General features: G+C 42.2%; 6 protein-coding genes across 14 annotated transcripts in view; 4 read left to right on the top strand and 2 right to left on the bottom strand.

The window, feature by feature from the left end:
* Positions 1–288, top strand: part of lbr (lamin B receptor) — a 10,139-nt gene extending 9,851 nt beyond the window's left edge. The window contains exon 14 of the mRNA XM_072444110.1: positions 1–288. This exon is cut by the window's left edge and continues 768 nt beyond it. The gene's annotated coding sequence lies outside the window, so the exon portion shown is untranslated.
* A 3,787-nt stretch (positions 289–4,075) lies between these two features.
* Positions 4,076–19,895, bottom strand: rab10 (RAB10, member RAS oncogene family). The gene is made up of 6 exons (XM_072444285.1): positions 19,290–19,895; positions 15,632–15,692; positions 12,800–12,938; positions 12,206–12,295; positions 5,385–5,486; positions 4,076–4,984 (listed from the first exon to the last, which is right to left on the bottom strand). The coding sequence occupies exons 1-6, from the start codon at positions 19,414–19,416 to the stop codon at positions 4,898–4,900; spliced, it is 606 nt and encodes a 201-aa protein (XP_072300386.1). The 5' UTR covers positions 19,417–19,895; the 3' UTR covers positions 4,076–4,897.
* A 2,589-nt stretch (positions 19,896–22,484) lies between these two features.
* kif3ca (kinesin family member 3Ca) lies at positions 22,485–48,701 on the top strand. The gene is made up of 8 exons (XM_072444025.1): positions 22,485–24,362; positions 41,491–41,592; positions 41,664–41,786; positions 44,469–44,587; positions 45,678–45,794; positions 45,882–45,990; positions 46,661–46,806; positions 48,609–48,701. The coding sequence occupies exons 1-8, from the start codon at positions 22,968–22,970 to the stop codon at positions 48,688–48,690; spliced, it is 2,193 nt and encodes a 730-aa protein (XP_072300126.1). The 5' UTR covers positions 22,485–22,967; the 3' UTR covers positions 48,691–48,701.
* A 4,326-nt stretch (positions 48,702–53,027) lies between these two features.
* On the bottom strand, positions 53,028–56,010 carry LOC140359326 (toll-like receptor 5). The gene is made up of 2 exons (XM_072444198.1): positions 55,954–56,010; positions 53,028–55,015 (listed from the first exon to the last, which is right to left on the bottom strand). Exons 1-2 carry the CDS (start codon positions 55,999–56,001, stop codon positions 53,162–53,164), a joined length of 1,902 nt encoding a protein of 633 aa, XP_072300299.1. The 5' UTR covers positions 56,002–56,010; the 3' UTR covers positions 53,028–53,161.
* Positions 56,011–60,259: 4,249 nt separating this feature from the next.
* LOC140359218 (dystrobrevin beta-like) lies at positions 60,260–91,967 on the top strand. Of its 5 annotated transcripts, XM_072444093.1 has the most exons (22): positions 60,264–60,563; positions 68,589–68,637; positions 73,775–73,845; positions 73,964–74,044; positions 74,847–75,060; positions 75,326–75,411; positions 75,601–75,755; positions 75,825–75,924; positions 76,024–76,190; positions 76,550–76,674; positions 77,728–77,799; positions 77,970–78,047; positions 78,408–78,492; positions 78,586–78,665; positions 82,969–83,082; positions 84,030–84,126; positions 84,351–84,371; positions 85,914–86,070; positions 87,785–87,874; positions 87,951–87,998; positions 90,497–90,526; positions 90,633–91,967. In XM_072444093.1, exons 3-21 carry the CDS (start codon positions 73,776–73,778, stop codon positions 90,502–90,504), a joined length of 1,848 nt encoding a protein of 615 aa, XP_072300194.1. In that variant the 5' UTR covers positions 60,264–60,563; positions 68,589–68,637; position 73,775; the 3' UTR covers positions 90,505–90,526; positions 90,633–91,967. The 5 variants fall into 5 exon arrangements, 2 of the variants coding, with proteins under 2 accessions (XP_072300194.1, XP_072300202.1); XR_011926844.1 differs by having other exon boundaries at positions 60,260–60,563; positions 87,785–87,998; XM_072444101.1 differs by lacking the exon at positions 84,351–84,371.
* Positions 91,968–95,239: 3,272 nt separating this feature from the next.
* Positions 95,240–138,950, top strand: LOC140358743 (DNA (cytosine-5)-methyltransferase 3A-like). Of its 5 annotated transcripts, none has more exons than XM_072443796.1 (23): positions 95,240–95,404; positions 101,717–101,915; positions 108,519–108,626; positions 116,868–116,997; positions 117,368–117,405; positions 117,480–117,596; positions 124,875–125,075; positions 125,168–125,326; positions 125,655–125,762; positions 126,445–126,592; positions 127,421–127,564; positions 127,646–127,690; positions 127,766–127,845; positions 127,961–128,073; positions 129,346–129,529; positions 130,559–130,643; positions 130,841–130,986; positions 131,210–131,300; positions 132,665–132,813; positions 132,876–132,961; positions 133,760–133,829; positions 134,151–134,221; positions 135,048–138,950. In XM_072443796.1, the coding sequence occupies exons 2-23, from the start codon at positions 101,847–101,849 to the stop codon at positions 135,187–135,189; spliced, it is 2,484 nt and encodes an 827-aa protein (XP_072299897.1). In that variant the 5' UTR covers positions 95,240–95,404; positions 101,717–101,846; the 3' UTR covers positions 135,190–138,950. The 5 variants fall into 5 exon arrangements, with proteins under 5 accessions (XP_072299897.1, XP_072299888.1, XP_072299919.1 ...); XM_072443787.1 differs by having other exon boundaries at positions 134,103–134,221; XM_072443804.1 differs by lacking the exons at positions 95,240–95,404; positions 101,717–101,915 and adding an exon at positions 115,274–115,369 and having other exon boundaries at positions 134,103–134,221.
* Positions 138,951–144,179: the final 5,229 nt, after the last annotated feature.

The following is a 144,179-nucleotide window of genomic DNA, read 5'->3' as shown; positions in this document are numbered from 1 at the left end:
TTACACACTGTGCTTCAGGCGTGTCCCTGATGCAACAAGAGAGTTTCATCAGGGGATATGGCTCTTTTAGATGTTTTAATATGAAGTAAATATACTGTGATGAAAGTCATAGATGTGTGAGCTTTTCAAATGAGATGTGCATTTAAAGCCCAGAGTAGCGGTAAGCGAGTATGTAGCTATGAATACTTTCCTTTTTATGATATAGTGGTAATAGTTGTACATATTTTTACACATTGGTTCAAATTTACAAAGGTATCAGCAATAAAGTGAGTAATCACAGTGGCTTATAAAAAATGAGTGTGATGTGTTTTTTTTGTTTTTAACCATATATAACTTCAGTGAACCGTTTTTATAACACGTGATTCAGTTAGACATATAAACATCATTGGAACAACTAAAAATACACAATCTTTCAGTTTTCTCAATCTTTAATACATTTTTGGCCGCAATAGTAATGTCTTTAGTAAAGTGCTCTAGCCTGCAGCGCCCTCTAGCGCAGAGGGCAGTGAAGTGAAGCCTTAGATTTAAGAAAGTTATTTTCTTCATCTTAAAGCCAATCCTGCACCAGTGTTAATAAGAAATGCCCCCTGTGTGTTCAAGACACATTCAATAATATTAAACTACGACTGAAGTTTCATCTTTCAGATAATTACAGTACTTTGAAGAGGCTCTGACAAAGTACTAATGTGTACTTTCTAGAAGCCTGAACAAAGGAAGGCATAGATTGTCACAGGAAAACAACTAAATGTGCTTGAAATGAACTAAAAGAGGACAGAATGAGCAGAATGGCATCACCACTAGGGGGCGCACAGGGGCTTGAAATGCAGCCAACATCATGGGCTCAAAACATTTAAATAATGTCACTGTGAAACTGTCATTGAGTCTTTGTTTCATTGACGCTCCACAACCATTTCTATCAGAAAACTACTGGTATAACATGTCTGGTCCTCTGCCACTGGAGGGCGCTGTATTTCAAGTGTGAAGAAGGAGAACCATGATGAGAACCATGAAGGCACCAAGCCAGCCACAAAGTGAAATGCAAGCTGAAACTAGAGGAGGGAGAAAGAAAAGAAAGTGCCTCAAACGAATCAGAGCACGAGGAGTTGTTTCTGGTTGGCATGGTTGCCATGACCACAGCATATTTACGGATCCACATGTTTTTGGAAAGTTTGTTGGGGAGAAGTGGAATGGTGGTTATCGATTGTGTTTATTGGTAACTATTTGTGTGTCCAATGTTTTTTCTGCCAGCAGGAAGCAAACAATAAATATGTAATTAGTGGTGTGCCAGTAGATAATGAGGAGGGTTTTCTGTTTGTTCCTGAGGTGTGTGTGAAGAGTCAGGAGAGAGAAGATTATGGTGCATGACCTTTGAGTGGGATTTTCCAGAAGATGTGTTTCTAGATGATGTTTGTTACAGGTTGAGACCCCCAGAGCCCCCCCGAGGGGCTTCTCCTGCCAGGAGTATGGACATCGCAGTGTCATACAGAAGTTATTCAAACAGTAAAGAAACAGACACAAAGCAAACTGAAGCACTCACAATCTCAAGTGATGGAGAATCAGAGTTTCCACGCTTTTATAGCGGTTGTGATTGTGGACATTTCTGTGGAGGTGCCAGATACATCTGAAGGTGATATTGGATGCTGCAAAAAGATTGTTAGGTGTTTGTTGATGACTGGGGAGGAATTGGAGAGGATTGCACGGGAGGGATTTGTGTAGGGCCGTGGATGAAGGGGAGTTATGTAGAGTAGGATCTGTTGGGTGCACATTTCCTTTAAAATCACTGTGAATACGAAGCACAACGAGGCAATACAAGTTCCAGATGCCATACAACCCCACAATAAGATTACCTTATTTCGCCCCTCCCACTTTTCCTTCGCCATCGCCACTTCCGTTTGTAATCGCACTTCCGGTCCAGCGGGAATTCCGTTGTTTTAAGTGGAGAGCGAGGGAAAAGTCTCGCGGCTAAACTATAATATAAAGTATTTTGTGTAAAATATCCATTGTTCACGTAACCAACAGGTCAACAATGCACTGATTATCTGGGCGGCCCTCGTCTGTTTAGAACCCATTTTCCCCATGGTAACTACTACAACCGGAAGAAGGATTACGTGTGACGGCGCTGACACTGGCTTCCGGAATATGTCACTGTGAAACTTTCATCTAGTTTTATACTTCAAATCTTAAAGGCTGTTGACAAGATTCCGACACAGCAGCTTCAACTCAGTAAATGCAGCTCTTGTTTCCTTTTAAATCGATTTCTGAACTTTAAACCATGACATTTGTCCAGGCCTCCACCACCAACACCGTTTACGGTGCGGGTGGAGGCCTGCTGACCTCGACTGGGGATGTCGTCGGACGGTGGAAGGAATACTTTGAGGATCTCCTTAATCCCTCAGTCACGTCTTCCGAAGAGGAAGTAGAGACCGGGGACTCAGAGGCTGGCTCATCCATCACCCAAGCTGAAGTCACTGAGGTTGTTCGCAAACTCCTCGGTGGCAGGGCTCCGGGGGTGGATGAGATCCGCCCTGAGTACCTAAAGTCTCTGGATGTTGTTGACACGTCTCTGCAACATCGCGTGACGGTCGGGGACCGTGCCTCTGGACTGGCAGACCGGGGTGGTGGTCCCTCTGTTCAAGAAGGGGGACCGGAGGGTGTGTTCCAACTACAGAGGGATCACACTCCTCAGCCTCCCGGGTAAGGTCTATTCCAAGGTACTGGAGAGGAGAATCCGACCGATAGTCGAACCTCGGATTCAGGAGGAGCAGAGTGGTTTTCGTCCCGGTCGTGGAACACTGGACCAGCTCTATACTCTCCATCGGGTGCTCGAGGGTTCATGGGAGTTTGCCCAACCAGTCCACATGTGCTTTGTGGATCTGGAGAAGGCTTTCGACCGTGTCCTTTGGGGAGTGCTCCGGGAGTACGGGGTCCGGGGCCCTTTGCTCAGGGCTGTCCGGTCCCTGTATGACCGGAGCAGGAGTTGTGGTCGCATTGCCGGCAGTAAGTCAGACCTGTTCCCAGTGCATGTTGGACTCCGCCAGGGCTGCCCTTTGTCACCGGTTGTTCATAATTTCTATGGACAGAATTTCTAGGCGCAGTCAGGGGTCGGAGGGTGTCCGGTTTGGGGACCACAGGATCTCATCTCTGCTGTTTGCAGACGATGTTGTCCTGATGGCTCCATCAAACCCAGACCTGCAACATGCACTGGGACGGTTTGCAGCCGGGTGTGATGCGGCTGGGATGAGAATCAGCACCTCCAAATCCGAGGCCATGGTTCTCGACCGGAAAAAGGTGGCTTGCCCTCTCCAGGTGGGTGGGGAGTCCTTGCCCCAAGTGGAGGAGTTCAAGTATCTCGGGGTCTTGTTCACGAGTGAGGGAAGGATGGAACGTGAGATCGACAGGCGGATCGGTGCAGCGGCTGCAGTCGCTGCATCGGACCGTTGTGGTGAAGAGGGAGCTGAGTCGAAAGGCAAAGCTCTCGATTTACCGGTCGGTCTACGTTCCTGACCTCACCTATGGTCATGAGCTTTGGGTAGTGACCGAAAGAACAAGATCGCGGATACAAGCGGTCGAAATGAGTTTCCTCCGCTGTGTGGCTGGGCGCTCCCTTAGAGATAAGGTGAGGAGCTCGGAGTAGAGCCGCTGCTCCTCCACGTCGAGAGGAGCCAGCTGAGGTGGCTCGGGCATCTGTTCCGGATGCCTCCTGGGCGCCTCCCTCGGGAGGTGTTTCAGAGACCCTGGGGAAGACCCAGGACACGCTGGAGACTGTCTCTCGGCTGGCCTGGGAACGCCTCGGGATCCCCCCGGAGGAGTTAGAGGAAGTGTCTGGGGAGAAGGAAGTCTGGGAGTCCCTGCTCAGACTGCTGCCCCTGTGACCCGGCCCCGGATAAGCGGCAGAAAATGGATGGATGGATTTGTCCAGGTGAACCCTTACGGTCAATGTTCAATCCTCATCCTTGTTGTTGCTGGACGTTCAGGACACTTAAGTGCTGTGATAGTATTGTTTACGCCGTGGACTGGATAGCTTGTGTTGGGTGTGAAAAAGACAAACACATGACAAAAACACAAGGACCAAAACTTTAACTTAAACAAGCTTATTTTTAATGGATCTGCAAAATTGTTTGAATTTCCAAAGAGAACTTCTGTACCTCCTGCCCAGCGGCAAGCGTTACAAAGTTACAGAAACGCTCCCAATCCCCCAAAAAATCTGCATGCAGGAAAAAAAAGAAAGAAAAATAATTCAAAGTAAAATAAACCATATACAGTTAAAAATAAACATTGATAAACAGGACACATAATGCCGTTCTCTTGGCTGGAGGAGAAATTCAAACTCTTCTGCTTCAGTTCAGGCTCCGAGTCGAGACCCGACACACAGAATATTACATTTTTAATTTCATTGGGTGGATGTGGCTCCGCCTACTACACAGCCCCGCCCCTGTCATCCATATAAGGCACAGGACAAAATAAACCCCCACATACAAAAAGGAGCCACGCCTCTGTCACTTGGTAACAAACATTTAAGGACAAAAACAAAAACCCACAAAGTGTACAAAATGCTCAATCTACAGGTGTCTTTGATTCTTTCCTCGGACTGAAGATGAGTGTCGTGGGAGGCGCCGTGACGAGCAAAGAATATTAAAAATATGAACTCGTTTTTACACAACCATTAAAACAAATGACAAGAAACGTGACTGGATTTCGCTCTTTTTTTTTAGTTTTTTTGTATCCGAAATAAAAATGACGAGATGTCGAGGTGGAGAAAGGGGGCATGAGTCAAGTGGTTTTAATTTGGTGGAGACAGACGGGGGTCAGTGTGCAAGAAGAGGTCAAAGGTGAAGGTTAGAGACAGAGACGTGTTGTTGGTGTAGTTTGTTTAGTGTGCGTCATCGCTGCGACTCGTTCAACTGCAGCACTTGCTCTTCCAGCCCGGGACTCCGCCTCCGCTGCTGATGTCCACGTTTTCACTGTTGGGCTCTTTTACAGGCGTCTGTCAGGAGAAACCACGGGGAACAAGAGGGGAACCGTTGTAAAGGCCAATTCAAAATCTGTTACTGCCGCCAGACTGAAAATTTAAATTTTGAGTCCCATTTTAGTTTCGGTCTCTCTTTAGTCTAGTTTCGGTCTCGGTCTCTCTTTAGTCCCGTTTCGGTCTCGGTCTCTCTTTAGTCCCGTTTCGGTCTCGGTCTCTCTTTAGTCCCGTTTCGGTCTCGGTCGCTCTTTAGTCCCGTTTCGGTCTCTCTTTAGTCCCGTTTCGGTCTCTCTTTAGTCCCGTTTCGGTCTCGTTATAGGCTCGTCTTTTTGCTGCATTTTGTACTATAAACATTAATGTTCAAACGTTGATGCATCTTCCATGTCATGCAAAGTTTCTCATCTCCCGAAACACGTACCTTTCTGAGGATGTCTTCTGCTAACGTGAGGAAAGCCTTCTCAATGTTGATGTTGGCCTTTGCACTAGTCTCAAAAAACCTAATGCCGTGTTCCCGTGCGATCTGTGGAGGAACATGCAGAGAGAACATGTCAGGACACTGAGTGGACACGCAGAGGTGTAAGAGAGGGAAAGAGAGGAAAGAGAGGAAAGAGGGGGAAAGAGGGGAAGAGAGGAATGAGAACCCTCCGCTCTGCTCAGGTGTGCGTTACTGTGAGTGAACCGATCTGGCTCGTTAATTTAACTATTACGGAGACCGTGACAAAACTGAAATCTTTAATTTTCCCTCATTCTTGGTGTCCATGACGTTTCCGCTCCTCAAGTTTGTGACCAGCCTTAAAAGGTTACACACAAGGGCCTACATTATGTTGTGCTCTACAAACCCCTTTAATATGTGAAAATCCATTAAAACAGTGCAGTAAAGTTTACATGAAGTTTATATTAATCCTGGTGTTCTGCAGCTCTGGACCTTGTGCTGTTGTGAGGCGGTGGTGCTGTCGAGTCTGACTTTTACTGGACTGGACTGGATTTCTGAGTGAAAAGTCCTTATAGAGTTCTTATTTCCTGAGTGTTTAATAGATCCATGAGAACCACGCTATTCTTCAACTGTTACAGTTGGTCATCTCCTTTTCGCTTGTCGTTTTGGTGTAATCACACAAATCTGGGACTTGCTCAGCCTGGTTAGCGCTCTGGCATGCAGACATGAGTTTTGAGTTCTAGGCCAATTTTTAAGTAAAACTTCAAATGTAAAAAAGAAAATCCTCGCTTTAATCAAATATATTTTTATATTCATGATATTCTTGAAACAGTTTCCTCAATAATACACACAACTAAAATGTGTTATTTTGTTGGCAACCACAGCACATAGAATGTGGTTTGAACCACTGTAGATTAGGGCTGGGTATTGCCAAGACCCTCGCAATACGATACGTATCCCGATACAGGGGTCGCGATACGATACGTATCCCGATACAATTCCCTCATTACGATACGTATCCCGATACTTTTTTGAAAAAAGGGTCTTAAAGTTTACCAAATGGGCATTTGTTTTATTCCGGATAAGAAAAAGCATGAATTTTCATGTTTATCCTCAAAGCTTATGCAAAGAACACATTCAAGTAAAGTTGCCAAACAATTGGCAAGGTCTGAACAAAATAAATAGTAGCAGTAACTTGAATGAATGTAAACATGGCCATCTTAATTAGCCTTCTAATAGTGAAAAAGTAGGGGCCCATCCCCTAGTGGGGACCGGCAATGCGCTGGCCTCAGCTGGACTGGGATACTCCTGGAAGTAGTTAACCTGTGGGGTCTGGTTGGCCTTGCCCCACTCCCCTGTCGCGGGGGGCGGGCGGGTCCTTCGTGGGTCCATAAGGAGTAAATGGACGTGGTTTATCTGGTGTGTAATGTGTGAGAGTCTGTTGACCCTCTGTTCTAACAGGCGCTCAGCGGGGCCCTGTTGGATAGTCGTATTGTTTAACCGCTCGGTTTTATTGTTTAACCGTTCGGTTTATGTAGTGTAGAGTAGGGAAGAGGTGTGTGATGTTGGTGTCAGGTTTGTGTCCGTTTTTTTGCCTCCGGTTCAGCTGTTGTGGTGGCGTCGGGGCTGTGTTAGCTCCGGGGCTAAAATGGCAGTCTCGGGGCTAAGTTAGCTCCGGGGCTGTGTTGAATTTGTATAAAATAAAAAGGGGTGAAAGGAATGAAATCAATGAAAAAAGAAATCAAATAGAATGGAAAAGGGAGGCGTGTAACAGTAGCGACGTTTCGAGCCAAAAGCTCTTCTTCAGGCCTGTGTACACGCTGGTGCACGGTGTGTGTGTCTCAGTAGTTCCGCGCTGTTTACCGCCCTCTACAGGAGGGAGCTCCTAAACGGCCGCCCGGACAATTTGTAATAAATTAACGTTATTGAAAAGTTTTATTTTGTATTTTGAACACAGCCCTACTGTAGATGTGATAGTACTTAAACAAACCATTAGATGTCACTCTGGAGAAGTGTTTCAAACTATGTTTCAAAGCCCTTTGTTTTCCACTGAAGCCAACTCAGAACTAGTATTTTTTATTCAAATTCATGCCGTTTAATATTGAGAGCAGACGATATTACAGCAAATTTGCTATTGCAATATTTCCAATATCGTCAAATCCCGAGTAATAATCTCCACAGGTATAACATTACACTCTGAAACTGTGCTGTATTTTAGGGCTGCAACTAACGATTATTTTAGTAATTGATTAGTCTAGCATTTATTCAAGCGTTTATTATGAATCGATTAGTTGTTCAGAACGTGAATGAGATTTTTACTCATATAGATCTGAACTGAGGACGTCCTGTGGAGATTATTTACAGATGAAAGAATGTTCATCACCCTGGTGCATGTGGGTGATAGTCTGAGGTTTAGTATACGGCAGGTTGTGTCTGTGTGGCAGGTTAAAGGCGTGTCTGTGTGGCAGGTTAAAGGCGTGTCTGTGTGGCAGGTTAAAGGCGTGTCTGTGTGGCAGGTTAAAGGCGTGTCTGTGTGGCAGGGTAAAGGCGTGTCTGTGTGGCAGGTTAAAGGCGTGTCTGTGTGGCAGGGTAAAGGCGTGTCTGTGTGGCAGGGTAAAGGCGTGTCTGTGTGGCAGGGTAAAGGCGTGTCTGTGTGGCAGGTTAAAGGCGTGTCTGTGTGGCAGGTTAAAGGCGTGTCTGTGTGGCAGGTTAAAGGCGTGTCTGTGTGGCAGGGTAAAGGCGTGTCTGTGTGGCAGGGTAAAGGCTATCTGTGTGGCAGGGTAAAGGCGTGTCTGTGTGGCAGGGTAAAGGCGTGTCTGTGTGGCAGGTTAAAGGCGTGTCTGTGTGGCAGGTTAAAGGCGTGTCTGTGTGGCAGGTTAAAGGCGTGTCTGTGTGGCAGGTTAAAGGCGTGTCTGTGTGGCAGGTTAAAGGCGTGTCTGTGTGGCAGGGTAAAGGCGTGTCTGTGTGGCAGGGTAAAGGCGTGTCTGTGTGGCAGGTTAAAGGCGTGTCTGTGTGGCAGGTTAAAGGCGTGTCTGTGTGGCAGGGTAAAGGCGTGTCTGTGTGGCAGGGTAAAGGCGTGTCTGTGTGGCAGGGTAAAGGCGTGTCTGTGTGGCGTGTCTGTGTGGCAGGGTAAAGGCGTGTCTGTGTGGCAGGGTAAAGGCGTGTCTGTGTGGCAGGGTAAAGGCGTGTCTGTGTGGCAGGGTAAAGGCGTGTCTGTGTGGCAGGGTAAAGGCGTGTCTGTGTGGCAAGTGTCTGTGTGGCAGGGTAAAGGCGTGTCTGTGTGGCAGGGTAAAGGCGTGTCTGTGTGGCAGGGTAAAGGCGTGTCTGTGTGGCAGGTTAAAGGCGTGTCTGTGTGGCAGGTTAAAGGCGTGTCTGTGTGGCAGGTTAAAGGCGTGTCTGTGTGGCAGGTTAAAGGCGTGTCTGTGTGGCAGGTTAAAGGCGTGTCTGTGTGGCAGGGTAAAGGCGTGTCTGTGTGGCAGGGTAAAGGCGTGTCTGTGTGGCAGGGTAAAGGCGTGTCTGTGTGGCAGGGTAAAGGCGTGTCTGTGTGGCAGGGTAAAGGCGTGTCTGTGTGGCAGGTTAAAGGCGTGTCTGTGTGGCAGGTTAAAGGCGTGTCTGTGTGGCAGGGTAAAGGCGTGTCTGTGTGGCAGGGTAAAGGCGTGTCTGTGTGGCAGGGTAAAGGCGTGTCTGTGTGGCAGGGTAAAGGCGTGTCTGTGTGGCAGGGTAAAGGCGTGTCTGTGTGGCAGGGTAAAGGCGTGTCTGTGTGGCAGGGTAAAGGCGTGTCTGTGTGGCAGGGTAAAGGCGTGTCTGTGTGGCAGGGTAAAGGCGTGTCTGTGTGGCAGGGTAAAGGCGTGTCTGTGTGGCAGGGTAAAGGCGTGTCTGTGTGGCAGGGTAAAGGCGTGTCTGTGTGGCAGGGTAAAGGCGTGTCTGTGTGGCAGGGTAAAGGCGTGTCTGTGTGGCAGGGTAAAGGCGTGTCTGTGTGGCAGGGTAAAGGCGTGTCTGTGTGGCAGGGTAAAGGCGTGTCTGTGTGGCAGGGTAAAGGCGTGTCTGTGTGGCAGGGTAAAGGCGTGTGTGTGGCAGGTTAAAGGCGTGTGTGTGGCAGGGTAAAGGCGTGTCTGTGTGGCAGGGTAAAGGCGTGTGTGTGGCAGGGTAAAGGCGTGTCTGTGGCAGGGTAAAGGCGTGTCTGTGGCAGGGTAAAGGCGTGTCTGTGTGGCAGGGTAAAGGCGTGTCTGTGTGGCAGGTTAAAGGCGTGTCTGTGTGGCAGGTTAAAGGCGTGTCTGTGTGGCAGGTTAAAGGCGTGTCTGTGTGGCAGGGTAAAGGCGTGTCTGTGTGGCAGGTTAAAGGCGTGTCTGTGTGGCAGGGTAAAGGCGTGTCTGTGTGGCAGGGTAAAGGCGTGTCTGTGTGGCAGGGTAAAGGCGTGTCTGTGTGGCAGGGTAAAGGCGTGTCTGTGTGGCAGGGTAAAGGCGTGTCTGTGTGGCAGGGTAAAGGCGTGTCTGTGTGGCAGGGTAAAGGCGTGTCTGTGTGGCAGGGTAAAGGCGTGTCTGTGTGGCAGGGTAAAGGCGTGTCTGTGTGGCAGGGTAAAGGCGTGTCTGTGTGGCAGGGTAAAGGCGTGTCTGTGTGGCAGGGTAAAGGCGTGTCTGTGTGGCAGGGTAAAGGCGTGTCTGTGTGGCAGGGTAAAGGCGTGTCTGTGTGGCAGGGTAAAGGCGTGTCTGTGTGGCAGGGTAAAGGCGTGTCTGTGTGGCAGGTTAAAGGCGTGTGTGTGGCAGGGTAAAGGCGTGTGTGTGGCAGGGTAAAGGCGTGTCTGTGTGGCAGGTTAAAGGCGTGTCTGTGTGGCAGGGTAAAGGCGTGTCTGTGTGGCAGGGTAAAGGCGTGTCTGTGTGGCAGGGTAAAGGCGTGTCTGTGTGGCAGGGTAAAGGCGTGTCTGTGTGGCAGGGTAAAGGCGTGTCTGTGTGGCAGGGTAAAGGCGTGTCTGTGTGGCAGGGTAAAGGCGTGTCTGTGTGGCAGGGTAAAGGCGTGTCTGTGTGGCAGGGTAAAGGCGTGTCTGTGTGGCAGGGTAAAGGCGTGTCTGTGTGGCAGGGTAAAGGCGTGTCTGTGTGGCAGGTTAAAGGCGTGTGTGTGGCAGGGTAAAGGCGTGTGTGTGGCAGGGTAAAGGCGTGTCTGTGTGGCAGGTTAAAGGCGTGTCTGTGTGGCAGGGTAAAGGCGTGTCTGTGTGGCAGGGTAAAGGCGTGTCTGTGTGGCAGGGTAAAGGCGTGTCTGTGTGGCAGGGTAAAGGCGTGTCTGTGTGGCAGGGTAAAGGCGTGTCTGTGTGGCAGGGTAAAGGCGTGTCTGTGTGGCAGGGTAAAGGCGTGTCTGTGTGGCAGGTTAAAGGCGTGTCTGTGTGGCAGGGTAAAGGCGTGTCTGTGTGGCAGGGTAAAGGCGTGTCTGTGTGGCAGGGTAAAGGCGTGTCTGTGTGGCAGGGTAAAGGCGTGTCTGTGTGGCAGGGTAAAGGCGTGTCTGTGTGGCAGGGTAAAGGCGTGTCTGTGTGGCAGGGTAAAGGCGTGTCTGTGTGGCAGGGTAAAGGCGTGTCTGTGTGGCAGGGTAAAGGCGTGTCTGTGTGGCAGGGTAAAGGCGTGTCTGTGTGGCAGGGTAAAGGCGTGTCTGTGTGGCAGGGTAAAGGCGTGTCTGTGTGGCAGGGTAAAGGCGTGTCTGTGTGGCAGGGTAAAGGCGTGTCTGTGTGGCAGGGTAAAGGCGTGTCTGTGTGGCAGGGTAAAGGCGTGTCTGTGTGGCAGGGTAAAGGCGTGTCTGTGTGGCAGGGTAAAGGCGTGTCTGTGTGGCAGGGTAAAGGCGTGTCTGTGTGGCAGGGTAAAGGCGTGTCTGTGTGGCAGGGTAAAGGCGTGTCTGTGTGGCAGGGTAAAGGCGTGTCTGTGTGGCAGGGTAAAGGCGTGTCTGTGTGGCAGGGTAAAGGCGTGTCTGTGTGGCAGGGTAAAGGCGTGTCTGTGTGGCAGGTTAAAGGCGTGTGTGTGGCAGGTTAAAGGCGTGTCTGTGTGGCAGGGTAAAGGCGTGTCTGTGTGGCAGGGTAAAGGCGTGTCTGTGTGGCAGGGTAAAGGCGTGTCTGTGTGGCAGGGTAAAGGCGTGTCTGTGTGGCAGGGTAAAGGCGTGTCTGTGTGGCAGGGTAAAGGCGTGTCTGTGTGGCAGGGTAAAGGCGTGTCTGTGTGGCAGGTTAAAGGCGTGTCTGTGTGGCAGGTTAAAGGCGTGTCTGTGTGGCAGGGTAAAGGCGTGTCTGTGTGGCAGGTTAAAGGCGTGTCTGTGTGGCAGGGTAAAGGCGTGTCTGTGTGGCAGGGTAAAGGCGTGTCTGTGTGGCAGGTTAAAGGCGTGTCTGTGTGGCAGGTTAAAGGCGTGTCTGTGTGGCAGGGTAAAGGCGTGTCTGTGTGGCAGGGTAAAGGCGTGTCTGTGTGGCAGGGTAAAGGCGTGTCTGTGTGGCAGGTTAAAGGCGTGTGTGTGGCAGGTTAAAGGCGTGTCTGTGTGGCAGGTTAAAGGCGTGTCTGTGTGGCAGGTTAAAGGCGTGTCTGTGTGGCAGGGTAAAGGCGTGTCTGTGTGGCAGGGTAAAGGCGTGTCTGTGTGGCAGGTTAAAGGCGTGTCTGTGTGGCAGGTTAAAGGCGTGTCTGTGTGGCAGGTTAAAGGCGTGTCTGTGTGGCAGGTTAAAGGCGTGTCTGTGTGGCAGGGTAAAGGCGTGTCTGTGTGGCAGGGTAAAGGCGTGTCTGTGTGGCAGGTTAAAGGCGTGTCTGTGTGGCAGGGTAAAGGCGTGTCTGTGTGGCAGGGTAAAGGCGCACCTGCTCCCCCTTGGCTTTGGGTACGACCCTCTTGTCCTCCATGTCACACTTGTTGCCCAGCAGCATCCTCTCCACATCCTCGTTTGCGTGCTGCAAAACAAACAAGACTCTCAGACACACCAGCGAGAGGGGAGCGAGAGGGGAGCGAGAGGGGAGCGAGAGGGGAGCGAGAGGGGAGCGAGAGGGGAGCGAGAGGGGAGCGAGAGGGGAACAGAGGGGAGCGCGTTTATTGTATTATTGTAAATATCTCATGTTACAAGTGGGCACCAGTGCCTTAATTCAAACCCGTCAGACCTTTACTGTTGCTGGAGCTACTTAGACGCTGGACTTCTCACGACTGGTTTAACGACTGTGCAGGTATAGAATATAGTGCAGGTCTCAGCTCCAGGTTGTAACTCAAGGGGAGAATAGAATCTTTCACATATTTGTCACAGTAAAAGTACAACAAGTCTTGAGGTCGTAAGTCGACACAATGAACTTCCTGCCGCAGCGGCACTCGGCCTTGGGCCGAGTCCATTTGAGCACTTCTAATACACTTTTCTACTCAGAGACCCCACATACAGCTTTATAAATGACACTCCTCTGGTGCTTTACCTCGTCGATATTACGGAGCCATTTGCTGATGTTTTCAAAGCTCTTGGCGTTGGTGATGTCATACACCAGCATGATGCCCATGGCGCCTCTGTAGTAGGAGGTGGTGATGGTGTGAAACCGCTCCTGTCCTGCTGTGTCCCTGAAACACACACAACACAAGATTCAGCCTAATCTCCAACAAACCAGTCACAGCAAAACAGATCAGTGCCACAAGAAGTAGATCCATTTAAATATTTATATCCGAACAGTATGGACCATAACACAGAAACATCTCGTTCAACCTACAGTAGGCAACTGAAACTCTACATTTACAGCTGCATAATCCCCGTAAACAATTTTCTACATGAATCATATTCATGTTAAAAATGTTAGACATGAGCTGCAACAAATGAATGGCAGAATGAAAAGTGTAAACATAATGTACACATAAATATTGAGCCCAAAAATAAAGTATATCCATCTTCCATTTATTGACAGGCCCAGGTCTCATTCTGCTCAAACGATTGTTTCATTGAGAGGATTTCAGTTACAACCTGAATAATGAGGACCGTTTCTATAAGCAACATTGTTCTACTCATTCATCTGAAATAAAATAATTGAACTGTGCTGATGACTGAACATGATTGTGAACCTGCGTTTTGTAAAACACCTTTAAGCTTTGTAATAATGAGAGTCTGAGTTAAGTCTAATAAAGATGACACTAGGGCTGGGTTATCCACACTTCTTTTTTGCATCATAGTTGTATCAGGAATATGCCAAAACGTCCCTACAATGGTTTAAAACGTGCCTACAATGTCACTTTCAAATCACTTCAAATATCACTTAGTACTCTTGTTTGGAAGACACTGGACACTTCTTTCCCTTTTGGGGTAATTTTGAATAGTTCCAATTCTAGACAATATTCTGATCCTGCATTTTGTTTTAATCATTTGAATATTAAAACATGCTCCAAGTTTAAATGTCGTTTCAAAAGCTGCAAACCTGAACATTGCACAAAAAAAAATCACACAGTTTTAAACGAGTGACAGCGCACACGACAAACTGCTGCGCTTTGGTCCAGAACAACACGAAATCACAAAATCCCTTTCTAAAGAGCAGCACTTTGAACTAACCTTTCACTGGCATTTATTCATGTGATTTCACTTTTTTTCCCCAACCAAAAGCCAAGTGGACTGCAGCACAAATTACACACATTCACGCTGAAACAAAAGCATTGCAGGGCTACGTCTAAAACCACAGGACGATCATAAGATTATCACTCTTTGCGATTTAAAAAAAAAATCGAGCGAAAACCCCTCAAGAAAAGTTTATTGGGCGGTTTGCGATTCGGCTTTTGAGACTTCTGTGAAAGGTTTGTGCCATTTGTACATTTGAAAAGTGGCTGGGCTTAATTTATTTATTCATTATGGACTTTAGGCAGAATCAAAGTGTAGAAACTAGGAGTGTACCAAAGGTATCACTGCAGCACCAAGGAAACATGGGAAAATTTAGTTAAAATGTACCGTATTTTCAGGATTATAAATTGTCCGGGCTGCGATTTATACTCTGGAGCGACTTGTGATAAGTTATTTTCACACTGGCAATAGCATTTTACACTGACAACCACAAGAGGGCGCTCTAGGCTCTAAGCGACGCAGAAGAAGAGGCACTTCTACCTCCAGAGTTTGCAGAATTGTTTCGAAGTGACATATTGGTTGTGATTAGTTGTGCAGAGTAACATGTCCAGTAATGTATGTATGGGTCAAATCAGAACTCGTCAAAACAACGTTGAGGCTGTGTTCACACTTACGCAAACACTGCATCAAAATTGGGACTAAACCGAGGCTAATCCTTGAACTAAACCTGGACTAGAACAGGACCAAACCAAAGTCTTCAACAAGGAAGATATTTGAGGTATGAACGCAGCTTTCTCTTCAGCGCACGACTGTAAACTGAACTCGGTTGATGCTTGTGCTTTTGCCGTGCGGTGTCTATTGTCTGCTGTTGAAGAACAGACCCACTGCTGTTTAGAAGTGACACCGAGGAAGAAGAATTCTATGGATTTAGTGATTTGGGGTAAAACTGATGCTTTGGTAAACTTGTTAGCATGATCTTTATGCTATAGTTATCTGAATAACTGTTAATATGTTACTTTAACATACCAGACACTTACCACAGTTTGTCGTCTATGCGTCATGTAGCTGAATGTGCTACGTTAGCATACGTACACCTATTCACCATGATCCCACTGCCATCCTTCAACCTCAGCCCAGCGAGAACACTGCACTAATCTATTATTTTAAATCGCATTTCAAGATGTTCTTTGACTTTATCAAATAAATTTCCCCCAAAAATGCAACTACGTTTTTTTCTTCTCTATTTTTTGGCAGGTGTGACTTATAATCCGGAAAATACGGTATTTGGTTCTTTAAAAAAGGTGATATATGGTAGAATATCACAAGCAATACATCGATTATCGCACGTATGGCAAAATGGAGTCCTGATCTCATGGTGCATCGCATGGTGAGGGAACCCGTGACTACCAGGCCCAGTAGAAGCATGTGTGTCCAGATGCAGAGCAGACAGATCCTGGAGGGACGCAAGCATTTCCTTTTGGAGCAGAGTTTTGGACCCGGGGAAGTCTCTGTCAAACATATTTTACCACGAACACGAGCAGAAGAAACGAGGAAGGAAAGAGGCTTGAAAACATTAATTTCATGTTTTATTTACTTACTTCACTTTCAAGATACTGTGACCTTGATATTCAAAAGTCACCACATTCATTCAAAGCACCAGCCGCTACAGAAATGTGTAAAAATATAAATATAATTCAGCTTTAGTTAGATTTCTTACCAAATCTGTAGTTTGATCTTTTTTCCTTGTAATTCGACCGTTTTGATCTTGAAGTCTATTCCTGAAAGAAAAGACAAAACGTGCAGGTTAATGGGTTTGACTTTTGTCCAAACACCAGAGCATGAACACAAAGCATCTGTCAGAGCACAGACGAGACCCAAGTCTCCACCACCAGTGCGTCGTTTTAGTAACAGAGCTCTGAAACCAAGCCGTCTCAGAGGGTTTAGTTTAAAATATTTCACTTCTGAGCAAAGCGGTGCCATATTTATAACCGAGTCATCGCCGTGTGCACATCACTGGACAGCACTGACTGAGAAGCAGTGGATTAAGTCACAACATCTTAATTACAAGACATATTTTTAATTAGATGTCTCATGATAGCCTGTTCTGACTTTAACCATCTGAAATGTGTGCCTGGGTCACACTGGTCAGGAGGATGTCACACAGCTGTGCACTGAGCGGGTCAAATGAAGAGTGAAGCCAAAGAGTGAGTCACAGAATTTAGTGAACGCCCCACGGCCCCAGAGAGAGGGCGGGACTCAGAGCTTTATATGATACAGCACATTCATTAGCTCTAACCCCGGCTTAGCATTACATCCATGAGATCATATGAAGGGAGGAAACGTTTCATGACACATGCTGAACTGGTCCAAGAAAAAGCGGTGTTTTTCTTGGAGAACTGTCAAGAAAATATGCACATTGTGCAATGGCTCAGCTGCAAAAGACCCCATATAAAGAGAGGCATGTAGTGTGTTGCGCGAGTAATTACACGGTTTATTATGAAGACACTTGAGCAGCACCAACACGCTTTATATTTCCATTTAGCCAATTTAATCATCACTAAACAATCAACAATAAAAATGAAATGCGATAATTAAAAGGTTAAAGAAAAGTGTCCACACAGATCAGAAGACATTTAGAGCACAAATAAAAGGAGTTCCACATGAATGGATGGTGCAGCTCTGAACAGAGGAAGCAGAGTCTGGGATCAACACTGGACCATTGACATGACCGTGACATGACGGACACGTGTCACATGACGGCCTTCACCAAACCCTTGGCTCTGAAGGGAGAAGAAGAACTGTGGGGAAGACGATGAGGAAGGCCAGGGGGTTTCCAGGGGGTATTTTGAGAGACAGCTGCGCATCTCAGTCTGTGAACTTAGTGTCTCCACATTTCAAATGTCTCTAGTTCACTGTTCGTGTTTGGCCCTGTTCTTCTTTTATTAAACCACTAGTGACGTGGAACAACAGAGCGACACATCCACCGCAGCCGGGACAGACGTCTCCACTGCTTTTACGCTAATGGCCAAATATATGACAAGAAAAGGGTGAAAATGGCGAGGAAAGACTGTACTAAGTTCATTTATCGTTCACTTTATGCCAGACTTGAGGGTAATCATAAAGGTTTGAGAGCGAGAGCCCTCCCGGTCTTTGCCTGAGGAGGGGCCGACGGGAACAGGTCCTGGGGCAGTCCTTGAGGGTTTTTATAATTGAATAAAAAACACAATCACTTTTAATACTGTACTGTAGTAAAGTGTTTTGGCAGGCTTAATCAAATAACTCGATTTACAACAATCACAGCCGGTTCCAATCTATAAATCTACATCATGATTGACTGATTACGGCACAGGACCTAGTACGTTTGAAAGAAGCAGCCGGAAAACACCGGAGGAACAAGAATCAAACCCAGTCGCTCTGAACTATGCGACAATATGGATTAATATTGTTTATTAATGAATAACCGTGAAAAATGTATCCTAAACATTCACTTCTGCATTCAAAACCCCCAACAAAACCAAAGTCCCATATTGAGGGCAAAGACATGACGCAAATGGTTTTTCACATTGGAACTTTGTCCTACATTCATTAAACTGTGCTTTTGCAAAACGCTGGTTACAGGCAGATGTAGCAACACTGTATGACTCACCTTTGTGTCACACGTGTTCTCAAATAGGTGTTTAGACAAGGCTTTCTTTATCCAGTCTCATCTCACTCAATAGAAGCTCAATACAATTCATCTTTAGGTTGATTAAAGGTGGCCTGGTGTTGAAGTGGACGAAATAGGTCTTTAAAAAATGATTTAGACCTGCGTTTTCCCTTAACGAATCGGGGAGTTAAAAAGGAGATATTCAGACCAATACAGTTGTAGTTTTTCGCTCAATGGACATCGTTAAGCAAGATCTGTTGACAAGCTGTGATTCAAGCTGATAAAGTTATGACACGAATGACCCACAATAACAAAATATCTCGAAATGATTTGTGTCCACGTGTGATTCATCTATGACATCTATGACTCTTAACTCTCACTCTTAACAGACTTTCTATGGTTTTCTTTAAGGTTAGATTTTCCACATGAAGTATTGGCGTTAAATTAACCTCTAGAAATACAAAGTCACAGTGATCGCTGTAGCCTGACGAAAAGTACAGAATCCACAAAATCCACAAAGTTGTCACAATAACACATTTTAAACTGTGCTATATTGCTAAAGAAAAATATTACGAAAAACCATCTAATCGAAACAGCGTTATAAACACATGAACTGCAATAATAGTAGAATCTATTATTTGTTCCAGAAGTACTTATTTGACCCTTAATTTGCCCCAATAAATCATACTCCAACTGTAATTTTATTGAATGATAGTCAATATAGTAATTATGGGGACTGGCCTATGGAGTCGTTCTGGGTCTCAACAAATCCAAGTGAAAGTGTCAAAGTCTGTGTGTTTATGGTCAGATCTTCCTCACACAGAAGACTGGAAACACACAAAAACAGGATTGAACCTGCAGCTCGGGACATCAGCAGCATAAATCCAGTCACAATATTAAGTTACAGTATTCGTACACATGGACACTTAGTGCAGTCTTTAATGAGCGTGAACGGTTGACGTATTTGACCCATGTGAGGTACTTTAGTGCAGGATAGACTCTGGATGAACTATTCAAACCAGGGAGAGGCTCAATTTGATCCAGTAACGACTGTAAAACGACTTTGTTCTGGGTCCCATGATCAGTTTCACTCTTAATATCTACAGTTATGAGTATGTATCGGTTTGCAATGCGGTGTTTTTCCAAGAATCCTTCAAAATCCCCGCCAAGTTTTCTATTCAACAAGTCAACAAGATGAACAAGACATTATTTCCGTGGCACTTAGTGAAGCAAATGGCCCAATTACTCAGCTGCACGAAGTCAACACTTCTTAGGCCCATTTCTTACCAAGTTATTGCAGCTGACAAGTTTAAGACGAATCACAAAAGTTGTACGTGGACAACACGGCTGCAAAACGTCTTTTAGTTTGAAAGCTTTTCGCGTACGTATAATAATAATAATTCACAGCGGCGCAACTCTGTGCAAACCGTTAGCACTTAGCATTAGCCACCGGGTCAATTTACGTGACAGCGGATCATCGCACCGCAAAAAAAACGGTCACTTCCATTTGAATAAAGCACAAAGTCAAGTGAATGTCGCCGATGTTTACATTATGCGTTTAAAATAAAGACTGTGGCCGGTCAAATGTCTCGATTGCGTGGGTTTTTTCGCTCGCCAAGTAAAAGCGCCCGTGGCCCAAAGTCACTCAGCTGTCAGGGCTAATCAAAGCCACATTTAGTGAGGAAACCAGACCCAGCTGTGCCACTGTGTGTTTGTTTGTGTGTTTTACCTATGGTGGAGATGAAGGTGGTGTTGAAGGCGTCGTCGGAGAAGCGGAACAACACGCAGGTTTTCCCCACGCCCGAGTCTCCGATCAGCAGCAGCTTGAACAGCAAGTCGTACGTCTTCTTCGCCATTTGACAAAGCTTCGCGTTTTACCCGGACGAACACAAAAACAAAAAGGGAAATAAAATAAAAGCTAAACACGCCTATGTGCGGTCTAAAGCCAGCTCCACTGCCAACAAAGCCACTTCTGCCGCACTCTTTACACACACTCGACAATCTGGGAATTGTTGATTAGCCTTGGCAAGCTAGTTGGCTAAATTACCGCACAAGTTACGTGTCCAAACTTCGTGTCCGACGGCGTTGTACGTGTTCCGATCCGGGCCGTTTCCCACCACGGCACAACAACACAAAGCAAAAGCGGCCGCGGCTCCCGTGCGAGTGTTCTTTTCCACTCTTTCTCTTCTCCCACACAGTCAGAACAAAATGGCTCCTCTCTCTGCCCTGCTCACTCTTTCTTCAAACTAGCGGCGAGCTAATTCAAATTCTCAGCACACCCCGACATACCAGCCCCACCAAAAGCTCGGCTCCGGAAGAGTGTGGACAAAACCTCAGCGTGAAAGCCTGAATTGCACTGCCGGGCCCGTGGTTCTTTCGTTTGTTCAGGAGAGATAGCCGCTAAAACACAGAGACGACAACCGTCGCCTGAGAATGCGGCCTCGTCCAGGGCGACACCCTAGTCTGAAAGCCACGCCTACGTCCCGCCCTCCGTGTCAAAATGCACTCTACTGATTCGCCAGTTGACCTGTCATGTCATCGTCTACTCTCATCTGATTGGCTCTTCTGGGAGACGTCCAGAGGTAACAGGGCGTGCCTTAGATTGACAGAAAGGGCAAATGTTACTGCGTAAGTTATTCGGACATGCGGGCTCAAATCTCCTTTTGCTTTACTTGTGACATTTATCCAAAGACCCAACATGGCGGCTGGTTTCGCGCGGATCACTAAAAGCCGGGGTGTGTTTCAATTGTAATAGCAAAAGTTGGCATTTGAAGCGGTGACTATCCCAGCTGTGAGTCAGGCCAAGTGATGTCATAAATATAAGTACTTCTGCCCTTGTGACGGGCGTTTCCCATTTCTCTGTCTTCTGCACCGGTCAGGACATTTATCCCGTTATATGATGCATTCAATAAGGCTCCTATAACAGCAATCTTTTATTACGGCGTTATGACATACAGTCATAACATAACTATATGTATTAATTAATGCAATGATCATTCATTAAACTATTTATGTATGCATTTATTTATCAAATAAAAAGCCTTTGGCATAGCCTATTTAAAAGATCGGCCTATAGAATAGACATAGACTTTTAAAATACTAAATACAATGCATGTAGTTCAACTCGTCCTTCTTCCGCTTGTCAGCGCAGCCTGATTCTCTGACACTCCTCAGGAATGTGGAGTATGCCCCGCTAACTTCTGCCAAGTACAGACATGATTTGACAAGGAAAATACAAGAAAGTAAAATAAAAAAATTAATAAATAAAATGTGTTAACCATATTTATACTAAAATCAACAGGATACCAAAATAAATACATGTCCAAAATAAATCTATAACTGGCAAATTAACTGCTCCTCTCTAAACTCTAAATCTTGTTCTATGTCACTTGTTGGCATAACAACTAGTACCTCAACACTGACTCATGGTCAGCTGTTGTAAGTGTCAACAGAATAATAGAAGCATCAAGAGGATAATGAATGTATACATATATAGTCTTTTCACTTTCGGATGATGGATTGAACGATGCTCCGTGAGATGTTCAAAGATTGGTAAATCTAACCCTACATTAAACTTCACCACCCTGAGCTGTCTGGTGTGCTCTTGGATTTCATGATGCTGTTTACTCCTCAACATTCTCTTCACAAACTTTTGTGGCCTTCACAGAACAGAGAGAATCGATTGTATCATTAGGTCAACGTTCAATCTTTCAGCATCAGGCATCTTTTGACAGCAGTAGGTTGCACTTAGGTAAAGGGGCTGAACACTCCTGTAAATCAAGTATAATTTCCCTTCCACTTCTCAACGTTGTGTTGCTTTGTGTTGCTCTTTCACAAAAAATGCCAGTACAATTTATTTGAATTTGAGGTCGTGACGTGAAAAAAATTTCCAAGAGTTTGAACACTTTTGCAAACAACTATATGATATTACTCCCATTGAAAAGAAACCATTGCATTTACTGAAACTTACATTTTTAAAGTCACATCAGCGTGGAAAAAGTGATATCAGTTCTTAACACACCATTCCAACACTGGGGCCACAAGATTGTGCTCTCTCAAACCCCGATGTCATATTTTTGTCTGCTTATCTTCAGAGAAGGTTATAGAATAATATTGAAGAATACAAACATACAGAACATCAATGAAGTAGCCTAAATATCCAGAAAAGAAGAAATGTACAAACATGGGTCAGACATGAGTTTGTTTTGTTTCATCCACAATGTGGTGCTGCTGTGCTGCGTTAAAGCTAAGATAAAATGAGCAACCTGATTATTTATCAATTAAGATTTAATTTGGGTTATTTTGGCTTCTTAGCTCTGTGCGTAGAAGCTGGTTATACATTTAGCATCGGCCTATTTATTTTCCACCAGTATAGATCCTTTTAAAACACTCAGATATGTATGAGCGATATCAGAGCCTGGTTTAAATTAACTATTGTATTATTTGTGTATTTAATAAAAGAATATAATTGACACATTTTGATGAAGGCAACCTTCTAATTTATAAGTTTACTGGACAAATACTTACAGAATTATTGACCTCATTATAGATTTTTTATTTTTATAGATTTTGCTTACTTTACCACAAATTATAATTATAAGCTCAAATTCAGTTTTGAAGATAGAAAATGTATTCGCTTCCCATTCTTTGTAATAAAAAGCAAACTAGACATTTCAACCCTGGCCGGATTTTTATCTTTTAATAAAGTTTTAAAACCATTAACATTTATATCTAATATTAGTTAATGATTGCATTATATGGTTTGCTGCTGCGTTTTGAATAATATCAGTTAATTATATTAACGATAGAAAAAATAAAATGGTACTGAGTGAGTCCAATATAGGACAATACGCTCCAGCAATCCTTATTAGCCTATATTTGAGAAAACTCCATTTCCCATGATGCTTTGTGCGCCTCTGCAGTGATGTGGGGTGTGGTGTTGAAATGACTGGATCCCGCACTGGAGCCTGTAAAAGACAGACGGCAGGAGGATGCGGACAGCGCGCTGCTGCGGATCTTCTGCTTTATCTGGATGATGCTTTTTATTCATTTTTACCGCTGTCATTCTCAGGAATGCTTGTTTTAAATCAAATCACAGCGGGACGTTTGGCGGGACTGCGATGGAGCGTCGATCCTGTGCGTGAGGTTCTCAGCGTTTGTCTATAAAGCTAATTATACATTAATTAGCTATTCACATTGGAACATATAATTGTTGGTCTTTGTTAGGATATTTTAAGTGGATGTCGCATTTTCCCCGTGTTATGGCTCAGAAAACACGAGGATGTTTTGAATAATTTAAAACCCACCCCCTTTTAACAGGAAACGGGAATATTATTGATCCAAGATTAGGGTATAGCGTGTCATCCATTTTATCATCAAGAAGGAATTCAGGAGGCGCAAACCAATCATGTCTAAAAGCAAAAGCAGCGAATGCATAAAGGTGGTAGTACGATGCCGGCCTTTGAACCGAAAAGAGGACACCAATGGGCCTGCAGGTGGAATCCTCCAAATGGATTTGAAGCTGGGGCAGGTCATCCTCAGAAACCCCCGTGCGCCCCCTAGCGAGCCCCTAAAGACGTTCACGTTTGACGCTGTTTACGACGCCAACTCCAAACAACGAGATCTTTACGACGAGAGCTTCCAGCCATTGATAGACTCGGTTCTTGATGGTTTTAATGGCACAATTTTTGCCTATGGCCAAACCGGGACTGGTAAGACTTACACCATGCAAGGGGCATGGATGGACCCTGACAAAAGAGGTGTAATCCCAAACGCTTTTGACCATATCTTCACCCACATTTCACGCTCTCAGTCAGACAAGCAGTATCTTGTGCGGGCATCCTACTTGGAGATCTACCTTGAGGAGATCCGGGACCTTCTAGATCCAATCCATGCAAATACCAGGCTGGAGCTCAGGGAGAGTCCTGAGACTGGCGTGTACGTTCGAGATCTTACGTCCTGTGTTTGCAAAAGCATCAAAGAAATAGAAGAACTTATGAATATGGGGAACCAAGCCAGGGCAGTCGGAGCAACAGACATGAACGAACATTCGTCAAGATCCCACGCGTTATTTTTGATTACAGTGGAGTGTAGCCAACCTGGGCCAGATGGAAGGAAGCATATCCGCGTGGGACGTTTGAATTTGGTGGACCTTGCAGGTAGCGAACGACAAGCCAAGACAGGAGTGCAAGGAGAGCGCCTGAAAGAAGCTGCTAAGATCAACTTATCGCTATCTGCACTAGGTAATGTCATTTCAGCGTTGGCCGACGGTAGAAGTGGACATGTCCCGTACAGGGATTCAAAGTTAACCAGACTTCTACAAGACTCTTTAGGTGGGAACGCCAAAACGGTCATGGTTGCCACCTTAGGTCCAGCCCCACAACACTACGACGAAACACTAACTACTTTAAGGTACGCCAATCGGGCCAAGAACATCCATAACCAACCTCGAGTCAATGAAGATCCCAAAGATGCCCTTTTGCGAGAGTTTCAAAAGGAGATTGCCAGGCTGAGGGCGCAGCTCAACCACAGAAAGTGGAGAAACGAGCAGAAGAAAGATGGAGACGTTTGGGACAGGGACGGCGACGAGGACACGGCGGGAGAGGAGGACTACGAGGAGAAAGAGGGAGAGGATTATGTGATGCTGCAGGAGCAGAGGCTGGAACTCGAGAAGGAGGCCATCAGAGGAGATCGATTCCTGTTGACAGAGGAGAAGCAGAGGCTCCTGGGAGAGAAGGAGAGGATGATGGGAGACCTGAGGAAGGAGCAGGAGGCCACGGAGCAGCTCACGGCCAAGTACAAGGTGAGACAAATGTTTCAATGCTATCATAGTCCACACAACCACACGCAGTCCATCATAAAAATCCACTCTAGATCATTTTTAATCACCGGAATTAATTAATCTCTTCATTTTTGTAAGTCCCAAGTGCCCCCAAAGTCTCCCCCAAGACCATGTGAACACCTACAGCTCTGCAAGGACACGTTGCCTTTGAGCTAGATGCAATAGCCATAAGTTTAAATCTGTGATAACTTTCCTTCAGAGCTGCTTAGATTGTGGGGCGTGCTCCTGAACATGTCAAATTATGATCAGAAATGTGTCCGTGTCTTATGTTTTGGAAGACACCTTTGGCCTGTCGTCTTTTGGGGTGAAACGGGAGTCACGCTGGGCAAAGACGCTTGGTAAATCGTTAAAAGCTGTGATCTGATCTCACCGTGCCAACATCGGCCTTGCACCATCAACAAACTGCCCCCTTTCTATTCAGCCTATTCTAATTAGTGCATTTATGTCATCGAATTAACCCGCTAAACCCAAAATAGAATCAGTCTACCCAGTGCCCGCCCGTAACCAAGGCGTTATTGTACTCGAGTGAAGTCCTTTTGATCGGTGCCAGGGCTCGAGGAGTTGACCCACTTTAGTTTATTTCCAGAACGATGCTACAGTGTTCGTTGTGTCGTAAAACCTCCCAAAAGGGTTCTTTATTGAACTATTGAACTATTTAAATGGATCCCAGAAAACAGAAACTTTGTAGCGATGTAGCAATGTAACGATAAGCAAATCTCACGTATTTTCACCACGTGCATCTCGTGGAACGTTATTTGTGATGCGACATGTTGGAGAGGTGAACAGAACTGTAGATATGCCGCTTTTAAAGACTTAATGACTGTAATTTACTTCATGTCGTCATGGTCATTGATCATGGCTCTGTTGTTGTTGTTGTTGTTGTTGTTGAGTAAGGCTGGTCAATGTGGGCAATATATTTTTATATTTTATAATATATATATATATATTGTGTATATATATATATATGTGTATATATATATATATATATATACGTGTATATATGTGTATATATGTGTATATATATATATATATATGTGTATATATATATATGTGTATATATATATATATATATATATATATACGTGTATATATGTGTATATATGTGTATATATATATATGTGTATATATATATGTATATATGTGTATATATATGTATATGTGTGTATATATATATATATATATATATATATATATATATACGTGTATATATGTGTATATATGTGTATATATATATATGTGTATATATATATGTATATATGTGTATATATATGTATATGTGTGTATATATATATATATGTGTATATGTGTGTATATATATATATATATATATATATATATGTACATAATATATATATTTTTTATATTTTCCCTCCTATTGATCAAACTCAATATTTGAGTAGATTTTTATTTATTTTTTATCATTTCAAAACAATAGAACATTTCTTTTAGTAATGACATAATTAACATAAACTATATTTTTGTTCCATTTAACACAAACATTATAAACATTTTTTATCTGCTCAGAGTCTGTGGACCTTCAAAATCTCCATCTCTCGATTCTGCAATTAATTGTCCATTACCCTCAAAATAAACTCTAATTTGATTTATTGTGACAGCCCACAATATTATTATTTGTATTATTTATTTTTATTGTGCGACTTTTGACAGTAGGTTGGTTATTGTGACACTCTTCAGACATAGTAGTCCCACAATGCCTTTTCATTTCAGAATAAACAAACGCTCTTGACTCTTGAAACATAATGAAAACATTAATTGGCTTTTGACAATTCAAGCACATCAAAGTTAAACATACAAATATTCCCATTTGGATTTATTCTACTAATAATTGTGAAGTCAGAAGCCGGAGGATTTGACATAAGTGTGGAAAATGCATCTGTGTCTCGGACGTTCACCGCTGCAGACGACTCTTTGTGATGTCACCCTGACGACGAGCTGCGACCGCTTCAGCCTAAAACCACTTCTTCAGTTCCTGGTCCACATCGTCAACCCATAAAACGAGTCACGAGTCAGGTCCGGGTTATAATCACTTGCTCTGATTCACAGCCTGCTCAATAAGTCACTCGTGCAGACAAAACACGGCCTGTAACTTGATCCAAGCCGGACTGGATCCAAGCCGGACTGGATCTAAGCCGGACTGGATCTAAGCCGGGCTGGATCTAAACCGGACTAGATCTAAACCGGACTGGATCTTAGCCCGACTGGATCCAAGCCGGACTGGATCTTAGCCGGACTGGATCCAAACCGGACTGGATCTTAGCCGGGCTGGATCTTAGCCGGACTGGATCCAAACCGGGCTGGATCTAAACCGGACTGGATCTAAACCGGACTGGATCTTAGCCGGACTGGATCTAAGCCGGGCTGGATCTAAGCCGGACTGGATCTAAGCCGGGCTGGATCTAAGCCGGGCTGGATCTAAGCCGGGCTGATCTTAACCGGACTGGATCTTAGCCTGACTGGATCTTAGCCGGACTGGATCCAAGCCGGACTGGATCCAAACCGGGCTGGATCTAAACCGGACTTGATCTTAGCCGGACTGGATCTTAGCCCGACTGGATCCAAACCGGGCTGGATCTAAACCGGACTGGATCCAAGCCGGACTGGATCCAAGCCGGACTGGATCCAAGCCGGACTGGATCCAAGCCGGGCTGGATCTAAGCCGGGCTGGATCTAAACCGGACTTGATCTTAGCCGGACTGGATCTTAGACCGACTGGATCCAAACCGGGCTGGATCTAAGCCGGGCTGGATCCAAGCCGGGCTGGATCCAAGCCGGGCTGGATCCAAGCCGGGCTGGATCCAAGCCGGGCTGGATCTACAGGATCTAAGCCGGACTGGATCTAAGCCCGACTGGATCCAAACCGGGCTGGATCTAAACCGGGCTGGATCCAAGCCGGGCTGGATCCAAGCCGGGCTGGATCTACAGGATCTAAGCCGGACTGGATCTAAGCCGGGCTGGATCCAAGCCGGGCTGGATCTAAGCCGGGCTGGATCTTAGCCGGACTGGATCCAAACCGGGCTGGATCTAAACCGGACTGGATCTAAACCGGACTGGATCTTAGCCGGACTGGATCTAAGCCGGGCTGGATCTAAGCCGGACTGGATCTAAGCCGGGCTGGATCTAAGCCGGGCTGGATCTAAGCCAGGCTGGATCTAAGCCGGGCTGATCTTAACCGGGCTGGATCCAAGCCGGACTGGATCCAAGCCGGACTGGATCCAAGCCGGGCTGGATCTAAGCCGGGCTGGATCTAAACCGGACTTGATCTTAGCCGGTCTGGATCTTAGCCCGACTGGATCCAAACCGGGCTGGATCTAAGCCGGGCTGGATCTAAGCCGGACTGGATCTTAGCCCGACTGGATCCAAACCGGGCTGGATCTAAACCGGGCTGGATCCAAGCCGGGCTGGATCCAAGCCGGGCTGGATCCAAGCCGGGCTGGATCTACAGGATCTAAGCCGGACTGGATCTAAGCCGGGCTGGATCTAAGCCGGGCTGGATCTAAGCCGGGCTGGATCTTAGCCGGACTGGATCCAAACCGGGCTGGATCTAAACCGGACTGGATCTAAACCGGACTGGATCTTAGCCGGACTGGATCCAAGCCGGGCTGGATCCAAGCCGGGCTGGATCTACAGGATCTAAGCCGGGCTGGATCCAAGCCGGGCTGGATCTACAGGATCTAAACCGGACTGGATCTTAGCCGGACTGGATCCAAGCCGGGCTGGATCCAAGCCGGGCTGGATCTACAGGATCTTAGCCGGACTGGATCCAAACCGGGCTGGATCTAAACCGGACTGGATCTTAGCCGGGCTGGATCTTAGCCGGACTGGATCCAAACCGGGCTGGATCTAAACCGGACTGGATCTAAACCGGACTGGATCTTAGCCGGACTGGATCTAAGCCGGACTGGATCCAAGCCGGGCTGGATCTAAGCCGGGCTGGATCTAAACCGGACTTGATCTTAGCCGGACTGGATCTTAGCCCGACTGGATCCAAACCGGGCTGGATCTAAGCCGGGCTGGATCTAAGCCGGACTGGATCTTAGCCCGACTGGATCCAAACCGGGCTGGATCTAAACCGGGCTGGATCCAAGCCGGGCTGGATCCAAGCCGGGCTGGATCCAAGCCGGGCTGGATCTACAGGATCTAAGCCGGACTGGATCTAAGCCGGGCTGGATCTAAGCCGGGCTGGATCTAAGCCGGGCTGGATCTTAGCCGGACTGGATCCAAACCGGGCTGGATCTAAACCGGACTGGATCTAAACCGGACTGGATCTTAGCCGGACTGGATCCAAGCCGGGCTGGATCCAAGCCGGGCTGGATCTACAGGATCTAAGCCGGGCTGGATCCAAGCCGGGCTGGATCTACAGGATCTAAACCGGACTGGATCCAAGCCAGACTGGATCCAAGCTGGACTGGATCTAAGCCGGGCTGGATCCAAGCCGGGCTGGATCCAAGCCGGGCTGGATCCAAGCCGGGCTGGATCCAAGCCGGGCTGGATCTACAGGATCTAAGCCGGGCTGGATCTAAACTGGGCTGGATCTAAACTGGACTGGATCTACACTGGACTGGATCTACAGGATCTTAGCCGGGCCGGGGAGTTGCCGGCGTCCTCAAGGTTCATAACAAGTGCGAGATGCAGCGAATGTGTCACTCGTTTGGGAACAATAGCAGTCACCTAAAGGAAATGGCTCATTGTGTGTATTTGTAGCAGCAGAGTGCACTTTGACTGTACAGTGGAGATGTTTTGAACTAGGCCCATTCAGAAGTGTGTTTTTAGCACTGCAGTCATTTATAAGTAATGCTTTAAACAGTTCTCAAAGCTGTCGGGATCCCTAATAACCTAAATCACTCAGTATTATTCCACTTTATTACGATGTTTGTGCGACCTCGATGCAAACAACATTCAATACTGTCATTACTCGTTAGCGCTGACGCTCTTGTTGTCGCTCTTGTTTAGCTCTTCACATACAAATGCTGTTGTTTACATTGTCTCTTCTGCTTCGATATGGATCTTTGCCAATATCAGATATTTGCAAATACTGATATAGAGCTTTTAAAATCAACAAGGTCCACAAATTGATTAAAGTTTTTGTAAAATTCACAAATTAACTTCTCACAATTTAAAAAACAAACATATTTATCTGAGGTGTAAGATCGTTGGACAGTAGATAGTTTGTGCAAAGATACAGCGACATGTTCAGTTCAGTTGCTCTTGTATTTTCATTCTCAACTCACTAGTAAAAAAGACACATCTGATACACACAGGGGCACAAAGAGAGACTGGGGAAAATGTATTCCATGTTGAACGATGTTGATATCCTGTGTGGGGAACAATGTCTGGACTTGACCGTGAACATAAGCAGGATCTAGATGTTCTTCGGTGTCGCTGACTCGGCTGCGTCCCATTACTTCAGTCGAAAGCGGCCGTCCGAGCATCTTCTCTGAGCTCCGGTTCCTCTGAGCAGGTTTCGGGTCAAAGGAAAGTTCCGCGAGGAGACAATAATGCGCCCCCGTGTCCCGCAGACGGAGCTTTCATGTCTGTGGCGACGAGGCTCAGGTTTCCTCGTCCAAAAGCCCCGGGGCCGGTTTCCTCCTCCATGTGACCGCTGTAAAGGCACGTTTGAGTCGACACCAAAAGTGCTCAAAGGACGATAAACCTTCATTCAAAACCATAACTGTGACTAAAACCAACCAGATGTATCACTGTATTGCATGTCATATTCAGTTGGACTGAATTTATTAGTTAATTGATTTAATCTGAAGTAATCTGTATCTACTTTTAGTGATCAAATAATCGTTATATGGACAATACACGGACTCCAGAATATATATATGTGTTGAGAAGAGGTTTATGTGCAGGAATTACATGAGAATGACACAAGACATTTATACAATTAGTGTTTTTACAAAGAAACAACTGCAATTTGTTGTAAATGAACTATTATCAAGCTCAATTTCAGTCAAACATTTTGGTAAAAACAGCTATCTAAACAAATACTAGTAATTAATCGATTATATTCAGACAATGGTCTGAGTTATGCTTTGTTACTTGTTTGGGCGACATCCTGAAACCGGACAAATTTTGAATTTGATCTCGAAAATGTGCCTTAATTGGCCTGAATCTCGTTATTACAACATAAGATCACACAAAACATGCCACTTTCAGCCTCCACGACCTCCCTTTGTACCGTCTAATCTACGCCAGCCAATCACAGCCGACGACCCGCAGGCATCGTCCCTCAGCCAATCACGGCGCGGATGTGAAGGACGAAGGCTCCGCAGGAGGATGGAGGGAGAGTGGACGAGTGGGGCCGTAAAGGCAGCGGGAAATGCACTTTAAAATGTCAGATAAAAGCAAATTGAGAAGCCGCTGACTCTCGCCGTCTGCGTCAGTATCGTTCTCATCGTCAGCTTTGGGAAGAATACTTCAAAATGTGTTTACGGAATACTGAATATCTGCATTCAAATGTATGATCCAATAATAGTAACACTCTATATGATGTGTTTTCTTTCGTTTCCTCACTAATTCTGTGCAAACATTTGGATTTTGTACTAAATTATTGTATCTTAGTGACGTCAGATTGTTCAGTTCATTGATAATTGGGATTTTTCAGGTCACAATGATGATTTTAGATGCAAAAATTAAATGCGTACTCCAAAAACATGCATCTAAATGTATAGTGCTTTTCATGTGGCTTTTCTTATCAGTACAACTTTAATTTTCACATTCAGATAGTTGGATTAGGCCAAAGCTGGTCACACACTATTGGAACGGGATTGTATTAGAATGAAAGAAAAGTAAGGATTTTACTTGAATAATTGTGATGTTTCTTCTCACAATAATCGTTCAATACCGTCTCGTCCCTCGCATGTGTATTTAGTTACTTCCCAGAGCTGCTCGTCGCACACTAAATCTTAAGTAGGTCATAAAATTGCACCGTCACGGTAGCGTTTGTAGGTTCAGGGAGTTCATCTCACAGTAGTATTTTTATATAGACCCTGTAAAAGTTTGAACACAAAAACATTATAAGTTCTGAATGAAGCCAAAGAGAACATAAAGTGATTTAATTGGAGGAACTGAGAGAATTTCACAAAATATAAAAAAAATCCAGTTGGTTTTGTCAAATGAAAAACAGTCAGACATCAGAGCCTGCTTTAAATGTTTGTGTTTTATGTTTATCTAATGAGATTATGACGGACACTTTGGAAAAATCCTGTGGTTTTACTGGACAAATTCGCACAGAAATGTTCACCCTAGTTTCATTTCATCTACAAATATTACATACTTGATCACAAATTATACTTTTTGTAAAGCTAAAATACACTTTTGAGACTAGAAAATAGTATTTTCTCGATTTGTTATAAACTAATTGACATTTCTACGCTGAAAATCCAAAATCGTTCCTTATTTTTTGTTAGAAATACATACAATTCTTTATTATAGTTTATATCATTGAAAATCGTTTGTGGTTTTATTCCTCCAGTCCTCTCCATTCTGTCGTTTTAAGCCTAGTTCTAACATCTATGCAGCAACTTCACAGCATCTCACGAGAGTTCCTGTAACCTTAGCTGCCATATTGCATTGTGGGTGATAATGGTAAGCCTCGCATCAGGCTCTATAATGGCTCTGACGTTTGTAATGTGATTGTGGCCGAGAGACAAACGCAGTCTTAAGTTAGTTCAGAGACGTAGTGGGCTCAAAGTGCTTCCAGAAAAGATTAGTCACATCACAAATACAGATTCGACCACCAGCAATCGTGCGCTAAAGCTGATCAATTCAGGCCAAATCGAGCAGCGATGTGGGAAATACAGATTCACTGCAGTACACATTTAAAGTCTTTAAATCGGGAGCTCTGACATCTGAGACGAGTGGCAGTTTTTAAATCGAAGCGCTCACAACAAGCCAAATACATCGCAATAATGACTGTTTTAGTTCATGTTTTTCTTATTCAGTTTATTTGGTTTTAGCTAAGTTTTTACCTTGACAGAGTTTGACTAATACATTAAGGCATGGAGGCGTTTTTGTCTCGATATAACTGAAATGATTGGGTCAAAAACATAATAAAAAACAGCAAAAATACTGGTACCACAACACTAAACAGACATATCGCAATGTTTTCTTACATTGGGAAGCCCTGGTAAGTATCGATAACTGCTACACTCACTAAAACATCTACAGTCGATGTGTGAAATGTTTAAATCGTAACAATTAGTTATTTACCTTTTGAGTTCAGTTCCCTCCAGTTGCACGTGTCGAATAAATAGACAAAACGAAAGAAAGAAAAGAATAAACATGAATGTGTAGTATTTGCAGCACAACGCGTCCATAATTTGTGCTTATCAATTTAAATTTAAATTAAAGGTGGCCGATTGCTCATATCTGCAAAATGAATCACAAACGTGCAGAAATATCACCTTACACGTCATGATATTATTGATTTTTTACTTTTAATCAGCTCTTTTTGTAGCTTTTTTCACGATAAACAATCCCCTTGACGTAACGACATTCACGATATTACGTAAAATTCAGCGATTTGTGTCAAAATCGCTGTTTGGAGTCTTCTCCCCCGACTGCGCATGCCGCTGCAGCGTCTGCACTTTGGGGGAGGGGCCCTTCACGCTCCAGGGGCCGACTCACGCTGCAATCTCAAGTCGGCATTGATTATCGCCCGAGGTCCTCCCTTTTTCCCATGGCTGGTTTCTTTTGTGTGTGAGATTTATTACACGTTTTACATTTTGACTTGGTTTCGTTCACTTTCTTCCCCAATTTTGATCATTTGAAGCAAGTCTCAATTGCAACGGAATCTGCGAATCGCAAAGTCTGCCATTTCTGAAGCACCGTAATCGTCTGATTCTGCGAAAAACATGAGCAGAAATGTGATTCTTACATTGTAGTTTGTCAGGGCTTATTTCAGTCTTTTTGTCAATTGTCCAGGTTTAAAATGTGCACCGAATTAAAATGTGCACAAAACCAACATGTGCACTGAACTAACATGTGCACTGAACTAACATGCGCACAGAACTAACATGCGCACAGAACTAACATGTGCACTGAACTAACATGCGCACAGAACTAACATGTGCACTGAACTAACATGTGCACTGAACTAACATGCGCACAGAACTAACATGCGCACAGAACTAACATGCGCACAGAACTAACATGTGCACAGAACTAACATGCGCACAGAACTAACATGCGCACAGAACTAACATGCGCACAGAACTAACATGCGCACAGAACTAACATGCGCACAGAACTAACATGTGCACAGAACTAACATGCGCACAGAACTAACATGTGCACTGAACTAACATGCGCACAGAACTAACATGTGCACTGAACTAACATGCGCACAGAACTAACATGTGCACTGAACTAACATGCGCACAGAACTAACATGCGCACAGAACTAACATGCGCACAGAACTAACATGCGCACAGAACTAACATGTGCACAGAACTAACATGCGCACAGAACTAACATGTGCACAGAACTAACATGCGCACAGAACTAACATGCGCACAGAACTAACATGCGCACAGAACTAACATGCGCACAGAACTAACATGTGCACAAAACTAACATGCGCACAGAACTAACATGTGCACTGAACTAACATGCGCACAGAACTAACATGTGCACAGAACTAACATGCGCACAGAACTAACATGCGCACAGAACTAACATGCGCACAGAACTAACATGTGCTCAGGACTAATATGCGCACAGAACTAACATGTGCACAGAACTAACATGCGCACAGAACTAACATGCGCACAGAACTAACATGCGCACAGAACTAACATGCGCACAGAACTAACATGCGCACAGAACTAACATGCGCACAGAACTAACATGCGCACAGAACTAACATGTGCACTGAACTAACATGCGCACAGAACTAACATGCGCACAGAACTAACATGTGCACAGAACTAACATGCGCACAGAACTAACATGCGCACTGAACTAACATGCGCACAGAACTAACATGCGCACAGAACTAACATGCGCACAGAACTAACATGTGCACTGAACTAACATGCGCACAGAACTAACATGCGCACAGAACTAACATGTGCACAGAACTAACATGCGCACAGAACTAACATGTGCACAGAATTAAAACACGAAGCGCAGATCAGAGGGGCAGATAATATATAAAGTTACACTTCTTTCTCCTCCTTTTTACTCCCAGTTTAATGTAAAGAAAGAGAAAGAAATTAAAGAAATCTTTCATTTATGATAATTAAAGAAAATTCATTAAAAAAAAAAAAAAATCAATAACAATGGAAAAACCAAACCGTAATCACAATGCTTGTCAGAATAATTGCAAACTCGTTCAGCCCGTAAGTGTTGAGCCTTGTTGTCAAATTGAACATTCACTTCCTGGTCAAATTGCGTTGGCGTCTCATCGTCTCTGTGGCGTCACCTTTGACCCGTTCCTCTTGCTGTTGCACCTCTGTGACGCCGGCGTTTGGCCCGAGTCCGTTTCCCCCGGACCTCATTATGACTTCACTGCGGTTCTTTTCCTCTGCACAGAACAGAAGTCATTTATCATCAGTAGATCCTTTTATGCAGCGCTGCACTCTCCAGCTCCTCCTTTGGACTATTCTTAGATCACACTTTCTGGGTCAGAACTGAGCTGCGGCCCCTTCTCTCAACTTTCACCCACACATCGTCCAGAACTACCGCTTTGACACGTTTGCAAAAGGGTTTAAATATAGTGAGCGTGGGCTTGTAGGTAGAGAATATTCAAAACTACAGTGTTTTATTAACAAAAGTCTGAAATAGTTGATTCTTTTTGAACGTTTTGTTTAAAAAAACGCCACTGTCTTTGTTATAAACGGTCTCTTTGTGTGTGTTTTTAGAGTCTGCAAAGTCCAGATAAAGATTACGATGATTGAAATACTGCTGCGATGATCTTAACCGCCGTAATAATAGATGAACCCAGAAGAGCGTTTCTGTTATAGCTCGGCATTATTTAAACTCTTAACTGCATTATTTATGTTTTATAAATAGAATTAAAACACACAACATAACGGGACCAGAGCGCAAACACCGAAACATAAAGAACAGCACATTTACCGAATTCTCCGCACTATAAGGCACACTGGATTATAAGGCGCACTGTCAATGAATGGTCTATTTTCGCTCATTTTTCATATATAAGACGCACCGGACTATAAGGTGCATTAAGCGAAACAAAACGTGTACCACACAAAATCGCTTTGAGGATAAGGCGCAGTGGATTATAAGGCGCACTGTCGTTTTGAGAGAAAATTAAAGGCTTTTAAGTGCGCCTTATAGTGCGGAAAATACGGTAAGTGAAAATAAAAGTCACATTTGGTCCAAAGTCGGTCAAATTTGTCCATTTTCCAATGAAGCTGAATATAATTATTTCCATTTGTCTGATGTTTGTTAATATGTCAGTCCAGTCTTCAATGGTTGAGCCTTTTTTCTTTGTGATGGCCTTTTTTCCCCTGTTATTTTTTCATTTGGAACCACGTCACATGAAGTTCACATCACATTTTCTGTTTATTTGGCGTGAGCCTTTAGCTGGCAGCTCTGATGTAAGTGTTAGTCAGGGAAATGTCCGATATGCAAGTTACATTAGGACGTAGAATAGTTGCTGCTCACGAAAGACGATGGAGTGAGTGCACTTCCTGTTTACGCTCTGCCGTCCAGTCTAATTAGAAAAGGAAAGGCTTGGGCCCAGAGAGCGAAGCCTTTTTGTCTGTGTTTTGGGTTTTATGGGAATGTATAGCTGGTTATGATTACCAAGAGAAACAGTTGTACTTCTTTTCTGCACATATTCTAGCTGTAAATCACGACTAAAATGAAACTAGCTTAAGATTTGTTGTTATAAATCAGCTCCAAACCGTATTTAAAACCTGTTAAACACTCATATTTGTACAAAGCCAAAGTAGCGACACATTTACTTTAACATCTACAATCAAGTTTGTCCCTTAGTACAATATTTAGTCTCACATTCAAGTATTTAAAGGTTTTTGGTCATGGATGCATTGACAGAACTGCTCCGTTCAGTTCGTCCGGCCCTGCTCCGGCGTAAAGTCTGTGTTCATCTCTGCTCTCCATCTTTCAGCTCCAAACGATCCAGCTCTGAATTATTGATGAACGTGCGTCTGTTTTTAGCTCGAGTTCAGACTATCTGATTTGTCAGAGATACCGCCTCCGAGAAATCCAATGTTTAACGCTAATTTGGCTTTTTGTTTTCCGCAGACTGTCGCAGAAACAGTTCGAGTATCTATCTGTTGTTTTGTCTCATGAAATGTAGAGAATAAATTACCAAGCGTATGAATAATGTATTGTAACATCTTCTCAAGCAGTGCAGAAGCTCCTCAGAGACCACTAAGTAAAGCCTTTCATTACAGAGCTTTGGATGGTGGCAAACAGTTTTACAATTATGTACATTACAAGACTCACAAAAGACCCAGTGTTAAGTTTGCCTCCTGCAATGTTTCATCATTGGTTTTGTCAATGTAATGTAACTAAAATGTAATAATAATGACAAAAACAATGACTAAAATCACACACATTTTAATTGACTATAATATACCATCATTTTCAGACTATATACCATTTTTCATAGTTTGGCTGGGGTGCGACTTATTCTCCAGAGCGACTCATATGTGATATTATTTGTTATTTTCACTCTGGCAACCGCAAGAGGGCGCTCTAGGCTCTAAGCGACGCAGAAGAAGAATCGGCACTTCCACTACCTCCGGAGTTTTCCACGTTGTTTAGAAGTGACACCGAACAGATTTAAAATAATATAGGGTTTTAAATTGCATCTCAAGATTAAATTTCTGTTCTTGGTCTTGGATTTTAGCAAATTAATTTCCCCCCAAAATGCGACTTGTACTCCAGTGCGACTTATATTAGTTTTTTTCTTCTCTATCATGCATTTTTTGGCTGGTGCGACTTATAGTAGAAAATACTGTATATATGAATGAATGAAATGTACAGATGTTTTCTTCACATAATCAAAGCTATTTTATTTGTAGAGCACAATTTGTACACAAGGCAATTCAAAGTGCTTCACAGGAAAACAACAGGAAAAACATGCATTAAAATCACAAAGACATGACAGAAATCACAATCACTTCTCTTTTAAGACCTAAAAGAGAAGAGTGCAAAGACAATCATTTCAGTCAGTTCAGATTAGTTCCACTTTTCAAACCCCAAACAAACTGCACATCCTAGAAACACGTCTTTACATGTACCATGAAGCTAAAGAAATAGTTAAAACATACAATATACTTTCTGGTTGACTAACACTGTTGTGGATTCAGTCAAGTCCTTTTTTCTCTTTTAGCTTTCATCAACTTCAAACTAAAGAATGATTGACAAAACTAAAACAAAAGAATAAAACTGCCAAAACCTCTTGTTGTATTTTCTACTCCAGTTTCTTCTCCATCCCCTGCGTTTAACTGACGACTAACTGACGGGAGCGTGTTCAGTTTAGTCCTCTTGCACGCGTCGCATCGGAATCTGAGTGTAGCTCTACTGTTCGTGCCTTTACAATTGACCCGCGTGACTCGGTTTCCTCTCTTTTTCCTCCCCTTCGGTTTTCTGACTCTCGAATGCCGCCCTCAGGAGTGTATTTTTAGTCCTGAAGTTTCCCCGGATGCCGCTCTCTTTGGCTCGCTCTGGACAGATTAGCTCGGTGACTTCCGGCACGAAAAGGATCGGTCACGGTTTATACGCAGACAAACTGTAGCTGGCATTCCACTTTATCGCATGTACGTGACTGTCACTCAATAATAATCTAATAACTAGACCTTTATGTAAACTTGTATCGCTTGTGTACACTTTTATGAATTGAAGAAAGACTGATAAAAGGCCACGTGGTGTATACCGTATTTTCCGGACTATAAGCCGCACCTTTTTTCATAGTTTTGGCCGGGGTGCGACTTATACTTATACTTATACACCGGAGCGACTTATATGTGATAATATTTGTTATTTTCACACTTGCAACCACATTTCATACTCCAGTGTGACTTACATATGTTTTTTTCTTCTCTATTATGGATTTTTTGGCTGGTGCGACTTAGTAGTAGTCCGGAAAATACGGTAATCAAACATAAAAACATAAAAGTGCATCAAAATTAAAGAGGTTAAAACTCCTCTCTTTCCCTTCTTTCCTTCCTTTTGCTCATTAAAACGACATCAAGCTTTATTTTTGTCCCTTTTTACTACAAAGCTTGACTCGTCGTTAGGAGATCTGACGCCGTTACCATGACTGGGCCTTTTAATGCGACGAGGCTCGAACTGGACACGAGCGACGCACAAAGCGCAGAGGAGCGGACAGCGGCGCACAAAGACCGGCTCGGGGACACAAAGGGGTCTTCTGTGCGTCTCTGGAGGACTGCACTGAGCTCTAATGTGCGCGGGACAATGAGCAGAGCCGGACAACGGGGGCTCTCTGCTGCGGGAATGTGGACTCTTCTTTTCTGTCCGCTCTGTTGACACTGGTGGTCTTACGGTCGAGCCCCGCGGACACTGTTGCCTTGTGTGTGTGTGTGCGTGTGCGTGTGTGTGCGTGTGTGTGTGTGTGTGTGTGTGTGTGCATGTGTTTGTGCGTTTGTGTGCGTGTGTGTGCGTGTGTGTGTGTGTGTGTGTGTGCATGTGTTTGTGCCTTTGTGTGCGTGTGCGTGTGTGTGTGTGTGTGTGTGGGTGTATGTGTGTGCGTGTGTGTGCATGTGTTTGTGCGTTTGTGTGTGTGTGCGTGTGTGTGTGTGTGTGTGTGTGCATGTGTTTGTGCGTTTGTGTGCGTGTGCGTGTGTGTGTGTGTGTGTGTGTGGGTGTATGTGTGTGCGTGTGTGTGCATGTGTTTGTGCGTTTGTGTGCGTGTGCGTGTGTGTGTGTGTGTGTGCGTGTGTGTGTGTGTGTGCGTGTGTGTGGGTGTGTGTGCGTGTGTGTGTGTGTGTGCATGTGTTTGTGCGTTTGTGTGCGTGTGTGTGTGTGTGTGTGTGTGTGCGTGTGTGTGTGTGGGTGTGTGTGCGTGTGTGTGTGTGTGTGTATGCGTGTGTGTGTGTGTATGCGTGTGTGTGTGCGTGAGCGTGCGTGTGTGTGTGTGCGTGCGCGCTCGTGCGTGCGTGTGTGTGTGTGTGTGCGAGTTGCTCCTTACGTCACATGACCTCAGGCTCTGTTGCCGTGCAAACCCCCTGATCCAAAGGCAACATTATTATACATTAGCATTAGCACATAAATCACATTTGAGTTATGTCTGGTTTCATTAGAACTGCCAGAAATACCTGTAAAAATAAACACTTTGATTTATTCACGTTCTACCTTTGAGAGCAGCGTAACAACTGGACCAACATAAACCCTCTTTACGTTATATATTATATTATTGTTCAGGGTTTTGTAAAGTGCTCCAGGCCAAAAGCCAGCTAAAAGTTTTTATTTATGGCTGGGTGATATTGACGGAAAGGAATCCAGATAACAATATTCAGATGATGTTATGTCAGTCCAACAGAAATGTGTTAAAACATGTCTTAAAACGTATTCATTGAGGTTTAATTATCAAACGTGAAATGTCAGAAATATCACCTTATTTTAAATCATCATAACTTTTTTCGTTTCTATTTTTAATCTGCTTTTTTGTAGCATTTTTCATTATAGCAACAATAAACTCAATATTAATATTTTATGAACTGTATGATCCAAATTTGAATGAATGTTCACCTCTATGATTATTATCATTATGACCAAAGCTAGGTTATTTCCTGTCTTAATCTTATTTAACTATTTTAGAGGATAAAAAACAAACTTCTCTTCGTCACTGTTACTGAGCAACACAGTAAAACACACATGAATGTTTCTTTTTAAGTCTGCAAAGTATACATCACAATCTTATCGCCTGCACAATTTCCATCGCAAACAACAAAGTCTCCTCCTGTCTTAGACTGTGTAAAAGCTGCTAAATGTTAGATTAAACTTGTACAAACATGTTCTGAAATGCATAAGTTTATCACTTTAGTCGAATGTTGACGCTCCTAGACGAGCTTAAAACACAAACCAAATCGTACTTGCAAAGCTTGTCAGAGTCAAAATCACAATTCAATATTCATCCAGAATCCTATTTTATTGTTGTTTTGTGTCTGTTTGTTTGTTTCTGTGTGCGTACGTTTTATTATTACATCCTTATACTTTGCCCGAGGCCCAGCTCTACTGACGCTTGGAGCTTGTAGAAGAGTGGTGTAAACTTCAGCCTCCAATGACAGAAATCTGTTGATTCATCTCCATAATAACGCGTACTCTGCTGTGGCGTGCTGCATAACGGCCCGTTGGCCTTTCTGCAGCGTGTCATAGTCAGGCCTAAAAGATCCTCGGGCCGTCGCGCTTCACTTTGAGCAGACTTCAGCTCGTTGTTCTCTCGTCCTCGACTCATCAGCACAAAGAGACCCACGCGCACGGATTAAATGTCCACATGAACTCAGCTCGACCTCCGGAGCCGCATCTTTGGAGCGAGGAATTCAGCAACTGTGACTGTAATTTAACCTTCAAGATCAAATGAATCTGCATTATAAACACGTTTTACTTTTATCTAATTCAACCAGTGGTGGAAAGTAACAAAGTACTGTACATTTTTTAGCTCTAAGTACTTTACTGAAGGATACTTTTTGCTTTTACTTCTCTACGTTTGTGAGCAGAAATCTGTACTTTTTACTTTCTACTGAAAAGTAGGAAGTACTACGTCTGGATTGAGGGGTTTTCTTTTTTATTTTTAGCACGTTTATGGTGTCATTCTCCGTTCCAGTACTGTATTGAGCAAACAAAAATATACACATAAAACGCACATGGAAATATATTTGAATTGCTACTGTTGACCAAAAATCAACACAATTCTTTCAAATTCACAAGTAACATTTTAACTTTTATGTTCTGCATTCGTCGCATCTTCTCTTTGACTCAAGGAGCAAATCTTGAGTACTTCTCTTGTCACTGTAGCTAATGCTGACTTAAGAAATAAGTCAAAACAAATGTAATACAATATATCGACACAATGAATGATGATGATACCGGTTCCACTTTCAGGCGATGGAGAGCAAGCTGTTAGTGGGAGGCAAAAACATCATCGACCACACCAACGAGCAGCAGAAGATGCTGGAGGTGAAGAGGCACGAGATCGCTGAGCAGGTGAGCGGCGCGCTTCGACACCGGCAACGATCGCACCGGCGAGTTTTACTCAACGTGTCCCGTGTCCTCAGTCCCGCAGCGAGAGGGAGATGCAGCAGCAGATGTTTGTTCAGGACGAGGAGACGGTGGAGCTCAGAGAAACCTTCACTTCATTACAACAGGAAGTGGAGGCCAAGACCAAGAAACTCAAGAAGGTATTGATTTAGAGCGCCCAAGTACCGCCGTATAAGAGGTTCTGGTTTATGGATACCACCATGTCTAAAACAAGACTAAAACCGGTCTGAAACAGGATTAAAACAGGTCTGAAACAGGTCTAAAACAGGACTAAAACAGGTCTGAAACAGGTCTAAAACAGGTCTGAAACAGGTCTAAAACAGGTCTAAAGCAGGTCTAAAACAGGACTAAAACAGGTCTGAAACAGGTCTAAAACAGGTCTGAAACAGGTCTAACACAGGACTAAAACAGGACTAAAACAGGTTTGAAACAAGTCTAAAACAGGACTAAAACAGGTCTGAAACAGGTCTAAAACAGGTCTGAAACAGGTCTAACACAGGACTAAAACAGGACTAAAACAGGTTTGAAACAAGTCTAAAACAGGACTAAAACAGGTCTGAAACAGGTCTAAAACAAGTTTAAAACAGGTCTAAAACAGGTCTGAAACAGGTCTGAAACAGGTTTAAAACAGGTCTAAAACAGGACTAAAACAGGTCCAAAACAGGACTAAAACAGGTTTAAAACAGGTCTAAAACAGGACTAAAACAGGTCTAAAACAGGTCTAAAACAGGTCTAAAGCAGGTCTAAAACAGGACTAAAACAGGTCTAAAACAGGACTAAAACAGGTCTAAAACAGGTCTAAAACAGGTCTAAAGCAGGTCTAAAACAGGACTAAAACAGGCCTGAAACAGGTCTAAAACAGGTCTGAAACAGGTCTAACACAGGACTAAAACAGGTTTGAAACAGGTCTAAAACAGGTTTAAAACAGGACTAAAACAGGTTTGAAACAAGTCTATAAAACAGGCCTAAAACAGGTCTGAAACAGGTCTAAAACAGGTTTAAAATAGGTCTAAAACAGGACTAAAACAGGTCTGAAACAGGTCTAAAACAGGTCTAAAACAGGTCCAAAACAGGACTAAAACAGGTCTAAAACAGGTTTGGAACAAGACTAAAACAGGACTAAAACGGGACTGAAACAGGTCTAAAACAGGTCCAAAACAGGTTTAAAACAGGACTAAAACATGTCTAAAACAGGTCTGAAACAGGAATAAAACAGGTTTGAAACAGGTCTAAAACAGGTCTAAAACAGGACTAAAACAGGTTTGAAACAGGTCTAAAACAGGTCTAAAACAGATCTAAAACAGGACTAAAACAGGTCTAAAACAGGTCTGAAACAGGTCTAAAACAGGTCTTAAACATGTCTGAAACAGGACTAAAACAGGTCTAAAACAGGTCTTAAACATGTCTGAAACAGGACTAAAACAGGTTCAAACAGGTTTAAAACAGGTCCAAAACAGGACTAAACAGGTCCAAAACAGGACTAAAACATGTTTGAAACAGGTCTAGAACAGGACTAAAACAGGTCTAAAACAGGACTAAAACAGGTTTGAAACAGGTCTAAAACAAGACTAAAACAGGACTAAAACAGGTCTTTTACAGAACTAAAACAGGTCTAAAACAGGACTAAAATGGTCTAAAACAGGTCTTTAACAGGACTAAAACAGGTCTAAAACAGAACTAAACAGCTCTAAAACAGGTCTAGAACAGGACTAAAACAGGTCCAAAACAATAATTCTCCTTACAACAGAAGCATAACTAGACTAGAATAAACAATAAACCATCACAATGTCTCTGGGTCCAACGTCTCGGACTACTCCAGCCTTGTGCCACATCTTACAGTGAAATGTGTTTTAGTGAAATTTATAGTCAAACTTGTCTTACACGCAAGCTTAATACACTGTGTAATTAACTGTAATCAAACCGTAGCTCCTGTGCATGAAATGACGGGGTGAAAAACACAATTTTAACGCTTTGTTCTGATGTGCCTGTGCTGTATATCCTCATGCGCGTTGACCCTGACTCGGACCGTGCCTCGGATCCCGTTTAGTATCTGAAGGTTCGTCCTGCCGCCTGCCTTCCTCCTCCACCCAAACGACTCCTGTCTTGGGCCTTTTGCCACCCTCACTAACACGACGGGTCCTAATTGACAAACAACAAACTCACCATTTCCCCGTTTCCCAGCAGAACCTCGTCATGCTCCGTTCGAGGAGACGACTGGACAAGAACGATGTAACTCGAATGATAAACTCTGATTCCCTTTTCACTCTAATGCACTCGTTTGCCATCTCCACATTTCACTGCATGGAGTCAACCATTCAGATTAAGTTTGTTTTGTCTATTTCAGGGCTCTCGAATAATCAATACTCGGATACTAATAAATACTAAAACTACTATAACCTTTTAGATAAAGTTTTGATTCTGAAAAACATTGCAAATAGGACCAAATGTGACCTTTCCTGAATAGTTTTAGAGTAATATTAGAGAAACTACTGTCTTCTCTTGAAAAGCATTAAAGCAAAAGAGTGTTTTTTTTCATTGTGGTGTCAAAACTGGGCGTCGAACCCGATTAAAATGGAGTTTTAACTGTTACCGTGACAACACTAGTCTGCAATATCGACTGTTCTGTGACGTAGAACAAAATGTGAAAACAAATAAATAGATAAATAATCTGCTGCCTGTGAGGATATGATGACGGAGCGGACCCCGCGAACGCTGCGTCGCTATTGGCTGGACCGTGCCGTTGCTACGGGCGACCGGGCCCCAGCCGACCAGAGACCCCGCGCTGACTCTTGTCTCTTTGCTTGCTGCTTTGTCGCCTATAGCTGTATGCCAAACTCCAGTGCATCAAAACGGAGATAAAGGACGTGAACGACGAGCACGTGCGGAGCCGGCAGGAGCTGGAGCAGACGCAGAACGAGCTCACGCGAGAGCTCAAGTTCAAGTGAGTTCAGCGCCAGGTGGAGCTGCACAACACTTCAGAGGCGCATTGAGACGCAAACTGGCTTTTTATTCACTTTTTAGAATGAACACCTACTACAGCAAACAACCACGATAAGATAATATAAGATATGCCTTTATTTGTCCACACAATGGGGACATTTTGGTGTCTGTATCTACTTGACTTGACTATGGTTAAGTCAGTATTGCACATGGTTAAGTCAGTATTGCACATGAGTATTGCACATGGTTACGTCAGTATTGCACATGGTCAAGTCAGTATTGCACATGGTTAAGTCAGTATTAGAAATGGGTATGACAGTATTGGACATGTTTAAGTCAGTATTGCACATGGATGACAGTATTGAACATGGTAACGTCAGTATTGCACATGGGTATGACAGTATTGGACATGATTAAGTCAGTATTGCACATGGTAAAGTCAGTATTGCACATGGTAAAGTCAGTATTGCACATGGTAAAGACAGTATTGCACATGGTTAAGTCAGTATTGCACATGATTAAGTCAGTATTGCACATGGTAAAGTCAGTATTGCACATGGTAAAGACAGTATTGCACATGGTTAAGTCAGTATTGCACATGATTAAGACTGTATTGCACATGGTAAAGTCAGTATTGCACATGGTAAAGTCAGTATTGCACATGGTAAAGACAGTATTGCACATGGTTAATTCAGTATTGCACATGGTTAAGTCAGTATTGCACATGGTTAAGTCAGTATTGCACATGGTTAAGTCAGTATTGCACATGGTTAAGTCAGTATTGCACATGGGTATGACAGTATTGCACATGGGTATGTCAGTATTGCACATGGTTAAGTCAGTATTTCACATGGGTATGACAGTATTGCACATGGTTAAGTCAGTATTGCACATGGTTAAGTCAGTATTTCACATGGGTATGACAGTATTGCACATGGTTAAGTCAGTATTGCACATGGTTAAGTCAGTATTGCACATGGGTATGACAGTATTGCACATGGGTATGGCAGTATTGCACATGGGTATGGCAGTATACACGTGTTCATCTTAGTCTACACATTATTACAATCAGGTCTGTTTTGTTTCTACAGATACTTGATCATAGAAAACTTCATCCCTCCCGAGGAAAAGAACAAAATCATGAACAGATTGACCTTCGACCCGGAGGAGGACCAGTGGAAGTTTCAGCCCCTGGTCCAGTCGGAGAGGTTTGCCTCGTAGATAAATCCTCATTTGATTTCTTTCTTTTGGCCTTTGGTTTGGTTTATCGATCCATCTCTTTGTTTGTCGCACAGCAAGTCGTCCCAGATGAAGAAAAGACCCGTCTCCGCTGTCGGGTACAAGCGTCCGATCACGCAGTTCGCCCGCGTCGCCATGACAGTGGGCCCTCGCACCAGATACAGGGTCAGTGCGTGTCCGTGTGTGTCATTATGTAACACTGCAACTCCAGGCTTTGTCGTTTAGGAAAGACTACAGTTAACGTACTACTTGTATGTTTTATATTCTTGTTGTACTGTCTCCTGTCTATTTTTAGAGCGTGAAAGGCCGCCTACCTTTCTGCTCTCCGTTTCTATGGTTGCGATAGTTGTTCTCTATTATTCAGGAGCCATTATTACCTATGGTTTTCCCACCAACACAAAGGTGGTTCAATCCCCCGCATTATTTATTGCATCGATATGTTTATTATGACAACATTGTCGTTCGTTAGCGTCTTTGTGTCACGCGCTGTGCCTAAACGAGCAGTATAATCAGAGCTTGAGTGTGTGAGAGTTAATTTTTAGTTTAACCTTTTATCACGCCCTTGATTTTAAACCTTGAATTCTTAAACTTAGAATACATTTTTAGTTTAACCTTTCATCACGCCCTTGATTTTCAACATGCGCACCACAAGTTTTCGCCTGGTGCGTCTTTACAAAATGTCAGAATAAATCACCAAATAGCCGAATTTAAAGAACTAGACATTGGCATGGACATTAGTCGCCGCATTGATTCCACACCACTTAAAAATAGTGGATAAAAGCTGTTGTTTGGTAACGTTTTAGTCGTTTACTCAATGATGTGCGTTCACCCGAAGGCTGAGAACGTCATGCTTCTGGAGCTGGACATGAGCCCCCTGAACATCAGCTCGCCGGACCGATACGCCGAGACCGAGCCCGCCCAGAGCCCGTCCCAGGGCGGCTCCCCCGCCAAGGACGGCGGCGTCTGCAGGTCCGCCTCCTGGTCAGTTTGCGACTCTTTAACCCTCAAACGAGAAAGAGAAGCGTCACTCAAACCATGTACCGTATTTTCCGGACTATAAGTCGCACCGGAGTATAAGTCGCACCAGCCAAAAAATACATAATAGAGAAGAAAAAAACATACATAAGTTGCACTGGAGTATGAAATGCTTTTGCAAGTGTGAAAATAACAAATAATATCACATACAAGTCGCTCCGGAGTATAAGTATATAAGTATAAATATAAGTATAAGTCGCACCAAAACTATGAAAAAGGGTGCGATTTATAGTCCGTAAAATACGGTATTTAATCCACATTTGAGCCGCTGCAGTTAAAAGACTCACACAGACTCACACATGGACTTGTAGCGGACATATTCTGACATATTCCACCACAAAATGCGCCTTAACTCGGGAAAAACAAATCAATAAACTACAGTATGTACCTGCTTTTGTCTTCATAGTGATTTTACCAATATTTACACACAAAAATCAGTGCTAAAGTCTGTCAAAAATGATAGAGAACAAATATATTTGAACATACGTGTGTCTAATTCTCTCATGGACAGTGCGGAACAGTTTTGGTCAAATCATTTAAGTACTAAGACCTATAATAAACACGTTAGATAATGGCTATATTGTCATAATCTGTGGTGATGCAAGTGGTAGTTTACATTGACAAAAGGCTGTTGATGCTTTCAGCTTTCTATCTATCAACACAGTAAATTCACAGCACAATATCTATCAAATAAATAGAGAAACAATAAAAATGTATGTGTGTATTGTGTATTTTTATTTTTAAATCTGGTCTCGTCTCTCATTTGGATAAATAATCACGTTTCCTGACACTTGGAGTCTCGTTAAGTGTGCTTCAGAAAGACAAAACCTGAAACAACATTCAATACCTAATAAATAATAATAAATAGACTGACGGACCGACTTCCTCGCGTTGAACTGTTTCCATTTTGCTTCTCTCCTGTAATAGGATTAGTGCCGGTGCAGCCTCACAAATGGATTTATCTGTATAATCCTTCCCTAGATTTTTCTAATCTCACAGTTCATCTCCTAATTTCCTTGTAATATCCGCCATTTTCAAATCACAAAATGTCTCGAGGGCAATTCTTTAAAATGTGCAATGTTTGGGCTGCAACGAAGAGTGTCATGATATTCACATTTTACCGTCACGATCGAATAACGTCGCGATTAATGACCGTTAAATCTATAGTTTTCTTTCTTTACCGTTTTATAACACGTGACTGTTCCTCAAGTTTGTGACCGGCTTCACCAAATCACACGTTCTGGAAGACAAAATAAAACTAAAAAACACTTTTCTTTTGAATGTATTTTTTGCACTTTAGATTTAATTAAAAAGACTAAATAAAGCTAAAAAACACTTTTCTTTTGACTGTATTTTTTGCACTTTAGATTTAATGAAAAAGACTAAATAAAGCTAAAAAGAAAAAACTTTAATTTTGAATGTATTTTTTGCACCTTGGATTGAATCTTGACACAGCCTTCCAACAATTATTTTAGTAATCAATTAATCCGTCGATCATTTTACAAGACCAAGAAGAAGCTAAACCGATGCGTCATGACAACGTCTTCATAGAGTAAAGAAAAATAATTAAAAACATTCATTTTGGGCAATTTCTGCTCTGCCTGAGTCATACAACCTCAACCTTCTGTCCACACATGGCATTCTTTGGTGTGTGTTTAGTTTTTTTAAAAATGTATTAGTTAACTTTCAGTAACAATAACGACTTGTTTCGGCCCCAGTTGTGCATCATTTGTTCTCGTTTCTCGCAGGTGCCAGTCCCAGAAATCCCTCAAGTCGTCCTCTTCAAACGGCTCGCTTGTGGCTTGTCAAACACCCGCCGTGGCACAATAAAAACTCTTTTTTTAAAAACACCTATTTATTTCAGTTTAACTTATTTTTCCACGCGACGAACTCCACGCGACGAACTTCACGCGACGCTGCGGTGGCGTTTGAAGATCGAAGCTCGTGCATGAAATCACAGACTCAAAGAAGATTTAAAAGAAGAAAAAAAACAACAACGACGACGTGTGGATTTTCAGCAGGATTCGGGACTGTTCGATGATACCTTTAATGTCTGTGTGTGCTGTAGGAAAAAGTAGAAACACATTTATGGGTCGGGTCAAGGCAGGGCCGGGCGAAGCGGCATCGACAATAACGAGATTTTAAACCCCGTTGTTTCGTCCTCGTTATAGTTTCCTCAAAGTTGTGTTTCAGGATCAGAGAAAAGGTTTATTGTCGGGGACCAAAATGCGCAAACAAGGAACTTTCTTCAGCGATACAGTTTATATCAAGAGCAAAATATATGCAAAGTTTTGGTAAATAAAAACAAGGAGAAATGCAATATAACAAATACAGACATAGACTAAATACTTTGACTGAGTATACACAACATGTACAGTGTGGTCAGAGCGAGAGTGCAAAACGAGCAGTGTTTACGTGAGTTATTACAGGTTTATGATTTATTATAAGTGAACAAGTCCATCGGCAGAGACAAATAAACAGTTATTGTGGCAAAAGGTTTGGACTGTTGATCAATTTCAGACTCTGAATGATATACACGGTTTAGTTTTGCAATTAGGGTGACCAGATTTTCACATTTTAAGACTGGGACACACCCGGGTTGGGACGGGAAGTAATAATAGAAGTGTAAAAAAAAAAAACACTGTAAATTTGTATGCACTCGATCATTCATAACTCTTTCTCGGCTCAGTATATAATCTGAGAGACTTTTTATCTGTGGAAATGAGAGCATCTTTTGTGTTTTGGTTATTCCAAAGCCAGATTGTCTCTAGTTTGGCTAAAGAAACAACAATATATTCCCTTCTTTACCCTTGGAAGCGCTCAAAGTGGTCAAAACTGGGACATGTCTCGATAAAAACTGGGACAAATCAATGGTTTTGGGGCGTGGGACACGGGGCTCCAAACTGGGACTGTCCCGGGTAAACAGGGACGTCTGGTCACCTTATTTTAAAATGCCACTTTTCACAAACAAAAACATGTCGGAAGTCCATGTTTCTATTTCTATGCCAATTTTAGATCAACATTGCAGTTTACAGTAGACAGAGCATAAACTGAGGGGGAAAAGTGCATAATTATGTCTCCGCGACGCTGCTCGATCTGCAGCCGAACCCCAATAACACTCCAAAATAACTGTGATTTCTCCTTAGCGTTTTCACATTCCTTCCGCCACATCCTTCGCGGTCCGTCCGAAGGCAAACGCTCCTGAAATGTCACGAAAATGTAAACGTGTGTGTGAGGAAAAATGTACTGAAAAACTGAATCTACCTGCCGGGTGCTTTGTACAGGGTTTGCAGAAGGGCCCGGCCTAATCCATCCCTTTATTATTGATGCTGGGGTTCAGGTTACGGCGACCGTGGCGACCGAGAATCATCTGAAAACCGCCAGTGATGGATATGATGTCTTTTCGGTCTGATGAGTGTGACGTGTCGGTGAATGTTGTGGGATCTGTTTATTTAAGTAGTTCAATTCCAAAGTGTTGGAGTAGTTAAAGTGTTCAATGCTTTTTTAGGATTTTTTTTAACATTGTGCATTCTAAATACATTCTTTAAAAGTGTCATTGAACTACTGAAATAACGTCTAGAACATTTCCTCGACGTGTCTTTTCAGAAAGCAAAATTTAGTGAAAATGTTTGTGTTTTGTTGCATCTTTTCATTTTCTTCAGTTGCACAATTGAGTCGGTTCGTCCCAAGTTTAAATAAATGGCTGTATTCACGTGGGTCGCACATAATATAACGATCTTGAGATTATGATGTATATTGTATATTTAAAACACGGTGGTGATGGTGTAAGTAAACGCGTTGTATCCTGTTCTGCACTTTGGCTTCGGGAGCAAGTGAGTGAATAAAGCGAGAAGCAAACTGCTGTGTTCGTGTCTGCGTCTGTTCTGGCCATTTCCATGCCAACTGTGTCATCAGCTGACATTTTGTGAAGCTGTTTATTATGGGATGGAGGTAAATTGAATTAAACCACAGGAGATTTTCAACGATAAAGTGACATCAGATCTAAATGGTAAGAATCTGCAGTTCCTTCTTCAAAAAATAAGCAACAATTTCGAATTTCCAGTATTATAAAGGCTGTAATTTAGCTTTTCTATTTTATATCATGGAGAAATATACTATTTTGTAGCCTTAAAATTGTATTTGAGCTTCACAAAAATGTTCAAGTGTGTAACTGTGGATACAATAAAATAAAAAACGATTGAGCGGTCAACATTTTTCTAAATATTTGTCCTGTAAAACCTAAAAATGTGACAAAGTTTCTATATAATACTAAATAAACATATAATGTAAAATACATTAGTAAATGTCTGTAAACCAGGCTCTGATGATCCCAGTTTCTCACTTGAAATCACATTATGTTCCACTTCACAATTGCCTCCATTTGAAGGGTGTGCTGAGGCGAGAGGAAGCTGAGGATGGTGTTTCCATGACGACTTGGAGTAAAGGGGGCGGAGCGCCGGTGACGGTGGGATGGATGGGGGGTTTTCCTGTGTCTGGGCTGTAATAGTTTGTAACGTGCTGGTGAAAGCAGCTTCTCTGGCACGTGCTGCACTTACAGATCAATCCAGCTCAAGATTTGTGGAGTTTGATTTTCTCTGAAGAGGAAACGAACTCTCCAGGACAGAAGAAAGCCGTGTCCAGCAGGGAATAAATGTCAAACTCGCACATAAGAAGGTGTGTCGTTTATTTAGATGTGTTCTCTTTGCGTGCGCATCGTCATGCATCCTAAAAGGAACAGACAGTACAGCGCCCCCTGGTGGTGTTCATTCAAGCCGGTTCAAGACCTTTTCCACTGCAGTGTAAATGCAACCACGATCCCAGGAGCTGGTTAGACTCAATCTGATTCACGGGGATGATTTACGTGATGTCAATAGTCTCTGTATAGTCCAGGTCTATAAGACATGCTGTGGCTGCTTGTGAGGTAGCGCCCTCTGCTGGCAAAGTCTAACAATTACACATGGATTATTTTGGGCTAAATTGTGTGGATTCTCTGGACTTGTACCCACTCTCCAGGGTACAGCATTGTATCACCAGCAAATGTAAGATATTCTATTTGCAATAGTCTCAGTCTGTGTGTTTTAAAGTGCGTGTGACAGGTTTTTATGAGACTTTATAGACTGTATTTGGTGGGTCAGTACCTGTTAGAAATATGAATGATGAATTTGCACTGATGCAGTGGCAATTAGTGAAGAAAAGTTGAAAAATCTGTTGAAACTGAAAGTAGTGCAGAGAAACTGATTGATCAGATTAAGGGGATTCAATCCAAACAAACACATTTTTCTGACTCTTTAAAGTCCATATGACACATTAGACTACACTTTTCTTTAAAACAAAGGGAATATGATTGTATTTATGATTGTACTAAACATTTTGCCTGTTTTTCTTTTTCGACATGGCCAGCAAATATGACATAGGTAGAAGTAATTCCCATGATTCCACAATTGTTACTTGGCAAAGAGATTGTAAAAAAGAGCCAGCGTCTGTTTAAATCATACAATAGTTATGATTTGACATAGTTACACCTGACAACGCTGTCATAAAAGTTTCTCTGCATTTTTGATGGAATGGCATTTTTTGATGACATAGGTGGAGGTATTCCTTGTTGCTAGCTAACAGTTAAGGAATTTCCCAGAGTCATGATTTACAACCAGGAAAAAATGCCCAAATAGGTATAAAATGCGTAAAGTTTTTTAGCTAAACCTTAAAGGAATAATTAAGATTTTTTTCACCGATTTGAGAATTCAAGCGACTGTTAGTCCCTTTCTTCAAAATGCGCATGGTGACATTCACCCCCCATCCTCCTGTTGTTTCCAAGAGGCCGCCTCCCATCAAACCTTGTGCGTTTGTTTATTAGCGCGACAGATATCGCATCATCTCTCGTCTCCGCAGATTTCCGTCTCTTCTGAGCTGGAACACAGTCTTTCTCTGTCGTCATTTTGTCCTGTACACTGAAGGAACTCGCTAAACACACAGCGGCTTATCAACCACGCATGGGCAGCCAGGGAAACGTGCTGCTATGCAGGGAACGAGACTGCAGGTGTGCAGTAGCACGCAGGGCATGATTGACATGTGGGAGAACTACTCGGCTGTCTACGCCACGAAGAAATGAGACTCAGATTGCTCGCCAAAAATCTTCTATCATTCCTTTAATGTACGTGTGTAATCTATTAATTTACCTTGAAAACAAGACCCCTACGTTACAGGTGAACGTCAGGAGAAGCCCCCGTAGTATCAGACAGTATTGTGGTGGTACAAGAAGAACAGACGTAGCACATGCAACACTTTTTCACCATGTGCCAGCCTAAGCGTAAGCATTTACCAAAGAAACACCGGACAAACTTGACGGAAACGCACATCTGAGCTGATCCGCGTCTCCTTGCAAAGTCACGTTGGTCTCTTTCATCCAAGTCACAAAGTCCCTCAGGCCCGGGCCGCAGTAAAACCGGTTCATCCTCAGATCGAGATGCTGCAGGGCCCTGAACGTCCGGGGCCGAGGCTCAGCTATGAAGTTGTCGGCCAGATTGAGCGTGTGCAGATCGGGCGGGATGACGCCGTCCTTCACGCGAGTCAAGGCGTTTGAAGACAGGTCGATTTGCCGGACGGACTCGAGGCCCTTGAATACACCAACGGGCAACGTCCGGAGCCCGTTGTCAGTCAGGCTGAGGACTTGCAGTTGTCCCAGACGGTCAAATAAATCCAAGCATTTTCCCTTCGACCAAACAGACTGCAGCGCGATACGATCAAGATGTAACATTTTTAATTGATTTGACGTTATGGGCGAATCCACCATGCACTGCTCAACCGGATTACGCTCGTAGTTAAGATACTGGAGGTCTTTTAATTTGCTCAAAAACGTGTACACATCTCCCAAGTTTGTCAGCTTGTTACTCGAAACATCCAGGTACTGTGTGGAGTTGGCAAAGCGCGCGATGTTGTAGACGGACTTTAATTTATTGTCGTCCAGCTTGAGTATTTGCATCGTTGGCAACGGTGCGGGGAAACCCAAGTTCACGATGGCGTTCCCTGTCAAGAGAAGCGCTCGCAAATGCGCAAGTCCACCGAACGAGTGGTGCCCAAGCGCGCCAATGTGGTTATGGGACAGGTCCAGCACTATCAAATGAGTCAGTGACGCAAAGGTATGAGAGTAGATCTCGCCGAGGAGATTGTGAGACAAGTTCAAGGTCTGTAAATGTGTCTGGAGACCGTCGAAAGCATTTCTGTCCACCAGATTTATTTTGTTTAGTGATACGTCGATGGTTTGGACGCCTTTGATCGTGGCGAACACTCCGTGTTTTAGCTCGAAGATCCTATTGCGGGACAGATCCAGATGTTGCAGTTGACTGTCCCTCAGGCCTTCGAATGTCGTGTTGTCCGGATCAGGTAAGTTGTTGAATGAAAAGCCTCTTCCGTAATGCCCAGAGAGTTTGAGCTTGGTGATTTTTGTCCCATGCGTTGCTCTGAGAAACCGCTTTAGATTCGCCAAACTTAAACCGTTGCTGGAGAAGTCAAGAAACTCAAACGACATATTCTTGAAGGGGTTTCCGCACTTTTCCCAGTCAAAATGTTCACTTGACATCGCCCCAAGAGCCACACGGTTTAGACTCACGAGCCTGAAGCGCTTTCCCTCAAAACCGGCAACGTCAGCTTCACAAATCTGGTCCAGGGAGTTCAATTTCAGATTCAGATCTTTCAAAGCGGTCATGTTCGTGAAATGCGTCGCGGCCCGCAGCCTCCTGATGTCGTTGCCAAACAGGTCAAGCTTCTCCAAAGACGTGAGCGGTTCCAAAACGCCGCCGCTCAGCACAGTCTCGTTCAAATTGCAGCGATCCAAATGCAAAGATCTCAGGCTGGACAGTCCCACGAAGGCCTTGGGCTCCAGCCGCAGATCCCTGTTCGAGCCCAGCACAAGGCCGGTCAGGTTGGTCTGTTTGGCGAAAGCGTGGTTGCGGATGGCGAGGGGAACGTGCTGGTGACCCAGGTCCAGCTGCTGCAGCCTGGGGAGGCGGGACAGGGAGGCGGGCGTGATCTCGCGGATGCGGTTCATCTCCAGATAGAGGCGCGTGATGTGAGGAGGGAGCGCGGGGACGGAGCGGAGGTTTCGGAAGGCACAGTTAGCCAGGGAGCCGGTGATGATGCACGAGGAGCATCTCTGGGCCTGTGAAAGTGATGCAGAGCACGTGAATAATATACTGCAGACAGGAATATAGTGTCGAGAATTTAATAATCTTTTAGGCATTGTTAATGAAGGTTGTGTGTAACTGTCTTTTTTGAGCCTTTAACCAAGTCGTAACACTATAAGTACAGATAAGATAAGATCACCTTTATTTGTCCCACAATGGGGAAATTTCACTGTTGCAACACAGATTAGGTACAGAAACAGAAACATTTATAAGGCCAGTGAGAATCAGATGACTATAATAATTACAGAACCCAATATTTGTGTGTTTATATGACAATCTGATTATCAAAAACAACTAGAACACGTGCCAGTTAGTCAAAGGATGTTTAGAGTAACTGTTGCATTTATAGAACAAAAGTACAATAAGCTTTAAAATAACTGGTTCAACCCTGAACATTGTCATTGATTTCTGTCTTTGCCACATTAGTTTTACCATTTTTGCATCAATTTCCTTGTCAAAGCCTACACGTGTGTGAACAATCTGAAATAAATCAGATCACTCACATCACATTCAGTGATTTGATCTCTCCAGAATCATGAACTGATTGTTTGCTAAGATAAACATGTAAACATAGTCACTGTTTCCTTGTTGAAAACACATTTAGAGTGGTGTTTTGTTTCATTTACAGATGTTGTCTCCCTCTCCAGATGTCAAAATACTCCAATGTTCCACCTTGTGATCTCAGTAGGTGTTAATCCAGGCTGCACTTATCTTTTTTCTATAATTTAATCATCTAAACCATTGAGATAAAAATAAAGTGTTCAGATTAAATTAAATAAAAATACTCGCGTTTAAATACTCATACTTTAGTAGTTATTGTAAACACATTCACAGAAATCCCTGTGTTGGCCCCATAAGAGTAAATGGGACAGTCAGGAAGCAGTCAAAAATCAGTTTATAAATTTAAACATACCTGGAGGACAATGCAGATTACGGCAATCTGAAGAAACGGTCTCCACATCTTCAGACCTCTTCTGCCTCACGTTTCCGATCGGCCGTTATATTGGCGAGTGTTGCGCCACCGTCTGTAAGCACTGACGTGATGGGTCTTTCCTGTTCTCTGGGAAACTCCTGCTCTTGTCATTCTGGAATCACTCGTGTTGTCATGGTCGCATGGATTAGACTGACAAACAACTACAAATCGCCGCGTTATTTCTGTCAACTTCAGCTACCCTAGACTTTATATTCTAAAGCGCCTCAACTATTGTTTACTACCAACAGTGACAAATATTACACTATTATAATGCTTTTACTTTTATTACAACAGTGCGACAAAATAATACCAGTTATTACCACTTCTAACATCACTACAAGATCAAAAAAAAAAAGCGTAGAACCTCATGTAATATTGTAGTATGCTGAGATATATATTTTGATCATAGTATTTGTACTTGTGAAGACTCTATCTCGGTTAGGAATATACCGTATTTTCTGGACTAAAAGTCTCACCTTTTTTCATAGTTTTGACTTATACTTATATTTATTCTTATATACTTATACTCCAGAGCGACTTAGATGTGATATTATTTGTTATTTTCACACTTGCAACCTTATTTCATACTCCAGTGCAACTTATATATGTTTTTTTCTTCTCTATTATGCATTTTTTTGGCTGGTGCGACTTATAGTGCGGAAAATACAGTATTTAGCTTTTTTATTTTTTTATTTTACTTGCTATAATGACAATACTTTTCTGGAGATGTCATTGGTAAACAAAGGACAAAAGAGTAAACCCTAAAATCAAACAAATATGCCTTAAAGACGTACAGTACTTATGGCTGAATAAAAAGGAAAAACAAACACTTTGCTAAGTCACTTTCAGTTCATTTATAAATCTTTATTTGCAATGTGTTTATTTCATAGATCTTTTGGGAGATGCGGTACACTGAGTTCTCCTTTGTTTCTGCGACAATGCAACTGCTGTAAAAGGTTTCAAGTTGGGAAAATACAAATGTAAAAGAGTAAAAGTCCCAAGTCCCAAGTCCACACAGTCTCAGCAGATGAACGCTTTCCATTGAAAACAGCACGTCAGTTGATAATCCGATGTGTCTAATGGGGATGAAAAGAGCCTTGATGCGGGTTAAATGAACTCTATTCATATTATAGAGGATTCACAAGGAGAAATAAATGCGACGGCGCTGTGTGGTTTGTAGGTCACTTGCACTGTTGTGGTGAATTTCACAAATGGAGGAGAATGAAGCAGCTCAAACAACAGAGACAGAGACAGAGAGAGAGACAGAGACAGAGAGAGAGACAGAGACAGAGACAGAGACAGAGAGAGACAGAGACAGAGACAGAGACAGAGACAGAGCTCATGCAAAGACTCAAATAAACACCAAATAAGGCTTTTATGCAGAGATTACACAGATTATGCATGAATTCAGACATTTAAGATACGTTACACAGGTCTTGCGAAGTGCTGTTAAGGTAAAAAAAAAAGTTCAGAAGAAAAGATTGGTGTCAAATTAAAGTCCAGTATCTGAGGATTAGAAAAATGTAATGATGATGGATTCTCAACAAATTGCATTTTGAAGATTTTCACTCAAAAAACGTGATTTTGAGATCTTTGCAAAAGCACAGTATTGCAAATTTTGGAATCAAAGGACATTTAAGACATAAAAATGGATGTTTTAACGGCCACTTAGTGTAAATATTCTCAAAAGTTTTAACTGGATTTAGTTCAGAGGAGTTACACACCTGCTGAAGCACGTTAAGATGATGAAACTGAATAAAAATAAAATTACAAAAATATAGTTTAAGGAGAATGTTGATATGGGCTTTTATGTATTTCTCATTTCTCGATTTAAAACCATTATAAAGATTGTATTAATCATTGTTTTGTTGATTCAGTGAGACACAAATTCCCTTGAAAAACAGTGTTAACATAATCAGTTGTTTAATAAAATCACAGAGTATATTTGAACCAATGCTTTTTGGGTGTTTATTAAATTGGAGTGTATTAGTCTCCTGTCAAGTACAAAAACTTCACATTAGTCAAAGTACAACATGTTTTCACTGTTTTATCAAGATCACGTCATTAATCAATATCAGTAAACATTATACGTACAGGGTTTTATAATAAAGTGTATTTCTCACAAACATCTTGCCAGAGACACGTACTGCTAGCTATTTTTATTTCACTTTATTTTATTATCATTATTTTATTATTATCTGATTTTTATCTTTTTATTTTTATTTATCTATTTTATTTCCCCCCTCCATTCCCTATTAAGATAGGAGAGGAGTTTTATTAATAAGAGTTTTTTGTTTTGTTCTATTAAGAGTTCTATTAAGAGTGTGTTTTTGAAACTTCCTATAATCTGTCCTTTCCTCCTGTTTCTACTGCGTTGTAACAACGAAATTTCCCCTTGTGTGGATATTAAAGGATTATCTTATCTTATCTTAACTTATCATGATGTTAGAAGGTGGAAAGTGAATCACTCATCCACATGTTGCCAATTTAGGCTGCAATCGACTCTGAACTAAACTGTTTAAAAGCACCCCTGACACGTGATGGTCGCCAGAGTTGAATCTGATTTGTTATTAAGAGTATTGTTAATTGAAGCTTCAATTAATACAAAGATGAACTCCAAAAGCTAAATTTGCCTTTCATTACTGTTGTTTATTCCCTGCCAATGCTCCCCACAGTAAAAATAGTCACGTGCTGCAGGAGTTCTATTGTCACATTTCAAAAGTGGCTACATGACATTTTAGAGTCTTACGTTTTTCATAACTAACTACAGGGCTGTGGGCGGGGATAGAGGGTAGGTGAAAACAGGAATTTAGTGAGCACCACCGGAACCTCAGACACAGGACAATACTTGAACATGCAAAGGGAACTTATGATGAGGAAACACTGTTGTGGTTAAGAGCTCAATAAAGTGGATTTTGCACATGATGTTCCCTTTAATCCCCACATCAAGACCTGGTTACCACTTGTTACTCTGTTACTCCCAGTTACTCTGTTACCACTTGTTACTCTGTTACTCCCAGTTACTCTGTTACCACTTGTTACTCTGTTACTCCCAGTTACTCTGTTACCACTTGTTACTCCGTTACTCCCAGTTACTCTGTTACCACTTGTTACTCCGTTACTCCCAGTTACTCTGTTACCACTTGTTACTCTGTTACTCCCAGTTACTCTGTTACCACTTGTTACTCCGTTACTCCCAGTTACTCTGTTACCACTTGTTACTCCGTTACTCCCAGTTACTCTGTTACCACTTGTTACTCCGTTACTCCCAGTTACTCTGTTACCACTTGTTACTCCGTTACACCCAGTTACTCTGTTACCACTTGTTACTCCGTTACTCCCAGTTACTCTGTTACCACTTGTTACTCCGTTACTCCCAGTTACTCTGTTACCACTTGTTACTCCGTTACTCCCAGTTACTCTGTTACCACTTGTTACTCCGTTACTCCCAGTTACTCTGTTACCACTTGTTACTCCGTTACTCCCAGTTACTCTGTTACCACTTGTTACTCTGTTACTCCCAGTTACTCTGTTACCACTTGTTACTCTGTTACTCCCAGTTACTCTGTTACCACTTGTTACTCTGTTACTCCCAGTTACTCTGTTACCACTTGTTACTCCGTTACTCCCAGTTACTCTGTTACCACTTGTTACTCCGTTACTCCCAGTTACTCTGTTACCACTTGTTACTCCCAGTTACTCTGTTACCACTTGTTACTCTGTTACTCCCAGTTACTCTGTTACCACTTGTTACTCTGTTACTCCCAGTTACTCTGTTACCACTTGTTACTCTGTTACTCCCAGTTACTCTGTTACCACTTGTTACTCCGTTACTCCCAGTTACTCTGTTAGTTACCACTTGTTACTCTGTTACTGTCGGTTACTCTGTTACCACTTGTTACTCTGTTACTGTCGGTTACTCTGTTACTCCCAGTTACTGTTGGTTACTCTGTTACAGCTGATTACTCTGTTACTGCAGTTTACTCCTGGTTACTCTGTTACTCCCAGTTACTGCTGGTTACTCTGTTACTCCTGGTTACTCTGTTACTCCTGGTTACTCTGTTACTCCCGGTTACTCCTGGTTATTCTGTTACTCCCGGTTATTCCTTGGTTACTCTGTTACTCCTGGTTACTCTGTTACTCCCGGTTACTCCTGGTTACGTTACTCCCGGTCACATCCATGGAGCGGGCTAATAAGCGGGGTTTGTATGTTTTGTGTCGCTGTCAAAAGGGGCGCGCGGTGGGCGGACGCACGAGCGCACAGAGGAGTGACTTTCTTTCAAAAATAGTAGCCCACACGGCGTCGAGTCGGCTCCCGGTCACTACACACGAGCGGGGCGGCTATGGAGGCTGGGAAACGTGACTCTGCGCGGAAATAAACTTCATAACGGGAAGTTTGAACCGGAGAGAAGGACGCCAAGGGAAGGACACAAGGGAAGGACACAAGAGAGAAGACACAAGGGAAGGACACAAGAGAGAGGAAGCGGAGATTTGCGCTGAAGTGTTCCATGTCATTTGGCGACGAATACCTGCCGAAAATAGTCCTCCCGGTGAGTAAAAGCCCGAGTCGTGTGGCCTCTTACGGAGCCCGCCACACACGCCACACGAGCCACACGAGCCAGCAGCAGTCACGAACACGTCTGCGACATGTTTCAGGTGAAATGAGAACGCGCGGTTGATTCGATGGAACAAGGTGAACGAACGGGGAGTCGAACTCTTCTGCAACATGGCCGCGCTCAGGAGCCCGTTTCCCCAAAAGTTACACTCACACAAAGCTTCAGCTCAAACACACTTCAAACACACGCCACGAGCTCGGAGTTTATCTTAACGGCAGAAGAATGTCTATAGTCGAGTGTAAGTTTGGCGTGCTGTAGATGGCTCCATTTAAACCCATGACGCGCTCTGAAGGCATGCCCACTTTTCAAATCATAACCTCTGCTCTGAGTGGGCCAGTGCGTTTGTGGGGATCGTGGGCCAGTTGTCAGTAGTAAGACTCATTCATTGTGTGATTTGGGGGAAAATAAACCATCATTTTAAGTTTAATTGTGGACTTCTACAATAGGACTGCTCAATGTCTGTACAAGATGCAAACCACGAGGACAAAACTGTGGGCGAAATGTACTTTAAAGTAACCAAATACACGTAGCACAGTCAGAAGCACTGCCTCAGATCATCACTTTATAAACATCTTTTCTATTCTATTTTGTCTGTAAAGTTGTGTCTGGATTAAAGAAAAACACCTGGCCTAAACAGCAGTAATAAATAAAAAATAAGTCAAGTCAGGGGTGTCCAAACTATGGTCCGGGGGCTAAATGTGGCCCTCAGACTTTCGGCTAAATTGGCCCAAACAACAAAAAATAGAACTTTTTTCTGTAAAATTGGAAGAATTATGCTCTAATAACCTATAGGACACACATTTTGATGAGATACAGACCTAATATTAATGTTCCGTGCCTTATTAAAGGTGTGGAGGCTCATCAAAACACACTCACACTAAACAAACTCAACTGGCTGCACGCTTTTACCTAATGACATTCTGTTGCTAGAATAACATTTGTAATACAAAGAGGAGAAAAGTGGCATTGGACAGGGTTTGTTACTGACCAGTTTGAATGCACTGAACAAGCCACGTTTTAGGCTTTGGATTTGATAAAGTAGAAAGTAATAGTTATTCTGATCATTTTTCACTCAAACACACTTGTCATGTTCCTAAACCTTGACCTTAAACACGTGTGTCAAATGTGGATTTAAACATTTCATGCACGGAAGCACTGACGGCATCATAAATAACAGTTCGTCAAATACATCAGTCAAAATCTCTGTCATGAAAAGAACACTCGTTCGTGAATCTTCTGCAAACACGCGCTTAATAATTAGTAATTTCTCTGCTTTCGTTCGCTGCCTTTGTCTCCAACGTGAGCTCTTTTTTATTTGCTGCGTGTCAGGGGCAGTGGGTGGGATCATTGCGGCGGTGGTGAGTGAGTAACCTATGATTAGGAGACGACTCATTCCTCTCGCAGCTTCATTTGATTCCACAGGAGCCACATTTATTAAAACCCCGCTGTTACTCATTCACGACCTCCGCTGAACCTAAATCCTTTTTTTTTGTGATTTGGTTTGTTCTCACGACCACCGACATGTGGATGGTTGGCCGGCTTGAGTGCCAAACGTCAGTCAAACCCGTCACGCTTCAGCACCGCGACATGATAGAGTGTATTTCCTCTTGTCGACTTCCGGAGCTGTGGCTTTTGCTCTTTCACCATCGCGTTTCCTGTGTCTCTTGTACTTTGATCTGGTCTTTTTTAGAATTAACTAAAGTGTTGTCAGGGTACTAAAGCACTCCATTTTGATACTCGAGTCTCAATAGTCTTGGAAGATGTCGATTTTTATAATTATGACACAGTATTCAATGTACTTTTTGTCTATTTTAGTGAAATGTATTCATATTACTTAATAAGCCACCCAGATAAACACGATTTAAACCTGATTTTAAATGTTTTGCAGCTGATGGTCATTTAGCAGTGGGGGTCCAGGGTCAGTTGCACAGTTGTTTTGGGGGGTCCCGGCCTGAAAAGAGTGAACATAATGTTGCTTTCGATGGGGACGGTTAGATCTGTGTAAAAGCTTCTCATACGTTGCCCTTATTTAAAGCCCATATCGTTGTGTTTACATAAAATAGTAGAACAAGGTTTTTAGTGGGGAATATACACATACACAACATGATATGATGTCCCTCTTGTCTTCTATTATGCTTCAACATTTCCTCATTCCTATCTGACTATTTTTGTTGTAGTTTGTACTATAAAAGTCAAAATGCTCTTAGTTGGGGCCTTTAGGCCGTCGATGAACAGTCGATGAAGCGGTCGATAGTATTCCGCCTTTTTACAAATAAATGCATTGTTTCCTAGTTCTTTCCTGTGGAAATCTTTTTTGGCACACCTCAGGTGGCGCTGTAGTGTGGTAAGAGAAAGTTGTAGTGTGGTAAGAGGAAGTTTTGACCAGAGCCCTACTCTCAGTTAACCAAGATCATGGTCAGTCAAAAACATTGTGTATTTGTTTAGAAAGTCTTTTTTAACTTTGGTGACACTTTGGAACTGGACGAGTGATGTGTAACCAGAGATTTGTGACTTCTGTTTTTACCTGCCCTGAGGTCAAACGTGGCAGGTTGTGGTCGTCGCCATAGACACAGAGGTCAAAGGTCAGGAGGCAGGGGAGATCTGAGAGTTTTAACTTTCAGTCCAACCTGCTAAAAGTAAAGTATGCATGTTTACATAAGTCTATGTTTTAAAGGACACATATTATAAGATTGTTCATGCATCAAAAACATATCTGGAGTAGCACTTCATTCATTCATGCTGGTTTGAGGAATCTGGATAGAAAACTAAAAATGTAGTTTGTTATAAATATTTTCTTTAGTTCTAAAACATGAGATGCCAAACAAAAGGCAATTAAGTAAGTTTTATCTATAAGGCACAAAACACCACAATGGCCCAAAGTGCAGTACAAAGGCAATATGAAAATATAGCCGCAAGCGGCAATGATCGGCCCTCGCCACGCCGCCGCCACACCGCCGCCACGCCGCAAGAGGAGGGGGCGCTAACGCGCCCCAATTGTCCTTTTATCACGCCTACTGCTGAATCTGTGACGCTGTCAAATGTTCTCCCCTTTGTTTTACCATCAAAAAGCAATTTTATTTTGAATTCTTGGCAAAATGTGCGGCTTTGCCGCACAGACACCGTGACTCTTTGAATGAAAATGTGGATAACTTTTGATGGTCCTGAAGATGAGTCTCACCAAATTTCAGGTTAATAGGGCTGACGCCCTGGGAGGAGTTTGTGAAAGTCTAAAGTGTAAACATGTTCTGGCCCCATTGGAATAACATGGGAGGTTTCGGTCATCGTTACGGCAACGCCATAACAATTATGACATGGGTCTCATTGACTTTTTTGATGGGGATGCTAAAATTGAGTTGTGTGTCAAATTTCATATAATTTCGCAAAACTAAACATTTAACCTCCATATAAAATCTGTAGGGGGCGCTGTGGCGCCAAATGAATTTATTTCACTTCAAGTAGGTTTAGGGCAAAGAGTTTAACAACTGATTCTAATTTGACGCAATTCGGACTTTATCTGCGCAAACGGCAGAAATTTTAAATATGGGAGATTTCTGAAATTTTAGTTACAGTTTGCGGCTTCGCCGCACAGAGACCGTGAGAGGTATCAATGTAATTTGGATAACTTTTGATGTCCCACTCCTCAGTAGCATTTTCACCAAATTTCAGCTTTTTAGGGCCAACGCCCTGGGAGGAGTTCGTAAAAGTACGACGTTTGGAAAAACTCCGAAGTCATGTTTAGCCATTTTTGAAGCAATATGGCCGACATTTGGTTCGGGGGACGGCGTTGCCGTAATAATATTTTTTACTTCTCTTGTCACCATCTACCTCTGCGCCAAATTTCATGATTCTACGATCAGATTTTTTTTGGGTCATTTCCCATCTCTCAATGCATTTTTGGTACATTTGGGGGCGCTGACGCGCCAATTTTTTTTTATTTTAGAAAAGGGAAATAGCCAGAATGTAGAGAGGCACGATTTTTAGAGGTGTGCAAATTTTTGTGACTTTTCGTCAATGTTCACTGGGTGAAAAATAGGGGGGTTGGTCCCGAGAAGAAGAAGAAGAAGAAGAAAGAAAGAAAGAAAGAATAATATTCCGATGCGAAAACAATGTTTCCCATTTTTCAAATATCATAAACTATACATTTTCGGAAAGCGCTCGCGCTTTCCTACCTCATGGTGTGGGTCCCTGGTCACTGACGGGTACTTTCGATAATTTTGAGTGGGCTCCGCCCACTTTGTGTTTTTGGCCCTCTATACAGTAATAATGTTCAATTTTTGCATTACATGCTTATATGCACGGAACATGCAAGAGATGGGGAACGTATTCGTGAGCTACTTAGCGCAAATGAGTGCTTTATATGGGGATGACGACCGCTTCGCGGTCGTCATCCCAATGTAAAGTGCTCGTTTAGTGCGAACTTTTGCACGGGCTTCGCCCGTTTACAACGGTAATGTTCCATTTTCCTACAACTAATTAGTATGCACGGGGCGTGCATGAGTGGAGGAGTGCGTTAGTGAGTGTTTGGAAGTGGGCGAGCGCTTCGCGCTCGATTTCGTGCGCACTACGTGCGCACTTTCGCAGCCGTGCTTCGCACGGCCTTACGAGATTAATAGGCCTCTCGCCAGCTTGTGGCGCTCGGGCCTAATAAAATAAAAAAGCTACTCAAGAGCATGTTTAAAGGCCAATAACAACAGAAATAATGCATCGTATTTTCCCGTTAAAATAAGAGAGCCATTATTGGTCCCAGACTGGAGAAGTTCATCCATGACAGCGCTCGGTGGTAACAGATGTGTACCTGACTTTTGCGATGTAAATGAGTGATTTTTGTGTTTTCCCCAGAGAGTGAAAGCAGCTCTTTGTGATAAAAGGAGACCACTGTACACTGTCTGCAGCTAATAATAAGGTTTTTTAGAATAGTACTTTTAAACCAGGAAGTAAGAGCCAAAAGAAGTGCTCTGATTGGCTGCGCTTGGGTGGTCCACCCCAGCTGCAGTTGCTGTCTGGAAAAGCTGTTTTAAAGCCATGCATGTGCCTTAAAATAAACACGTGTGTATATTAATGATGTGTTAAAGGGTTTGTGAGAGCTTTAATTAAAACAATATAGCCATTTATTATTACTCCTCTCTGTTTTTAATATCCTGGATAGCTCCTCAAACCTAATTTGTGCAGGATTTGTCTTCTCCTGCCTGCGTGCGCAACAGTCGAGGGTCGTTTGGAGGATAAATAGTGCACTGCCCAGGTATTTGGGGGTCTACAGTTACAGCAATGATCAGCCATGGACACAGACTGGTACTGTCAGAGTCTCTGTGAGAATGGAGAGCAGCTGCAGCGTGCCTCAACTGTCCGCGGACTAAACGGGACAGTAAACAGCCTGTTGAGTAACACCTAGTATTTGTTCATCATAAAACACGCTGCGGGTCAGATGCATAAGAAGGCAAGCGTCCGTAAAAAACGATCCGCCCGAAACACAAGCACGAGAAATGACACACTTAAACACAGGTACAAAACAGCGAGCATCTGAAACGACAGCTCTTTTGTGGGTTTCGTAGTTAATAGTAGCCAATAACTTTACAAAATGGGCGAGGATTGCATTGTGAGACTGATTGTTGTGTGAACTGTCTTTCCCCAAACGTCAGCACCATTTCCTGAATCACACTGTGCCGTCTAATAAAGCTTACGGGCCAATTTTATTTCTTTAATGAAGAGCGAATAACGAAGTGGTGATGATTGATGTACATATGGAGAGATGATTGATTGTGTTGTCCAGTATAAAGGTGCACTTTTCTGGCGCGGAGTGTGCCACCAGCTGTGAGGTTATTGACTGGAATGTTCCACGACATATGACCTTAAACTTGTCTGTTATGCATTTAATTATGTCAAAGTCATGTCAAGACAGTGATAATCCTGAGAATGGTGCAGTAACAAAGAGTCGTTTCTGTTCAGTCTAAACTCCAGAGACGTAAAACCAGGCCAGTACCGTCGTAAAGTTGGATTTCATAAAGATGGTGAGGAACGGATCAGCTAGACGAGCAAATGGAAGCGAAATAAGGGTTTCATTTCTCTGTTGTTTTGGTCAGCAATCGTGAATAATATTGTGACGTTTTTCTCAAATTATTCGCCCCTAAAATGACATCTCTATCCTTTTAATGTTTTTTTTGATAGAGTAGTATCTTGAAGACCAGGGCAAATATAAGGAGGCCTGAATGTGGTAACCGTGCCGTAACTACAGGAGCTGCTGATGTGTGCGGTAGCTCCGGGTTTGGGTGGTCTGTAATGGGACCCCCCCCCGCGTCCTCACTCCACCCGCCGCATTTGAGCTTCTGAGATGATGTTTTGCTAACATCTTTCAAGCTTCTGTCGATTGGCACTCAGTTGGTGTTCTTGGATTATTTGATTAAATAGCTTGGAGAAATCTGTGTTATTTTAGTCACTATCGTCGCGATAATCCGGGTATACTGTATGTGAGAAGTAATTTCCCTTGTATTTGTGCAAACGTGACATTAGAAATTAAATAATAAATTCATACTGACTCGGGATGTCACGATATCAAATTTTACTGTTTTGATTATTGTAGGAAAATACATCACAATTTAACGATTATTCGCGATTATCGAGACCAAACAGTGAAATCTTTTATTTTCTTTCCTTCCCGTGGTCTGACATGTTACTTTACCTCAAGTTTGTGACCAGCTTTACAAAATATACCTTTCGGAAAGACAAAATAAAGTAAAATTTGACCAAAACAGCCAGATTAGAGGTGGAATGGACGATTTTTTTGGCCCAAATTTTAGTCTTATTTCCTCGTGGCGTGGACTGCCGATTATTCCTGCCACGTATCAATCATAAAACGCACCTACCGCTCATCTGCAGCCGCGTGTGGCTCGTCCCCCGAGAGCAGCACGGTTCCGCGTGTCTACGCGCATTGATCTATCATAATATAGTTCCCTCAGTGTACGGGACAAAATGAAGACGGATATAGACTGTTCGAGTTGACTCATAAAAGACGGAAATCTACGGGAGACGAGAGACGCGATGCGATCCGTCGCGCTCTCGTCTCCCATAGATTTCTGTCCACTTCTGCGTCAGCTCGAACTGTCTTTCTCCGTCTTCATTTTGCCCCGTACACTGAGGGAACTATATTATGATAGATCCATGCGCTTAGGCACGCGGAAACGTGGGGACGAACCGCACGCGGCTGCAGGTGAGCGATAGGTGCGTTTTATGATTGAAACGTGGCAGGACAAATGATTTATCCACTCCACGAGGAAATATGATAAAACATTTGCTGAAAAAAATCGTCCATTCCACCTTTAATATTACTTCTAAAACTGTCATAATTATTATTTTTCGGTTCTCACGATTATTGTGACCTGAATAATCACGACCATTGATTAACCTAATATCGTGACATCCCTGGTACTGACCGATCAAAAGCAGTTTGTAACGTATTCACTTGAAGCCCTCGTCCACGTGCCTCTCGTCTGATCGTGCGTTTAACTCAAGCAACATTCATTCAATCTTATCTCATTAAGAGTCCCGAGCACGTACCAGCCACTTTCTGTCCTTTTCGAAGATCGGAAAGTCACGTTGTATCCATGGGTTTCAACTTCCTGTTTTATGCAACATTTTGAACACTTTTTCCCATTCAGAAGATATCATAGTTCATTAGTTTAGTCCCTTTTATGCCACCTGTGCTTTACAAATCGTCCCTTTATACTTATTATGTCCTTCTCTGATTATATTCTGCGTGTGTTTTGTAAGTTTAAGTGTTTGTAAGTGTGTTTTTCTAATTAAAAACCCCAGAGGGTCCGGCACAAAGGCACACGTCAGGCCAGTGAACAGAGATGTAAAATACAGCCCTCCTTTAGTGCTGTTTATTGTCCTTATTAGCGCAGTCCCTGTAGACCTTTTCTCCGTTTGTCTAATTACCTCTTTCTTTCCTTTGCCCCCGTCTTTTAGCCGCCCGCCGAGGCCCCCTCCTGCCCGCGTGACCCCCTGACACGGAGAGGTACGACCGCACACGCCAGCGCCCGCCTCCCACTGTACGCCCGTCGTGTATGGAGGGTTCAGACGCAAATATCGACGGCAATGAAACACCGTGTCAAATAAACAAACACGTGCAGTAAAAAGATAAAAAAGATACCGTGGGTCGCAGTGGGTTTATAGTCATTTCATGTGGTGTAATTTGGGGAAAACGACCTAAGTATCAGCCTCAAAATAACTAATCTGCTATAAAAGATCAAATAAATCGCCATTGGCCTTGAAAGTCTAGCATTCTGAATAAACTGTAAAGTACTTTACGTGTAATTTTAATATTTTGGTCATGAAGAATAAACTGAAAGTATTCATTGTTGCCGACTACGATTCACACGATTATTATTTATACTTTATTCAGTTGTTACGATTATATTGTGACTGAATAATCACGATTATTGATGAACAGACCTGATCTAAAATGCATGAGATTCTCCTTTGTGTTTGTCGGTCCAGATTTCTTCTCTCAAAGCTGAAATCTTTATGTAAAATGTGCAAATTAATCCAGATTTGAAAAGATAAATCACTGTTTTTTATAGTAGAAAATGTGATATTATTTTTTAGAAATTGTGCATACATCAAAAGACTATTTGTGCATTTGATGTGGAGCAATTATTCATGAAGTGGAATAATGTTCACTTTGACTCATTACTGACCTCTTTGGATAAGACAAGTACAATGGGATGTACTGTGACAAATGAACCATTTCAGGGCTGTCTTTTCGACTAACTACTGAACTATTTACAGTCTGATCTTAGAAGTGTTGTCAGTAGTTACGGTAGTTTTATTGTGTAAAAGAAAGACCCTCGTGCAAGCTCCTGCTAAAGTTAAAATAATGATTGTCTTTGGGACTAAAGGTATTTATTATGTCTTACTTTACATGTACCAGAGGTCTTACTCTTACTAAATTGAGTCAGGGTTAAATTTTGATACTAGGGATAGTTCGATACTCGATACCAATTCCACCACAATGATGATTTAAAAAAGGCACTTTTACACAATAGAATGTAATGTTGAACACAAAATAATAGTACTTTTTATGTTCCTCTGTGGTCTTAGACTAGATCTACATTTTTTTTTTCAATATTTAAGTTTTTCATAATTAGTTTAAATTTAACACCACATAATATAAACAAACAAGACCAGAGAGAAAACAGATATATGATAGCAGCAAATAATGAAGCAAAAGAAGAGAAAATCATGGCACATAAAACCCAATGGAATTGTCCCATTTAGTCCAAAGTCTGTCAAATTTATAAATTTTCAAATTAAGTCATTCAACCTTTAAGCTTGCTAAGACTATTAAAGAAAGGTCAAACTTTTTTCTTTAGTATTGATACTTTTTCAAAGGAGTATCTAGTTTTGATACTAGTTTTAAGCATTGATTTGTGTCTGATTTCCAATACTTTTGACACCCCTAGTCCTGTTTGCGCAAAAGTATGGTGATTGATCAATATGAGGGGGGGAAATGTGTTCATAAATTGACCAGATGAGTTATTCTGTCTCATTTTTGACCATAGTTTGTTAACTCTCTGAGGACATTCCATGAGGACATTCCATGGCGTCCTCAAACACACATTGGATCAGTGAAAGTTGAATGTACTCTAGGCCCGCTGTGGTCAACCAGACACACACTGCAGCAGGTGAATTACATCTCCAATGGTTTAAAGGCCCTGTAGTAAAAATAGACAAAGCATATGCTCATATCAGTTGGACACAGACAGACAGATAGAGACAGGATGCAGTTTCTCCAACGCCGGGCTGGAAATAACAGTGTTTTCATGGCTGGCGGTCTATGCGCTAAATGCAGTTAACTGTGTGACTTTGGGAAGCGCTGGTAACACGTATAGGCTCAGTGTTATTTATACCCTCCAGTGTGGTCCGCTGTAAGCCAACACGAGCCTCACAAACACTTTCAGCAACTGCCTCCTTCTCGTCTCCGATCCATTATATTTATATCTTTATATGTTGTTTATTGAGCCAACGTGTTTCTTCTTCGCTGTCATGTATCGTTCTGCCTGTCACACCTTATTACTTTATCAACTTATGGTTCAATAAGTGACAGCTGGAACTACCGGTATATCTTACCTCAGTATTTATGGTGTGTACCGTACATTATTTTTGTACTCGTGGGGAATCCTTTGTGAGTATATTCTACTACGGCATGATTACACAGTACACCTTTAACAACTAAAGTGTTTCATTCAGCTCTTTATGAGTTGCAGTGCACAATGGACTTAAACTATGCCATCCAAACTATCAGAAAAGTGGGCTTGTATAAAAAATTACAGCTTTCTCGCATAAAGTTATGGTTTCTTTGCTTCCACTCCCCCAAAGTGTACGAGAGACGTACACAGATGGAAAATAGTGATCTGCAATTCAGCTGTCAGTGTCTGTGGATTCACTGAACTTGAATCTGAGATTTAGGGAGTGAAACAGCTGCAACAAGACATGAAGAGCTGCTCCCTCATGCAACCAGCCCACTGTGAGAGAGGGAGAGAGGGAGGGGAGGGGAGGGGAGGGAGGGAGAGGGGAAGAGAGGTAGGAAGATAGGAAGAGAGGAAGGGAGAGAGGGAGGGGAAGAGAGGAGGGGAGAGAGGAGGGGAGGGAGAGGGAAGGAGAGAGGAGGGGAGAGAGAGGGAGGAGGTTTCTCTCTCTTTTGTTTCCTGGTGAGGTGTTGAAATCCTCTGAGGAATGTGTAGGAGTTTAGGGAGAGAAGTGTGGAGAGTGAAGTGTGGAGAGTGAAGTGTGGAGAGTGAAGTGTGGAGTGTGGAGTGTGGAGAGTGGAGTGTGGAGAGTGGAGAGTGGAGAGTGAAGTGTGGAGAGTGAAGTGTGGAGAGTGAAGTGTGGAGAGTGAAGTGTGAAGTGTGGAGTGTGGAGTGTGGAGTGTGGAGAGTGGAGAGTGGAGAGTGAAGTGTGAAGTGTGAAGTGTTGAAGTGTGGAGTGTGGAGTGTGGAGTGTGTAGTGTGAAAGTGTGAAGTGTGGAGTGTGGAGTGTGGAGTGTGGAGTGTGGAGTGTGGAGAGTGAAGTGTGAAGTGTGGAGAGTGGAGAGTGAAGTGTGAAGTGTTGAAGTGTGGAGTGTGGAGTGTGGAGTGTGTAGTGTGAAAGTGTGGAGTGTGGAGTGTGGAGTGTGGAGAGTGGAGAGTGAAGTGTGAAGTGTGGAGAGTGGAGAGTGAAGTGTGAAGTGTTGAAGTGTGAAAGTGTGAAAGTGTGAAAGTGTGAAAGTGTGAAAGTGTGAAAGTGTGAAAGTGTGAAGTGTGGAGTGTGGAGTGTGGAGTGTGGAGAGTGGAGAGTGAAGTGTGAAGTGTGAAGTGTTGAAGTGTGAAAGTGTGAAAGTGTGAAAGTGTGAAAGTGTGAAAGTGTGAAAGTGTGAAAGTGTGGAGTGTGGAGTGTGGAGTGTGGAGTGTGGAGAGTGGAGAGTGAAGTGTGAAGTGTGAAGTGTTGAAAGTGTGAAAGTGTAAAAGTGTGAAAGTGTGAAAGTGTGAAAGTGTGAAGTGTTGAAGTGTGAAAGTGTGAAAGTGTGAAAGTGTGGAGCGTGGAGCGTGGAGCGTGGAGCGTGAAGCGTGAAGTGTAACGCGCAAATATTTGAGAGTCACTGTCTTAGACCAGTCTGACTGTTGCCGTGGAGACGCTAATTGACTCCACCTTATTATTTTCTTTTAGTTGCTTTTAGGGCTATTATTAGCTCGTCACAAAGGCTGCAGTTATTGTAATGCGTTCGTGTGAGCTCTGAGTGTTTCACCTTCTTACCCTGTCGTTACACGGTACACGTTTACATTCTTACTTTATACAGCATTTACCCCGTCTCGCAATCGTTCACCCGGACTGATTTGTGAGGTTACGGATACGCTACACGTTCTTAATCCCGCGGGCGAAATGTATTGTCGCCGTGACGCTCGAGCGGCCTGAACTCGACGCGTTCTCGTAAAAAGGCGCGCCGGCGTTTGAAGCTAAAGTTACGAGGTGCAGAATTGGTGCGCGGCTTTTGTGTCGCGTCAATAGAGCGATACCTGCGCCGCTCTCAGTCCAGATCCAAGGATAACGCCAACAATGTCAATGGCACGACTGAAGAGACGGGGGGGCGGTGTTGAGGGACGGACCGTGTTGGTTTAGGCGCATGAGGGACTATGACGGCGGGTTTATTTATCATTTATCAAGTTTTGGACCTAAATGTTTGTTCTGCCACAGGAGTCGAGAGGGATTTTAATGGACACACAGGGTATTTATTGCATATTTTGATTCTTGGTAGCGTGCTGTTTGTGTAAGTACTATGCCACTTTTTAAATGAGAGAAATGTGAGGATAGCATTAGTGGCGGCTGCAGGTAATTCAATATCTATTTATATTTGATAACTCTGAACATCGTGGGAAAAATGCTCCAGCGACAGGATAAAGATTCATGGACAGTTTAAAAGATGGGTCAAATGCAAATGGCCTATTTCCCTGACCGTGCCTTGATTCAAGCATTTTATGTTTTATACAGGCGTGTGCCAAAATATAGAAGAATTTGGTGATACAGAATCGATATTGTGGAGACTGCTGTACAAATCATGATATATATATATATATTTGGCACAGCCCTAATGTATCATGATATATCGATATTTTGGCCCTAATGTATCATGATATATTGATATTTTGGCAATTTTGGCACAGCCCTAATGTATCATGATATTTTGGCATAGCCCTAATGTATCATGATATATATATATATATATATATATATATATTTTAGCACAGCCCTAATGTATCATGATATATATATATATATATATATATATATATATATATATATTGGCACAACCCTAATGTATCATGATATTTTGGCATACCCCTAATGTATCATGATATTTTGGCACAGCCCTAATGTATCATGATATATTGATATTTTGGCCTTACTGTATCATGATATATTGATATTTTGGCACACCCCTAATGTATCATGATATTTTGGCACACCCCTAATGTATCATGATATTTTGGCATACCCCTAATGTATCATGATATATATATATATTTTGGCATACCCCCTAATATATCATGATATATCGATATTTTAGCACAGCTTTAATGGAAATGGAGTTTAAAATGAATGGTTTGTGTTGTTTTCAGGATGGTGAGGATGGAGGAGGGCGGGCCGAGAGACCGGGGCGTCCAGAGCCGACAGATCCTGCTGGAACTCAGTGAGTCACGTGAATTGCACTGTGTTTGACGCATGGAGGAAGTGTGTTGTGGGACGTCGAGGTGTGCTCGAGTGGAGGCTGGTGGTTCTGAGTGTTCATATTGTTTTTCTGGTCCCAGGGGAGCAGGACTTTGATGCCATCGTCCTGTCGACGTATCGAACAGCATGCAAACTGAGGTTTCTGCAGAAGAGCTGCAACTGTGAGTCTCACACAGCGTCACTATCTGCCAAATCCTCCTCTAATTCATCGTGAATTCATCAACTCGTCCTTCTAAATACTTTATACGCAATTTTGCAATGTGGAAATGGTCCACTGAAACAGATTATTGAGTAAATCTTGATGGTTTTGCTTAATTTTTTTTGTTTTACTTATGACTATGATTTCTATGCTCTTTTTGGGGATTAACAGTAAAAACATTTGTGAAAGACTGATAAAGAATGAGAATTTAAGTGTTGGAAATTGCAAAACTGCAAAAGGGTTTCATTGATTCATTATTAATAAAAACTAGGGAGGTTGAGCTTATGTCAATATAATCCAAAAAACTAAAAAAAGAACAATCCCGACAATTTTAGAAGCAAAATTGTGTTGTTTAAATTCAATCGACGCTTCAGAAAATACATCTAAACGTAAACATTGGCTGCGTTTGTCACATTCACTCGTTCATAAAGTTAATTTTCACAAAGCTGGTCACAAACTTGAGGAAAAGCAACGTGTCGGACACGAAAACAAGATGAAAGACGAGATGTTACTTTAGTGCGGTCGCGATTGTGACTATTCATTAAAAAGTGGTGTTTTTTCCCCTCACAGCAATTGTAAGACCTAAAATGTTGAAATTGTGACTACCTGCAATTAAACGTAACTCGTATATTTCAAAATACTTGGCAAATCGTAGTAAAGTTGTACGTTTTGTCAACTAGAAAACAAAGGTTAGAAATGCTGTATTTTATTTATTTATTTAACGTTCTACCTACTTGCTTCTTCATTCCATCTCCTTCTTCCAGTGCACCTGATCGACATATACCACGTGATCGAGGCGGTGCGCGATGCCGGCCTGAACGCGGTGGAGCTGCACGCCGGAATCTCGGTCACGCGTCTGGAGAACCTGGTCTCGTCTCTGTTCAACCAGCTCAGCAAACGTCTGCCCACCACTCACACCATCGACCCCCGAGAGAGCGCTGCGCTGCTCGTCCAGCTCATACTGGCCACCGTCGACAGGTGCGGACGCCGGGCGACACTTTGCTATGTCCAGCCTGGTCACGCGCGGCAGAGAAACGCACCGGCAATATAATGGGCTCTGGGGTTTAGGCTGCTATTGTATGTGTGCTTTTATACAATGTATTTAGTGGAAATATAAGCAGTATTAAAGTATGTGGGTTATTCCATTATGATTCATGTCGCACTTTTGTTATAGTTTTGGATTATTGGTGCTGTGTTTCTGTTGTATTGAGCTGCAGCCACTGAATCCTTCCCGTGTCCTCAGTGATCCTGAAGGCCGTCTCACCGTGCTCTCTGTGAAGGCTCTGCTCTCTGTGCTCTGTGGAGGGAAACTGGTCGATAAACTCCGCTGTGAGTATCTCTATCTACAATAAGAGGAGTCTTTTTTACTGATAACATGATGTCACGTCAAAAGTCACTTCATACCCCCACTGGACGGCGTGCTAAGTTGCAGCCTTGTTTGTGAATCGAATTTGGAAATAAAATAAAAGCTATCTAATGTAGTAGTTACTCTCCTCAGTAATCACTTTGTCTGTGCAGATGTGTTTTCTCAGGTCTCTGACTCCCATGGAGTCCTGGTGCTGCCAAAGTTTGATGTTTTTCTGAGGGAGGTTCTGAAGCTGCCCACAGCTGCCCATGAAGGGCCCTCGTTTGGATACAACCACAGTTCAGCACGCTCATGCTTCCCACAACAGGTACATTGTCTAATCCATGCGTTTGATTATTTTGACTGGTTTAATGCTAAACTGCACTGTTTTTTGCAGAAGAGGGTTATGTTGAACATGTTTCTGGACATCGTGTCGGACCCTCCCCAGTGTCTGGTGTGGCTCCCACTGATGCACCGCATGACCAACGTGGAGCACGGTACAGGCTTTCTGCATCTGTGCTTTTGACGAGAGCGTTGGATGGAACATACTAAATAGTTACATTAAATGGTCACTAGCACAGTCTCTCTCTCCTCAGTGTACCACCCGGTGTCATGCTCCTATTGCCGTAGTAACGGGATGACAGGGTTCAGGTACCGCTGTCTTCGTTGTCGTGGTTACCAGCTCTGTCAGAACTGTTTCTGGAAAGGCAACACCAGCAGCTCCCACAGTCGACAGCACCAGATGAAGGAGCACTCGTCCTGGGTGAGTGCGGCCACCAGGGGGCGGTATTTTATGAACTGGGAAACAGTTCTTTAGCTGCTGGCATTTGTGTGTTGAAATGTTATATTTAAGGGTGATTTTGCTTGTTCTATAAACACATACATATACATAATATTTATCAAGTTAAATGGAACTTATTATGCAAAATAAACTTTATTGAGCTTCTAACTATACTCTTGTTTCTGTGAAATGTCACTATGACATGACATGTTCTGCAGCTTTGAACTGTCAAGTCAACGGACCCGTTTCTATTACAAGTGTAAAAATCTAAATTATGCATAAGATAGTGGGACCTTTCCGGATTCGTCAGAGGTTTACTGTATTTTACTTTGTTACTGTAGAAATCCTCAGCCTCAAAGTTTGGCCGAGCCCTTGGCAAGACTCTGGGTTGTGTGTCGTCTCGAGAGCCTCCTCCCCCGGTTTACCCCGAGGAACCAGAGCCAACCCTCAACCTCTCAAACATTGTGTAAGCCCACGTCACACACTGTGCACAATGAGCAACAATAAACATATATTTTTTGTGATTCTGAACTTGTCTTTGGTAGAACCTATTTTTAATTCAGATTTAGGTACACAAAATTCGTCTCTCATCATCATCCTCATTAGCTGTATTTCGGACACTTATTGGTCCAGAAAATAGAAATAATACAAACAAACAAAGGCAAAAGGTACATTATTTTCTGTAGAGGCTCAGACGCCAGTGAAGCATACTTATCATCATGTACAGTGCTGCTTGAGGTAGAAGGAAGTAGTTCATTTCAGAATATACAAGTGTTGCATATTATTTGTTTTTTATCTAGTGTAAGCATTGAACTGTCAAATATACACTGTATTCCTATAAGTTGTAGTTAAAGGTGCATTAACATGCTTTTTTCACGTTTCGTAGTCTATCCTAAGTGTATAATTGATAATAATAAGGGTTGTACAACACCCTTAACAGGGGGGGTGATGACGCGTGCCTGTGGTTATGACGCGGTCTTGCATCCACCCCCCGTCAGTTTGGAGATTCGAAGAAAGGAGATAGTCTGTAATAAAGCTACTATAACACTGCGGGAATCAATCAAAAAACACTCTGGGTACATATATGAAGCACAAATAGCAATGTAAGAAGGTTAAAAGCTCTGAAATGTCGATTTTGCATGTTATGGAACCTTTAAGTGTCTGTAATTCTGTCACACTAAACTTCAAACTAGTTTTATACAGTTTCTAAAATGATAAGCTGCTTTGTGTGGACACAGCAGCTTTGTGTTTACAAAATGTCTGCTTCAATTGCCACACATTTATCTAGCTCCACCTCCAGTCTTTGATTTTCTGAATGACCTCAGCGTAGATCATTACAGACCTCCAGTAGAACTCATTTAGACCAAACTACAGGCACAAGCAAGTGAGCGTGCGCCGGATGATTTGCTTACATTTCATTGTAATATGCAGCGCTGAAGGTTTTGTTACAGTGTGTTTGCTTAGCCTTCAATCCATGTTGCGTTTGTTTGCTTTGCTGACCGTGTATTTGGGATTGCAGACCTTCTCGACCCATTGGGAACGACGGTGAAGACATGATGTTGTCCCCTGTGGTGCCTGAGTCATCAAAGAGGTATTTATTATACATTGTGCTACTATGTTGCTGATGACAAATACAAAATTGTTCATGGATTTGTTTTAATACATGTAAAAGCGTGTAGACTTTGTTTAGAGCATCTCAGCAAAGTGAAAAATAAGTGTTAAGTCTCTATTTTTGATTATGTTGTGTTTTGTCTCTTTTAGTTTGTCAGCTGCTCAGAGAATGAATGAGGAACATGCACTTATTGCAGCTTATGTGAACCGGCTCCAGGGCAGCCCACGGTGAGAGACATTTTGTTCTTTTTATGTCAAAATGATTAATTTCATTGTAACATATTCATTTGCAAAGAGCCTGGAATAAGAAATACTCCCTGTTTATAGCATTGACTGGGGGTCCTTAGTCCTAGTTTTAGCCCAGTTTAAGTCTAAATGTGTTCTTGCTTCGGTCCTTCTGTAGTCCTGGTTTATTCCTGGTTCAGTCCAGATTCAGCTCTGGTTTTAGTCCCAGTTTAGTCCCAATTTTGAAGTTTTGACAAGCATGCAAGTGTGAAATCGGTCACAGTAGTTTGAACTGAACAGATCGAGTCCTAGAATGAGATTAATGCAATTTGAAAAGAGCTTGTCGCATTTTGCCTGATTTAGTGTGGACAGCCCCAGCCGACAAGACGAGGAGCACAAACTGATCGCCAGGTACACGTCTCGACTGGCGGAAACCGAGGGGTCGGGAGTAAGTGATTTGTGCTCTATTCACGGGCGAACAACCGCTGACAATGTCTACGCCGGATCTGGATTTGAACTGCTACTTTCTGCCGCTTTTTAGATGATACCAAACCGGAGCATTAACTTTGATGCCAACAAGCAGAAGAGAGAGCTGATTGCCCAGTTGGAAAACAAAAACAGGTTTGTCTGGTGTCTTCAGTCGTCGACAAACTCTCTCCAAGATGCTTTGTGACGAGCTAAAGTAATAATCGTGACCATTTTAGAAGCAATCAAGCTTTATTTATCGAGCCCTTTACAACACTCAAAGTGACCAAAGTGCAATACAAACATAAGTATAACTAATAAATATAGCCGCAAGCGGCAATGATCGGCCCTCGCCACGCCGCCGCCACACCGCCGCCACGCCGCAAGAGGAGGGGGCGCTAACGCGCCCCAATTGTCCTTTTATTACGCCTACTGCTGAATCTGTGACGCTGTCACATCTTCTCCCCTTTGTTTTACCATCAAAAAGCTATTTTATTTTGAATTCTTGGCAAAATGTGCGGCTTTGCCGCACAGAGACCGTGACTCTTTGAATAAAAATGTGGATAACTTTTGATGGTCCTGAAGATGAGTCTCACCAAATTTCAGGTTAATAGGGCTGACGCCCTGGGAGGAGTTTGTGAAAGTATAAAGTGTAAACATGTTCTGGCGATTTCCCCATTGGAATAACATGGAAGGTTTCGGTCATCGTTACGGCAACGCCATAACAATTATGACATGGGTCTCATTGACTTTTTTGATGGGGATGCTAAAATTGAGTTGTGTGTCAAATTTCATATAATTTCGCAAAACTAAACATTTAACCTCCATATAAAATCTGTAGGGGGCGCTGTGGCTCCAAATTAATTTATTTCACTTCAAGTAGGTTTAGGGCAAAGAGTTTAACAACTGATTCTAATTTGACGCAATTCAGACTTTATCTGCGCAAACGGCAGAAATGTTAAATTTGGGAGATTTCTGAAATTCTAGCTACAGTTTGCGGCTTCGCCGCACAGATTGATGTCCCACTCCTCAGTAGCATTTTCACCAAATTTCAGCTTTTTAGGGCCAACGCCCTGGGAGGAGTTCGTAAAGGTATGACGTTTGGAAAAACTCCGAAGTCATGTTTAGCCATTTTTGAAGCAATATGGCCGACATTTGGTTGGGCGGACGGCGTTGCCGCAATAATATTTTTTACTTCTCTTGTCACCATCTACCTCTGCACCAAATTTCATGATTCTACGATCAGATTTTTTTTGGGTCATTTCCCATCTCTCAATGCATTTTTGGTACATTTGGGGGCGCTGACGCGCCAATTTTTTTTATTTTAGAAAAGGGAAATAGCCAGAATGTAGAGAGGCACGATTTTTCGAGGTGTGCGAATTTTTGTGACTTTTCGTCAATGTTCACTGGGTGAAAAATAGGGGGGTTGGTCCCGAGAAGAAAGAAAGAAGAAGAAAGAAGAAATAATTAAAGCCGCAAGCGGCATCCAACGGCCCTCGCTTGTGTAGATGATATTTCCCAAAGTAAAGCTTGATCGAGCTATTGCCCACGGAGGAGTTTGTTAAAGTGTGAAGCGTAAATGTGAACATTTCAAGGATTTGGCGTTTTTCCCATTTGTGACAGTATATTTGCAGCTCCACTGCAAAGAGACCGTACCACTTAAAATCAAAATATGACTAACTTTTGATGCCCCGTTTGTGTAGATGATTCTCCCCAAATATGAGCTTGATCGGGCAATCGCCCTAGGAGGAGTTTGTTAAAGTGTGAAGCGTAAAAATTTGGTCATTTTAGAGATTTCGCTGTTTTCCCATTTCTGACATATATTTGCGGGTCCGCCACACAGAGACCGTAGCACTTAGAATCAAAATATGGGTAAGTTTTGATGCCCCGCTTGTGTAGATGATATTCTCCAAATATGAGTTTGATCGGACAATCGCCCTAGGAGGAGTTTGTTAAAGTGTGAAGCATAAAAATGTGGTGATTTGAGCGATTCTACGATTTTCCCATAAGGATAACATGGGATGTTTCTGTCAACGCTACGGTTACGCCGTACAAAATATGACTGGCTCTCATACTTTTATGATCAGGATGGCAAATTAGAATTTTGTTCAAAATATCATGTCATTTGGAAAAACTCTATTGTTTATAGGCCACTCTGAAGGCCAAATAGTCAGAATTCTGGGAAACGTTTGCGGCTCCGTCGCACAGAGACCGTAAAAGTTATCCTTAAAATTTGGATAACTTTAGATGCCCCACTTGTCTAGAGGACGTACACCGATTTTGAGGTTGGTGGGCAAAACGCACTAGGAGGAATTCGTTAAAGTGTAAAACATAAAAATGTGGTAATTTGAGAGATTTTGTGGTTTTCCCATAGGGATAACATGGGAGGTTTCTGTCATCGCTACGACTACGCCGTAAAAATTTAGGCATTTTTGTGATTGGCTTTTGTGATCGGGACGGCAAAATAGAATTTTGGGTAAAGTTTAGACAATTTTGCTAAAACTAATTTTTGACCTTCAATGTTAATTTAAAGGTCACTCTGTAGGGGGCGCTATCGCGGCCATTTCAATTTTGTCAGCCTAAACTGGTCCAAACTAGAAAGTTGAACAACTGATTCAAATTTGGTCCTAATCGGACTGGTTTTGATCAAATGGGAGCAATTTCTAGATCTGCAATATTCCAAAATAAGTTGTCCAACTTTGCGGCTGCGCCGCACACAGACCGTAAAAGGTATCTCAAAAAATTGGATAACTTTAGATGCCCCACTTGTCCAGAGGACGTACGCCGATTTTGAAGTCGGTGGGCAAAACGCCCTAGGAGGAGTTCGTCAAAGTTTGACGTAAACAAAATGGCTAACTCAGCTTGTTTTCATTTTCAAAGGAAGATGGCGGCCATAGGGTAAGTCTGGGGGCGTGGCCACCATAATATTTTTTTTTTTGTCCTCACGAGAGGAATGCGTGTTCCGAATTTCGTAGCTTTACGCCAAAGTTGACCTCGGGGCGTCTCCCATAGGCGCAATGTATTTTGACTTTTGTCGGTGGCGCTGTCGCGCCCAGAGAAAATCAAATTTTTCGCCGATTCTGAATTTTGGGCAAAGTTTGGTGAGTTTTTGAGCATGTTCAGGGGGTCAAATTAGAGATCAAAAAGCAGAAGAACAAGAAAAATAATTAAAAAAATAATAATATTTTTAGCAAAAACAATATAGCCGTTTCCACTATAACAACAAATTATACATCGTTTGAAAGCTCTAAGCCTTCCCGATGCCGCCATGGGGTGGAATCATCATTACGAGCGCTTACGCGCTCGTCACTCCCTATTCCGTCGGGATGCCCCGCCCACTCCCCATAGACTTCCATTGATTTGAGCAGATACAAGCATGACCCATGCCTGCGGCATGGATTCTCGCGTACGGGACGATGCCAGGAGTGATTTTGGAGGAATGCAGCGCTTCACGCTGCTGTTGTCAACAATGAGTGAATGGGCTACGCCCATTCACTCATTGTGACTATTTCTGTCATAGCAGGAGTAAGTATGCATGATCCATGCCTTCGGCAACGCTGCCTTCGGCAGCGTTGCGGGAGCAATAGGCCCTCCGCCCTGCTGGGGCTCGGGCCTAATAATATTCCGATGCGAAAACAATGTTTCCCATTTTTCAAATGTCATAAATTATACATTTTCGGAAAGCGCTCGCGCTTTCCTACCTCATGGTGTGGGTCCCTGGTCACTGACGGGTACTTTCGTTAATTTTGAGTGGGCTCCGCCCACTTTGTGTTTTTGGCCCTCTATACAGTAATAATGTTCAATTTTTGCATTCTATGCTTATATGCACGGAACATGCAAGAGATGGGGAACGTATTCGTGAGCTACTTAGGGCAAATGAGTGCTTTATATGGGGATGACGACCGCGAAGCGGTCGTCATCCCAATGTAAAGTGTAAAGTGCTCGTTTAGTGCGCACTTTTGCACGGGCTTCGCCCGTTTCCAACGGTAATGTTCCATTTTCCTACTACTAATTAGTCTGCACGGGGCGTGCATGAGTGGAGGAGTGCGTTAGTGAGTGTTTGGAAGTGGGCGAGCGCTTCGCGCTCGATTTCGTGCGCACTACGTGCGCACTTTCGCAGCCGTGCTTCGCACGGCCTTACAAGATTAATAGGCCTCTCGCCAGCTTGTGGCGCTCGGGCCTAACTAAGTAAAAACAAACTGTACAAAATAAAGTGTCATGAGTGTTAAAAGCCAGTCTGAATAAATAAGTTTCAAGCCTAGATTTAAAAAGGTTATTATTATATTATATTATATTATTAATTTAACTTTCTAGAGTAAGAGAGACATTATTTTGCCTACTCGTTTGAGCTTGAATAATTGTTAAATTGTGATAAAACCTTGAGCGCTAAACTGTGATATTGATATTCCTGTAACGATCTAATCCTGTTTATAATATCTACCGTTTGTCGTTGTTCCAGAGAGATTTTGGCCGAGATCAAGCACCTCCGCGTGGAGCATGACGCCGCGTGCCAGCCCAGTCCCGAGAAAGGCACCACTAACCCCGCATTACTGGCAGAGCTGCGCCAACTCAGGTGAACGTCGCCCCCCTGAGGATCTAAACTGCACTTCCCCTTCACACACGCCATACTCCGTGAGACTTCGAGCATCACCCGGAGTTTAGGCCTCGCTCGTGCCTTCGATGCAACAGTGTTTTTGTCCCCGTTTTGGCGGGAAACGTCGGCGGCTCAGAGGAGAGCACTCGAGAGCAGATGGACGCAGCAGATGGCAGAGTGTGAGAAATGCCAGTGTAGAAATCACACTCAACATGTTAATGCGGCAAAAATACAAACACTGTGGAGCAGAAAGAGGAGCCACAGTGCTGTAGAGCGTAGCATAGAGGTCAAAATGTATACTTCTGGTGTCTTCATACATTTTGTAGGCGTTAATTTGCGGAAAAGTTGAACATTAGCACAGTTTTTGAGCACATTCGTTGCATTTTGGCACACCTTTTGTCAAATCTGCATGACTCACAGCGCATGAACTCTGGATACATTTATAGATAACGATACAGTGCTGATTTTCTCCCTCTTTTTGTAGATTAGCTTGGCAAAATGGCTAGATTTGTACAATTTATTTGACTTATTCAGTGTTGGGGTTTGGAGCTACAGGTGACATGGGGATGAACAGCTGAAATCTGCATCGGATTGGTTCATTTGATTTGATTTTCATGCTCATTTTGCCCACCTGTTCTAGGGAAAACTACCAGTACTATCGAAATGTAGATACCGTAATCAATTCAACAAGTATCGATGCCAAACGTGACCTTTCCTGACCAGTTATAGAACGATCTGGAGCTTTTCACAATCTAGTACAAGACCACAAGAAAGAACACTTGTCGATTGTCAAAGAAAGCGCAAAAGTGACAAGTGTTGAGCCTCGTCTTCAGTTTTAATATCGTGACAAAGCTAATACCTCCGCACGCTCTCACGTCATCGTAACCTTTTGACCGGAGCGTCTCGGCGTGCGTTTTGTGCTCCAGGCAGAGGAAGGACGAGCTGGAGCAGAGGATGTCGACGCTGCAGGAGAGCCGCCGGGAGCTCATGGTGCAGCTCGAGGGCCTCATGAAACTGCTCAAGGTGAACACGCACAACACTTTGTACACGATTTACCCCAAAACCACACTCGGTGCCTCTTCTTCATTCCCTCTGTCGGCACACGTCTACCCTCACAGTTGCTGATTCAAAATTGTCTCTGATTTTCCGACTCTGAATTGCACTTTCCCTTGACTGTCTTTGACCCTTATTTCCACGCTTTTCTCTCCTTTTCCCCAACGAAACCTCCTCCTTTTGTGACCGTTTAGGACGAGGAACAGCGGCAAGCAGTGAGTTTTCATGATTTGAGTGTGTGATGTTGTAAATAAAGAAAAATACATGCACAATATTAAAATCAGAATATCAGCTACCTGTATTATATATCATTTAATATTCTGAAGCAGTGATTATAATTAGGGCTGCACAATAAATGGCAACAGTATTGATATCGTAATATTAGCCTCAATCATATACATCGACAAATCAACCCACCCCCCGAGCTCCTATAAGGTAGAATATACATGTACATAGTCATAGTCATCATACATAATCACTCTTACTTGACAGATCGCTTAGGATGCATTCACACTTGTTTTATCTGCTCCCAAATTGAGCTGTTGTATACATTTAATCTGGACTTGATCCGGTCTTAGTCCAGCCCGAAGTTAGTTTTTTCTCCAGTACAAATTTGGATGTTTTGAATGCTCCAGCGCGAGTGCAGCCTAAGGACATTTACATGACGTGTTTCACTTGCAAAGCTCTGTAGTCGGGTTGTTCCAGTCATACGTAGCTGTGTAGCTCTTTACACAATGGGCCTGTGTGTCCTCCAGGTTCCTAAAGGACGCCATGTATTGTTTCAAATAGCTTGGGTAATTGTTGTAAAGACGTTTGAAAAGAAACATCATACAATGGAAATGTCGTTGCTCTTGTGTTACTTTGGTGATTGGCAATGGTGATTGGCAGCCAACTGAAAAAAGGTGCATTTACCGCCACTTACTGTAGATGTACATGTTCAAAGTATGTGTTTTATGCTATACTGTAAAAGGAAAAGAGAGAAAGCAAGAGAACGAGTGAGAAGGGGAGAGGGAGCCAAAAGAAAAGTCTTGCTTTTGGTTATAACCAGTTTAATGATTCATATAATGACCCATGTTGAGTAAAGTAATTGCATCTATTCTTTTCCCAATATCGTTAGTAAAGCATTTAATTGACCTATAAAGTTGACCGAGTAGAGCACAGGTTTTATTAGTTACATGAATTTCGGCGTTCTGAAGTGTAGTTCCATCCAAATAGTGTGTAGAAAAACAAAAAACTACTTAGTAAAAGTATTGAAGTACTTTTGGAGTAAAAAATGTAGTATTCACGCAGGTTTTGAGAACTGTTAAAGTCAAATGTCAAATTGTGCTGATTTGGGGTCAAAAGACTCTTATTTATTATTTAATATCTTTAATTTGAAGTTATTCTGATCTATATATTTTTTTTGCTCAAAGCCAAGACTTGAACTCAAAACCTTCAGGCAGAATGTCACCATGAACTTGTTAAAAATAAACTTCAAACCATCCGGCAAGCACTTTCAGTCCTTTTCATAAATGCAGTGAAGTAGAAAGCAAACGTAAAAAGTATCCACTGTAACAATTTCAAAAGTAACCTCCCTAAGAGACCTAAAAATGTTACTTATGTGCAGTACTTTACATAAAATATCACAATAATATCAATATCACATAGTTCCCAACATCGTGCAGCCCTCATTATAACCAAAGACATTCGTTGTAATAAGCAGACAGTAAAAATGTGATTGTAAATGTCAGTTTTACATCGTTTCTTCACGTTTCCAGGCTCAGGCATCCGGCTCGTCTCAGGCCTCTCCAGCGCGGCCCAGTCCAGTGTCTGCGACTCGCTCGGTCAGATCAGCCTCGCCGCACACACACATGCAGCAGCACCACGACTCTCTGGCCGGGGTTGGGGGGGACGTCCAGGAGGCGTTTGCCCAAGGTTAGGAAGAGAAACTGTGCCATTGTTATGTTTTTGATGATATTGTCAGGTCAGAACAAATAATGAGATAAACAGCGCGGTCAAATAGCCCATCAGTTTCAGGAGGGTTAGGGTTAGAAAATAGCCTAGCAGTTTCTCGGCTCTGTAGACACGCCCAAGATAAACGTTGCAATTAAAGCCGTACTGGACGATTTTTTGCCCCAAATCTGAGTCTCATTTCCTCGTGGCGTGGACTGCCGATTAGTCCTGCCACGTATCAATCATAAAACTCACCTACCGCTCACCTGCAGCCGCGTCGGCTCATCCCCATGAGAGTAGCATGTTTGCCTGTGTCTAAGCGCATGGATCTATCATAATATAGTTCCCTCAGTGTACAGGACAAAATTAAGACAGAAAAAGACAGTTCAAGCTGGCTCAGAAGAAACGGAAATCTACGGAAGACGAGAGATGCGATGCGATCCATCGCACTAATAAACAAACGCACGTGCGGCACGCGTGCGTCCGCACGGGGGGAGTGCGCATGCGCACTTGACTTTTCAAATCTGTGAAAAATCGTCCATTACGCCTTTAAAATACAGGCGTTAAAGGTAAATAGGGAAAAGAACACAGCAAAGCAAAAGTAGAAAGTAAATTAAATACATTAACAAGCCAAAACAAAAGTAGGCAAAGTAAATTAAACAAAAGAACACAGCAAAACAAAAGTAGGCAAAGTAAATCAAGAAAAAACTAAATAAATCAACAAAACCGGAAACAAACCAAAAACAAGAGCACAAAAAAACAAAAAAGGTCCAGGATTCTAAACAACAAATCATGAACTAAATACAGAACAGCAACAGAAAAGCGTTAAAACACATAACTTAAATCTTGTTTGAGCCCATAATCCGACACTGATTTGATACTGCATTGTTTAAAAACGACCTCTAGATCATTTCCCTTCCATTCCACAGTTTATTGATGTGCCATTAGTGCCCTTAATGTGAAAACAAGGTCTGCAACGAACAATTATTTTAGTAGTTGACTAGTCAAACCATGATTTCCATTGTTCATAGAGACTTCTTATTGATTAAACGCATTCATTCATTCATTTTCCACCGCTTGTTCCTCGTCACAGGGTTAACACAGAGACAGAGACACAGACATTCACTCTCATTCATTCATTTTACTGTTTCCAATTTACCTCACACATCATGTCTTTGGACGGTGGGAGGAACCCGGAGAACCCTGAGACATGCAGACTCATTACCAACTAAATAAATGTTGAAATAGGGTGACTGAAGGCTTCTAGATAGAGAATATTTACAAATAATGTGTAATATTGATGAAAACCAGAAATAGTTTTGACATTTTACTGTTTTTTGCATGTGTTTTAGAGTCTTTTTAGTCCAAATAATGATTACGATTATTACAATACAACTACAATTATCCTTTTTGTAGCCGAATAATTATTAGAAAAGTATTTACCAGTTTTACCCTTTTACTTGGAACAGAGCTTTTAAGTATTTGTTTGGTCAAGAGCATAGACTGTGTACAGCTCACCGTAGAGAACGAAGAGACTTTGTATATTATGCACATATATTACACAACTTTATGACAAAGAAAAGTGTGTAATATTCCCTAGCCAAACCCCAGATGTGTCCCGGCGCAGATGAAATGCTGCCGTGAGCCTCCGCATTTGCCCGGGCGATAATACGATCGTCTTATCTCCTCTGCTCAGGCCCGAGGAGGAACTTGAGGAACGACCTTTTAGTCGCCGCCGACTCCATCACCAACACGGTGTCGTCGCTGGTCAAAGAGCTGCACTCTGGTATTGTACTTCCACACACGGCACGTCCGCACGGCGGGACCCACTGTAACGTCCCTCTTTATGTTTTCGCGTCCAGATGAAGGCCGAGAGGAAGAGGAGAGACTCATCAACGGGAAGGACAGAGGTACATGTATGTAGGCTTTGTTTTGACGCCACAAACTCTTAATTTGACAGCGTAATTAATGGTGATGATGATGATGGTCAGGGAGCCTCTGGCGAACTCTTGAACAACAACGTCTCTCCCAACGCCTCCCTTTAAAACACAAAGATGAAGTATTGTATCTGTGATTTATTTCAAACATCATTGCTGTTTACCAAAGACACTTCGCACAGCTCGTTGTGACTCTTTAAAAGGCTTTAAAATAACTCCGGGGTGCGCGCACTCTCGCAGGAAACGATAAAACGCCGCCTTTCCCTCGTTTTTTAAGTGCCTTCAGTCTGTGAGAGTTTTAACTGCTCCTTCACCTCGTCTGTTTAAAGAGAGCTTCATTAACAGACATCTCGTTATCTCTGCTTCATGAGGCGCGAGGATTTAACAAGAACACCGAAAATACGTCCTCTGCGTCTACCTAAGACTAATAAACTGTTAAATTAAAGTGCCTATGGCAGATAGGACCACTCATTGAACTAAAATGTAGTTTTAAGCAAACGCTTACAGGGTTCAGAATAAGCGGTATCGCATCGCAAAATGCAACGCAATTTCTCTCAAATGCGATGCATTCGTCATAAAAAAGTGTTTTTGTATCGCAGCTTTTGCGATACAAAAATGCGTGTTCAATTGTACAACCAAAGCGCCTAAAAGTACTGATCACTCGTCAATAGATCGTCAATAACGGCCTGACACATGTAGGACACTGTGTTGACATGACGAGTCCCGCTGCTGCTCAGAGCACGAGTCCGAAAGTGGGAGGAGCCACGTGCTGTAAAGTTAGCGTCAGATTCAGACTTCCGAGGTCAATAGCTCCTAAACGCAAAAGTCTTTGCAGATCATACACGGCCAAAATACTCATATTTACACTGCCAAGTGACACAACCTCGTTTTTAACAATCAGATGCGTATTTTGGGCGCAGCGAATTACACTGATCCGAATGTGCAGCCGAGACGAGTGCTTAGGGACTGTCATCAAATGTGCAGCCGGAGCTGAGACGAGAGTACTTAGGGACCGTCATCAAATAGCAAAGCGAAAAATGGAATGGAACGTCTAATAGAGCGGTACAATTTGAATAACACATAAAATACACCATGATGGACAACACAGCAACCTTTATTTTTCCATCAGAAGCTTAATACATATTTTTTGTGAGTGTAATAACGATTAATATGTAAAAGAGACTCCTGCAAATAGTCAGCTGATTGATGATGCTATGGAAGAAAATTGTAAATAAGGCCATATGATTTTGTGTTGATTAATTTGTTCAACAATTAATTTTATTTGCAAGTTTTCTGTTTTATTTAAAGAAAAAATGTTGAAAAAGTGTTTAAAAGTTAATTTGTAAAGAGTTTTTTTTTAAAATAGAATGTTTACAAATACATTTTAAATAAATAATCGTGTTATATCAATGGAAAATATTGATTGTTAGTCACTTTTGTGTTTTGCTATGCAATTATGAAATTGCTATACAAATTTCGAAAAATTAACGGATTGTTTAGCAGCACCGCTATACAAGTGAAAATCCTTCATCTGAGCCCTGGATTATAAAAATACTATCCCAGAATTGCAAATTTTTTTTGGTTTATAATTTCACTTCCTGTTTGTAATTGATGATGTCACACTAGATTACCCAGCATACACTGGGCAAAAACTCTTCTAATGTCACAATTATTTTTTATTTGACAAATGCAAATATATGGGAGCGACTTTTTTAAGTTGAATTAATGTTTAGATGGTCAAAAAAATGTTGGTTCTTTGTGTAAATTGAGTGTCACTAGTGTGATGTCACTTCCTGTCATTTTCGACAAATGTTTCTACGTTTTTAATTTATATGTACAACAGCAGTCAAAATTAGAAACTTGTAAAAACCTGTCATACGCACTTTAAATGTGTGAATGTTAACGGGGGGCAGCAGTCTGTTTCTGTTTTTGCAATGATTTAAATGTCAATGTATGTTTTATCAGAGGTGTGTAAGTAGTACTCCTCCTAACTTATACTCCAGAGCAGGGCTTTCAAAACTTGTGAGACTGGGAACTAAAAAAATAACCACACAACTGACTCTGGACTCCCACTGTGGAATGATGAAACTGATGCCGGTACCAATTTTTTTGTTTTGTTTGATTATTTTTAGTCGGAACAGTTTTATTCTCGGGGAGAACATGCAAACTCCACACAGATCGGCCAGGAGTCAAACCCAGGACACGTATATATCACAAATGAACATGAAAAACATGATAAATCAGGTTTAATACTGTTTATTTTAAGTTTTTAAATGTATTGTTAGATTTTGCCTAATTTATTCTAAAATAATCCAAAACAATATTTTAAAAATGTAAAGTATATTTTGACTTTGACTGCACTAGAGTCTGGTTTCTCAAAATACTGGGACAGGTTATACAGGGTGCTTGCAATTTTTTACAAAAAACATGTATATTTTCAACTTTTAACACAGTATCTTGTCGTTTTATAGCAGGTTAAATGGATCCTGGACAAAGAAAATGTAAGTAGTGTTGTATATAATCCATTTTAAAGTCTTTATTTGAATGGGAGTGCATGTTAATGGACAGACATGGTACTACATCAACGTAAACACACTTCTCTTGCAGACCGACTGACGCATCATCCAAAGACTTCTCCTGCTGTGGCCCGAAGTGGAGCTTTTCGGTGTCATCCGCTGGATATCGTGAGCTCCTCAGTCTGTGGCCAATCACGAGGCTGGACACAAACTGCCCGGACTGCGTCTCTACTGATGTCCAGCCGTGATTCAGCCCTCGTCTTGTCACTGTGGCTGTCTTTTGTTTAGTTTGAATCGTGAAGAATCTAAAAAGAACCTACTGATTTTTACTGTGCTTGTGGTGAACGTTTAAAGGGTCGAGTAAGTGAGAAGACTGTGTGAGGACATGGAGGGCATTAAGGACTAGAATGTTTAAACAAAGAGGAAATAATATGAAGAGAAGAGATTAATGAGTTGTATAATGTGTTCATTTTTGGCACTGTGTGCTTAGTATTTATTGCTTTTTTGATTTGTCGTTGATTTTGAGTGTGTTTTTGCATGTGGTCTGGCCCTGCTGAGACTATAAGCTTTTAAACGAGTGGTTTGGCTTTTTAACAGTGTTCAATGAGAAGCGAGAGTTTTAGTCGTTTAGTTGTCAATTGTTTATATAATAACAGACAAAATGATGCTCTTTATCAGGATCTTTTTCAACGTTATTGGTCCATAAGAACAGTGACAATAGTTGCCTCTCAGAACCATGTTAGAAGGTTAATCCTGTGCGAGGTGTAAAGGGAGACACAGGCCTGGTCTGGAGCTATAGGTGCTATAGTTTGAAGTAGCTCAGGTTTGTCCAGGCCTCTGTCGTCGCGCTGCAGTGGAAGAACAGGATTTGCCACTTTATCGCGTGGCTGTGTAGGAAATAACCAATAATACACAGTGGTAGTTTATTTTTAAAAATGCCAGCTTTTCGTTTTATTTTGACTGCAACTGTGTGGAGGGATTATCAACCGGTTTCATTGGAGATTCGTGTTTATCTTTGGTTTATTTATTTGTCATTTACCAGATTGGCTCATGCACTGTTTTTACAATCTGTCCCGAGTTCATAACATAATTGAGTTTAAAATACAAATCTCTCCTTTGACCAGTTGAGCATCTCCGCTTTATTTCACCGATTGCATACATGTAATGACTGAAGAGTTCGTTATGGATGACGCTGGTCTTATTGACGTGTACATTTTTGGAATAAGCTCTTGCGTTTGACTGAAGTTTCCTCTCCATTATCGAGCGTGCGTCTGGCGAATGTGAATGTGTTTTACGTTTGTGTGGCGTGAGTGACAGGAACGGCTGAAACTGTAAACACGATGAGCTTAGAACTCTGCCGGTGCCTCAAGAGTGTGGATCAAGAGTGTGGATCTGTGTCGTTTCAATAAATATTTAATACCTGCTGCACGGTGTCGAGACCTTTTTTATTTTCACTGTGCAAAAAACGATCACACCACGAGTTAAAGCTGTATTAGAGATCACACATGGTTTAGTTACGCTGCCGTAATTGAGCGTAAAGGCTTTTGTTTGTTCATTTTTAAGATGAAAACATGTCACGGTAATGATAGCAATGGAAAAGGCTTTATTATAACTTAAAAACGAACGAGTATTTAAAAAGAAGACGTGACTAAATGCTGAAATGTGTATTTATTACTGACTTAAGTAATCGGTAAGTAAAGAGACAGTTAATGGGTATAGAAAATGCTTCAGCCGTTGACCCTTCGCTCACACTACACATGGAGGGGCTGTTTCTGTAGTCGCAGCTGCCCCGGGGCGGACTGACGGAAACACGGCTGTCGTTCTCAGCACTTTGGCACCGGAAACACTTTGTCAAATTCACTTTAAGCAATGTAAAAACCTCATTTACCTCATCCTACAAAGACCAGCTTTATGTTTTTTTGTTTGACAATAGTAATAATCAGTATATAATAAAGTTATTCGTCGTCATGGCAAAATGTATTCATAAAAGCAATGAAACCCCTGGTCTCAATATTCCAGAAAGAACGTCAATGTTACAAACAATTCAAAAGTCAAATTGCCCAAAAGTTCTAGAAACGTTGCAAGAAATAAACTGAAATCCACAAAAAAAAGAAACTGAAATCCACAACAAAAAAGAAACTGAAACCCACAACACCTGGCTGGTATTAAGTCTTTGTGTAGAGAGAAAAAGCAAAACTTTTGAATTTCCATGATTGAAATGTCCGTTAATTCGCTTTTCTTCTACAAAGGATAGAAAAATGTACAATTTTAGACTTAAACTTGTCTTTGAGCTATAGATGAAGTATAATTTGTGGTAAAGTGTGTGATATGTAAATAAAATGAAAAACGATTGTGGACTCAACATTTTTTGTCACAATTTCTCCAATAAAACCTAGATCAAGATTTTGCCCTCATCAAAAATGTTGGATGTCTTTCATAATCTCCTATTAAATAAACAAGTGCAGTAAAATACAAATGTGTTCAGGCTCTGATATGACTCACATGTGTTTTAATTTGTCAATGTTTTATTTGTCTATGTTTTTTTTTACACGTTAGCTCCATTCTGGGACTTAGAGCGTTTTTTGTTTACAAACTCTTAAAAGCTCTATTGTTAGTCGAACAGTTTCCATCAACAGCACCAATGCATTTGAAGAGCTCCACAGTCACTACCTTTAAGCTGCGGCTGATTTAGTGTCCTCATTAGTATGGATGAGCAGTTTCCCCTGTTCCCATGAGGCCGAGTGGAGGTCGTGACCTTGTGCGATGAGTGTGACTGAGACAGAGGCTGCAGTGATGGGGCCGGTCAGTCGGACCTGCGAGAAGATTGTGGACTCCAACCCAAGCCATTGATGATGTCCATGGCCTTAATGACTGCAATAAATAACCACTTTGTCCATAAATAGAGCAGCAATGACCCGTTCACTTTCTCCTCCTCTGGGTCAAATGCAGCGTAAACCTCATGTGAAGAGAACACTTAAATATTGTAAAGCGAGACAGTTGTTTTTGAGGTTTTTATGTATTTTGTGTTCAACCAACACCAAAAAAACAACAACTTTGTGACAGTTTTCTACAAACAGCAATACAATTACCTGCTTCATTTTGTTGATGTAGAGGACAAAAAAAAACATACAGAGGAGATCTTATTCATTTTTAGTCAAATAGATATACCGTATTTTCAGGACTATAAGTCGCACCAGCCAAAAAATGCATAATAGAGAAGAAAAAAACATATATAAATTGCACTGGAGTATGAAATGCGGTTGCAAGTGTGAAATAATAGTATCACATACAAGTCGCTCCGGAGTATAGTATAAAAGTATAAATAAGTAGTAAGTCACACCCAGGTCAGAACTGAAAAAAGAATATGGGTAACTTAAAATCCAAATGAACATCTTATTTTTGGAGTTAAAACTTGAATAAATCAGGCTTTGAATTAGATATCAACAAATCCTTCAGTAACAGACAAAAGACTAAAGTAGATTGTAAAGTTTAGCATGCGTGGTGCTACTTTTAGAGCTGATCTTGATGTATTTTGAGGAAACTGAATTGTGGAAGTTACAATATCCCAACAATGAAAAAACCTTCAGGTGCAGATTGAACAATGTTGGTGAAAAAAATTGGATGTAGAGAGAACAATTACCATCATGTATAGTGAGAATTCCTGGGACATAAAGATAACTGAGTGCCCCTCGACGTGGACTTTGGACAGGACATAATCTCACATGTTGCATCATTGACATTCATGTTCAAATAAACGTAGATAGTGGAGGTTTTCACTGCAACATGGAAACATGGCCGTGCAGCAGTTAAAAAACATGTCTAAACCTGCTCTCAACTGCTCCCACGTCAACATGTCACCCATTCATGCGTTAATCCTGCTGGTGATTTGTGCTTCACTTAATAAACTGTGCGAGATTTAAGACATAATGCAAGTATTGTTCAATTTGATACGTTATTGGCAGCAGCAGGAGTGAAAAGTGGTTAAACGATGTATTGAAGTATGAGTTTTACATGAAGAACTCATTGAACTATCCTCCACGAGCCACGTGTTGCATTGTTACTACTTTTACTGTTAGGATGAGTAGGCCTCCACTGAATACTCACAGATGTACATACTTTTACTTTTTACTCACACAAAATGATCAAATATAAACTAGTAAACATGTGTTACATGGACAAAGCCTCTGAGACACAAACAGAGAGCTCCTTTATCTGATGCAGCCCATGGTGTAGATTAAGCATCACCTTGAGTGATGCAAAATTAATACTATAATGCAATATGTGAATGGGCCCCACGTTATTTTGTACTGAGAAAGTTTGGCCCCGTGGTCAAAAAATTTAAGAACGCCTGCTGACCGAGATGAGACTGACCTTGAGAACTTAAGCACTCGAGACTGAATCTGGCCTGATGGACTTCATGTTGAGACATTTTTAATAGTCTAGGCCTCAGCAGATTTAAACCACAGCGTTCATAAGCCATAACCTGATGAATACCAAGGTCAAAAAATAAATAAACCCAGCTTAACCAGATCAGTGACTGTGACGTAGGCGTGTGGTTTGTGTGGTGTTTGTACAGTTATGGTTTGATGTCTTGATGTCTCTCAGTAGGATCTGCAGTAGGAGTCTAAACTACCAGGCTCACATCCTTCACCATGAGCTAAAGTTGCAGAGAAACTTGACATTGTGTGACTGGCGCCTTTAGGACCCTGCGGAGCTGCGTTGGTGCTGCTGCCTCTGCGGCTCGTGCGGGCTCGTGAGGCAGCGCAGGCCGCTCAGAGAGAGAGCGCGCGCGAGCAGCGGCGGAGGACGGAGCAGAGGAGCGCGAGGAGGTGGAGGAGAGCGAGCACGAGGGACGGACACACGGTAAGCTCACTATTCCCCGCTCTGCACTCGAGTCCTCCGGTGTCGTTACCGCGACTCCCGCCGCGCTCCAGCTGCAGACAGTCGGCAGCGCGCGAGAGGGGCGGGCGCGCGCCTCCCGGGGTTAACGGGTGCACTCGGTGTGAAGCGCGCCACAGACTCTTGTTTTTACCGGAGTCAGCCGCGCTTATGGCGGATACGTGTCCACACACGTGTGTCACGACCGCGGCTCGAGCCTACGACCGACTAAAGCCCGTTTCGAGCGTGTGCTGTAAAGGCCGCGTAAGGTCGCTCATCTTATTTACTGTCACAGAAGTGTCCGTGAAGGCAGCACCGACCCACGGTACCGGGGGCTACACAATAAAACACTGGATCTCCTGCAGGAACAGACTCTTAACTGCCCTTCTCTTGTCTGTGAGTTTAACATGGCATTTAAAAGGACTTGAATGTCTTGTAATGACTCTGTTATTCAGCATCTACTGCCAGAAGTCACCTCAGGACTCCTGTGTTCTACACACTCCCGTGTTCTACACTCTCCTGTGTTCTACACACTCCTGTGTTCTACACTCTCCCGTGTTCTACACACTCCCGTGTTCTACTACACTCTCCCGTGTTCTACACTCTCCCGTGTTCTACACTGTGTTCTACACACTCCTGTGTTCTACACACTCCCGTGTTCTACACACTCCCGTGTTCTACTACACTCTCCCGTGTTCTACACTGTGTTCTACACACTACTGTGTTCTACACACTCCCGTGTTCTACACACTCCCGTGTTCTACACACTCCCGTGTTCTACACACTCCTGTGTTCTACACACTCCCGTGTTCTACACTGTGTTCTACACACTCCTGTGTTCTACACACTCCCGTGTTCTACTACACTCTCCCGTGTTCTACACTGTGTTCTACACACTACTGTGTTCTACACACTCCCGTGTTCTACACACTCCCGTGTTCTACACACTCCCGTGTTCTACACACTCCCGTGTTCTACACACTCCCGTGTTCTAAACTGTGTTCTACACACTCCCGTGTTCTACACACTCCCGTGTTCTACACACTCCCGTGTTCTACTACACTCTCCCGTGTTCTACACTCTCCCGTGTTCTACACTGTTCTACACACTCCTGTGTTCTACACACTCCCGTGTTCTACACACTCCCGTGTTCTACACACTCCTGTGTTCTACACACTCCTGTGTTCTACACACTCCCGTGTTCTAAACTGTGTTCTACACACTCCCGTGTTCTACACACTCCCGTGTTCTACACACTCCCGTGTTCTACACACTCCCGTGTTCTACTACACTCTCCCGTGTTCTACACTCTCCCGTGTTCTACACTCTCCCGTGTTCTACACTGTGTTCTACACTCTCCTGTGTTCTACACACTCCCGTGTTCTACACACTCCCGTGTTCTACACACTCCCGTGTTCTACACACTCCCGTGTTCTACACTCTCCTGTGTTCTACACACTCCTGTGTTCTACACTCCCGTGTTCTACACACTCCTGTGTTCTACACACTCCCGTGTTCTACACTCCCGTGTTCTACACTGTGTTCTACACACTCCCGTGTTCTACACACTCCCGTGTTCAACACACTCCCGTGTTCTACACACTCCCGTGTTCTACACACTCCCGTGTTCTACACTGTGTTCTACACACTCCTGTGTTCTACACACTCCCGTGTTCTACACACTCCCGTGTTCTACACTGTGTTCTACACACTCCTGTGTTCTACACACTCCCGTGTTCTACACTCTCCCGTGTTCTACACTGTGTTCTACACTCTCCTGTGTTCTACACACTCCCGTGTTCTACACTCTCCTGTGTTCTACACTCTCCTGTGTTCTACACACTCCCGTGTTCTACACACTCCCTTGTTCTACACACTCCTGTGTTCTACACACTCCCGTGTTCTACACACTCCCGTGTTCTACACACTCCCGTGTTCTACACTCTCCTGTGTTCTACACACTCCTGTGTTCTACACTGTGTTCTACACACTCCTGTGTTCTACACACTCCCGTGTTCTACACACTCCCGTGTTCTACACACTCCCGTGTTCTACACACTCCCGTGTTCTACACACTCCTGTGTTCTACACTCTCCTGTGTTCTACACACTCCCGTGTTCTACACACTCCCGTGTTCTAAACTGTGTTCTACACACTCCCGTGTTCTACACACTCCCGTGTTCTACACACTCCTGTGTTCTACACACTCCCGTGTTCTACACACTCCCGTGTTCTAAACTGTGTTCTACACACTCCCGTGTTCAACACACTCCCGTGTTCTACACACTCCCGTGTTCTAAACTGTGTTCTAAACACTCTGCTGAAGGGCTTCACATTAGTCTCACTGCTGCTCAATGGTCCAGGTTGTTATGACTGTGGTAAAAGTTGTATTTAATCTCTTACAGTTTATACCGAGGATCCCTTCCCTTGGGATATAACTGTAACAGATTAAATAAATACCAGATACAAACCTTAACTTACCTTTTGTACAAAATTGCCAGCCTTAAATGTGTGGAACCTCATCAGGCGCTTGTCATCAGACTTTCTAATAAAGACATTTACAATTAGATTTCTTATATTATTGTCCTTATGATTCATTAGCGTCTTATGTGCAGAGTCTCATGTCCTGTAGTCTTTTCTCTGGATGCTTTCATGATACGTTTAAAAAAGGGGAAAAAATAGAAAAGGCCAGTGTATTCTTTGTGCTGACTCCAAGCCTGGATAAACGACGTGTCCAGGGAAAGCATCTCATGTAAAACCCCTTTGACAATAGCCTTTAATTTATTTTTTTCCCTCCAGTGCTCAAATAGCTCCAGGTTCCACCAACACACCACTCGTGCTCGAATAATGCAATTTACATATTTTGGGCTATGCTTTTATTCTGAAATCCCCTCCCCAGCTTCTTCCTTCGCCCGTCTCTAACTCGCCGCACTCTCAGACGCACCTCTGGAGGGTTCTGCCGTGTCCCTCCCACCCACAGGCTCCTGCACGGCACTCAGCCCGGATCCTGCTCCAGTTTAAAACACCCGAGGAGCCGGGCGCAGTAGTAGATCCACCAAAGCGACGGGAGGGGCCAAATGGATCCCAGTAACGTCGCGCTTAATCTCGGGGAGGCCAAAAAGAGGCAGGAGGAGTGTGTAGCAGGTTTTTTGGTTCTGAATTCCCTCCCTTGCCGCTAACCTTGGCCGGCTGCCTGTTACAGTAGGTGAGGTAACGGCACCGCTTTCGAGAAAAAAATTGTCAAAGAACCGCCTAAAAATCGACTGTAGAACTCTTGCAAGGCACTGGTCCTGAGTCGCAATAGCAAACGCACGATGCGGGAACGAGAATGAGAAACAGTTTAGGGTTAAATCCTCACATATAATGGTAAAATCGGTATACTGACGTGTTGTTCTTTTAGTGAGTGAAGGTAGATAGTGTCAGAAGTTTGTCATTACAGACCGCACGTGGGTCCGTGGTCTGTATTTCCTTGTTTTTGGTCCACTGAAAATCCTATGCAAATGTGCCTAAGCATGGACACAAAGCTGTAGGAAAACATTATAACTTTGCTTTGACAAATGCGAGTCCGGAGGCAGTGTTTGAACGCCTTTTGGTTTGTATTTTACGCCGAGATCAGGGTTGAAGAGGTCCTGAGATCCAGAATAAACGCGCCCACAAGAAGCGTGAGCCTGGTCCCCTCTGCCGCGAAGAAAACCGTCCAATCAGATGCGTTTGATCATCCGCCATTCGTCATTTAACTCAAACTTCTCTCACCTCAGACCTTAAAAACGTCTTATGGCTCATTGAGTCTGCAGAAATCCACAATGTATTTCACGATGTCTCCCGTCTTTTCCCCCGTAAGCAGCCATGTTTGTTTGTTTTGATACCGTGTGACCATGTGAGTCCCTGATTGGCTCATCCACGTCCGCCTGAACTCACCGGTGACCAGACGAACACCAAACTGTATTTAAACACGGAGACGTACCGTTCCAGGCCACATTTTTGCTTCGCCTCGATGCGCTTTTTCAAGAATGTTTCCGTCAATGGAAAAGTACATCCTCAAAGTCATTGGCAGTAGACGTTATTGAGCCGTAATTGATTAAAGAAAACGTTGATCGACTAAAGACAATCCCCACACGTCGATTAAAAGAGTGTGCTGAGTGGCAGAAGCACTCTCCATACGTTTACAGAGCACGGGCTGTTGTCCTTCAGTCGCTCGATCGCTCGACGGTGTCTTCTTAATTGACCAAACGTGTCATTGGGCGACTAATTAATCAGGATCATAAGGGTACGTGTGCAACGGCGGGAAGGAGAATAGCTGGAGTTTAATTTGCCTTCTCAACGTCTTTTGTACTGTTCAATTCAGTTGTTTTTAATGTTCCTTTGATGCTTTGTGCCGTGTCCTTGGGTGTTTTGAAAGGCACTTGCAAAACAAATGTATTCTAGTAGCGTATATTTCACTTGATACGGTCTCTGAGTGCATAGTTATTTTTAGCGCGATAGTTTTGAGGAGCTTTTATCACCGTTTTTGCACGTCTTGAATCCTCATAATCCTAATAAATCAATTAGTTAGACAAAGAGACGCCATCTTCCTGTCCCGTCTGCGCCTGTCCCATCTGCGCCTGTCCCGTCTGCGCCTGTCCTGTCCGCGCCTGTCCCGTCCGCGCCTGCCCTGTCCCGTCCGCGATCACCCACAGTCAGTTGAAGTCAGTTGAAGTCACGCACCTGTCATAGCGGCTCGGGCCCCGGGGCCGGAGCAGGTGTGGTGCAGCGGGAGCAGACACGAAGGAGGTGCAGGCACAAAATGTCAGCCCGACGCCAGAGTTTGAACCCGCGACTAGAAAGGTGTAGCTGGACACTGAGTTGACGTGGTTACGTCTCAGCGTTTTCAATTGGGCTTATACTCCACGTTTGTTTGTGTTTTATTTATTTTAGTAAACAAAATGCATAAAACACCAAATGTGATGGAAAGAGTGAGCAAACAAATAAACAGAACACAAAGAAACCATCACTTAGTTCAAAGTCTGTCAAATGAGTCCAAAAGTGGTTTTATTTATTATTATTATTATTATTATTATTATTAGTAGTATTTATTCATTTTTTCGACTGTCTGTTATGTCGGTCCAGTCCTTGATCGTTGGTTCAGTTTGTGTCATCTATTTCTTAGCTATTCAAATATTGTGTCCATCAAAGTATCAAATATCAGATAATACTTGATACTTGAACTCAATACGGATTCCGTGACAATATATCGCCATATTGATATTTTGAACACAACCCTAATAAATACTGTGCTATTGTTGCATCCCTCATTTAAAGGTGGTATGGACGATTTTTTTCAGCAATTTTTTTATCATATTTCCTCGTGGCGTGGATAAATCATTTGTCCTGCCACATATCAATCATAAAACGCACCTACCGCTCACCTGAAGCCGCGTCAGGCTCGTCCTCACGTTTCCGCGTGCCTAAGCGCATGGATCTATCATAATATAGTTCCCTCAGTGTACGGGGCAAAATGAAGACGGAGAAAGACAGTTCGAGCTGACGCAGAAGTGGACAGAAATCTACGGGAGACGAGCGATGCGATGCGCTTCATTGTGCTAATAAACAAACGCACGTGTGTGTTGTGTCAGTCCACACGGGGGAGTGCGCATGCGCACTTCCGCCTGCGTTCTCAAATCGCTGAAAAATCGTCCATACCGCCTTTAAGGTGCAGCTACTTAAAAGTAAAGAAACAAACTTCCATAAACGTCTTCAAGTTCAGAGTTTTGAACGCTATTTTTTCACGCCAAGTTTTGATTTTTACGGAATATCACGCACAAAACATTTTACTACACAAGTATTATACGATTTATAAACAAGACCCAACATAGTGCATCTTTGAATACTCATGTGATGTCTCACGCTCCTCGAACTTGTTTGACTTTTCCTTGTCTTGATTCAAACTTGACAAATTTCAAACTTAGTATCAAATTGAATCCCATCTTGTGTCGTTGTTGGTTTTCTGTGACTTTCAAATGTTGGGAAGAAGTCTGCAACAAAGAAACAGAGGACGCAAACTGCACCAACAATCCAGAACCATCACAACATGACACAATGACATTTGGATTTAATTTGAAATGAATAAATAGGACTTATATTCGCTTATATTCACTGAACATGATGTGACATAAAGTGTTCTATGTTTAGGATAATAAACAGATATAAACTTCTTATTTTCCTGTTGTGTTCGATGCCTGCTGTGTTCTATGTTTAGGATGATAAACTGATATAAACTCCTTGTTTACCTGCTGTGTTCCATGGCTGCTGTGTTCACAGGAGCGAGGGGGAGGACTGACGGACCGACGCTGAATGAGGCTGCACCTGTTGTCTCCGAGGGATTTTCCCATGTTTTGATTTTTATATTTTTTACTTTATAAACTTTTTGTTGGGGACCTGTGTTGTTGCCATGCCGTCCAACAGCCCCGCCGCCACCGACTCGCCCCAAACGCCAGAGAACGACGCCTCCAATCAAGCGGTAAGACGCTCTCTCTGCCAAGGACATATTAGTGACTGTAAAAAATGGGTGCTTTTTGAACATATTTGACAAATTAGCTCAGATCACACAGAGCTTCTAGAGTAACAGCAGAATGCAGAGGGAAAATAAGTAATATTATGGTTCTAAAACCGAAGTGTCAAATGTTGGTTGTGGATTTTAATAGCATTTTTTTTAAATGGATGTTTTCAATGATCCTCGTACATTCAAGAGCTGGCTCTCATTGTTTTAGACTCATGAAGTACTTTGACATGTTTATTACACCAGATGCCCCTTCTGATTATATACAGTCTATACTTCTGATTAGAGCTGGGTTGAAAACATTAACCCCCGGATCAAATCGAAATCGGATCGAATCGGAAATCAGATCGAAATCGGATCGAAATCGGATGGAATCTGAGAAAATCGAAAAAAATCAATTTTGAAACGTAAAAATCGGAATCAAAACGATTCTTGAAATTTGAATCGAAACCCAGCTCTACTTCTGATGGAAATGTGTTCTTTTTGTAGCTTGTTTGTCCAAGTACGATTCCTTCTCTGGCGGCAACTAATGATTATTTTAGGAGTCGACAAGTCAGCAATTATTTGTGTTGTACATTATTTAGATACATTTGAACCAAATGAATGTTGAATTATGATGGCTGAATGCTTCTAGATAGTAAAAGTACTGATAAAATGTATTGCTGATGAAAATCAGAACTTGCATATTCTACTTTGCCATTTTGATGTAATTCCAGTTTTTTGCCTTAAAACGTCATCATGTGTTTTAGTCTGTAGTTCAAAATCAAATCAAATCCAATTATTTAAAGGCGGTATGGACGATTTTTCGGCGATTTGAGAACGCAGGTGGAAGTGCGCATGCGCACTCCCCCGTGCGGACCGATACAACACACACGTGCGTTTGTTTATTAGCGCAACGGAGAGCATCGCATCGCTCGTCTCCCGTAGATTTCTGTCCACTTCTGCGTCAGATCGAACTGTCTTTCTCCATCTTCATTTTGCCCCGTACACTGAGGGAACTATATTATGATAGATCCATGCGCTTAGGCACGCGGAAACGTGGGGACGAGCCTGACGCGGCTGCAGGTGAGCGATAGGTGCGTTTTATGATTGATACGTGACAGGACAAATGATTTATCCACGCCACGAGGAAATATGATAAAAAAATTTGCTGAAAAAATCGCCCATACCACCTTTAAGAGTTGACTAGTCACAATTATTCTGATTAATCTTTGCAGCTATAATTCCCACTACAGTCCTTTTCCTCGTAGTGATAAATACTGACTTTTAATACACAGATAGGTCTTAAAGTGTTATGCTAATATTAAACACGTTAAACACTCCTGAATTCCTCCAAGCTGCAGGCCCAGGTGAGTCTATAAAGTGTTTTTTTTCTACCAAAATAAAACCAGGCTGATTTACACATGCCAAAAAACAGTTTGTTTCATTGGCTCCCCTCGAGCCCAGCATTCGACTCGTAAATCTGTGAAGGTTGATGTTCTTTTCTATGGAGCTGCTTCTATATAAAGACACGTCTTAGTCGCCTACTTCCACATTCACAACCTGGCAACACGCCAACACATATAAAGTTTTCCTTCCAGGCTTAAACTTCCACAGACAGGAGCTCAAAGACTGGAGATAAGCCTGGAGAAAAGTGGTGGTTGAAGGACAAAGAGGAGATTCTGAAACAATATAAACTTTTTGGGCTGAATCTCACCTGTTTGTGCCAACTTAAGCCCCAAATAAGGGTTCATGTCAGGAACAACTCATGTATTTACTCACGTACGTCCGTAACAAACCTCCGCTTGGCCTGAAAGTATTCGTATTAGACTTTTTGTTCCTTGGTTCGGCCATTTTGCTTCAGATTAGGCACGCGCCCATCACCTTCACGTCCGTCCCTCTGCTGCCTGTAGCTGACCTTGCTTTTGTTTTTTATTGAGTACATCATCTGAATTGGACTAAGCCATTTGTATCTGGCTGCAGAGGTTTCCCCTGGCCTCCTTTTATGATGCATCGCCACGGTTACACAGCCAGCCGCAGCACGATGTTGCCCTGCCTTTGTCAAACTGTCATCGAGATCCATCTGACCGACTGTATTTTAGCATAAGAGATGGATGGTATAATCTCCACCCGAGCATCGTCTTTGGAGGAATTATTGCAGATGATAAAAGTGAAAAAAAGACTTCCTGTCTGTTTAGAAACGTATGGCGTCCAGCTTCCTGTTTTAGGCGAAAATTTAAGCAACTTTCAACCCAAAAGACAGAAGAATCTTGCGTTTTTAATTGTTTAATTGTCATTTGTGCTAATTTAAGGACAAAAGATACATATATGTCTAGATTTGTGCACTCTAAAAGGCAGATGGATCAGAAAAGAGGGACCACCATGGTTATTTTGTGGTTGTGACTGGATGTTCCTGGCAGACTGGACAGGTAATGGCGAGGCAAAGCAGAGGGCGAACAGGAGCAGGAGCAGAGAAGATGTAGCTCAAATAAAGAGGACACGGCTCCTGGTAGGCTTCTGCTGCTGCTGCTGCTTCTGCTGTTGCTGCTGCTGCTCAACGCCCGGTCTGCAGTCTGGTCTCTTAGCAACTGCCGTGTCCTAAAATAACCCCCCGACCGAAATAGATCAGAGACGTATGGACGCACAATAACAGGATCCATGCTAAAGTTTAAACCTGTGTGCCCTCTGTGCCCACTGCCAGGCCTGGCTAACACACAAAACGAAACATACACAGGCAAAATTATAAGAAATAACTGCTAAAAAAACACTATTACTTATACTATTCTATAAAAATAATCATTGTCATGGTTTAATAACCCTTATTTGGACAATACAGACTCTAAAACATGTAAAAAGTCCTTTTGTAAGACAGAGCAAATCTTAAATTTGAAGATATCAATTTGAAACTTCTGTAGATTACTCACACAAATGTAGGTTTTTCATCATGTCATGTTTTTGTATAGAAATAAGGAACTTTATGTGTTGAAACCAATTTGTCACATATTTGAGACATTTACTGTAAATCCAGGGCTAAATTTCTTTGGTGATTTTGTTGACTTGATTTCTTATTTACCGTCATTTTTTAAGTAAACAAGACTGAAAATCAGGCAGAATGATACGTCAACAGATCCTTCTGTGCGTCCTGTCCAAGACTAAAGTTTGGTGTGTGTAGGAACTACTTGAGGAGCTGATCTTCCCTGATGTCCCTGAAAAACCTGGATGTAAGATGTCAGTGGATTCAATGACATAATTAAAAAATATTGGACAATTTTATATTTTTCACATGAAAGCCTGTTTGTTAAGAGAACAAACTGACCAAAAAAGAGTTCTCGCCTTAAACCAAAATGTCAAAAAAGAAATAAACTATTTCACATTTTCATCAAACATTTTTCAAAATGTTTTATTGTAAATGTTTTCTATCAAGAAGCCCCCAATCATCATATTTTATCCTTTAATTGGTTAAAAATATATTTTAAAAGTCTCAATATACAATTGAAATAATTATTTGACTACTAAAATAATCATCAGTTGCAGCCCTAGTTAATATTACTTGATATAGATAGATATTACTAATATTATAGATAATCAGACTGATGAAGTGTATGCTGCTTAATGCTGCTGCATTATGTGTCTTTCACGCATTTGTTTTAAAATAATTTCAGGTTGTGCTTAAGTCCTAGTGTTATAGGATACAGACAGTTGGATACAGACAGTGGATACAGACTGTTGGATACAGACTGTCGGATACAGACAGTCGGATACAGACAGTGGATACAGACTGTCGGATACAGACAGTCGGATACAGACAGTCGGATACAGACTGTCGGATACAGACTGTCGGATACAGACTGTCGGATACAGACTGTCGGATACAGACTGTCGGATACAGACTGTCGGATACAGACTGTCGGATACAGACTGTCGGATACAGACTGTCGGATACAGACAGTTGGATACAGACTGTCGGATACAGACTGTTGGATACAGACTGTTGGATACAGACAGTGGATACAGACTGTTGGATACAGACTGTTGGATACAGACTGTTGGATACAGACTGTTGGATACAGACTGTTGGATACAGACTGTTGGATACAGACTGTTGGATACAGACTAGTGGATACAGACAGTGGATACAGACAGTTGGATACAGACTGTGGATACAGACTGTTGGATACAGACAGTGGATACAGACAGTGGATACAGACAGTGGATACAGACTGTTGGATACAGACAGTTGGATACAGACTGTGGATACAGACTGTTGGATACAGACAGTGGATACAGACAGTTGGATACAGACTGTGGATACAGACTGTTGGATACAGACTGTTGGATACAGACTGTTGGATACAGACAGTGGATACAGACTGTTGGATACAGACTGTTGGATACAGACTGTTGGATACAGACTGTTGGATACAGACTGTTGGATACAGACTGTTGGATACAGACAGTGGATACAGACAGTGGATACAGACAGTTGGATACAGACTGTGGATACAGACTGTTGGATACAGACTGTGGATACAGACAGTGGATACAGACAGTGGATACAGACTGTTGGATACAGACAGTTGGATACAGACTGTGGATACAGACTGTTGGATACAGACAGTGGATACAGACAGTGGATACAGACAGTGGATACAGACTGTTGGATACAGACAGTTGGATACAGACTGTGGATACAGACTGTTGGATACAGACAGTGGATACAGACAGTTGGATACAGACTGTGGATACAGACTGTTGGATACAGACAGTGGATACAGACAGTGGATACAGACAGTGGATACAGACAGTGGATACAGACTGTTGGATACAGACAGTTGGATACAGACTGTGGATACAGACTGTTGGATACAGACAGTAGATACAGACTGTTGGATACAGACAGTAGATACAGGACTGGCTCATGTTGTCGTTGCTGTCACTGTTTGTTCCCTCTAAGATCAGTCCAACAGTCGCTTCACCTCAGTTTACCTCTGCGACTCGGCGTTACACGAGCACAAGTGGGTCTTCAGGGATTTGCCATCTTTTATTTTTCTGCAGCAGCACCAGTCGGGCAGCGGAGACAGTTGCTAAGCAGTTTTTGCACCTTAGCAACCACATGTGTGTCACGGCGTCACCAGGTCCAGCGGGAGAACATTAGACTGGCATTAGTGAAGAGATAATGGTGCCACAGTGGAACAGTAATACATCCTAGACCAGAGCTACTAGTCAGTGTAGCTGCACAAAAAACACACAGCTCAAACTGGTGGCCCTCTGGTTAGTGGGTGAACTGTTTTCTCTCTGAGCATTGTTCCGCATATGTTAAGACGAGGCGAGGTGAATAGAAAGACATCTTGGATTTAAAGAAGACCAATTTTAAACTTCTACTACTGTTTTTCATTGTGTCATGTTGTATGGAAATAAATCTTGCTTTTGTTAACATAAAGAAAAACCTAATTTATTGGATACAAATTTTAACTCCCATTAACAAATCCTTCAGTATGATTCGACAAAATCTTGTTTTGTGCTAGATTTGAGCGTCTGTTGTATTGTTTGTTGTAAGTACGACTTCAACAAGAGAAAAATGCATTTAAATCTATTGACGCAAGTTGAGTTGAATTAAATAATAAAACCTCTTTAAGGTGCTGATTAGATCATTTGTTATTTCCACTGAAAGCGTTTGTTGTGAGAGCAAGCAGACCAAACCAGAAAATATATATATATATATATATATTTATTTTAGTTTTTCCTGAAGTGTCAAGCTGTAAAAAGTAATCTGATTTATTTGCTAACAACCAAACTGTGTAAATGAAATAGTAAGAGTAAATCGTAAGAGGGACTAAACATGAGGAGAACATGCAAACTCTGTACAGATGAGCCCTCCCTGAACCAGGACTGTATTTCCAGAGTTTAGGAGTAATTAAAACGACATGCAAACAGAACATCCGATTTTACAGTTTGCATGTCATTTAAATCATCTCCAGAAATCAGACAATTATCAGATTTTGGTGTGCATCGTAAACATAGCCACTGTCTGAAATGTGTTTTTTTAACCATAAAACTGAAACAAATAATTCAACGTCTGTGTCCATTGACAATTCATTAAAACATCCCAGATACGTTGTTTGACTGTCCAGACAGTTGGAAATGTAAACACAGATCTGTTCTGTAAAAGTGTGAGGTACTTTCTGATCTCGTCTCATCAGCTCATGTTACAAACAAAATTACTGCAAAATTCTGGTGTTTTAAATAACCTTGAAACCTGTGCCTGATTTAAAATCGAAACACCATTTTTAAATTGTGACCTGACTAAGGTTACAATCATGAATTGTAATCGTTATCGGAACTTTGCAGACTCATGCAGAAAGATGATTAAGAGAGTGGGATTCGATATGAAAATGTCAAAAAAGAATACACAATTTGTATTAATAATACACTTCAGTCAGGATATTTCAATTTGTATTTGGTTGATGATGTATTTAAAAAGTCTCAAAGTACAAGAGAAGTAATCGTTTGACTCGTCGACTGCTAAAATAATCGTTAGTAACAGCCTTAGTCCTAAATGTCTTGGGATCTCCTGTGTTTTTCCAGAGTGAGGACGGGGTGGACCAGGACAGCCCAGAGGAGGGGACCCCCGCCAGCCCACCCAATAAACGCCGTGTGGGACGACCCGGCAGGAAACGCAAACAGCTGCTTCCTGTGAGTACTGTAATTATGGTCTGCGTTTTGTCTGAAGCCTTAAAGGATTTATACAAGAAGAGAAATGATTTATTTTGTCTAAATGCCCCGTAGTGCTTTGTGAAAGATGAGAGACACATGAGATGAAACAATCCATCTTCACAAATCAGCTGCTGACAGTCACACTTGGATTTTTACCTGTGCCTTCCTCACCTGTCATGCCTTCTGTTCAACGGAGCGGAATAATAACAAACCATTTACGATTAAAAATAATGTCCTTATCTAATGTCGCTATACCTCATTTATACTGTCTTAAAACGTGAACCAGTTACTTTTAAAGTCATTGCGGTGGCTCACATGTATCGCTTTCTTGCCTAATGCCTTCTGAGCATCCTAATTATTCAGCACAATGAGTTCACAAGCGCTTTTCATTACTCTCAAAGACCAGAGCAAGTTTTGCCGTCAAAAGCTAAACAACAATGCTAACAGCGCACTTAAAAGCTCTATAATTACATGCAGGAAGCGTACAGTTTTCTTATTTTCACCTGAATAGCTACAGTACATTTCTGAAAAAAGGTCTGGTGTGGCTTTCCGGTCATTTGACGAACGTTCTCGTGCGAAAACACATGACTCTCCGTGGCGTGAGTCAATAATGCGCCGCAGGGGGCCGGAGTTGATGTAACAGGCAATCTGCAAGTAACCAGCACCCACACTGGAGTCAGTGTACACAAGGCTTAAATACAAAGCAAGTACTTTTAAGTATATAAAGTGTAATTACAGTTTAAATACATAATTATGTAGTTGACCAAGCTGTTGTAATGGTTGAGACACAAGAAATCCTTGTAGAAGAAGGACAAACATGTCCCCTCTGTTTATTCTGTGGAACTGCGTCAAAATATATGTTTACATGCACAACAGCACCACAGTCAAAGTAGTGGCTTACATGCTTCCCCCTTATCAAGACATGTCCCCATGTTTTCACATCTTGAACATGCACAAAACCCCACACAAATCACACATCAAACAATAACATGAACTACAGTCCTAGTCCAATCAAGTCCCAGAGGAAAACCAGAGGCCAGAGATCCAGCAGCTGTCCAGCATGGAGGGTCGCTGAAGCAGCAGGAGTACAGATGGACACACCCCGCTGAACACTCTCGGGTAGTGCCGTCAGGAACACTGGGCCAGGACCCACCGGGAACACCAGGTCACCGAACCAAGGCGTCTGCAGCACCCCAACAGGCACAACTACACACTGTGGCTCCCTTAAAAAGGCAGTGTATTCGGGCGCCCAAGTGCATGCACACAGCCTGGCCCTGGACATCAGTAGCCTCGACTCACGCACGCTCCATTCGGCACCAGAACACAAGGGTTCCGGCGGTATGCTGTCGGTCAACACCAGTCCAGACCAGCCATATCCTAGCCGAGAAGAGCTCCAACATCCGCCAGAAGATCGGACTCCGCATGCAAAAGAACACCAACAGCCAGCCACATGGAGGTCAGGTGAGCCAACCACGACCACAACCTCTTCGACCACGACGTCTTCAACCCCCCGTGAAAGGTGGCGGCAGCAGCCTCGTTGCCCCCAATGTAGCGGACCAAGCTAGTGAAATGAGTTGAGAAACAAGAAATCCTTGTAGAAACAACAGCGCCACAGCCAAAATAGTGTTTTACAATTACAATGTAAATGTACTGTGTAAGAATGGGGTAAAATATTGAGGTGCAGTGTCTATTAGACTTTGTAATAAAAAGACCAGCGTTTTCACAGAGAGGTTATTACTATAATGATCCAATATACTGAACAGGATATGAACTGCTGCTGTGAGTCTGAAGTCAGAGAGGATGGGTCTCGTGTTTGTCTTAGTGAAAGCCCCTCTGTGTGCGGGACGGCAGGCCTGGACTCGCTCTGTCAAAGATGGGACAAGGTTCTGTCAGGGAAACACCGCCTAATGATTCATGACTCAACTGTAGTATAATGCACTTACTTACACCTTAATATATTTAAAGACATGTATTAACATCTGTCACCACTGACCGCTGGGATTCTAGTTTAGGTCTAGTTATTCAATAGTCTAGTAGGTCATTATGGCAGGTGTTACACATTGAAACATGATGAAAAATGAACAATGAATATTCTGCTTTGTCCAAATATCACACTTCATATGATGCTGTTAGGGACTATTTTTACTGTTTGTCCAGTCAAATCCATCTTTAAAAATTGTGTCCAGTGCTGGTCATTATAGACCACACAATGGACAGTGATGGAAAAACAACAGCGAACAGCAACAGGTCTTGAAGAGGAAACAACACGACTGAAAACAGATAAAATAGTTTAACAACCTGTGATTGTGAATAAACACACTTAAATGAACAGTTTTACTGTAAATGTGCTAGCTTTAGCTGTTTAGCGATGCTTTAACTGTTAAAGGATCAATAGTTTCCCAAAGTAGAATAATTCAGTCTTTATATTTATTTATCCATCTAGACTAGAATTTGTATTGTTAAATAATTTAGAGCAAGAGGCCGAGGTTTTAATCCAGCCCTCCAAACATATACGCTTAATGCGTCCCACACCTTGGACTTTTTCTTTATTTATTCCATTTTGTCCACTATTATATAAAAGTGAACTCTCTAGCTGCTTAATATGCTGTACATAAACATAAAGCTGTAACATACTTGTTTCCAGTCAAATCAATCATTCTGTGAAGCACTAGGGTGCTTGTACTCCAAACCCAAAGTAAAAAAGGACCCTAAAATAAAACGAAAAATGAATAAACTTTGATATGGATTCCGCCTGGACATGTTTGCTTTATTACAAGTCCCTAAAACTTATTTTTAGTGAATTTACCTTCAGCTTTTAAAAGAGAATTGTCAAAACCCAAGCCATAAGTCCTGTTCCTGTTCCTGCTGCTGATGCATGAATATGGAGTCTTTCCTGCTGCAGATTTGTGCAACAGCGTCCACACAGAACTATTACTAGGCTATATAAAGCTCTTTATTTATTATAGTTTTTATAGTTTTATTTTTTGCGTTATTTTACATTTCACGGCTGCAACCCAGTCTGAGCGGGGATACAGCCCGTGGCCCAAGATGAGTTTGACACCCGTGATTTAGCGTCTGCTCACTAGTGCAGGACTATGCAGTGAATGAGGGAGGTTTATTGCTGTGGTTGTGTTATTTTTTCATTTTTAAGTGATATTTTAACATAACTTTAATGGCTGTAGAACATGTTGCCCATCACAGCTATTGTGATCGGTGGGTTTGTAGTTGTGGTGATGAGTTGGCAGGTTTATGAAATAAACTTCAGCAACCGTAACAGCAATAAAGTTTTCTGTTTCTTGACTCTGACTTTATTAATAGTAAAAGTAGAAGTGAACTGTGGTAGATGTAGTACTAGTAGCAGTAGTAGTGGAGTGGTAGAAATAGATAGTTTTTTCCATTTTTTATTTTTTAAATTAAAGAACATATAAAAACAAACACAGAGAAAGAGAAACACAACCAGAGAGAGAGCAAGCACAAAATAAAAGCAGCCGACATCCAACAAATAAATGAGGTGAATGAAGTGAATCAAGACGCGGCTGAACACAAAGACACACGTAGAGCGCCGACATGCGATATACAGCGGTCTGCAGTTTAGAACTTGCAACAGGGAAATTAGATTTTCTTGGTCCAACCAGATCATAAGACAACCCTGCATCACTATCGTGGACCATATTTTTGTTTAAATATCTCATGTTACAACGTAACACTCCCTCGCTGAGAACAAGCGCAGGAGCAGATGAACCAGATTTGAAGACATAGACACAGGTAAATCAGCTCACACAGAGTCATCAAGGACAGAGGGGACAGTAAGGACAGAGGGGACAGTAAGGACAGCTCTGATGTGTTGTCTGTTTGTTAAGCTTCAAAATGCTGTGTGTTGTAATACAATCCAACTAATTTTGACCCCCGGTTCAAAAGACAACCTGTGTACATATAGTACATATAGTATGTAAATATCTCATGTTACAACGTGGGAACCTGCGCTTATTGACAGGTGTGGCCGTATATGTATAATTCCTTGTTTCTTAGTACATTTTGTTGGACCGGCTTTTATTCTTGAAAGCTCTATAGCCCAAAAAGTACGGTGTATTGCTGTGTAACTGGACCTGTAAGTATATTATACATAGTAGTATAGTAGTCTTTCTGGTTGAAGCCCCAAGGTTCCTTTGACTGTCTGGTCCACATTAGGCCCTTCTCAGAGACGAGTGTGTCCAGAAATAGAGCCTTTGTGTTAGGCTCAGGGTGGAGCTGCCTCTGATACTGTAGAGAGGAGCCAGAGGGGAGGACTATACACTGTTACTACGGTGCAGCATGTGCTCAAGTCTAAGGCAGGTCTAACAACAAAGGAAAGTGTACCTATATAAGTGACCCAGACAGAAACCCCTGCCAAGACTCTGGTCCTGAATCGCAGTGAAGATTTTCTATTTGTAGAATAAATGCAGTCATCTGTTATCTGAAAATGACTTCTCGGTTTAAACTGAAATAGGGCAAACTAATGTTGCAAAGACAAGAATGAAAGCAAAAATGTTAAAGATTGTAACAGTTATTTTCTTTGTTCAGGTACTTCATTTTCCAAATACAACATTTACTCTACTCTACTAACTCCACCAAATAATAGACACATCACTAGGTGATTTTGATGATTAGATTTATCTTAGCATCTATATAGATACACTCTGACCATCATTATTCTGGTTAACTGATTTTTTTCTGGCCAGTGTAACCAATATAAGCAGCTATTGCAACCCTTTATTAGTCCATGCTTCACTCAATGCAACCCTTTTCTCTTCAAACTACTCTCCCTCTTGATAGATTTATAATGTATAGAATGGCCAATACACAATAATAAAGATTTTGTATCACTATGAGACAATACATTGGCCTAGAATACATTTGTAACTTAATTAATGTGAGGCTTGACTCACTGCAGTCCGTTTGTTTCAGAAGGGTGTCTTCTGGTATTTCACGCACCTCGGTCAGCCCTCAGGCGAGGCGTGGCCTGAGGGCTGGCACATCACTAAATTAATTTTCGATTAATGGCCCAACCTCACTGCTCGCCCTACTTCTCAATAACTCCACAGTCCTTTCCCTTTTCCTTGGCGCTGTCGTTGCTTGTGTTGGCGCATGTGTGGAACAGCTGCCGGGGTTTCATTTCTTTGTGTGAGCGGCGGCAAGTGTGTGTAGAATTTGTGGCGTTTGGCTGTTTGAAGTGCGCACTACGACTGAGGAGATCGAGGACCACATGCCCAAACATTTATGTCATGGCTTAAGACATCACTTCACAGCCGCATGTGTAATACTGGAGTCTATGGGTTTAGTATGAAAGGCATCGGGGAAAGAAGTTACTGTGGAATGTAGTTTTACAAAGGGGCAGTAGAAGCAGGAAAAATGCAGCAGCAGCAGCAGCAGCAGCAGCAGCAGCAGCAGCAGCAGCAGCAGCAGCAGCAGCAGCAGCAGCAGCAGCAGCATATGTGCAAGACCAAATCTGTGTTTATAAAAGTGACAATGGTTCACTAGCATTCACTACTCTATTGTATAATGTATTTAGTTTTCTTATTTTGTTGTAATTAATGGTAAAACAAAAATCCTCATTCTACTCTAAGAAGCTTACATTATGTGCTACACATGTTTTAACTTACTGTAGTTTTAACTTTGGTGCATCAGGACAAAGTTTTATTGATGTTCCATTAAGAAGTCATAAAAAACAAAACTGTTGACACATGATCAAAGCACAGGCACATGTGTGTTCTTCTCATTGGCCATTCTTGTCGTGCACTATTGTTTATTGTTGGCCATTTCCTGTTGCGCTTCTGTTCGTGACGAGGCGCCGAGGAACACTTTACAAAACATGAAAATGCCAGGTACTTTCCATATGTCACTGAATTTTATTTAGTGTTGTATTATGTTTTAATATATAATGTGTGAGTGTGCAGTATAAGCACGTCATGTTATTACACGCATTTTCACACACATATGTATTTATTAAGATCTTTTTGACAACATGCTGTTCTTCGGGGTACACTGTGAAAAATATTCATTGACCTTATGGCAAAATTAATCAAGTAATTGTAAGTGTCGCATTTTGATAATCGTAATAATTATTTTGACATTTTATAACAAAGACAGTGTAATTATTAAATCAAAATGTCCAAAAAAACCATACTACTTCTTAGTTCCTAAATATTCTCTATCTCGAACCCTTCAGTTATATTTCAAATTATTATTTATATTTATTTTGGTTTAAAAAGTCTCAATCTACAAGAGAAAATTGTTTGACTAGTCGACTGCTAAAGTAGTTGTTCTGTTGTACTATTGACGTCGGTGGAAAAGTCACAGCAGTATTTGTAGGAGGAGCAACACTAATAGTTGAAGTAGTTTTAATAGTAAGCAGTCAACGTTAGTTAAAACTTTAACTAACACACTATATTTTGAAGCTGTATTAAGCAGAATACCGTAGTTTATTTTTGCCCGCGCAGTTCACGTCAGGAACAGTTCAAACGAAGGGCAGCGCTTTCTTAAAACGGAAGTGCTCAGCCGCTCGCACATGCTCACCGTTCACTTCCTGTTCGATGTCGCAGAGTTTGAATCACGCCTGCACACTTAGCAAAACCCGATGACTATTTCAGACATTTTAACAGAAGTCGGACCAAACCAGGCTGACATTGGTATGGCATTTACATTTGGCCCATAAGACGACCGCAAACCCAGGTTCTGCTGAATGTGTAAGTAGATCACTAAAACTAAAAATATTTAGCTCTCATGTTTTAACTTCAGAAAGTGCTTAATGCAGCTTCCGATTTTGAGCTAGTTAATATTGCTAATACATTCTCAGAAAGGATGCAAACGAGCTAATAAGAGTCCAAGACACCTCATTTCTTAATATTTTGCTTTACTGTTATTAATATTTTGTTACTTATTGATTTGTTAAATACTTTATTTTGTAGCAAGTCTGAGTATTTAAAATAGTTAATATTATTATAATTTTAATCATGTGTCTTGGCTTTTTCTACATTGTCATATCACTGTATGACTTGTATTGTATGTACAGAATGGTTTTGATACATCTTTGTGCCTCTTTTAACGTTTCCTCTCATCAACACTTCTGCTAACTTTTCAACTTCTTAAAGTCTTTTTCTTTTCTTGGGCAGACACAGAAAAGTCTTGTTTGCGACGATCAAATTATTGCAGAGAAAGACTTAATTTAACCCTCTTTTACTGCAGACCGAGCAAGAGCTTGTCACATAAATAATAGTCTTATTCATAGACCTAGTTAGTTGCTCTAAATCTGATGTGATTTTTTTCCTACAAATCAGGCTTTTTAGGTATGATCTGGTGCAGAACAGCTCTGTTTTTGCTGAGTTTAATGTCTCTGTACATTGTCTTTTCAAATAAAGACTAATCTAAACTAACTGTAGAATATAATGTTTGTCCAGGGGCTTTTGAGTGTCTTTTACTGCCCTGCTCACCTGCTCATTACTTCTTTGTGAGCTTGTTGGCACTCACCACAGTTAGTGTAGCCTTTGAGCTCCACAGTCACCCCTGCTTCCCTCCATTTTAACTCAGCTCCAATAAAACCTGTTAGCGGCGTGTACACTTAAAACCTCCTGGCCTTTTCCTAGCTTTAGCCTGATGTGATGTAGTGAGAGCAGAATGTCGTAGGCCTAATCATGTTTAGTCAACTTAAAATGTTACAAACTGGAGCTAATGAAGCGGCTAAACTATGGCATCAAACAATAGTATTTTCTGTGTTCAAAGTGTAGTCCGCCTAAGGCCCAAAGCCGCTGGGTATGTTCCAGCCAGCAATGCTTAATAAGTAAATAATCAACTAAATTGTATCACTATACTAATATTAAAATTATATAGAAGAAGAAGAATTTTTAGATTATGAGATGAAGTTTCATGAAAGCTGTGCTGTCAAGATCAATGATTATCTTTTAAAATGCAAACTTAACTTCATTCTACCAAATCTTGGCTTCCATTAATCATTAGCTGTGCTAGAGTGTGTTAGTGTTTTGTGTTAATGTGTTTGGGGGTGTTAACTGCCCTGATCGTCTGCAGACACAGCCGGACCTCTGTGTCCCACTAACAAGCCCAGACTAATAACTGTATGCTTGTAGCTCTTTGATACTTGTTTTATGCATTATGCACATGTGTGGAGCCTGCTTTAGTGCAGCTGTAGTCAGACCGAAAGCTAGACGCTGTTTTTTTTCTGTTTCCTAGGAGATGGCGACCTCTGACCCATGTGCGAATGCCCCGCCCACTCCACCTGAGGAGCCAGAGCCCTCCCCCTCCCCACGCAAGAAGGGTCTCCGAGGGCGACGGAGAGCGGAGCAGTCTGAAAAGAGCAAAGGTGGGGGCTTAACCCAAAGCGTGTGAACTTGGTGCCATTTGTAGAGGCCTATTATGCAGTTTTTTACTTCAAATATCTGCAATAATTCAATCATTGATAAATTTTTGTGGCTCTCCAAATACTAGCCACACATGAATGTATGTGTATCTCACATCTTTATGGATAAAAACTGTGGCCTCATAGATAGATGTACCTTTACAACGACAATGTCCAGTCTATCAGTTATTTGCATTAGGGCATGTGACACACACGCCGTATAAACTGGAGTCAGGAATGTTCCTCAAACCTTAAACTGACTTTCAAATGAGACACTGCTGCCTCATGATATGCACTTGTTGTTTTTACATTCATTAATGCAATATTTTTTCAGACGAGCCAGAAGACAGAAACTGCGACTCTCCGAAAGAGGTGAGCGAGCTCCGTCTGCAACATGGCTCCACTGGGTCACTGTTCATACTGACATGTTCTGTCTGTGGTCAAAGGGAGAGGCAGGGAGGCTGCGGAGGAAGCCAGTGCCCAGAGTGACGTTTCAGGCTGGAGACCCCTACTACATCAGTCGCAGACAGAAGGAGGAGTGGCTCAGCCGCTGGAAGATGGAGGTGGGACCAAAAACTGCAGATTAAAAACTTCAGAAGCTGCTTGTAAAAGCTACACAACTCATAGTAGAAGTTTTATTAAGTGTTAAAAGCTGTATATTTTGCTGGATAAAGGTTGTATACTGTATTTTCTATACAGATACATTTGTTTTTACATTTGGTTCACTGAGGTCTTTCCTAGCTCAAATATATAAACATTCAACTATAATATATGTGTAAATGTTGAACGTGGAGCGCAATTTTGACCTAAACAAATGCATTTACTTAGAATATACAATTTTGACCATTAAATATATTTTAAAACTTAAAACATTAAGTGTTTTTTGTTTGTCTATTTACCCATGTTTTACCTCTGGAGTGAATGGCCACGGCAGAAGTAAACGACCTGTGTTTTTGACCTGTGTAAATGAGTCCTCAGAGACTTCACACTGATTCACTTTCTCTTTGTCTCGATTCAAAGGATTCTGCAAACTCCACTTCCACATTCCAGTACTGATACTATCTAATACTTCTGGATTGAAAATCACTCTGTACAAATGTATTTTGTAATACTTGCAGACTATTACAACCTTTTCTACAATGGGAAAATTTAGCCAGTTCAAATAATATATTTGCCATCACTGGGTCATAAAACCTGTGGTACAGCTGAATATTTACACACCCTATGTGTTATCCATACATTATGTTAACTATTATATTATACATACATTCCACGTCTGTTGAGGGATGTTTTAGCTGACCCAACTCGGCTGTAAGTCAGTGCTTTGTGCTGTAGGAAGTAAAGAAAAACTGGAAGTTATTGGACGTGAAAAGGGAGGATGTTGATGTCGTTAATGGGTTGAGGGGTTAAATGTTTCCAGGTTTCTTCAGCAGAATGAGTGTTCACACCCCCAACTCTGTCTTAAACCACATCTTCCCTTTTACAGACAATCAAAACCTGGCACAGTTTCATTCACCACAAGAAATTACAGCCAATAAAGTCAACTCATCGTGGGGCTGAAGTGCTTTGTAATTAGGCCCGAGCGCCACAAGCTGGCGAGAGGCCTATTAATCTTGTAAGGCCGTGCAAAGCACGGCTGCGAAAGTGCGCACGTAGTGCGCACGAAATCGAGCGCGAAGCGCTCGCCCACTTCCAAACACTCACTAACGCACTCCTTCACTCACGCACGCCCCGTGCATACTAATTAGTAGTAGGAAAATGGAACATTATCGTTGTAAACGGGCGAAGCCCGTGCAAAAGTGCGCACTAAACGAGCACTTTACATATAAAGCACTCATTTGCCCTAAGTAGCTCACAAATACGTTCCCCATCTCTTGCATGTTCCGTGCATATAAGCATGTAATGCAAAAATTGAACATCATTACTGTATAGAGGGCCAAAAACACAAAGTGGGCGGAGCCCACTCAAAATTATCGAAAGTACCCGTCAGTGACCAGGGACCCACACCATGAGGTAGGAAAGCGCGAGCGCTTTCCGAAAATGTATAGTTTATGATATTTGAAAAATGGGAAACATTGTTTTCGCATCGGAATATTATTCTTTCTTTCTTTCTTTCTTTCTTTCTTCTTCTTCTCGGGACCAACCCCCCTATTTTTCACCCAGTGAACATTGACCAAAAGTCACAAAAATTTGCACACCTCTAAAAATCGTGCCTCTCTACATTCTGGCTATTTCCCTTTTCTAAAATAAAAAAAAATTGGCGCGTCAGCGCCCCCAAATGTACCAAAAATGCATTGAGAGATAGGAAATGACCCAAAAAAAAATCTGATCGTAGAATCATGAAATTTGGCGCAGAGGTAGATGGTGACAAGAGAAGTAAAAAATATTATTACGGCAACATCGTCCGCCCAACCAAATGTCGGCCATATTGGTTCAAAATTGGCAATGCATGACTCAGGAGTTTTTCCAAATGTCGTACTTTTACGAACTCCTCCCAGGGTGTTGGCCCTAAAAAGCTGAAATTTGGTGAAAATGGTACTGAGGAGTGGGACATCAAAAGTTATTCAAATTACATTGATACCCGTCACGGTCTCTGTGCGGCGAAGCCGCAAACTTTAGCTAGAATTTCAGAAATCTCCCAAATTTAACATTTCTGCCGTTTGCGCAGATAAAGTCCGAATTGCGTCAAATTAGAATCAGTTGTTAAACTCTTTGCCCTAAACCTACTTGAAGTTAAATAAATTAATTTGGCGCCACAAACCCCCCCGTACAGATTTTATATGGAGGTTAAATGTTTAGTTTTGCGAAATTATATGAAATTTGACAAACAACTCAATTTTAGCATCCTCATCAAAAAAGTCAATGAGACCCATGTCATAATTGTTATGGCTTTGCCGTAGCGATGACCAAAACCTCCCACGTTATTCCAATGGGGAAATCGCCAGAACATGTTTACACTTTATACTTTCACAAACTCCTCCCAGGGCGTCAGCCCTATTAACCTGAAATTTGGTGAGACTCATCTTCAGGGGTGTACCATCAAAAGTTATCCACATTTTTATTCAAAAAGTCACGGTCTCTGTGCGGCAAAGCCGCACATTTTGCCAAGAATTCAAAATAAAATTGCTTTTTGATGGTAAAACAAAGGGGAGAAGATGTGACAGCGTCACAGATTCAGCAGTAGATGTAATAAAAGGACAATTGGGGCGCGTTAGCGCCCCCTCCTCGTGCGGCGTGGCGGCGGCGTGGCGAGGGCCGATCATTGCCGCTTGCGGCTTTAATTCTAATTATTTTGGCAAGTATTTTGAAGGAAAACAGTAACCTATTTCTATTTATTTCGGTATTGGTTTGATGTCAATAAGTTCTCAGATATTAAGCATAGATTTCTAAGCTTCCCCATCTTTGTGAGTCCATATCATCTTGTCTATGCCCTATCTCGTCAGGCCACAGTGGTTAAGCAGGGATGGGCCGTGGAGGTGGCACTTCACCCACCTTGCCATGTGTGTCCATGTACACATGTTTATGTGTGTTATGAGTGTGTTTGTGAGCGTGAATGTGTGACCGGTGGATTTGTCGTGTTTAGGGCATGTGTGTCATGTATGTCCATAAACCTGCACTGTCCTCAACAAATAAACTCACAGAATGCATGTTTTTGTTTTTGAACAATACAAAATTAAGTAATTAAATAAATGATTGATTTGTCGCCGTAATGTCGCACAATGCAGCGATAACAAAGCAACAACTTTTTTGGTGTGTATTTTGTGCAAGTTTTGATTTTGTGAAAAGTTACCACATACTTACATTTGCATAAAAGCAGTAAATTATTATTTGAATAAAATAAAATATATAGATTGGCTTGCCGTTTGCAGTGCATTTAGTCTAGGCTTTGTTTTGAGCTTCTCGTTCCAGACTTTGCCTCATTTCATTACATGTTTTTTCCCCTTGAGCTATCTATCTTTCAAAAATCCCGACCAATTGTATCCAGACTGGATGCGCACTGCTTCTAACACATGTGTTCTGACCCTAACACGTCCCCTGGTGTTGTTGAGTCTGGTGCTTATGTAGCCTTTGACCTCTGATACACTCACAATGCCGCCCTTTCCAGTCATCATTGCTTTTTAAACCCCTGCGGCTACCAGACATAACTCTACACCCAAACATCTGTTCACTGCGGGAGCAGCTAAATCACTGCTTTTAGGTTTGGCCAATCAGAGCCGGGCATCAGGGCTCAGCAGACGGCTATAGCGCGGCGTTTTTGCTTTGAAACCTCAGAGAAGGGAAAGTGTCCAGGATGACAGGAAGGACGCAACGTGGAGATGGAGATGTCCGCGCTGTAAGTCTCTCTGGCTTTTTCCCTTGGCCGATCAGCAATAGAGAGTGCATTGAGATGGATGTAACAGTGATGCCAGTATTTCTGACTTGTGCACTAGAAAATGCATATAATGTCTTGTCTTCTGCTGGTATTGTTATTATTGAGGAAAGTTTTTTGATGTACCAAACACAGACTTACTCTTGTGCGTGCGATTTATTAAGATATTCCTTGGCTCCTATGGTGTCTGACAAGAGCTTGTTGAAAAGTTTTATTTGTTTATCTGCTTGCTTGCCGTTTGTTACATGCAATCAATGTTTTTTGTTGTTTTTTTTTTTGCCCTGGCGGAAAGAGTTATAGCGAAAACTGTAAGAAATTTATATACTGGTAAAATTGAGTCAAATGGACTGGTTATCATTTTACAGAATAAGATGACTTCCTCCTTGACCTGCTCCTTGACTTTTGTTCAGAGCAGGGAAATCTAGACTTCTAGAGTAAACAGCTGTCCAATGTTTGATATAATATTTGATTTAACAGTGATTTGTTGTTACTCGATGCACTTCTGCTTGTGTGTGTTTGACTTGGAAGAGTTCATGCAAAGGTCAGGGTCAGTAGCAGTTTAAAGGGGGCGTGGCTTCGGAGGTGGCTCTTTGGCGCGGTCATGGGGTCAGAGTTCAAAGGTGACGGAGGAGAGGCCTGAGAGTGAAAACACTGACCGGGACACAGGGTCTGATAAAGTTTAAAGTCATAACTCACGATATTACTACCTCCGCTGGGTCCACTCTGTATTACGGTCCCCTCTAGCATTTGTTTGAACCCTCGAATGAAAACACACATGGCTTTATGTCTAAATCATTCAATCAGACGTAGTTTAATCATTTACACAAAGCAAGGAGTGCTTAAACAATGACAATAATAACAATTTGTTTACCCTATTTGTTTTTCCACCCGTCATTTATTCCCATCCTGCACATATCATGCCTACACGATCAAACAACAGTATGAATTGGATTGTGCGGGGGAATTCCAACTGCAGACCCTCTGGTGGTAGGCAAGCTGGCTCTACCGCCTAAGCCACTGTTTGCGGAGGTTTGGTGAATGGCCCTTAACTGTGTGTAATCAGTGTGGTGTTGGAGCCTGTTTGTGTGACTGCAGAGGAAGGCGTCACAGTGACTCAGTGCTTCTTCATGTAGGATGGTCACATGACTACTGTTACCAGGCAACAGACACAGCTTCATCCACTGATGGGTTTGGGGATTAGACCAGAGTCCAGGCCTGATCAACATTCATGGATCAAGTACTTTCAATCAGGGATGACAAAAGGAAGGTAAAACAGAGACGTGTTTTACCTTTATGAGGAATCCTAGTGGTTTTAGTTTTACTTTTCTGTGCAGTGCCATAGAGAAACTCTGTCCTGTCCCAGATGTTTCCTCTCTCACTACAATTGTTCCTGCTCTTTAGAATGTGTGGTCTGTCTATGGCCCGTGTAACTGCACCATTAGGGCTTTTATTGGGTCAGGGGTCAACAGGAGTTGGATGGGGTGACCCCGCAACCTCTGGGTCAAACTGAGGAGACACTGTCACAACCTGACACTCACTTTTACTGTCTCTTCCTCCTGGATTTACACCTTCCACCTCTATTGTCTTTATATGCTGCTGCTTGTGTCTGTGTTAGAGCTTTGGGCAAAAAGGGCTCAGATTTAGAACCTTTACAAGATTTACTGATAGATAGTTACACTCCTAGAAAACATTATGAAATAAAAGAGTGGAGTAAACTCCAGCAAATGCTTCATGAGCCAGTGCTAGTGCAGCCTCTGCAGCTCAGTGAGACTGGAATTCTGAAGGTTTTGAGCTGAACATGAGACTCTGGCTGAACATAAACTGAGAATGTGTTTAAAGCAGTATGAGCACAGGTTACATATGCTTAACAGGGAACAATTGTTTTTGTGCCTTTTTCCAAGAATAAACTGGAAAAGTCCCCCTTGTCTATAAAAAATGCAGCTCTAGTTTATGCAGACAGAACACTCATTAGACAGTTTTAATAAGTAAAGAAAAAGGTGAGGAACAATGTTGGAATATGATAAAATTATTGAGCTATATATTTTTTTCTAATAATTTTCTAAGAAAAACATAATATAACATGGTTATAGTTGATAAACTTGTCATGTTTCATCATGTTTTAAGTAGAATGAGTAAACAAATGTGATATTGACAAAAAATCAGACAATATTTTAGCAATTCAAGTTTAAAAGTTTTGGTTTAGTTGATAAAAACAGAGTTAGCCGTGTTGTAAGAATAGACTTTTTTAATAACTTCTCCTTTCTTCTGCTGGTCAGTTGCATGTCTGTTACAGACATAATTTCCACTTGGGAATGAATCAAAGATTCTGATTCTGATGTCACAAAAAAACCTTGAACCCGCTCACAGCCAAACAATTAGAATAATTGCTTGGATCTATTCGTTAAATTAAATAGTTTAATTTTGTTTCAGGAGGTTCTCTTAAAAGCGTTTGAGTTTGTTTTTCTCTTCCTCTAAGACTTTTCTGATGCCTTCTGATTCTAAAGCCAACACTTGTTGTATTTTCACTGAATCTGTGTCAAGAGCCATAAAGCTACTATTCATCAACATTTTAATCTATTTGCACTACTTTACTTATACTACAAAGTGTTATGTCTATTATCAATTTTACCATTACTATTATCATAAATTAATCTGTATTTTTGCATAGAAATGAAAGTGTTATTATTGAGGTTATTAAATATATTTATATAATGAATAATATATGATCATAATTCTATATACTAATATTTCTAGAGCAAATATAATGACCGTTCCCGTTGATTTTAGTGGAAAAGGCACGTAGCGTCTTCTATCTTGTACTTATCTTGTTATTTTCCATCTATAATTCAGTAATACAAAGCTTTATCCTCCTGCTGTACTCGTACGAACCCTTTGAACTCTCTTCACCCTGGTGCCACGCCCTCTCGCTCACTTCCTGTTTAGACACAATTAGTGGATTGTTCCTAGAGCTTGGAGCGCTGTGGCCATGATCGAAAGCATTTGCCACATCACAGAGAAACGGCTCCCAGCTCCTACTCTTGAAAAACTCTTGAGATTGTTCATGAATAAGAGGTATCACACAACTAGGGCTGGGCAATATTGTCAAAAATAAATATCTCAAATTTCTTTTGCATTATCTTGATTATTTTTCTCACAAAGGATCAGAAATTTGAAGTTCAAGTGTCAGACCATAACAAGAAACACAAAAGAGCAGAAATATCACTTTATAACCTTGTTTGGGAGTTTACACTTGACGTTTCAGTCTCTTTTTGAGGTAATTTCCAATGGTTTTCATTATAGTCGATACATTTTTAAATTTAGCATTTCTTAACAACAATTGCCATGTCATTTTCCCCCGATCGTTCTCCCACCTCTACACACAACACGTTCAGAATGTGTATACTGTATATGTGTATACATATTGTGTACAGTTTGTTTTGTTTATGAAGTAGTGTATTGATCTCCTCCCCAGGCCGAGCAGCGAGCTTACAGGGAGGCCGAGATCAGTATGATGGACGACTTATCGGAGGTGGATTTCCAGAAGGAGGAGCCATCCAGTCCTGCCCCTCCCTCCTCCCAGCAGCACACAGACCCCGCTTCTCCCACCGTTGCCATGACACCGGAGCCCGCCGCTCGGGGAGACCAGGCCACGCCCAGAGAGATAGAGTACCAGGTAAATAACTTTGATCTCTGTATGTAATGTGTGTGTACTGAACGTCTTTGCAGGAACATGACACTGATACATAATATTTACTAAACCCACAGGACGGTCGCGGCTTTGGCATCGGCGCCCTGGTGTTTGGGAAGCTGAGGGGCTTCTCGTGGTGGCCCGGCCGGATCGTGTCCTGGTGGGTGAGCGGCCGGAGTCGGGCGGCAGACGGCACTCGCTGGGTCATGTGGTTTGGTGACGGCAAGTTCTCTGTGGTGGGTTGAATACGACGTTTTATGACCTGTAATGTTTATGCTGATACTAACATCTCCATTTAATGAGAATAAACTGTGGCTCAATTGTAACTTTCCTTAAAGCAGACAATACATGATCATATGTTTCTACCTTAAATGTTTGTGCTGCTCAGAATTGTCCAAAAGCCTTCGTCAAAGAGGATGATTGACATATCCCAAAGCTTGCCAAAGAAAAGCATGCTGAAAATGAAACAATCATGCATTTTTTCCATTTTTTAAACATTTGAACTGGTCACAACCATTAGAGTAGACATACACACGTCAACAATAATACTACTGTCCTGTACAGGTTTGTGTGGAGAAGCTTATGCTGTTCAGCTCCTTTTCCTCGGCCTTCCACCAACCGACCTACAACAAACAGTCCATGTACCGCAAAGCCATCTTCGAAGCGCTGCAGGTAACGCCACAGAACTGACTCTCAAAAAAACATGTATTTTATTTATTTATTTATTTATATTATTCCACAAAAGGGGACGTATGTTTGTGCCAAGTTATTGCAGAATTGCTCCCTTCCACCTGCCGTCTCTGAATAAGCTGAGGTCCAAAGGGCCCATATTCAAATAAAATACAATATGTACAAATTGCATAGTCACTCCATTTAGTAACACTAGCCCCAGTCCAAAATACTGTTATATATTGTATATATAAACACAGTACAATAGTTTTGTCTTTAACCATTAATTGACTAAACTGGTGTGGTGTTCTATCCATGTTGTAATATGTAATCTTGGGGTAACTTATTTTGTTTGGAGTTCAAACTGATCCTGTTTAATCCCAGAATGTTTGATTTGACTGGAAATCAGAGGGTCAAAGCTTTCTTTGTATGTTTTAAATGCCCAGGAGCTTGATGGTTCCATTTTATCGGGTGGTGGACAAAAGGAATACATTTGTCCACCACCAGACAATCTGCTTGAGAACCACTTGCCTAAAAGTAGCTGATGTAAATATGTGTCTATGGTTGTATACAAACAGAAGGGAACGGTACTTCGACACATAATTGGTGTTTTCTTTCACATCAAGGGTATTTTTTCCATCCAGACTGCCACAATTGCAGTGATTGCACGTGTGTTTGTGTCTAGGTGGCCAGTACGCGGGCAGGCCGGCCTCTGCCACAGTGCGACTCCAGAGACGAGGGCGAGGTCGTGGAGCAGCAGACCCGACAGATGATCGAATGGGCCATGACCGGCTTCTTACCCGGCGGACCGCAATCACTGGAGCCTCCTGAGGGTACGCAGCCGTCACATGAGGGGACAGTCACTTGCTGTGTTCTCTTTTATGATCTAAAGGACACGTATTATGCAACATTTACTTTCTTGAGCTCTTTGTTCCCTCATCCAAAACATACCTGTTGCATTTAGCTGCATTCACGCTTGTCTATGAAGTCCTCCCGGTCCGAGCGTCAAAAACTCTCCAAAATTACAGTGTTGTGACGTCCAAGGCAGAATTCCTCAAAGATCTTCTGTGCTGTTTTTAAATCGCCAGACTCGTTCTGAGCATTTCCGTGTCAAAAGCACGTCCATTTTAACTATGTGCTTACATTCGTATCTCAGGGCAAGCTAGCTTTTGTTTATCTCCTCGTTGTAATTCCCTCTGTAGCTAGTAGCTGGAGCTCTAACTCAGTTCATGTTGCAGGAAACGCCTGAATGATAGATTGTCATGGGCAATTTTTGTATACCGTATGTTCCGCACTATAAGGCGCACTTAAAAGCCTTTAATTTTCTCAAAAAACTACAGTGCGTCTTATAATCTATTGCGCCTTATATATGGATTAATTCCGATTGTGCTTGCTGACCTCGAAGCGATTTTGTGTGGTACACGTTTTGTTTCGCTTCATGCTCCTTATAATCCAGTGCGCCCTATTGTGCAGAGAATACGGTACAACTATTCTAACGTTCTAAACATGAGATCCTGAAGTAGATGTACTCAAGAGCATGTTTAAAGGTCAATAACAGTACAACAAGGCATAGTATGTGTTCTTTAAGTGCGCTCACCCACAATTTCAGTTTTCATTCATGTTTTAGAGTTTCACTTACACTTCCGTCCTTGCCTTGACAGAGGAGCAAAATCCATACAAGGAGGTGTATCATGAAATGTGGGCGGAGCCTGAGGCAGCGTACACGCCTCCACCTGCAAAGAAGCCACGCAAAAACGCAGCCGAGAAGTCGAAGATCAGAGAGGTCATCGACGAGGGCACTAGAGGTGAACAGACATGATATGATGAGAAGCGTGTGTGTGTCAATATTTGAAGTCTAATCTTAATAATAACTTTTCTTGTTTTAGAGAGGCTAATATGTGAAGTAAAAAAGAAGACAAGAAACATAGAAGGTAAAAGTGTTGAAAATGAGTCATCAGATCTATAATGCTTGTTCTAAATGCTGAAAATTATGCCTCTTTTCACAGATATCTGCATCTCTTGTGGAAGCCTCAACGTCTCTTTGGAGCATCCTCTCTTTATGGGAGCCATGTGCCAGGGCTGCAAAGTACGACATTTGACCTGAAAGATTTAAACCATATAATTTCAAAACAAATCATCTGTGTGTTTGACGTTGCAATCTTGAAACGTTAAAGATGTTTTAATTGAATCGCCTGTTGCAGAACTCTTTCCTGGAGTGTGCGTATCAGTACGACGACGACGGATACCAGTCGTACTGCACCATCTGCTGTGGAGGCAGGGAAGTGCTCATGTGCGGCAACAACAACTGCTGTAGGTCAGTGGAACAAAACCCCTTTTATCACTCAGATAAATCATGGTTTTGATTTCATTTGTGCTGAAACTGTTTACCCACAAATGTCCGGAGAAAGTTTATTTACTTGTCGACAATTTGGGCGCAGTAGCCACCGTTATATAAATATATAGACAGAATCATCCCAGGACTGGCAACACAAGGCTGTAGGTTTGGTTCTACATCAAGCAGTCTCTCCTACATCAGATTCATGTGCGCTAACAATTGGGCCGTACTCATATTTGCTTCTTAAAGATTGATTTAAATGTTTAATGCTGGGGTAGCTGACATTTTCTGTGAAAGAGTAAATGTTAGTGTTTTTCCTCAAAGACCGTATTGTAAAAGCAGGACTCTGTGATAAAAAGAGACAGCTGCTCTCCATATGCGTCTAACATAAAGTTTTTTTTTAATGTCAATCAAAATATAAAAGGAGCTGAAAGCAGTGCTCTTATTGGCTGCGTTTGTTCCATTGTTGGTGTATGGAAAAAAAACAAAAATCAGTTTTTAGCCATGCATGGACTCAAAAATGAAAATGTGAATATTAACAATGGACCAAAGGGTTTGTGAGGGCTCTGGACAAGTTACACATATTTAAAAACCTACTTCTGGCTTTGTGTTGTACAGTCAGACATACAATAGACACAACTAGAGCTGGGTTGAAATAATCGATTTTCCGATTTTTAATCGATTCGCATATTAATGACCGATTATCGATTCGTACGTCCAAAGATCGTTTTTTTGTTTGTTTGTTTTTTTAAATTAAAATTATTTTCTTCATTTCCCTCAGTGAACTTCAATCTAGCTTCAAGAAAGATAATTCAGGACTCCTGGATTATCTTTCTTGAAGGTAGATTGACCCTTAACCTTTTCATCAGTCTTCCATCAGTAACTACCAATACTTGTAAGATTTGCTGTTTAATATTGATATAATACTAGTTTTGAAATGTTGCTTCTCTACACAGTCATGAAGTGAAGGAAACGGTTCAAATACATTTTTCATTTTTAATAACATTAACCCCCGGATCGAATCGAAATTGGATCGAATCGGAAATCAGATCGAAATCGGAGCGAATCGGATGGAATCTGAGAAATCGGACAAAATCGATTTTGAAACGTAAAAATCGAATCGATTCTTGAAATTTGAATCGAAACCCAGCTCTAGACACAACCTGACTCGACCTGGTTGTTTTTTCGACGAATGGCCACTTGGAAACGTTGGGCCGACATACTAAACCGTCACATGTCCACCCCCTGCAGGTGTTTCTGCGTGGAGTGCGTGGACTTGCTGGTCGGGGCAGGCTCGGCGGCCGTAGCCATCCAGGAGGACCCGTGGAACTGCTACATGTGTGGGCCGCGCAGCACCTACGGGATGCTGCGGCGGCGCGACGACTGGCCCTGCAGGCTCCAGCACTTCTTCGCCAACAACCACGAGCAGGACTTTGTACGTGTTGGACCTGCATGTGTTTCTGAATAATTTTAATGTTTTTTCTCACATTTCTGGATGTTAGATAGTCACACTTCAGGCTTCTGCAAGTCAAATGAGATATGACCAAACAATTAATCATTATTATTAAGCAGAGTTTGTGATGTGTTTGGACATATAGTGACACTATAGACACATAGTGCGATTATAGACTTTGTCAGGTAATGTATCAAGAGCCAGGTGATTTGTTCCACACACACAAAGACACAAAATGATATGATCAAATACCAGGTTTTAGTAAATAATGTGAGAAAGAGTTGTTTTTCTCAATATATTGCATCATATATATTTTTCAGTATTCATTTTTATTAGTTATGAATTGATTATGAATTATTGATTCTACGATCTATCATTGAGCTATTTCTCTATCAACCTCAATACCTGAATGCCATTCAGACTATGTGCCCCCACATCTTGCGTTACCTAACCACAGCAGTCATCACCAACAAGGATGTTCGTAAACGCCGACAGGTCCTGAAGGATCTGGTGAAAGTCATACAACAGGAATCTTACACCTACAAAGATCCAATTACAGAGTTTGTGGAGTGCCTCTACGTGAACTTTGATTTTGATAGAGCTCAGAAGAAACTTCGGGAGTGTGAGTCTGTTCTGGTGAATGACTTCTTCTTGGTTGCCTGCCTGGAGGAATTCATTGAAAATGCTAGACTCTTCATTTTTGAGACCTTCTGCAGAATCCACCAGTGCATTAGCATAAGTATGCTGGCAGACAAACTGAACATGTCACCTGAGGAAACCGAGAGGTGGATCGTAAACCTCATTCGTAATTGATTGAAACCAAGAAAATTGAAATTCACAACTTAAAATTCCTTGATCCAGCAAGTGCACAACTTATCTAAACATATTAATCTTCCATTATTAACTTCTGCCTCGAGCATTTGGCAGAGGGAGCAGGTCTGATTCATAAATAAACTAAACGTTCTGTTGCTGTTCTTGAGTTACAATTGTTATGGTGTCTGTGTTTTTTAGGAACCGGCCAAGTTGTATCCTCCAGTTGCAGCAGAGAAACGGAAGCCCATCCGAGTACTGTCGCTGTTTGACGGCATTGCCACAGGTAACCACAAATTTCATCAGTGTACACGAGTGTACGAGCAGTAGTGCTTTTTTGCTCTTACTTGAGTAATTTCTTTACTTGAGTCAAACTTCATACTTTTACTCGAGTTATAATGTTTTGGAATAACATTACCCTCAAGTACATTTCTAGCGACTTTACCTCGGTCTGTCAGTAACAGCAGCACTCTTTGTTGGCAGGTCTGTTAGTGCTGAAGGACTTGGGGCTCCAGGTGGACAAGTACGTGGCCTCAGAGGTATGCGAGGACTCCATCACCGTGGGGATGGTCCGGCACCAGGGACGCATCATGTATGTCGGGGATGTGCGCAATGTTACACACAAACATGTGAGTTCAGAAAGTGGTTCCAATCAAACACCGGCCTGTAAGATTCAAGCCAATAGACTCTTGTAGCTTATTTTATCATGTATTTATTGAAACCCCCTTGAGATAAAGCTAACTTGATGACGTTCTAATGCTCTAATAAACCAGGTTGTGAGCTCTGCGTTTGGAGCTCTGCGTTTGGAGCTCTGATCGGTCGATACTGTATGATTTTGTATTGTCATTTCAGATCGAAGAATGGGGACCGTTTGACCTGGTAATTGGAGGAAGTCCCTGTAACGATCTGTCAATAGTCAATCCTGCACGAAAAGGCCTTTTTGGTGAGACAAAAAGATGCATCTAGTCCTATTGTTTTCATTTCAACCACTGCAGCAGGGTGTCAGTTGAGCAGCCACAGTAAACTTTAGCAGACAAGAAACACTCAAATGAAATGTAAACAGAAAAAAAACATCTAATTCCTAACCATGGTCCCTCTGATTACTCACATAAGATGCTATGGTTTGCATGTAATTTACATAATCTTAAAGGTCCAAAAATCTAGACTAGAGCTTCCTTTTTACATATATAAATACACTATTTCGAAGTACTTTCCCATATAAATAGTTATTTTATGAACTGAAGGATTACTATTGCAACAACACATCATCAGTAGGGTAAAACTAACCTGTCTCACGACGGTCTAAACCCAGCTCACGTTCCCTATTAGTGGGTGAACTAATAGGTTCATAAACTCAGATCATAAGATAAGATAAGATAATCCTTTATTGTCCCACATGGGGAAATTTCATTGGTGCAACGCAGGTAGATAGAGGTAGATACAGAAGAACAGATCACTTATAGGAAGTCTGAAAAACACTTTCAGTAGAAGATCTCCTATAAATAAATAAAAACTCCCATAGACAAATAAATACATAAATACCATTGCATGTGATCCCGACAGTAATTGCACATGAATATGTGTCACGACAGCACATAGATTGCACATGAATTTCACATGAATTGCACATGAATTGCACATGAATTCCAACAGCAATTGCACATACGACAGAATTGCACATCAGTATTAGGTTAGGTCAGTATTGCGACGGGATAACGTGACGATCTCCGGGTAAGACGACTGTTCTCCGCAGTTTCATGAGTTCCTCCTTTGTGGAAACGCGGTACGGCGCCGGCCGGGGGGCGGGGCCGGAGCCGGGGGGCGGGGCCGGAGCCGGGGGACTCAGAGCCAAGACACGACGAAAACACTCAATCCAGCCGAATAAAGTCAAAACAAGTTAATTTAAAGCGATTCCAGTGCGTGTCCCGATCGTTCGTGAAGTTCCTCTTTCATATAAACGTGTATATAAACGTGTACCGACGACACGCCGTACTTTAGCGCGGCCGGAGGGCGCGGGGGGGGGGGGGGGGGGGGGGGGGGGGGGGGGGCTGGTGGGCTCGCTCGGAGCTAGCTCACGTCACAACAACACAACGAACGCAACGAAAAACGCTCAAATCCAGCCGAAAAAAGTCAAAAACAGTTGAATTAAAAAACTAATATAGTTAGAATAGTTTTTAGAGCTTTTGCCACGCCTCTTTTTCAGTTGATTAATCGTTTTCAGTCGATTAATCGTTTGGCAGGTCATGTCTGTAGTGGGTCGATTACAGCCCTAAGACTGAAATTGCAAATGTACCCCGTTCCTTGCAGAGGGAACTGGGCGGTTGTTTTTTGAGTTCTATCGACTTCTTCACGAAGCTCGGCCGAAGCCTGGCGACCAGAGGCCTTTCTTCTGGCTGTTTGAAAACGTGGTCGCCATGGGAGTCAGCGACAAACGGGACATCTCACGCTTTTTAGAGGTAAGTGCCTCGTTCGGGCCGTGACGAAGTCAGACGGACCAATGTCGTTATTTGTGTTTCAGTGTAATCCGGTCATGATCGACGCCAAAGAGGTCTCCGCTGCCCACCGCGCTCGATACTTCTGGGGGAACCTGCCGGGCATGTCAAGGTACGGCACAAACAAAGCACCGTGATGTCCATTCAATGAGTTCACAAAAAATGACAGGTTTTCTTTTTGTTGGTGTTGTAATTATTACTTTGTTTGGTATGATAGAACCTGTGGTAAATGTTTATCATAGTTTTACATTTGTCAAGTTGCAGTTTATAAAGAGAAATTTAAAAAGAAAAGTTTAAAATTACAGGAAGTAGAACAGAATCTCTTTGTCTGTGTCATCAATAAGTGACAACCCATTGAATATGCAGGGACAATTTAGGGGACTCCTCAAAAGTTCTGCATTTTTTTCCCAGGGGGCGCTGTGTAGCCTTAAATTTTTGTTTATTTTTTATTTTATTTTTGACAGTATATATTTTTCCCAATTTAAGTTTAGGATTAAGATTAGGAACAGTTAATGTTTTTAAGGTTAGGGCTTTAGAACGTGGAACACAAGTCCCACCCTGCATCAATATTCCAAACTTTTAGGGAGTTGTGACGATATAAACACAACGGTCACAGTTTTCTGCAATTTGAAACAATCATTTAACAAAATAGAGGTGTATCAGGTGTTATTATTTGTCAAATCATAACTATGGTGTAATTAACATGGGTTTTGGCTCATGTTTGTTTACAATATTGTTGCTAGGTATCATTTCTGTCACATCTGCTGCTCACGTCCAACCAGGAAGTAACATTATTATGACATTATATCAAACCGGGGGAAAACATTATAGTAAAATATCAACTATTGTCATGTTCATCACATTTTAGTGAAATGTGTTGCACTTTGAATATTGTTCTTTTCTCTTTCAGGCCTCTTTCTGCAATGGTCAATGACAGACTGGACCTACAAGAGTGCCTTGAACACGGCCGTACAGCCAAGGTATGTTTTACTTTTAGTTCAATTGTGTCATTAAAATGGTAGATTCATGATTCTCAGCTGGTTGGCCAGGACTCTATACAAAATAATAATGATAAATTAAATCATAAATTTGTGTCCCCATGGCCAGCTGAGAACCACTTCATTGTTTTCTCTTGAATTCTGTCACACTTCACTCTTTTCTGTCCAAAGACGATTAGCTTTAGCATTAATAGGATTGATGTGTGTCTGTCCTTGTGTGTCTGTGCGGGCTTGGTGTGCGGGTGTGGATTTCAGTTTGAGAAGTTGCGTACGATAACGACACGCTCCAACTCTGTGAAGCAGGGGAAAGACGAGCATTTCCCCGTCTACATGGACAGCAAGGAGGACATCTTGTGGTGCACCGAGATGGAGAGGTACTGCACTTTTGACTCAGTTAACACTCGACAGAAGGATAGGTACAGTATGACCGGGTCGATCATGGAAATGTATTAAAAAACGATTTGTTCTGAGTAAACACTTGCAGAACTCAAACTTGCACAGAATGCTTATGCTCTAGTTTGGCAAACTCTAGATATGATCAAATCTAGACATGTGTCTATGGCACTGAAATGGCCCATTACAAGTTCAGAGGCTCAGATTAGTTATACCGATTTAATGCAAGAAAGGCCCACATCTCATTTCTGATGTGATGGAATATTTATATTTCCCATTAGACTCTTTCTCTTTCAACACCTTGACAATGTGAGAACTACAACAATAAAGCAACAAACTCTGTCAACTTCTCATGTCTAATACAGTAATTACATTTACACTTGTCCTGTGGATTACAAATCAACATATTTACTGTTTGTGCTTTTTAAAGCAAGTGCAGAATTGCCACTCTTCACCATGCATGTTTATTCTGACCCATAATGCAACAGTTACTGTAACATGGCACCATGTATATTACTATGAAACATTACCATATTTTTGACATTGTTAGTGCTTTAGTGCTGTTAACCTTAAACTATATTAATAAAACCCCATTTTGTGCAATAGTTTGAACTAGAATAATGATCAAAATGTTTAAAATGATCAAAGCAAATCTTTGATCAAATCAAAAAAATATTCAGTATCTAAAACAAAGAATCACAGCCCAAATAAACAAGGATAAAAATCCTTCTATTGTAACTTTACATTTGTCCCATTGATCTGTCTTTTTTAGTGTGACTGTTTTAACTGAATGCCTCTCTGTTGCAGAGTATTTGGCTTCCCCGTGCACTACACCGACGTGTCCAACATGAGTCGTTTGGCCCGTCAGCGACTTCTGGGGCGCTCCTGGAGCGTCCCTGTCATCAGGCACCTCTTCGCTCCACTGAAGGAGTACTTCGCCTGCAACTAGTCCTGACTAGCATCTCACACACAGACAATATGACAAGATGGCAGACACACGCAGCTTGTACATGAAGGTTGGCTGACACACAAATATACACAAAGGACTTCTTCGCAAAATACTAGACCTGTTAGTCCCCTGGTGCTACTCTTAAAAGCAAAGCCGATATTTACAACTGGTGCAGGACTCAGGCCTTCTCACTCAGCCTGATGTCTTTTAGATCTGTGTCCTCTAGGGGGCACCAAACATACAACTTCCTGTTTTTAATACCTATATTAAGCAAACTACTCCATCTGAACCCCTTCCCTGAGTTCTGGTGCATAGTGACGTGCTGTAATCACTGGTTTTTACTCTGATGCTGGTCGCACACTGACAATATTCATACAAATGGTGCAACATTTAACTACGATCTACTTTTATGTGTTTTTGGTGCTCAAGGGAGAAGCGGGATCATGTTGTTTTAGCCGCTGCAGTTTTAAATAGAAGTGTTCTAATCATGACATTTTAAAAAGTTTGAAGAAGATAAACGTGTAATTAATTTAAAGGACCAATGCAATTTGAAATTTTGAGATTAGACGTTTAAAGTTACATGAAAACACAGCAGTTTTTGTTGTGAGCTTTTTAAAAATTGTATTTATATTTTTAGATCAACAAAAAGTGTTTTTTTTTTACAGATGTAGTTCCTATTACATTTTCTTATAGTAGCTGCAGGTCTAAACACATCATGAGGTGTTTAGACTGCCCTCTGGTGGCTGTCATGGCTCCTTTGAAGGTTAATATTCTTTCTTCCAAAGTAGCAATCCTAACTTTGAAATGGGTCGAACTGAGCGCCCTGAACGTGCTCAGCTTCTGCTCAGTCACTTGAAGTAAGAGCACTATCCTCCTCTTAATGCAGCTAATGTGAGATGCTCTGAAGGTTTTAAATTTTATCTGAATGAAGCAGACAGCCTTGTTTAAAGCATCTATAATTTTACATTAAGCACAAACTGAACTTTTTAAAATAACATGCAAACTGTTAGTTATGTGTGTTAACTAAAGCCTTTTCCCCTTTAAACTGCAGAGGTTTGCTGTACAACACAATGCTTAAAGATCAAAAGTACTTTTCAATACAAGTAAACTATAAATTATATATGTCATTATATTAATTTCAGATAATAACTTTACTTAATATAACCATAAATGCACTAAAAGTAAATGCTTTGTATTTTTCATAATTCAAATTCTAGTTATTTCTGACATAAAAGTGCTATTTTCAGAACGTTGACATGATAATTCAAAGGTATAATATAAAGCTTTAAACAGGGCTGTCTTTGAGAAAAGATCTCCTCAGTCTGGTGCTTCAAGTTACCATTTCCCAGGAAGCCTTCCACAAACAAATGTCAAAACTGGACACGTACTTTTCTTACCACAGTACAACCAGCAGCTTTACTTTACGGTCTTACAACCAACCTTCAGGTGCTTTTCTCAGCTTTTTTCTACAGCGCTCTTACAGGTTACAATCACAGGAATCAAACATGGTGCAGACTTAATCAAACATGGTGCAGACTTAATCAAACATGGTGCAGACTTATTCAAAGGTCACCTGTTATACTTCTCAAGGCTCTCTGTCTTTTCTTTGGGCTTTTCTCAACTGATCATCATCTATTTGGCGAAGGCTTTACATGGAAATCTTTACTTTTTAACGAAAGCCACAGCTCATTTTATCCTTCAAAAGTGAGTGGAAATCCAGTGCCACCTTCACGTTTCGGTGCAGTATTTCAGTACGCTCATGCTTTCTCGATACACAGATGCCACGAAGTATAATAGGTGACTTTGCACGTTTTAAAACTTTGACACACATTTTGCATACACACTGTGCTTTCCATCGCCGCCTGCTGCCACCAGGCATCTACTCGGTCCACTAGGGGGCGTGACACCTCCTAGGGGCTTTCGGTGCTCCCAGACCCTTTACCTCCCCCAAACCCCGCCCCCCTCCCCCAGGTGCTGCATGTCAGTCAGTCCTGTGTAATCAGCTTCATGATGTTAGATTAGGGAGTAATGATTATAATAATGGTAATAATAACTACAATAATAACCTGTTATTGTGTGTAAGTGTGTGTGCTGTTACAGGTGGGTGCATTGTTCAGTCTCGACCTATAGATGAGAGAGGCTAGAGAGCGCATATTTACAGTTAGTTACCGTACAGTGACTCGTCTATCGTGCACAAGGACAAAGGATGGAAAGGAGCGGATTCTGAACGCACGCAATCGGGACGAGCTGAAATAACACTTGCTACGTCACACAACAGATCGTCGCGCTGTACTTATATTTATATACTAGGGCTGGGCGATGTTGACAAAAATGAATATATGTCGATATTACGTCAAATCCGACAGAAATGCGTTAAAATGTGTCTAAATGTGTCAGTTTGAGGTTTGATTATGAGACAAATGTGAAATGCCTATAAAATAAGTCACAAAAGTGCAGAAATGTCACCTTATACTCTTTTTAGAAAGTTTTTACCATTCATTTTTTCATTCATTTAATCATCTCTTTTTGTAGCTTTTTTTTTACTATAACAATGTATATGATCTTAAAATTTTGCACAACTTCCAAACACAATTCACAATATTATTTACGTTTGGATATATTGCTCGCCTCAGACATCAGGCATTACGATCTGCACGTCAATCCAATCTCATGACTTTTACTGTAATTATGTTTTACAATTAAACTCCTGCTTCTGTATACACGGTATGGGCCGCATACGGTGGCCCTGCAGGGACATGCCGCGGTCACGACTCATGAATGTGAAGTTCTACTGGTCGATTACTAGGACTATATATGTAAAACAATACTGAAAACACAGTTAGGGCCGCGCGATATTGACAAAAATTAATATCGTACATACGGTATTTACTTTTTTTGAGATTCCCAATAACAGTCAGACGATATTATGTCGATCCAATAGAAATGTGTTAAAACGTGTCTTTTAAACCTTTTAGTTCAGGTTTAATTATGAGACAAATGGGAAATGCCTGTAAATATCACCGTATACCCTTATTTGAAAGTTTACAACATAAAAATGTTTTGTTTTTTGTTTTTAATCAGCTCATTTTGCAGCTTTTTCACTATGAAAGATACGCTCAATATGCTTCAAATGTTGCGTACCTTCAAAATAAACCACGATATGATCTCAATTTTGACATATCGCTCACCCCTTGTCACAGTTACTGGTATAAAATGTAGTTTTTGGCAGGTGTAATTTCAGCTCGGGCCTGTTTGCGTGCGCGCATGGACTCGAGGCATGAGAACAGGCGTGATATTCGTATACAGAAGAGCGAACAGGGGATGATGTCCGTTTTTAGCCTGTGGACAGCTTTCAGGCTGAAAAATGCGCTGTTTTTACCGATACAAACTGAAAACACATTGAAAAACACTGTCCATTACAAATCAACGCACAGACACACGGCCAACACCATACGACAGTGGCGCTCGCATCTCAAGGACTTAAAGGAAGATGAGCTTTTTAAAAGAAGGGCGGTGACGGTGGATGTTTTCAAAAAGGTGCTAAAATTTTATCTGAAAATAAGAAAAATATATTGTTAGGAGTTTTAAAAATCAAGTTTGTCTTTACATGACTGTATTTAAGTTTGTCGTAGTAATGAAAAAGGCACTATTATTATTTTACTCTTGTATGAATATGAACTAATTAAAAGGCATTTTAACTTTGTACTTGAAACAATGTAAGAGATGAAACGTGAATAAAAAGGACTATGTTTCTTGTGATACTCTGCGTCTGTGTTTGTTGAGATTAGATTGGTTCTGTTCCATGTAAAATTGTCAATAGATGAGTCACTGCAATGTTCAGAGGCGCAAACCCACAACCCTCTGGATGAGAGGCAAGACTCTGACCACTGCTCCCTCAAATATAAGCCATAGTTATAGTTGGGAAGTACAGATGTAGTTAAATGAGTCGGACCTGTTCTTTTCTCAAATAAAATCATAAATATTGCATCATTTATATTGATTTTGGCCCTGGCTTACAATGTGGCTGCTATAACAGTTGTGGAATTACCTCTTCGTATATCACATGTCACGATATCTAATTTTAGCCCCATGATTTAATGATTATTAGTGATTATTGAGACTGTGACAGAACAACAGTGAAATCTTACATTTCTTCTTTCTCGTTGTCCAGGATGTGACTGTTGCTCAAGTTTGTGAGCAGCTTTATGGAACTTTCTGAAAGACAAAATAAAGTTGAATGTGCCTAAAACAGCCAGATATAAAAAAAAATTATAATATTTTAAAATATTTTTTAACAATAGATTGAATGAAAAAAACGTAATTCTGCTTCTAACATTGTCACTATTATTAGGCCCGAGCGCCACAAGCTGGCGAGAGGCCTATTAATCTCGTAAGGCGGCTGCGAAAACACGGCTGCGAAAGTGCGCACGTAGTGCGCACGAAATCGAGCGCAAAGCGCTCGCCCACTTCCAAACACTCACTAACGCACTCCTTCACTCACGCACGCCCCGTGCATACTAATTAGTAGTAGGAAAATGGAACATTACCGTTGTAAACGGGCGAAGCCTGTGCAAAAGTGCGCACTAAACGAGCATTTTACATTCGCGGTCGTCATCCCCTTATAAAGCGCTCATTTGCGCTAAGTACCTCACGAATACGTTCCCCATCTCTTGCATGTTCCGTGCATATAAGCATGTAATGCAAAAATTGAACATTATTACTATATAGAGGGCCAAAAACATAAAGTGGGCAGAGCCCACTCAAAATTAACGAAAGTACCTGTCAGTGACCAGGGACCCACACCATGAGGTAGGAAAGCGCGAGCGCTTTCCGAAAATGTATAGTTTATGATATTTGAAAAATGGGAAACATTGTTTTCGCATCAGAATATTATTCTTCTTTCTTCTCGGGACCAACCCCCCTATTTTTCACCCAGTGAACATTGACCAAAAGTCACAAAAATTTGCACACCTCTAAAAATCGTGCCTCTCTACACTCTGGCTATTTCCCTTTTCTAAAATAAAAAAATTGTCGCGTCAGCGCCCCCAAATGTACCAAAAATGCATTGAGATAGGAAATGACCCAAAAAAAAATCTGATCGTAGAATCATGAAATTTGGCGCAGAGGTAGATGGTGACAAGAGAAGTAAAAAATATTATTACGGCAACGCCGTCCGCCCAACCAAATGTCAGCCATATTGGTTCAAAATTGGCTAAGCATGACTCGGGAGTTTTTCCAAACATACTTTTACGAACTCCTCCCAGGGCTTTGGCTCTAAAAAGCTGAAATTTGGTGAAAATGCTACTGAGGAGTGGGACATCAAAAGTTATTCAAATTACATTGATACCTCTCACGGTCTCTGAGCGGCGAAGCCGCAAACTTTAGCTAGAATTTCAGAAATCTCCCAAATTTAACATTTCTGCCGTTTGCGCAGATAAAGTCCGAATTGCGTCAAATTAGAATCAGTTGTTAAACTCTTTGCCCTAAACCTACTTGAAGTTAAATTAATTAATTTGGCGCCACAGCGCCCCCTACAGATTTTATATGGAGGTTAAATGTTTAGTTTTGCGAAATTATCTCAAATTTGACACACAACTCAATTTTGGCATCCCCATCAAAAAAGTCAATGAGACCCATGTCATAATTGTTATGGCTTTGCCGTAACGATGACCGAAACCTTTCATGTTATTCCAATGGGGAAATCGCCAGAACATGTTTACACTTTAGACTTTCACAAACTCCTCTTAGGGCGTTAGCCCTATTAACCTGAAATTTGGTGAGACTCATCTTCAGGGGTGGACCATCAAAAGTTATCCACATTTTTATTCAAAGAGTCACGGTGTCTGTGCGGCAAAGCCGCACATTTTGCCAAGAATTCAAAATAAAATAGCTTTTTGATGGTAAAACAAAGGGGAGAAGATGTGACAGCGTCACAGATTCAGCAGTAGATGTAATAAAAGGACAATTGGCGCGCGTAAGCGCCCCCTCCTCTTGCGGCGCGTGGCGAGGGCCGATCATTGCCGCTTGCGGCTATATTTATTATTATTATTATTATGTGGTTCTTATGATTAATTTGTGACCTGAATAATCACATCATCATTATCGATTAACCGCACAATATTGACATCCCTAGTCACATCTGCGGATCATGTCCAACCCGGAAGTAGCGTTGTAAACGTCACCAAACCTGTCAAACTGGGGGAAATTAGGCCACACAGTCAATGCAAAATCTTATATTCGATCCCTTCCACCACGTCGTGCCGTCGCGTGCACTTTAAGCACCATTACCCTTCCAATCTGATCCGATATTCTGATCAGAATATCGATCCGCGACATCTGAGGGGAAGCCGCTGTCTCGTTTTTCCTACGCCCAGCGAGAGCACCGTCTGTCTCGCGAGCCCGGACACGCCCCTGTCTGTCCCCCCCCCTGCATCTCTGTTCCCATTGGCCGCTCGCTCAGGCTCTCGCTCTCACCTCGGCCCGTGATTGGCTGACGGCGCCCGAAGCATCTGCGGCTCTCGGAGGCAGCTGCTGTGCGCGAGTCTGTGCGGAGGCTTTTTGCGGCGGAGCGGCTCTGGGCATCTGGAGAAAAACGGGTAAGACATTCAGTCACACGCGCGAGGAATGACCATAATGCACTGCCTGGAAGTTTACAGCGCGCCGATGTTTGATGTTGCGCGATTTTGCACTCTTTGTCCTCTTGAATGGGAACAAAACTCACGTTTTGTTCCCATTCATTCTCATTTGAACACGCAATGTCGAAAGGATGAACTGACAATGGCCATTCTTATTGTATTCGACATCCAACTGTTATTTACGAGTGGCATTATATTGTTATTTTTTACAATAAAAGAAGACACTTGCGTCGAAAAGGGTTCAAAGATTCTGACTCTGTGACGCGCACCATCGTTTGCCTTTTCACTGCAAGTGCAATCGGTTACGTAATTCTATTGTGTTATTATTATTCCTTTGGAGAATCGCGCATAATGTTGAAATGAGTGATGTGCTCGGTGGAGTTTTGCGCCAAGAACACGCTGCACCCACGTTGTAAATAACCCGTCGATCTTATTGCGCGATGCGGACTTTACGCACAGCTATTTTGTGCTTAAAATGTGTTTTATCTCTATATTTTCTTCAATGATTCTGGGGCTCGTGAGTTATTCATGTTGGGGGGTGAGGGGGCCTCTGTAATGCAGCGCGTCGATTTGCATACATTCATTTCAGTTTGTCAACCTACAGATAATAATGTGGTTGAGGATTGCGCATTGTCAGCACGATTAAAGAAGTTATAGTTGTTCCTTTCTGCATTGCCCTGGTGCGGTTGCCACTGGTGATGAAGCGCCATGTGCCCTGATGCTGCTGATGCGATGCTGCTGATGCTGCTGATGCTGCCACACCCCTCAGCATCATGTCCTTTCCCTCGATCACACCGTGTCCTCTTTCTGCAACAGGATCGATGTCTCACAGCCTGGTTCTGCTCGGTCATGTAGATGTTCACACATGCTCCTCCACAAGTGTCTGCTGTGGGATTAGAGCTCATTAGAGTCTGATTAGAGATCTTTAGAGTCGGATTGTCAGTCGGTGTTTGTGCAGCAGGTGTGGTCATTTTCCAAGGAGTGAAGCTCTCAAGATGAAATGATCAAAAGAAAGACTAAGTCCCAAATATTTGAGCAAAGACAGATTCCAGATTATAGTTGTAGCCATTCCCCCGAAGCTCTAAAGTCTAATGTTTTACTGCTCATATTAAAGTCTAATGTGTTTACAGCGTATCTTTTGAGTCTTAATGTTTTACTTCTTATATTAGAATCTAATGCAGGAGTGGGCAATTATTTTCCTCCGAGGGCCATATTCGAATCCAGGCAAGTAGCGGAGGGCCGGCCCGCCATCAGTGGTGTGAAAAAAAAAAAGATATCTATATAATTACAATGTATTATTTAATTCATTTCATGTCATCTTTAGTAAGGATTCAAGTGCAGACAAATGTTACAGACAGTAAAAAAAATAGAAACTAAAATCTTTTGGGCCGTATGTGGCCCGCAGGCCGCAGTTTGCCCAGGTCTGCTCTGGAGCCAACCTCGGAGCCATAGCCGCCCGCTCTTGCGCTGACTGATTGATAGCGTAGTTGGCATGCTCGTAGCAAAGTGACGGCTGATATTGTACTCCTTGAAAACCGATATTTTCTTGGCATATCAAGCAAACAGCCTTTGATTGCACTTCAATGAAAAAATATTTAGTTGTCCACTCCGCATTAAACACTCGGCACTCACTATCCACTTTTCTTTTCCTTGATAAGCTCATTTTTACAGAAAGTCTCGATGCGAAACGCTTGTCAGAGAAGAAGAGGGCGCTAAAAAGGTCAAAGTTCGCCATCTATTGGGGAAATGTGGGCATTACAGGCGAAAGGTAAAATGAAGGACCAGCCGCAGTATCGTGAGTTGGAATCCCGACTTCGACATTTGCTGCATGTCCTCCTTTCTCTCTCATTCCCCCTCCTTTCTTTCTCATTCCATCTACTGTCTAATAAAGCCTACGGGCAAAAAAATAAATAAAAATATTTCGGACAAGCTTGGCGGGCCGGATTGAAAGGCCCGGGGGACCGGATGTGGCCCGCGGGCCATAGTTTGCCCACCCCTGATCTAATGTTTTTACTGCTTATACTGCTACTTGTCCAACCATTACCACTGTTACTACTACTACTACTACTACTACTACTACTACTACTACTAACACTACTACCACTACTACTACCGCTACTACTACTACTACTACTACTACTACTACTACTACTACTACTACTACTACTACTACTACCGCTACTACCACTACTACTACTACTACTACTACTACTACTACTACTACTACTACTACTACTACTACTACTGCTACTACTGCTACTACTGCTGCTGCTGCTGCTGCTGCTGCTGCTGCTGCTGCTGCTACTACTACTGCTACTACCGCTACTACCACTACTACTACTACTACTACTACTA

This window comes from Eucyclogobius newberryi, unplaced genomic scaffold (genome assembly GCF_026437365.1).
Source record: "Eucyclogobius newberryi isolate DKJ021-1_F unplaced genomic scaffold, fEucNew1.0.hap1 SCAF_1, whole genome shotgun sequence".
NCBI lineage: Eukaryota > Metazoa > Chordata > Actinopteri > Gobiiformes > Gobiidae > Eucyclogobius > Eucyclogobius newberryi.
Note: the sequence above shows the minus strand (reverse complement) of the source record. Positions and strands in the feature narration are given on the sequence as shown.

Bases quoted from the DNA above. Each gene is read 5' to 3' on its own strand.
- LOC140358743 (XM_072443787.1), top strand. From the start codon at position 101,847: ATGCCGTCCAACAGCCCCGCCGCCACCGACTCGCCCCAAACGCCAGAG. The intron at 129,530-130,558 runs GTACGTGTTGGA...TGTGTTTTTTAG, and splicing joins ACAACCACGAGCAGGACTTT to GAACCGGCCAAGTTGTATCC. The intron at 132,814-132,875 runs GTAAGTGCCTCG...TTTGTGTTTCAG, and splicing joins ACATCTCACGCTTTTTAGAG to TGTAATCCGGTCATGATCGA.
- kif3ca (XM_072444025.1), top strand. From the start codon at position 22,968: ATGTCTAAAAGCAAAAGCAGCGAATGCATAAAGGTGGTAGTACGATGC. The intron at 41,787-44,468 runs GTATTGATTTAG...TGTCGCCTATAG, and splicing joins AGACCAAGAAACTCAAGAAG to CTGTATGCCAAACTCCAGTG. The intron at 44,588-45,677 runs GTGAGTTCAGCG...TTGTTTCTACAG, and splicing joins ACGCGAGAGCTCAAGTTCAA to ATACTTGATCATAGAAAACT.
- rab10 (XM_072444285.1), bottom strand. From the start codon at position 19,416: ATGGCGAAGAAGACGTACGACTTGCTGTTCAAGCTGCTGCTGATCGGA. The intron at 15,693-19,289 runs GTAAAACACACA...CTTTTCTTTCAG, and splicing joins CACCTTCATCTCCACCATAG to GAATAGACTTCAAGATCAAA. The intron at 4,985-5,384 runs GTACGTGTTTCG...TTCTCCTGACAG, and splicing joins CAGAAGACATCCTCAGAAAG to ACGCCTGTAAAAGAGCCCAA.
- LOC140359218 (XM_072444093.1), top strand. From the start codon at position 73,776: ATGGTGAGGATGGAGGAGGGCGGGCCGAGAGACCGGGGCGTCCAGAGC. The intron at 77,800-77,969 runs GTATTTATTATA...TGTCTCTTTTAG, and splicing joins GTGCCTGAGTCATCAAAGAG to TTTGTCAGCTGCTCAGAGAA. The intron at 84,372-85,913 runs GTGAGTTTTCAT...TCACGTTTCCAG, and splicing joins ACGAGGAACAGCGGCAAGCA to GCTCAGGCATCCGGCTCGTC.
- LOC140359326 (XM_072444198.1), bottom strand. From the start codon at position 56,001: ATGTGGAGACCGTTTCTTCAGATTGCCGTAATCTGCATTGTCCTCCAG. The intron at 55,016-55,953 runs GTATGTTTAAAT...TCACTTTCACAG, and splicing joins TAATCTGCATTGTCCTCCAG to GCCCAGAGATGCTCCTCGTG.